The sequence below is a fragment of the Neospora caninum genome, chromosome XI (assembly GCF_000208865.1).
Source record: "Neospora caninum Liverpool complete genome, chromosome XI".
NCBI classification, from domain to species: domain Eukaryota; phylum Apicomplexa; class Conoidasida; order Eucoccidiorida; family Sarcocystidae; genus Neospora; species Neospora caninum.
The window spans coordinates 5,101,128-5,223,023 of NC_018397.1; the positions used below are offsets into that span (position 1 = coordinate 5,101,128).

The window sequence follows — 121,896 nt, forward strand, 5'->3', positions numbered from 1 at the left end:
GGCCATAGACTTGACGTCGACACCTCGGGCCCCATCATCATTGCGCAAGTAAGCAACGCGCAAGGGGCTCTTTACGCTCCTAGACGCCGTGCACGCACACTCGCAGTAAACTCTTCATTCACATAGTCGATATATATATATATATATATATGTATAGACGAGTGTTCAGATGTGAAGATATTGCAGATTTTCCCCGGCGGCTTTTGGGCATGTTGTGTGTGTGTGTGACGGAAGGGCGCGTTTGCATGCCGAAACGGATGTGCCAGGGGGAAAAGTTGCTTGCAGGATGGTCCTTCAGACGCTATGTGCGTCGCTGAAGAATCTGTCTCTCCGGCCGAAAGCGCCGGAAAGCAAACGTGCTTTCGAGCAGCTTGATGGATGCAGAGTACAGATGCAAACGCACTGTGCGTCTACACAGTAGGTGGCTGTCGAGGTCTGGCGTCTTCAGGATCCGTTCGTGTCGCCTCTGCTTTTTGTGTGTTTTAGACTTTGGAGGCGTGGCAGTGGATCCGCGACCAGATGCACAAGCGGAACATCAGCAAGGAGTACATTTGTTTGTGTCACGGGACGTTGGCGGAGGGTTTCCACGTGATTGATTCGCCCATCATCACGTCGACGGACGGGCGGCGCCTCCAGTCGTACATTCACCACGCGGGCCAGCCGTCGCTGACGGTTGTGAAGCCTTTGGCGCACTTGGAGCACAAAGAGCTTCGGTACCCTGCGTCCAGCGTGCCCCTCCAGTTCACGTTGAACTGGGTGAAGATCCACACGGGGCGCACGCATCAGATCCGCGTGCATCTCCAGAGCTTGTTGGACTCTCACGGCAGGCCGCACTGCCTGGTGAGCGACGACAAGTACGGCAACGGCCAGCAAGTCGAGGATTTCCAGTGGTGTCGCCGCCTCTTCCTTCACCAGCATCGGCTATCCTTCCGCGACTTGAACGACACGCCTCAGTGCTTTGTGAGCCCTCTGCGCGCCGACCTCCTCAGTGCGCTGCGTCACCTGCGCGTGGTCCGGTCGATGCACGAAGCTTGGCATCCCCTGCGAGACCACCTCCTTTTGGGCCCGGGGCAGGGCCCGCAGGGCGGGAGCACGACGCGGACGTCTTCTCGCAGCGGCGAGGCGAGTGCGGCAGAGCGCGCGGACGCTGCGGCCGGGCGGACCGCGGGGCCGGCCTCGGGAGACGCGAAGCCTGCGGAAAAATTGGAGATCCACGTGGTTCTCTCGGACGCCGAGCAGCGGGCGTACGACGCCGCGTGCCGCGCGATGCAGCAACACAACCAGGAGTATCGACGCAGCGTCTCTTCGCGATGCTGCTTCTCGTCTCCGGCCTCGAGTGGAGCCGGCGCCCTCGGCACCACGCCCTACGGCTCGCTCGTCGGCGGCGCCCTGCAGGTGTCTCTGTCGGGCGGGCTCCTTCTGGGCTCCAAAGCCGGCGCGGGCCTCGCGTCGTCCGCACTCTGCGGCCCGCCACTGCTCAAGGTCGGCGCGGGCGCGCTGAAGAACGTGAGCAACTCGGCGCCTCTCGTACCCCTCCTGCCGCCCATCTCCACAGCCATGCTCGGCGCAGCTGGGTCTCCCTTCCACGCCCACCATTCTCTCATGCTCAACCACAAGGGCGTCCTGGGGACCCCAGGCGGGCCCTCGGCGGTCGCCCTCAGGCAGCAGGCGCGAGTGGGGACTGTGTTGGGTGCGGTGAACGCCGGCGCGCTGTCGAGCGCGGGCCTCATGGCTTCGACCGGCGTCTCCGCTGGAACGGAGGATGGCCGAGACTCCGGCGCAGGGATCTATGGCCGGAGCAACAGCGGGACGATGGGACTGCCGCTGGCGGGAGCCTTGGGCGCCGGGTCGACTGGCGGCGCGGGCTCCTCTCGGGCTTCGAATCCGGCGTGGAGCTTCGCTGACGCCTCCTCTGCGGCTGGCGCAGGCGGAGACAGCTCGCCGTCTTCCGGGACTGGAGCGGGCGGAAACGCGCGGGAAGCGCCGTCCGGATCGAAGGCGGAAGGCGACGGAGCGACTCAGGATGGCCCGGGGCTCGACTGGAAACTCGTCAAGTCTCAGGCTTCGCTCTCCAGTGCGTCCAGTGCTGGAACGGCGTCGGCATCGGGCGAGACGACGCCAGGGAATCGGTCCTCGCAGGGAAGCCTTGGTGGAGCGGGAGTGTCTGGCCCTCCGCAGAACACGTCCCGTTCGTTGTTGGGGACCGGAGGCGCCAGTCGATTTTTTGGGTCGGCAGCAAACACGCCGCCCTCTGCGCGGTCGCTAGCGTTCGCCGGTCGCGTCCCCACCAGCGCGGGCCCTGGCTTGGGCTCCACCGCGGTCGGAGCGTCGAGTCGTCCTCTGCCAGTCGCCCTGGATGCAATGGTTCTGGGGGGTCCGAGGTCCTCGAGCTCGCATGCAAGTGCGTCGAATGCGGGCAACGCAAAGAGCTCCACAGGGAACAAAGACAGCGGCTTCTTCAGAAGTTTCCGCGGGGACAGTTCACGCACAGAAGCGGAGGGCCACAGGCTGGGGGCTGCAGGATCGGGAAGTATCAACCGCGCGGGGCCGAGTCCGTCTGACCACCAGCTGTTCTCGTCGTTAGGACGGACCTCGAGTTTGGGGGCGCGAGGCGACAAGAGCGCCGGCCCAGGAGGCGCCTCCGGAGACGCGCCCGAGAAAGGCGACGGAGGCGAAGGCAAAGCAGACGGCCAGGGCCCCTCAAATGGAGACACCACACCTGGGGCCAGCAGGGCGGGAACGCGCCCCGCCTCGATCGGCCCGAGGAGACAGCTCTACAAGGAGGTGCTCGTGCGAAGCAACAAGGGAGGGGAGTCCGGTTCGAGCTAACGCGATGCATTTAGGACAGAGCTAGAAGAGGAAGGATGGAAAGGCAGGAAGGTATGCCAAGGAAGATGAGATTCCAGGCCGGGCAACAAGGGACAGTCGGTTGGGGAGACGCTCTTGGAGGTACCAGCATTCGAACGGGAATGTGGGGGTAATCAGAGAAAGCCGCAAGCTGAGGAGACACCCTCCTGTTGTCTCGGGAGGTGGGAACATGAAGGCGAAGCGGCCGGATTCGAAAGGGAGAAAAGACTTGTCGATTCAAATGGGCGGCGAAGAGCAGGGGAAGAAATGCCGAGAAAGGCTGCTGACAAAGACGTAGTCTAAACACGAGTAGCGGCCGCAAGGGCGGGACCACTAGGAGACAGAGTTCGAAGTGGAAGAGGAACGAAGAAGGGGTTCTGGTTTAGCTTCTTATCTTCTGTACGAGTTACGAAGAAAAGCACGGCGGTGTGTGTAGTCAATGAGTACACAAGAGACGTGTATGTACCGGGGACATATGGATTCGCACAAGTGACGAAGGCAGCATGTAGACTGTGGTAGTACGAAAACCAACTGCGGAGAGCGACAGCATTGCGTTTTGGTTGTGAATGCAAACACTTCGTCAGAATGCATTCTTGTCGACATGACAAAGCGAAACAGGTCGTTGAAGTGGGATGTGGAGCGTCTAACTGGGCCGTTTAAAATGTGGTTTTGTTACGCAGCGATTCTAAGAACTGACCACGAAACAGACAAAACCGTCCAGTGTGGACTCTTTGGTGAGTCAGAGGTCGACGGGCGGCTCGCGATACCGGGAAACAAGTTGTGCGTTGCAGGTTGACGTTAAGTCGAGGCGATGAACCCACCGGCACTCTGGGATATGCACATTTCAGTTTCGCAGTAGTTCGTCTTTGGCACATACACCTTTACACACAAGATGTCACAGGTTTGCCGTGCGAACACCGCGGAAAGCTGGCGGGGGTCACTCGTTGGAGAACATCGTCGAAGAACATCGCCACTCCCGCTCCACATCGTCTTCGACTGCAGTCAGAGTCACGTATGTGGCCAGCCCTTCCTTGTCCACATTTAAGGCTTTGTAGCGTTACACCTCGTTCGTCCTCCGTGTAAAACAGAGGACGATTCACTAACGGTAATAAGCCTTTCTGATAGCGGGAGGCTGTGGTATGTGTTGGTGCATTTCCTGGCGTTACGGAGGAAGATAGCGTAGTCATGAAGAGGAGCAACTATGCTCCCCCCGATGGAAGGTGTGCAGACGCAAGAGTGCACTGCTGTGTCTCGTGTGTATCGATGGAGCTGAAGACTGCCTGGACGTATGTTTCCAGCTCTTCGCGTGTCATCGTGGGCGTGCTTTTTCGGTTCCAAAGAAGCAACGCTTGCGGGACTCGAGTGCTCTGCGCCAAGTGTTACGAATTTCTCAAACTGGGGCTACCTAGGAGTGTAGTCCATCGTTATCAGTCTGGACTGCTGGGAAGAAAGAGGTTCTGTGTGTGTATCGAAGGACAGCAAACGTCTTCTTCAAGCGAACGCGCCAGTGGCACCAACATGTTTGCAGCTGTGTCCGACGGTCCGTCAAAAGGGTGGCTTCAGAAACGCGCCGCAGCCGGTCATCAAACGCGCCGTGGCCAAGTCTTGATTCAGAAATTAGCCAGAGAGGTTCTGCCAAAAAAAGGCAGCCTCTGAGTTTCGGACACGCCAGACCGTGTCTGTCATCAAGAATCCGCCAGTTTTCCACAAAAAAGCACGCAGTGCGCGACCAACACTTCCGGTCGTCGTGTTCGCGCCCGTCAACAGTCCCTCTGGAAGTCATGCGACCGATCACCTTGCCTCCAGGGACACCGGGAGTCACCCGTCCGCGCCGAGGCGTGTCGAGAACGCAATGCGAATGATGTGTTCCGTCTCTGTGTAGACGCAGTGCGTCTGCATTCAGCAACAACTTCCCCCACACTTCTTCCGTACACATGTAGATCATGCTATGGATTTTCTACGCACGTGTGGCAGACCACGTGGTGAGTTCAACAGAACTGTCTTTGCCATGGCTTCTCAAGACCAGCACGGTTTCCTACGAGTCGCAACTCTGGTTGCCTCGAGGACCACACACTTGCGCCACTCCAGTGCTCCCGCTTTTGCACCCGGATTCGCCGGCGGTACGCATTTTGCACAGGCACTCTTTTCAGGCGCAAGCGCAGTGGACGTCGGTGCGCAGAACCTTCAAGAAGCGCTGGCTCTCTCAACCCCGGACGAATCCGAGAGACTCGGGTGTAGACGGCGAATCCCTGGTCTCACGTGCCACACCACGAGCAAAAAGCACAACGGTGAACCACGTGGGACATATAGAGAAACGGAGAAAGTTTCGGGTGCGCTCATGAAAGCCAACCCAAGAAGGCGATTAATACAAACGCGATCGTGGCTGCGTTCCACAGAGAGACCGCCACAGCGGGTATTGTTGCGGAACAATCCACCCAGTTTCGCAGGGGGATCCCCGTACTGCCACTGCAGTTACTGGCATCCCACTGCTCCTGTTTCAGCTCCGAGGCTGTACGAGTAAACAGGTACGGGTTACAGTTACCCCATGGTGCCGGGCACCCCTTTGGTCCCATGCAGAGTTTCAGTCTGGGGCAGCAGCTTGCGTTGTCTTTGCATTGCTCGCTTGACACGCAGCGAGCGCACTCTCCAAGGAACTGTGTCTTTCCTCCGCACACCCACGGCTCTGACGCCTCCGCCGCCGTCGAAGTGATAAGTGTACTTGCGATGCCAAGCACAATCAATAAGTGATTCAGGGCGGCCGCCCTCATTGTTGTTTCCGTCCGGAGACTAAAGGAACATGCAAGGGTCACGGGTCTCTGCAACGCGGAGCAGAAAAGAGCGTCCCGCCCTGAAGAGTCGAGAAACTCGACTACTGAGTGGGTTCCCAAAAGTCCACAATGGTCCTCTGAGATGAGGAGTACGGGAACCAGAAAAAGGAAAGGGACGGTCTACGCACCGACTGCTACTTTGCGTCCAAAGCGACTGTTGCGCATCACAAGCGCGATTTCTCGCCGCCCATATTCAAACAAAACACCCTGTTTGTCTGCACAAAAGCTCTCGGCCGTTGTTGAAATGGGTCTGAGCTGCGCACGATTTCCACAACCACACAAGAAGAGAGACGACTGGACAACAAACAGAGCCAACGCCTTGGCACATGCAAAAAATCACACCATCTCTCTTAGTGGAAATTTACGCAAAACATTTCAGGACGCCCGAGAACGGGAGCTCTACCCTATAGGGCTGGTGGTCTACGGTTTCGGGGAGGCCCTTTCACAGTCTCGATCTTGAGGGGGGGATAACCACTACGGCGCAAAGAGGGGAGAGGCGCGCCACAAGCTCTGTGCCGACAGGGGACCGACGCCAACGGGCGGGACGCCGTGCAGAGTAAGCGCAGCTACGAGCCGTTGCCAGGAACCTCCAGCGAAAACTGCGACTCCGCCCGAAGAGTTCCCCGTCCAGAGTGGACGAATCCGGCGTCGCGGATCCAGATATCTAAAGTTTGGCTTCAAAGGCTCTGTAAAACGGTGTCAGCTACGCCCAGTGATTCATGTGTATATGCATGTTGAGATCTGCTGAACAGGTTTCTCTATGCGTCGCTTGCCCCGATAAGTTGCCCCGAACTCCACCGACTCCACACATTTTCCCTTTTGGGGCAGTTCACATGGGTGTGTGTCCCTTCCAACACCACAGGGCTGCCGACGCTTTCTGCTGTAAAAGGTTGCAAGAATGCCGGCTGCACATACGCATGTCGAAACCTAGCGATTCCTCGGGAGGGACTGTACATATTGGAGCTACGGAGGTCTCCGTACGAGGCGAGGTAGCGCTTCACCTGACTGTACTGTGGGGTCTCTTCGGCAAAAAACTGCGTTAGTGGGACGCGAGTGTTTCCCGAAGCAGTGGAGGGTCGAATTCCAACCGATCGACGCATGAGCCAACCGGGAAAATCCCCACTTTCCAAGCACTCGCCCTTCGGCCGAGTCCCACACCTGAAAATCGCCCGGCTGACTTCCCTCAGCTAGCCCGTGCACCTTCGTCAGCAGAAGACACCCCACCGGCCCTACCCGGACGGTTCTGAACGTCCCTTTCGCTGCCCCTCATGGAAAGGCACTAACAGCCATGTACCGGAGAAATCAACCCTTGCTGATATATATATATATGGAAGGTAGAAAAGCGAGGTGGGTGGTGGCGCCACTTTCTGTCACATGTTGCGTGCATACAACAATGAAGTCTGTCGGGGGTACATCCGCCACGAACACGCAAAGATCCGGGCGTCCGCGAAAAGAAATCGGACGTTTACCTAGTTTTCTGACTACTTGCCTGTGAGACGTTAGGAAGGCGAACCATGACGTTGCCACGAAGAGAGGCAGACAAATTAGGAGGCCGCAAAAGGTGCCGGGTCCATTCCATGTCCGACCACGCTCTCTAAGGCAGTCCACCATAACTCCTTCCGCAGACCATACGAACTGGATTATCCACTGCATGCGTACAGGCCGTGCCTGCAGTGTGCCAAGACTCTGGAAAGGTAGGTTCTGGCTGTTAAGTTGGTCTATTGCCTGTGGCAAAAGAAACTAGTGTAGAGAGCGCGATCACGCCATGAACTGACAGCATGAGGGTAGTCTGTAATAAGCACTGGTCTGAAGTGTCGCTCTGGCGGCAGCCTGTTTCCTGGAGTCACGCTTTGCGTCGTAGAGTTACATACTCAAGTCGAACCACTTGAAAACCTATGTGGTCCCAGTGAAAGTGTTACTTGGAAAGTAAGAAACGTGCGGAGGCCCCTGCCAGGGCACAGTGGCACTGCAGGCAACTGGCCTTCTCTCGCTGCACTGCGATCTCCCGTGTGGGTAACACTTTTCGTTCTGACAACGGCAGGCCACACCAGAAACTTGGCTAGATGAGGCGAAGCGCGCGTGCTCAATCCGGACAGCGCAAGTTCGCCAACCACTCTCCAGACGGATGTTGATGAAGGCAGTGCATGGTGGATCTTGCCAGAAGCCGATATCACTATTTTGATGAAACCACGATGGTAGAGAAGCTTCTGTTCTTTCCCTATGCAGCACCTTGTTGAGGGACGCATATGCAGGTGTTTCCGGCCAAGGAGGCCCCCACGTCAGAAACCAATCAAGTGTCCGTTGCCCACTGGGGAACTATCAGCAGCGCACAGCTCTCGAGATATAAAATAATCAGTGTCTGGCTAGGGGCATAGAGGAAATGTGTAGATTTGGATCCACAGCTGGTAGCTCGGCCGCCTATGCAGGGGGGTTTCGCAACTTCCCGGCCTTCGGTCACGGGGCTGTGTGTTGTGCGAGACTCGCAGAACGCTACCCAGGATCTGTCACGTTCACCGCCGTGAAAAAAACGACGACGGAATTCCCATGTACGACTGGATTACTCGCCTGTCCCCAAGGAACCACTCTGGAAAATCGCAATACAGGTTTCCCTATCTGCCCCAAAGGCCAGGTGTCACGAAGGTTGCTGGAACTGTAGAGAGCATGGGTTCAGGCCGCACCGGCCAACGCCGAATTGGTATCGAGACCGTTTTTAGTGACTAAGCTTGGATCTTGTCGGCTCTCTGCCACCTCAGGATCCATGAAAGTGGAGACGAAAAACGTCAACAGCCGATACGACGAATTTGACAAAATGTATCAAAACCCTGTTTGAAAATCGCCACCCGAGCGCCATCACTCGAGGCAACGAATCACCACTCCAGATGGATTGGGCATATGATGGGAGTGTCTTGCACGCAGCAGAGCTGAAACGATTGAGGGACCTGTGTTGGTGGAGCCGAGTGCAGCTCGATAGGGGGAGACGCGGGAAGTGTTTGTTAGATACTTGGGTACGGCACGGACCTGAGCCAGACTGTTCCTCGGCCACAAGCTGTGTCTATCGGGGGAGTGCCCGAGATCCCCAAATTACAGAAAGTCCTCGTCTCGATTTTTTAAGAAGCGTAGTGTACTGTGAAATTTAACCCCAGCTGCACGCAACTGATGGGAAATGGACACACAAATACAAATGTGTCGGCTAGACCATTTATCACGGATGTGACCGACCCAAGGAACCCCCACAAAGTTGCTGCTGTCCCCCGTTCTTTGACCGTCCGTCGCATCAAAAACAAAAGTGTGCGACGCGCCTGAAGAAAGCAGAGGCATTTGAAAAGGAGTCTGAGACCAGCTTGTCCGCGGTTTCTGTAACAAGGAGAGCTCCTCAAATGACGAAAGTCAGGCGGAGGCGGACACATGGTGCGGGCTGGAAGGTGGTGTGCGTCGCCGTGGCCTTGCTGTGTCGTGCAGCGTCTCTCTCAGTCTCGATCGCCGAGTCACAACAGAGGTAAGAGCCGCCGCACCTTGGAGGTGACGCATTGTTTATGGTATGAAATGGAATGAGGGGTGGGCCCAGATCTCCACTTCAACAAATCGAAAAGCAGTGCAATTTGGTGCGGGCGTGGCACTCCTTGCCACCACTGGGGCTGGAGGTCGCGTGAATGACATGTGGAGTCTCCTCACTCTTTAGTTCGTGAACGTCACCCCGTACACTGTGTGCATGTCAGTCCCTCTTACGAATGATGCAGCACCAATGACGAGTGGAGCCAATCCAGATCGTACGGCAGTAAAGCTTCCCCCTCCCCCCAGTCTAGTGGCGAACCATGGCTACGGGGAATGTCGATGCATGACGACCGTACTGCAGCTGCCCAGTTAAACGTTCTTCCCTGGGTCGGTTCAAGGGCGCGAGTGCTTGCCTCCTCTGATGGTCGCGACACCTCGAGGAATGCCGAAGGATCACGCGAAGCGCCTTCCAGTCGACAACCGCTATCACCAGCACCCCATCCTCAAGGCGACCGCAGCCAATCAGCTGCGGCCCCTGCCCCCGCGATAAGGGAAGGCGACCGGACAATCCGAGTAGGTCCATGGCGGCCTGCCCGACCTTTTCCAGCATCCATCACAAGCGAACAGCGTGGCCAAGTCTCCGACGGTGTCGCCACTAGTATGCAAAGACACAACAGTGGGCGAGTCTTCCCCGCGCCACCCCCGCCGCCCCCGCCCGCGCCCCCGCCCCCCCCTCCTCCATTTTGCCCATGTGAGCAATGCGTGCAGCATGAATCGCGGCTGGCACAACTTGTTCAGACGGCCAGAGATAATGAAAGGGCCTTAGAAAATGCACTCCTGGACGAAGCACAACTGCAACGGTGGGCCCAGGGACTCTTGGGGAGTCCGGAACCGGCGCCTAGACCGGGGCGGGACAGGATGCATGTGTTAAACATGCTAAACGAAGTACGCTACACTGTACAGTTGCTTCAGGAGAAAAGACAATTGCTGCGGCAGGCAAAAGAGGCGTTCATATGGCTTCGACGAGGCGCCCACCTACTCCACGAGGGCGTTGTACAGCAAGGAGTTCCACGAGACGTTCCTAGGAGAAATGGGGGGCAAGCGAGGCAGGAAGGACAGGCTGGGCCCCCACGAGCTCCACCGCCACGACCTGTTTTCCAGGGACAGCCAGGACTGCAAGGCGGGATTGCAGGAGCCAACCCGGTTCCACAAGCTCCAGGCCATGGACGTCAGGGGCAGCCAAGGCAGCAGCTCATGCGGAGGAATGCGCTTCGCCGGGGGAATGTCGGACGGCAGTAGAGATGACTCTTTCTACTCTGTTGAGGGACCTTCTGCCCTCTGCGCTCTTGAATCATACATAGCCGGGAGTCGATGCAGGGGGAACGCGTGCGTACAGGCAGCATTAAAGCCTGGAGCGGCCTACGTGCTACGGTTCTTTGTACATACATGCCTTGCTAGGTTTCAGTTCGGTTTGCAAAGGGGAAGCAATCTGCGCAAGACGATTGAGTGATCGCCTGCGACGGTTTTCACTATCCCTCTCATGCAGGTAGCATCCTTCTATTTTTAGGCGAATGCACAGCAACTGCATTCTTCAGAGAGCAGTGGGCGATTTCTGGGCGCCTCTGGAGGAAGATGTCCTGATAGCCATCGCCCCTCGCCTCAAACCGTGTTCTATGAGACTATGTCTTCCAGTCCTTACCGTGCATGTCACTCTGCAGAGACACATGTAACTGTTGTCATCGAGCTTCTATCTGTTGCATTGCCACAATAAGCCCTCAGGGAAGATCCGGCTGATCTCGGGGGGAACTGACACCTCTGACTTCTTGATACCACAGAAATTGCCCCGCACCATGGCGTTCCCCATAGAGGACCACGTCGAATTGGTCCTAATGGTTGTCCATTATCTGTACTCTCAGCGAAAACGTGCCTCCGGAAGGCTTCCGGTGTCCTGTGTGCGAATGGCAGACAGAGCAGATCCCGTTGACCTTGCGCTCCTCAAAGAGATGTCGCTACCGCTGGAGGCTCTCTGCAGTACGTCGAACGCGCTACCGACGGCGATGATGTTTTCCCCGCAGTCTCGCCCCTTTCAAGAAACTTTTGGATGCAAATGGAAAGCCCTATCAGTGGCGGGTAGCACTACAGCGAACCGGCAAACTTTCCTGTAGTCGGAGTCCCGTAAAAGTGTACGAGTGATTGTCATTCGCGGGTAGCGTACCGTAGCTACCTCCACGTCATGCGTGATTGGCGCCTCTAGAAATGAATGATTCTGAACAAGTGGATTTCTCCTTTTACCGCTCCGTTCCTCCTTATTTGTTCATTAGGACAAGCGAGTACTGGTGTGCGGTACAAGCAAAACGGGGCCAAACAACCGTGCGGTCCTGCAGCGTAGAGCACTGAGCAGCAACAGCGTCGTTCTTCTCTAGCTCCGATTCCTCTCCAGTTTGCTAAATGGTAGACAGGAAAGAAGAAGGGCTACACAACCGGCATGTCGCTTGTGAGCGTGATTCACAGTGGCTGGGCAGGATCGAGTGCTGTGCGGCGGCAGGAGGTTTTTTTAAAAATCAGCAATCAGTGGCAAGACGTGCCTGGCGTATTTAGAACGGGGACGTCCGCTTCAGTGTTCTTGTTAGTCAAGCACGTCACGTGTATGCTCCGTGAGCAACGGTGCTTTCTCCCATCAGCAAGGCGATTGACAGAGATTAAGCTTACGCTCGATCCGCCTGTGTTTCTCGGTGGCGCATGCCGAACACGCGCCGCTCGCTGTTGAGTTTCGCAGTTGCGTGTGTGTTGGACGAACGGCGCGATCAGCGGTAAAGTTGACTAGACTCCAGTTGCATGTTGCTTCTTCCGTATCAACCGTGGAGAAGCAACCACACTCAGTGACTCTATTCCCCATTTTTCGTAGCAAAACATCTTTCAAAGAAACTATTAACTCCACGTTCCCGGTCCGCGCGTATCGACCTACCGTGCCCCGACTCTTTACGCGCAGAACCCGTTGTCTTGAATGCGGTCGGACGTCTCTGAGGTCACCCAAAAAACAGAAGACGCATCGTCAACTGTTTGGATAGTGCCTGAAGGCACACGCTTGTTCCTGTGAATTCGAGTTTATTACTTCCCGACCATGGAGGGCGGTTCCGCTTCTTTGCCCGCTGTCAGTTCATGCCACCAGGCGCCGCAGCTTTCCTCCGGTCCGACTTTCCCGAGCCATGTCTCGCGCTTGCCGTGTTCAGACATTCGCAAAATTGCCGCCTTCACTTTGGATGCGCTATTAGAGGCCAGTTGTGGCAACAAAGACGCTCTTTATTCTGTTGCTGCCTCTCCCATTCCTTCCCGCTGTTTCCGGCGCACAGACTGCGGATGTCTCTGCGGGCCCCAAACGTGCGCGAACGGTACCGCCGTACCGAGTCATCCTCTTCCTCTGCATCCTGAGTTGTCTTTCGAAGTTTCTCTTTTTCGTAACAAGAGTGTGGGCGAGGCAACCTCTCTTCACACGCCGGCCGCCGGAGCGCCGATCTCCCACTTTTCTCACCTCCGTGCGAGCTCGCCTTCCGGAAGGTGTGCATCCACGCTTTCACATGTACCCTGCTACAGAGGTGCGGCGGGCGCCTGCGAGTCGCCCTGTTGCTCTGTCATCGAGTCTCTTTTTCCTCTCCCTCAGCGCGAGATACCCCAGAACAAGCAGGGCCGCACAACCGCGCGTTCCCAGACAGTGCCTTGTGGCGGCGAGCACTCAACCGATCGCGCGGGCGCTCCAGCTGCACAGCGTTTCCCGGGGGGCCGAAACGGTCCAGGCTGTGGAAGTGAAAAAGGAAGTGATGGAGAGATTGACCGGGGTGGAAACGTGTTGCATGGCCGAGGTGGCGACGCCGTGTCTCTACACTTTGCATCGAGGGAACGACGCGGTTCCTGTACGGGCGACACGCCTGCCGAACCGGTCTCAGACTCTTTGTCTCTGCACTTTTCTTCCCATACACACTCTGGGGCCCGACACATGGCATTGGATGAGGAGAGAGGAGCTAGAGGACAGGGAACGGACATCCACGGACACCGCCGGTTTCTCGTTGCCCTCGGCGGGTTGCCAGGGAGCGGGAAATCCACTTTGGGTCGGCGTCTGTCTGCTGAGATCAATCGATTATGGTCCGAAGGAAGAAGACAGTGGCAAGAAGAGCAAAGACGACACGCACTCACGCCGGATTCTGAGCGTCTCTCTTCCGCGGAGCGCTCCGCGGAGCCTTGGGTATCGGCAGGTCCATCAGATCTTGGACAAGAAGGAAATGGAGGGAGAGAAGATGCACACGTGACCGAACCGGAACCAGGGAAGGAAGGCACGGACGTCCCCATGCAATCCCGTGGCTGTTCAACGCCTGAGCGGAAGTCCGTCGACGGAGACCTCGAAAGAACCAAGCAGGAGAACATGCAAGGCGTTTGTGTTGCCGTTGGCATGGACGGTTTTCACTTCACAAGGGCGCAACTGTCTCAGTAAGTTGCAGCATCGCACTGTCCCTGGGAGCGATCATGGGGGGACACATGCATCGGGCTGTCTATCGCGTTCTTTGGTGTCGTTCAAGGAAGATATTACGGAATGACACGACTACATATATATATATATATATATATATGCTGGTGGACAGGGACGTAGGTTGCAGTTTCGCTTTTCACATTTCCTTTTCTGTTCTCAGTGGGTGTCTCCTCTTGAGCTCTGCCTTTGCCGAACTCGACTTCCGTATCTTTCTGGGCGCCCCTGTGTTTTTGCTCCCGGCTTCGTCTCTCTTTTTGATCGCCATTCTCGTGCAGTTCTCTTCTTGACAGCTGTCCGTCTTCCTGGGGCGCTCTCGGCCTTGTCCTGGTCGGTGTCTCTCCGTTGTTTTTTTTGACATCTCTCGTCCTCTGTCTCCCCCTTTCCCTTCCTGCATGCGCCTCCCCTCCTTTCCTGCGAGCCGCTTTCCAAGCTCTCGCCGTCTGTCTTCCCCTGGACCCTGTCCACTTCCCTCTTTCTTGCAAATCGCTCGAGCTCTGCTGTACGCCTCTCTTCTTCATTTTTCCCGGCTCGCCTCAACCTATGCCCAGGTTCCCCGACCCTGCAGAAGCCTTCCGACGGCGAGGTGCCGCCTGGACCTTCGACATGCCTGCGTTCTGGTACACAAGAAAGCGCGCGAAGTGGTGCAACGCGCCTTTCGTTCCTGGGACGCCTCAGGGGTTTCCACGTCGAATACGGCGCTAATATTGGAAGACAACATCTCAGTTCCTGTATCTCGTAGAAAGGGTTTTGCACGCCACCAGAAACCGTTTACACGGCGGCTTTGTGCCATGGCCCTTCGGCGTTCCAGCATTTCCCAGGCCGATCCGACTTTAATCCTCTCGCAGCGCAGTGGCTCTGTGTGAGCCCAGCGAGATGTGGAGAGACAGTGCTGAGGCTGCTTTTCAAAAATGCATATATATATATATATATATATATATATCTGTGCAATTGGTTCCGACTCGAGTCTGTTTGATGCGTGCGCTGCTGGAACACTTTGCGTATACGTAACCTCACATGCGAGGGTTGGTCGTATCTGCGTATGTTGTGTATCCGTGCACGTAAAACATTCCCACGCGCCCAGTCAAAGACCGTCTGCGCCAGCACATGTGCAAACCGCTTACACCCAGATAGGGTAAGGGGAAATTCGCTTGTGCATTTATACGTCCATATATGCACGTATATATATATATATATATATATCGGTCGATTTCCGTGGATCTGAGTATGTGTTGTCATCCACTGGGCACGGCATGCATCCTACAGAGACAGGGGTGTTTTGTGTTTTGTCTTGTCAGGCGCACTCTGCATGACGTGAAATACCGCCCGGATCGGAGTATCCCGTTTCCCACCTTTGACCACTCTACGAAGGCGAGTGTCTTCTCGTCAGCAGGTTGGGGGTCCTCAGCTGTCGCGTCCGCGAGTGTTCAGTCCCTCCTTTTTTTTTTCTCTTGCTGTGCATTCGTCCCGGCTGCCTCGGAGTCTGTATCTGATAGGCGCACGGTTTTCCTGTAAAAATATCCGACCTTTGCTCTCGCTGCACTGGGCACGTCTGGGTGTGTTTAGGACCCGGTCCCTGGAGGCTGCGTAATCTCGCCGGAGACAAGAATCGTCATTGTCGAAGGTCTGTACCTGTGTTTATCGGAAGCGGGAGACCAAGGAGAAGCGACAGCGTCGATGGAGAGGCCGAGGCGAGAGTGGTTCAATCACGATGACAGCCTCTTTGACGTCCTGCTGTTTCTCCATACTCCTCTGTAAGCAAGGAAAGTCTCGGTCCTTTTCCGTGCTTTGCGCCGCTTCCTTCGCCGCTTCTCTCGGGAGAACGAGGCGCCTCTACACGAAGTCAGTCGTCGACGTCGGCTAAAAATTGTGCCTTTGTTGGAAAACGTTTGGCGTTGCAGCTCGGCCCGCACTGATGCACGCACATGTTGTTCGTTCTCCGAGTCTCTCGACTGTTCGGTTCCCTCTCCGGCGCCGGTGACTTCCGAGCGTGGGTTCTTTCCCTGTGGAATCTTCTGGTGCTTTCCAGGGACGAAGTGGTCAGGCGCGTGATACAGAGACACGTGGCGTCAGGGATATGCGAGACAGAGTCACAGGCAAGAGAGCGGTAAGAGAACAAAGGGACGGGAAAGGTCCTGACCCCACAACAGGCCACTGCTGTCTCTCTGCTTCCCACAACCAGATGCCACCAGAGCACGCGCCGTTTCACAGGGACGGACCTTCTTTGCCAGTTTCCTTTACGTACTCGGAGACCAAAGTGCAAGTGTGCAACGCGTCAGACAAAGTCGTGGCTGAAATGGGAGAAGGGAAAACCTGAGACAGGGAACAAGAGACACAGTGCAGATGGAACAATGCCCCTTTAGAAAGGTGTCTAGTGCGGACGTCTCTTTGCGGTCTTAGCGCCGAGTCGGGTTCTCGATTCGAAACCAAAACTTCGAGCGTGCCTTCGTGGATACACACTCTCTTTGTTCCGACTCGTTCCACTCTCCAGTGCCTGCGTCGTTTGTTTGAAAACCTTTGCTGTGACTTTTCCGCGGCTGCACTCGAGTGCGTGGAGGTGCCCCAGGCCCCTTCTATGCCGCGTGCTGTTTCCTCTCTTTGCGCCTCGCCTGACAGTGTTTCATGGTTGTGCACCTGCCGGAGGGCTTCTCTCCTTTGTTTCTTCGCAGGTGGACTGGCAGCGATGCTGTGAACGCAGCCTTCATTCTGAGTCACGTGGACACTGCGCATTTGAATGCGGTAATTACCCATGAATAAGCTTGCTTCCTCACACAGGAATTACAAATGTTTGCGCGCATACTCGAAGATGTGCGTTTTAGTGTAGCTACATACATGTACACACATAAAAGGTTGCACCTTCCAGTGTCACGCGCTTGAACCCTCAAAGCTCGGCAAGAGACGGGACATATGCACACGCTTCGACGCACTACCGTGTCAACTGTTTCTGTTCGTGGAAGAGCCAGTGTCTGAAGGGCGCGTCACTGCCAAGTCTCTTGTGTCAGTTCGATTCCAAAAACCTTCATTCCGACGCACGCTGGTCTAGATATCGACGAATGTCCGAAGTTTTCGGCCAGAGACGCACCTGAACCGAATACGCGCACAGACGCGCATCTGTAACCGGATATTCGCGTGCATCAGCAGACACGCGACGCTTTGTACAGGTGCCTGTTCATTTCAGTGTATTTGTGTTTGCTGTTGTCGTTTGATGGTCTTCCGTACGAGTCCGTACATGCTTTTGAAGTTCTGCTCCTTGTAGGATGCGGGGTGGCAGCATTTGGGTGGGGCATCCGACTTGTAGCAGGACTCCCGTACAAACAGGTTTATTCCGTGTTCCTGTGTTCTAAATTCGCTTGTGTCGGCTCGTTCAAACGCGTGTGTGCCCGGCTACGAGCGGAGCATCGAGGACGTGTAAAAAAACTGTTGTGTCTTCTTAATGAAGCGAAGGACAGGATCAAGAGAAATGTTAGGACCTGTTCTAGGAAATACAGTCATTAAAATCGTTTCAAGAGGAGCAAATTTCTGCTTCGAAAAAACTGCGGACTCGCACTTTATGCCTCTCGCGAAGAAATGGAGAGAACGGAGAGTGAACCGCTCTTCGCGGGCCGTCAGAACACCTGGGATTTGGTCGGAACTTGTTCGACATCAAAAACCCTCAGTCGCCAAACTGCAGAATGATACCAAAAAACCTCAACGGAGCGATGAAAACACTTGTTACGAGTGACTGGATTGCATATTTTCAGCTTGCTGATCAGAACGACACATACAACCGCAAAAAGTAATTGAAGAACAATTACGCCCGTCCTAAACGCGTAAAGTAATGGGTTGGGTCTGTGCACCCGTTCAGATTTAGGACAGAGCGAGAACCAGAAGGACGTAGCCTGTTGACATGTGGTGGCCTCTTAATTGAACACCAAGGGGTCGAGTGAACGGTGGAGACGCCCTAGAGAGACACCACGAGCGCGAACTCAAATCAACCGCCTGCTCGATTCGAGGAAGCAAAAAGCAGTGACGGTTTACCTTTCCATGCATTGTTCTTCTTCTCTTGCAGTGCAGCCATGCATCACAATAACTGTACTCGAACTGTCTTAGCTACCGAGGTGATCCTGACTCGTTGCGCAGGTTTCTATCCCACTCTGCACAGATCTCGCAAACGGACATGATCACGGGTGTCTGACTATTTTCTCCCCGGAAGAAAGTCGCCACAGCTAGAACTGTACGCCAACTTGGATATGCAGGCAGGACGCAAAATAGAACCCTGTCCCAAGTCGAGGAACCTTGTGGCGGGAAACGTATCATCGGCGTGGTAGCTTTACGTTCAAATTCACACATGGCGCACGATAGAAAGTGGGAAACGGGACACTTTACACCTATAGAACAAAGCGAGTTTCCCGAAGTAGCAAGTGGCACGGTCCCGGAACATCGTGAACAATTTTGGCGCGTCTGCGGCTCTGGAGCTCGTCGACTGCAGCGTCTCTTCTGCCGTTACCGTCGGTGCGATAGCCTGTTTTCACACAGAATTTCCCGGTAAAGCTGTGGGGATTTTCTTTCATTACCGGCTGGCTCCTGTGAATCATCTTTTTCGTACCTCGATTTCGTCCGTGTTTTGGCACCGCCCGCTGTCTTCTTAAACGCCGCTGTCCAGGACCATGGCTTGGCCAGCGCCTGCACGCTGGTGGCTCTTCAGCGTGGCACTTGTAGCTGCCACGTGTTGGGTTTTGTCTGTCAGTGTTTCTGCGGCTACAGTGAATTCAGGTGAGCTTAGGTTTAAAACAGGGGTCGATATGCACGTTTGTTATCCATACGAATGCTGACTCAGCGGCACCGTACATGTGGACGGTTGTATGATTGTGAGTCACGGATTCCCCAGGACGCATCCCAGAAAAGTACGCCCCCTGCCTTTCTTCACGGCAAAACGGGGATTGTTTCAGTGGGAGCGGGGCTGCGTTAGTGGGCTATGAAGGTGTAGAGGGTCCGCCCGTCGTGTGGGCCGTTTTGCATGCCCGATGGTTTTTGCTTCAGTTCCTGTGAAGCTGTCACGCAGTTTGAAGTTCGATGTTGGCGTCCTGTTGATGTCAGTTTCATTAGGTTTGCTTGGCACGGGTGCCACCGTGGAAGAGTCTGCCGTTCAAGCGGTCCGACAGTATCTTTTCCAGAACAACAACGGAAGCCTCGACCGCCTTTCTCGCGTTAAAGTCAAGTGCCGTTCGAAGGCAAACTGTCAGGTTCGTGCAGGCGTACACACAGATCAGTGACGAGGATGACAACGCAGTAACGGCATGCAGGCATGCAGTATCGTGATCCGTACCACTCAGGTCCGATACATCACAGGGCGGGATGACCGGACTAGCAGAAAGGACTCTGTACAGCCAACATGTACGATGATGGCCCGACCAAGTGAGAGCTGGTCGACACACGGGAGCACGACAGCCAGTTCAGTCCTCTGGACGTGCGTACGCTCAAGGATTTCGCCAATATGGTTCAAAGCCTCCGATGGAGGATATTGCACTGGCAGGCTTGGTGCCGTTCGCAGTTGAAGCAGGAGCAAAGTTCTGCGTGACGCTTCTTAGAGGGTGACGGGGGAGAGGGCAACTCCATGGAGAGAGCCGCAGGCTGGCGCTACTTCCGCTACACTGGGACGTTGTGTGATAATTGGTCCGCTCCCTCTGCAAAGGAGATAGAGTTCATCTCATGAGTCCTCAGGCGCCTCTCGTCACGGAACGATTTGCGTTCCCGGCGCCTCTCGTCACGGAACGATTTGTGTTCCCTTGGAGAGGGGTGTGTTCAGTTCCGTCGTTCTGACTCTTTTTCGACGTGCTATAAAAATCGTGATTTGCCCCATTCCATCACACTGTTCGGTACGTCGTCGCTGCTGTGTAACATCTGGGTGTACAAGTACATTCAGCAGGGGGTTTCCGGGCATTCTGTGGAGAAGTTTGGCCTGGTGCCCTGCATACGCGTGGAAGGAACTCCATCATTCAGACTGTGTCATTGCGGTATGCGGGGGCGTCCTCGAAAAGGATTAGTAGCTAGCGTTTGTCCTGACACGCTTTTCCCCGGGGAAAGAAGTGGTTCGTGTTATGCTACAGCAGCTGAGGGATACTTTACGGAGCCTACTTCTTAGTTTCCCGAGAGTCTTCATGCTAGCCACAGGGGACGACGCAACGGTCAGCTAAGCGCTGCGTGGTGGTATGAGGGGGCGGCAGGGTTGTGTGGCGTCCACTCGCAAATGCGAAGCTCCTGGAGCCTATGGAAGCAACCGAGGCGCCCCCAATGCGTGCAAGGAAGAAGCAGTACAGTGTGTTACAGTCCCACCCGAACGATTCGATGGTCATACACTCTGTTCGCATTGAAGTCACTGTCTCGGAGAGAATGCGTGACGACGCAAAATAAAACCAACGTGCCACCTTGATCATATATGTCAAGAAATCGAATCGTTTTCTTGTCTCTTCGACAAAGACGAAAGTAGTGTAGCAGGAATACTTTCTGGAAAAGACACAAGTGAGGCGCGTTCGCTGGTACCTGGTGGACCACCCAAGCTCGCGTGCTTCTTCCAAGGAATCAGAGAAGCGAAAACGGCGGGGTCGCTGCCCTATAAAGTCCTGTTCTATCCGTAGCCATTGCTTCCGTAATTTTGCCGCCTGGGACATACGCATGTGGACGCTCTTCCGGTTGACTAACTTTGACTAAGCCAGATGTTCCACTGCCGCTGACCGTTAGAAATCTACGCTTTCCATCTCAAGATCTGTCTGCTTACCTTCAGAACACACGTATTTTCGAGTCAGCGTGTGACAACGCCTATAATTAGCTCCACCTCCAGACGGTCCAACATACAGGGAAAGAGGGAAGGAAACAAGACATCAAATGCGCATCAAGAAACCATGAAGACAGTTGCATACACTGCACTCGCCAGCTCGCCTTTATCCGTGTGACGAGCTTTTGCCAGCTTTTGGAATACAAACCTGAGGGCTAAACCGGACGCATACTGGAGAACACGTTTGCTGGAATAATCTTGCCGAACAGCACTCGTGCCTTCGCTCTCAAAGCCATCCTTTCTGATGTTCGGACCCGTGCGCGTCAGGTGCTTCCGGTTCACACAACCCACGGAACGAACAAAAGTATCCATACAGACAAGTTCTTTTGCCGCCGGTCACACCCCACCCTTCCCGTCAGTACAGCGCTGTCGTTGCAGATGGGATTATTTTATGTTAACAGATTACTTTAAGCTAAACGTCACTGGTTTTCGATGTCCTTGCCAAGAGAGACCGAAAGCTGGAACTCACGGCGAGACAGCAGCTGGACCGAACACACCCGTTGAAATCTTTCCTCGTAACAGGAACTAGATGGTCCCTCGCTACTTCTCCACGATGTCTGATGGCTGAGGAGTTGAATCGTTTCGCCTTAGGACTCGCCACAGAAACGGAGTTCTTCGAATAAAACTATCTTTGACTCCGATAAGGCTTCACATGCGTACCACAGAAACCGACCAGCAAGCGCGCTCGTGGGTTGTGCATGCAGCCACGGATTGACTTGACCTGCGCTTTCAGCCCTCGGAAAACCAGACATAGACTGGCTGCAAACTTTCTCTGCATGTCTCGAAAATTATCACCGAAAAAAGGTGGCACCAGCTTCTTGTTTCACTTTTCAAATGCAGGAGAAAGGAATCAGATGGTTTCACCGACAAGTAGAGCACTGTGACGTAGACGACCCCCCTTCCAAGGTCCCTTCTTCCCGGATCAAGACGAGGATCACTCGGTGTGCTATTTCAGTATAAAGTGAATATGTATCCCGTTTTTTCGATCTCTACGCATTTTGCTCTCTCAACTGTGTAAAGGAGGTTGGAATCTCGATGGTCACATTCCCGGTTGCTCCGTTTTTTGGTTCCTTGGCGATCGGGTGCACGGAAGTCCCTGTTCTGGTCTCTAAAGTGTGGAATGCAGCTTGTCAACAGGCGGATTCTCACCGTCGTCCTTGATTCTTGCCTCCCAGTTTCTGGTGTTTCGTCAACTTTTCCAGTTGTCAAGTGTGCTCTCTTTCCTTCACAAAGAAGGCGTGGGTGTGTGCCCTCATTTGTCGGTTGTTTTCGTAAGTCACTGTTTGTTGGGATCGGGAAAGGGCGTGCAGCTTGCCCATCGCCCCAAAGAGGAAAGGAGCGCGACGGAAGAGAGACAAAGCTGTCATTTCCCGTACCTCTTTGATGGAGGCAACCAGCGACTTGCGGTGCTCACTGTGTTCTCCCCGGTTTCCTGGATGCACAACTTACCCCTTTTTCGTTTCTCGCCCTCTTAGCATAGGTTGCTGGGTACACACCCGCGAAAAGCACTGTTCGCCTCGGAGGCTCCCCGCATAGCTTCTTGTCTTTGTTTTTTGCCACTCTACACTTTCCTAGCCTCTGCGTTCTTTCTTTTTGTCGCTTTCTCAAATCCGTCCTGTCTCGCGCACGACTCATCAGACCCCCTGGAGGTTTGTGCTGTAGAGCCTTCACAGGCAGCGACGGCTGGTGATGTGGAAAGGCCGCGAAGTTTGCGTCTCATTCTCCTCTGTTCTCTTTGAATGTATTTTTGCAAGGAAAGGAAGGTTAACCACCAGTTAAGCGCAACAGTGGTGTCTTTTTTCGTGTACTCGTCGCGTGTTGCGTCTCTGTTCGACCCGCGCGGTGCCACGTTTGCCCGATCCGTGGGCTTGTTCCGGTAGTTCCTTCCATCTGTCTCTCGATTTTGCCGTCTTTCGTCGTCTCCAATCTGTCTCTCGGGCTCTCTTCCTTTCGGTGCTTCTCCCTCCTGTCCCTTCTCTCTAGAAAAGAGTTTCTTTCCATTCAATTGCGGCCTTCTCTCTCTCTGCCTCCTGGCCCCGCGCGTCCAGCGGATCTCGGAGTTTCCGTCTTCTTCTCGAGCCGGAGGCGACTGAGGAGTCGCATGGGTTCGTTCTCAGTTGCCGTTCTTCTGGAAGAGCCAGAAGAGAGCACAAGATGGCGAAGGAGAAGAAAGGAAACCGGCGAGAAAACAGACAAAACAAGTATGCAGGGAGAATCCACGATCAAAATGAACTTTGGGGGATACCCGAACCTCCTGCGAAGGAGGAAGAAGACGACGACGAAGAGGAACCGGACGTAACAGAGGAAGACAAAGCCGTTCGGCTCTTCGACTTTGATGCTCAAGGAAAGCGACGCTCCGACCGTGTCGTAGGTCCTCTCCTCGCGAGGCGCCCTGATGTGTCCTTCGAGTCGTCTTTCGACTGTTCTGCTTTCTCAACTTTCCTGTTCCTCTCCCGTTTGCTCGTGACCTTCATCTCCGGAAGTCTGTCCGTACCTAGAAAGAGACGTCATTCTGGCGCGGGCAGTCCAGGCTTCTCTCTCGGGCTGCATGCGTCCTCGCGCACATGCGCAGGTTTCCCACTGTGGCCTTCGCATCTCTTTTTCCTCACGCCTCTGTCCGTGTTCCTTCCAAAGTTGTCTACGTTGACACCCACATGCAGAGACACACATAGATATAGACGACCATACGGCCTTAGAGAGATAGATAGCTAGATAGATATCGATATATATAAATAAAATATATATAAATGTATATAAATATATATACATCTATATATATATATATATATAAATATATATATATATGAAGGTTGGGGCATGTGTACACCACCTGGGTTTTTGCGGGTGTTCAGATCGGCACACCTCCGTGCTTGTCCGTCTGCATGGCAGTCTTTAAGTGTGCTTAGGAGAGTTTCGCGGGAGAGCCTAGAGACCGTTCGCCGATTTTTTCCCCTTTCTCTGCAGTACAAGGCAGGTTTCGGAGAGGACGAATGGACATCGACAGACACGACCACGTCGTCGGAATCGAGCACAACAACAACTGAATCAGAAGGCTCGGACGAAAGCTACGAATTCGACGATGAAGACTTTGCAGAGCTTCAAAAGGTACGCCTCGCGGCACACACGAACACAACACAAACGCAGAGAAAGACCGCAGGTGGGTAGTTTTCGACGTGCGCATCGATGTCTGACTCATATATATATATATATATATATATGTAGGTAGCTAGGTGTATTTGTAGATGTTGTTTTGAGCATATCGCCCCAGCAGTCGTCCCGGTATGCAAGTGTTATCCCCTCATCTGGTTCTTGCGCTTTCCCCGTGGTGCACTCGTGCTTGTCTCTTTCGTGCGCTTCCTCCGATCCTTGTTTTCCGCCTCAGCTGCGAAGGAACAACAGGCCGGGGGCGCCGATGGACCCGATGAGCCGACTGCGCATGTGGGAGAGTTCCTTCTTCATCAACTCCTTCATGAACCTCGAAAACAAACAGCAGTACTACTTCTATACAGTCACCTTCGGACACGTGAACCGGTGAGCCTCAAGTGCCAGAAGGCAGCGGATATGCCGCTGTTCGCGGTGATAACCTAAACGCCAAATTAGCCCGCCCGTCTATATGCACGTATATATATATATATATATATATATACAAGCAGATGAATAAATAAATATAGGGTACGTCTCTTTGTGTATCCTTTCGTGTTTCTCGAATGTCCGCCGCGCACTTGTGGACGGAATGGCAGACCGTCTTTATCTCTAAATGTATCCTTCAAGTGCGTTTGTAGAACTATGATTGACGGCGTCAGAAAGAAGCCTGGAGAGGAACGCAGGCGTGCGACAAGAGCCAGGGAGCAGAAGACAGGCAGTCCCAAGCTTCCGTCTGCTTCCGACGCATTTCGTCCCCCGGCCCCCGGCGTTTCACGCTCCAGCTCCAGCGGTCCGTCTGTCTTTTTCCCGCGGTGTCGTCTCTCTCCTTCCTTTTCCGTTCCGCATTCTTTTTGTCTCTTCCTCTCCTTGTCGGTCGCTCTTTCGCCCTAGGTCTCGGCGAATCCAAGGCACTCTGCGTCGCCGCACTCTGTACACTCCAGGCTACCTGCTGCGTCCGGGCGAGTTCAAGCCCTTGAGTGCGCCGCTGGTCATCTGGCCGTTCAAAGTTTTCCTCTTGCCCTACAGCCAGCTGAAGTCGTTTTGCGTGACGATCGAGATGTGGAAGATCAACGAGTTGTCCTTCAACACGTTGTACGCCAGCGCCAAGCTGACGCTGCAAGAAATCGTCGACAGCGAGCAGGAGTTCCAGATCCTTCTCCGGCGGAAAATCGCAGGGAAAAAAAGAAGCTACGAGGTTCACAAAATGCGTGTAAGCCGCGGGCGCCTCGTAGAAGAATTCCGCGGTGTCTAAACACCCGATCCGAACGCCCTTCGGAGACTGTGGGGCCACCGCAGCGCTAACAACACATCCTGGAACAAGACTCAGCCTGCTAAATGAAAAGCGAAACGCTCTGGCGCAAGAGTCTTACCATGTGGAAATCACCTGACCCACGCACGTCTTTACACATGCACGTGTGCTGCTCGATGCACGTATCTCTATAAAGGTAGAGATAGAGAGAGACAAAATCACACCTCATGCACGAATGCAATGATATATGTGCATGTGAACGCACTTATATACGTATATATGCATATATGTGTGTACATAGGTGTCTGTTGGGAGGCGGAAGAGGCCGGGAGTCGGCGAGTGTCTTGCATGCTCCGTTCGCGTTGCGCAGGTAATGTCAGCTGTTTCCCCGCGGCGGCTTTGGATTTTTCTGCAGGTTTCGCTCATGCTCAGCGAGGTCTTCGACATCGATCTGTCCTTCGACAGCTGGTGGTTTCTCCCCGACAAAGCCATGCCGCAAAAGATCCGAGAAATTCCCAAGCAGCTTCTCTTCAGCGTCCCGGTCCGGGGCAGGTGCGTCGTGCACGGCTCAGCGCGGGGGTTGCCGTCAGCGGAAACATGCAAAAACGCGCCTCCGCTGATACGCAAGAAAAAAACAAAAAAACTGATTATATGCGCGCCTGTGCATGCAATTACGTGTACATATACATGTATGAATACATCGACCTATACGCGAATGTGTGTGTGTGTGGGTTTCCAAGTACGTCGACAACTTGGTCTTTCGGTGCTTGCATCCCTGGACACATCGGCGCGGATGGACGTCTCTGCATGCGTTCTGGCACCCCGCGCGTGTATGCACGCTCACTGGGCAACACCTGAGCTTTCGTGTGATGTCTCGAAGAGCGAGAGACGGAACCCGTGCGTGGAATTGCCGATAGAGCCGTGCGCCTTGGCCAGTTGTCTCTGTGCTGCTCTAACCAATGACCCCGCCGTGTGGTTGTCTACACATCTCGCGACATCTCCAGCGTGTCTCTCTCTCTATACGCCTCTCCAGGGCACTCTCTCTATCGCCAGCTTGGGGGGTGTGTGTCTGTATATATATATGTATATATATATATATATATATGTATATTTATGTGCATCTTTAAGGGTATGTATACAGTTGCATATCTATCCAGCGGCGCCTCTGTGTAGCACATCTATCGATACGTGTGTCTGTATTCAATACCTGCATTTTTCCGGGCGACCTCTCAACACATCGTATGGCAAGTCTTTGGCGCCTCTCTGTTTTTCTTGGGGGGACGTCTGCGGATGGCGCCTCTGCGTCGTTGCATGTAAATCGCATGCAAATGGATGCGTTTTTCCCTGGTGCGTACAGGTCTGGAGACCGAAATCGGCGCAAGACGCAAGTCAGCCAGATGAATTACTGGCCCAACGCTGGCCTTTTCCGGTATCGCGGCAGTTTGCAGTCGATTTCAAACAACTACATCACTGTCACGGTGAGCTCTTCTTTCTTCCCAGGTTATCTCGAATCTTTCCCTTTCCTTCTCTCTGTGTGTTTCCTTTCCTTCGCCTTGCCTCTGTGAGATGTCATGTCCTTGCCAAATCGCATGCGCCTTTTAAGTAGACTTCCTAGCCTTCTCCACGCCCCAACACATGCTTTCCCCCCTTTCCTTCCTTGCATCTTTCGGTTTCGTTCTCTCGACCTTTCTTTCACCCGCGTTCCCTCCCTTCTCCCCTGTCCTCTCCGGTTCTGAAGGGTCTCTCTCAGTCCCCTGACGCCGCCCGTGCCTGCTTTGGGTAGTTCCTTTTTTTCCGGACAAAATCGGTTTTTCCAAGTCGATGCGCGTGCATGCAATCTTTCTGCATGTTGTTTTTCTTCTCGCCCTTGTGACATCCCTTGGGTGTCCCTTCGCAGCTGCTGTACAGCCGCCCGAAAGAGTGGTATCGGCCGCCAGCCCATTTAGGGCTGTGCATCATGGCCCTCAAATCCGTCCTTCAATATCCTTTCTTCCGGTCAGTCTTCCCTTTCGACACTCCCCTACGCACCCTTCGTTTCCTGCTCCTTCGTCTTTTTTCCCTCCCTGTCTCTCTCTCTCTTTTTCTCTCTCTCTCTCTCTTTCTCTCCCCCTTTCCTTCTCTCTCTTTCTCTCTCTCTTTCTTTCTCTCTCTCTCCCTTTCTCTCTTTCTCGTTCTCTCTTTCTCGTTTTCTCTTTCTCGTTCTCTCTTTCTCATTTTCTCTTTCTCGTTCTCTCTATTTATAGGGCTAGAGGTGCCTAGATATGCATGCGTGCGCCCGCAGTTTCGAGCACCGATCTGCGTCCATGTCGAGAAGAACTCGGGCGCTTGGCCGTGTTCGCATCTACCTGTGTTTGGACTCTTACCAGAGTGTATGTATGGGGTGTCTTTTTATTTTCTGCAACTTTTCTTCAGAGGCATCGTGAAGAAGCTGACGACGGATCCGCGGAAATTTCAGCAGGGAGAGCTCGTGGGGAACATCCGCTGCTTCATCCGGTCGGTTGGCATTCACGAGTACGAAGAAATCCCAAACAGACCTGCGCAGCCCCTCGCGGGTGCAGCCCTCGTGACGCAGCTGAATCTCAGAGAACAGTTCCTCGTCGTACGGTGAGTTTCAACGCAACCCGCCAAAAGAAAGCCTCACGTCTACATGTGCCAATGTACATACTCTTCGCACATATACATACATACATACATACATACATACATACATACATACATACATACATACATACATACATATACATACATATACATACATACATACATACATACATACATATACATACATACATGCATACATGCATATACATATATACATACATACATACATACATACATACATATACATACATACATACATACATATACATACATACATATACATACATACATATACATACATACATACATACATACATATACATATATACATACATACATACATGCATACATACATGCATACATACATACATGCATACATACATATACATACATACATACATACATACATACATACATACATACATACATACATACATATCTGCACATTTATATGCTCATATATATAGATAGGTAGATCGATAGATATAGCTAGATAGATGGAAACATCGACATCTAGACGCCTATGTAGCTGCTTGTTGTACAAGGTGCGCGCATGCAGCGGCGGAGTAGGGGATTCCCCCGTCGGAAAACCTCTGGAAAGACATTTCCTCCGCCAGTCACTGCGCCGCGGGGGGAACCTAGACATCGGGCGGAGTGGGGCTGTCGCCGAGGGTTTTGTCTCGAGTTGGGTTTTTTCAAAAAGTGTACCGTTTCTTTATATCCTTGGGAGCAGCTACGAAGGGGTTAACGTGTATGGAGGTTTAGGGGTGTGCAAGTTGCGTCAAGCCAAAAGCTTTTCAAACGAATTAAACCGAAAGTCGTCTTTTTTCGTGCGGCTCTTCAGCCTCTTCAAATGTGAGCATCTTCCAGCAGCGAATGCCGACTCTTACTCTTCAGACCCGATTGTCAAGGTAAAGGAAGGCGATACAAAAACACCGAGAGAAACCGACGCATATATATATATATATGCATTCGCCGCGGCGGTTCCTCGCTTCTCAGAGACGCACCATGGTTTTCTTGTCGCCGAATCTTGTTTGGCTCTACAGAAGCACTGGCAACAGGGGGGACGTGCCTGGACTCAAGTGACACAGGCCTCAATCCAATCCAGCTTTCTCGCGGCATTCCTCAAAGGCTCGTGACCGAACCGGATTAGCCTCTGACCCCCTCACCTTTACCTCTATCTTTCTGTCTGTCTGCATATAAATATGTATATATATGTTCCTCTGTGTGGGACTGTGTATCTGCATATATAAATGGTTGTTTTTATGTCCAGTATACATCCATTAGTGACTGTGTAGGTGCGTTGTGTTTAGATAAAGTGGGATGCGATGGTGAATACGAGCAACAAGCGCGAGAACACGCTCCGACCTGTGTACAACCAGAATTTTTATTTCCCTGTGCGGCTGTTGGATCCGCGTGAGAGGACCAATCCAACACTCAGACAGGTACGGTGACCAGAGCTGTGCTGAGGAGCAGTTCTCCATTCAGTCGCTTCCTGCCGGAGTGTGTTGGATGATCCTTTCTCCGTTTTGCGGCCTCTTGTCCTTCTCCCCGTGTCGCGATTCTGCCCGTTGTCATGAGCTATCTCTCGACTTCCTTTCCGTGGTCCCTGTACAGCCACAAGCGTACGCGTATACTTGCATATATGCAATTCCGTGCATATATGCAAGTCCCTTTGTGTGTATCTACGTGTGTGTGCTTGTATTTCTGCCGTAAGTGTGCAAATGCGCGTGTAGAGTCGTCCTGTTCCGCGTGCTTCGGTGTTTCTCGACAGACTGCGTTGCCTCTGGATTTGTACACGAAGGGGCCGATCTCGTTCGAGGTGTGGGATAACGACGAGCTCACCTCAGACTTTCTGGGCGGTTCGGAGGTTCACCTCAACGCGATCTGGCGGGAGGGCCAGTGGGAAGAGAGATGTCTCGCCGAGGTAAGCCGCGACTCTGCAGCTTCTTCACCCGATATTCGTACACGTTCATGTGCGCTCATGCACACGTGAAGGGAACCTTTATCCATATGCCTACGTATATATACACACATATGTGCATGTAGATGTATTTTTGTGTGCATGGCACTCGAGATAGAATCGCATATATGTGTAGAGGCACTGTCCATAGGCACCTGTCACAGAGACTGGAAGCTTGGAAGACAGTTTCGGTTGACTCTGGTGCTTCACCTGCCTGAACAAAACCTCTCTCTCGTCTTCTTCGCTGGACGATCTCCCCGCACAGGGATGGCCCGTCCCTACTGACGTCTCCAGACCTTTCTGCCTCTTCAGTTTTTTCTGCTTTTTCCTCGCCCTCGAAAAGGACCGCTGCGGAGGGGCGCGTCCTCTCTCCACTCGTGACACCGGAGTCGTTGCCGCGGTCTCAATGTCTCTTCTCTACTGCCTCCTTTCTGCTCTCTCCTTTCTGCTCTCTCCTCGCTACCGTCTCCTCTCTACCGTCTCCTTTCTGCTCTCTCCTCTCTACCGTCTCCTCTCTACTGCCTCCTTTCTGCTCTCTCCTCGCAGGGTATGGGGCAAGAAGACGACAAGACACGCCTGCCAGATGGGCGGCCCGCCGAGTTCGCGACGAAGCGCCACGAGGATGAAGACGACGAAGAAGACGATGAAGACAGAGAAGAACCCCTCATAGATAGCAGCGCCCAGAGAGCGACTGTGCCCTACGAGTGGCCTTATCGAACTCTCGTCCTCAGAAAAATCCTCGGTGAGTGCATCTCGCGCGTCTCTGCTTGTCCCCCCCGCGTGGCTTCATGTACATATATACATATATATATATATATATATATATATATATATATACCTATGTACATAGATACGCGTATGTCTGCGTGTACGCTGTCTGTATTAACAGAGGCGTACGTATATATATATATATATATATATATGTATATATAAGTATGTGCGTGCCGATGGGTAGGTTGGCAGTTGGGCATCCGAAGGAGCGGCATGCAGTTGACAGGTTTTGCACGTCTGTTTCTCTGTAGGCTCCTGCATTTGTGGGGGACCGGGCGCCTGCATGAAAGAGTTTCTTGCTCGGTCACCGCCACGCGACGCTGAGCTCATTTGAGCGACGGGCTCTCCAGCGAGCTCTGAGAATTGCATGCGCCCTCGCCTCTGTTTCCGATCCTCACGATGTTTCTCTCTCTATGCGCCCCAAAAGTGTAAAGCCCACCAACTCCCCGGTCTGTACGCCGTGGACGCACATCGCCTTTTGCATGCATGCGCAAACACTCATATGTGCATGCACAGTTACATTTGGCTACACATTTCTGTACATTTCTATGTACATACATACTTTTAAATTGCATCTTTCTTTTGTATATATAGATGTATATATATGTATATATGTGTATATATATGTATGTATATATATGTGTGTGTATATATATGTATATATGTATATATGTATATATGTATATATATATATGTGTGTATACATGTATATACACATATACATTTGCATATATATGGTTGTGTGTAAACGTGCGTGTGTGTGCGTGTGTGGTGTTTGTTGCCTGTTTTGTTGGGTGCTCGGTCTGTGGCGATCCTTTTTCGTTCAGTCGGGGCCGGAGTGCGTAGAGTGAGTTCGTTTTTCCTCTTTGTTCAACGGTGTCCTTTCGCGAGTTTCCACGTGCGTTTGGCGCGTCGCACGTTCTTTTTCGCGCGGCGTTTTCTGGAGCCGCTCGCTGCCGAAAGTGTTGCCTGTCTCCTGCCCAGAACTGAAGGGGTCCGCGCTGCCGCCGTCGCTGCAGGGGAAGAGCACTTTGTGGTTTGAGATGTTTTTCATTCCTCCGATGCCGGACAACGTCGAGTTGCCGGATCCGCCGCAAGTCCAGAGCAGCAACGACATTTGGGCGCAAGTGACGAAGAAGTGGAACTCGGACTTTTCCAAGTACCAGAAAATGTACGCGGAGTGGTTTCCCGACGCACCCTCCGACCGCCGCTTTCTGTGCACCGCCGAGCACGTGCAGACCCGAGGCACCTTCCCGCTGCCCAGCTTTCTCGCGCCGATTGCAGTCCCGAGTCAGATTTCTCCGGAAGGCGAGCTCCTGCACTGGATCAGCAACATCACTTTCCTCTCGCCCCCCAGACAAATGCGCGACGGCCGCATCGCCGCCTGGCAGGTCCCCTCGACTATCCTCATCACGCGCAAAGGCGGAGTCAACGACCACGCAATTCTTCTGTGCAGCTGTCTCCTCGGCCTCGACTACGACGCCTACGTCTGTAAAGGTACCGGGAATGAGACACAGGAACCTCCGTGCCGAAACTCCGATGCATCTTCTCACACAGTCAACACACAGAAGATGCACGTCTCTACCCTAGACTTGCAAGCTGATTCTGCGATGTGCTTTTCACCCGTCGACGTGATACAGACAAATATATGCACATGTGTGTATATATATATATATACATATATGCATGTATACATACAGATATATATATATATATATATATAGACAGTAAGAGGAGAGAGGCTTTAGTATGTATATGCGCAAGTATATGTGGCGATCGACGGGTATAGATCTGGTTGCAGGGTTCCCATGTTTCATCGCGCCTCGGTTACGTGTTTTTTTCGCTCTCAGGAACCACGAACGACGGACAGGACGAGCACGTCTGGGTCATGACCCGCCACGCCGGAGGCTGGGTGATGATGTGGGAGGTTACCACGAAGAAAAGATACAATCTCCCCTTCAGGTATCCCCTAGCTGCAGAAAAAGACGTCGCGTTTGCGCCCCTCGCGCGGTGCTCTGCCCAGCTTCGAACCTTGGGGATGCGCTCCCGCGGATCAGTAGCTTTTCCATTTCCTGCTTATCTTCCATGCTTATCTTTTCTGCTTAGCTTCTCGGCTTATCTTCTCGCGTTTCTCTCGCTCGTCTGTAGTCCTGGCCGCTGTGGATGATCCGCATCCAATTCCTCCCGCGCGCGGTTCCCAGGCCGCCCTTCTCGACTGCGGCAGGCACACCTGTGTGCATGCGCGAAACGGCGGTGGGGATCTTTCTGCAGAAGAATGCTCGCATAGGTGAACACCTGTGTGAATATGTTCATACAGGGTATATATGCATGTGGAGGTTGTTTCGGTCAGATCGACGTCGTTGCATTCCCATCGTCTGTTTCGTTGTGTCGCCTTCCTGGTAATCGAAATGTCCAGATGGGGCTATCCACCTGGGGGACCTCCCAAGGGCTTCGCAGCCCTACTTGCGCAGCAGCAGAACGAGAACGCCGAGAAATACTGGGAAGGCCTCTACTTGCAGGAGTGGTACCAGTGGTCCATGGTCAGTCTCTTCTCCCCATCTCTGCCTCCTCGTTCTTTTCCTCCTCGCTCTTTTTCTTCTCGCTCTTTTCCTCCTCTTTCTTTTCCTCCTCCCTCTTTTATTACCCTCTCTTATTCTCGATTTGTCCATGCTTTCTGCTCCCTTTACTGTCTTTTATCCGTCTCTTTTCTCCTGTCTTCGGCCTCATCCTCTTTCTCTTTTTCTCATCCGCTTTCTCTTGCTCATCCTCTTTCTCTTTTTCTCGCCGTCTTTCTCTCTTCTTCCCCTCTCTCTTCTCTCTCCGTGTAACCTCTGCCTCTCACGCTGTCTGGTTTTCCTTTCGTCTCGTTTTCACTCGATCTTTCTTCCGTCTGTTTGTGTGGGCCCCGCGCTCCACAGCAACAGGCGAAGCTTGCGCATGCAGAGGCGGTTGCGGTTGCCACCGCCGTCCCCGAGGTGGAGCTTTACGGAGACCAACTCGTGGCAGACGAACTCGTTGATCCGGAAGTGGTGCTCGAAGAAGAGTCTCAGAACATCGATCAGGAAGACCAGCGGATTACGGGAGCGGTGAAGCAGAAAGTCGACAAAGAACACATGATGAAAGTTCTGAGGTCGCAGATTGACCATCTCCCCATCACTCCTGTCAAGGTCGGCCAGCAAGGGCTCCAGGCCCCAGGAACCTGCACGCAAACCGACTCAAAGTTCCCTTGCTGTCGCTTCTCACCCTTACACGGATACTGACCTAAATGTACCGTATATATCTCTATTCGCATATATATATATATATATATATTCAAGTATATAAATGTATTCGTCGCTCATGTGTTGTTGATGTGCGTCCTGTCAGTGTGTAGAGACTGAGCGCATGCGCGTGGCAGCGTGGTCTGTGCGTAGCTGTCGCCTGTCTGCGTTTCAGGAACCACTGACCGTGGGATGATGCTGCGCATTCTCTTCCTCTTGCTTCCGAGCGGGTGACACTGCAGGGGCAAACCGTGACAAACCGCGGTTTTATGCATATATATATATGTATATATATGCATATTTATATATACCACAGATACAGATCATCGGGACACACACGCGTATATATATATATATATATATATATGATATAGTTATGTGTAAATATATGCAAAGCTGTGAAGGGTGTCCATCGGCGCCTTTGGTCTCTGTGGCTTTTTTGTTTGTGTTGGTAGGGGTTGACGGATCCTAACAAGACGCTCAGCTACCTTCCCTACACGTCTGTCGAAGTGGTGTTTAACAACTTCCAGTTGTGGGGAAATCTGCAAAACCATCACCCTGCGTGCATCACCTACGACATGGAAGACGAGTGGAAGTGGCGACCGCTGCTGATGGAGCCGGCGGACCCGATCGATTCCGATGTTCTCTTGGCGCCTCCCATTCGAGACAAAAAGTGGTAAAGCGCGCACGCCTCGCCGCGCGGCTCTGCTCTCCGCTGCCAGAGATCGCTCATCTCTCTTCTTTGTCGATGTCGGTTCACCTCTACAGCAGTAAACGTCTGGTCGGATATCCATATCTGCTTAGATATTTGTGTCTGTTTAGCGCTACATACTTTCACCGAGGCAATTCATGCGAGAAAACATTGACCGCCGCGCAGAAGAGAGTCTGTGTTTCCGCATCTTTACAGCTGACGTGTGGAAAAAGCGAGAAGTTTCCGGACGGAGCGCGCTAGGCAGGCAGAAAAGGAGTAGACCTTTGATGCGGGGCGACATAGATAAGGATAGATACACGTAGATCTGCGTGTACGTGAACCTAGGCACTAGATTAATATACAAGTATGCCGATGCAGATAGAACGGGATGAACGTGAATCTAGATAATAGATAGATATATATACACTGGTATATATAGATACAGAGAGATCTAGATATTGATGTAGACTGATATACATAGATACAGAGAGATTTAGATATAGGTATAGACGGATATAGATTGATACACAGAGAATCAGATATAGATATAGACGGATATAAATAGATACAGAGAGATTTTGACGGATATAGATATTGATGGAGATAGATACAGAGAGATTTAGATGGATATAGACTCGTATAGGTATCGATACATATAGAACTACTGAGCTGCATGTGTGTCTGTATCGTTTGTGGAGGTTTTTTCTCGGGTCTTTTTTTCGTGCGTCGCTATTTGTGCTCCAGTCAGCTGCTGGCAGAAGATTTGGCGAGCAGTGTGTTGGAGCACATTCGGCTTCACCGCATGAAAAAGGGCCTCGAAGTCTTCTTTGAGCATCGTGAGGAGCTTCTCTTTCGCTTGACGTTCTATTTGGATCTCCTCGAATACCGGTGAGAGCGACGAAGAGTCGGGGTTTCTCTCGCGTTCGCGCCTCTCTCTCCTGAGCCGTTCTCTCCGCATCTCGTCTCGGTTTCAGGCGAAACAAAGAGCCCTCAGAAGCGACGCAAGTGTAGCGGACTGCGTTTGAGCCAATGAAAAAAAATTGTCAAACCTCTCGACTTGTGCGGACCCTCGGTGGATTTCCGGGGCTTCTTCCAAGCCTGCATGTGCACGCCTTTCTCTTTCCCTTATCTCTTTTCTCCCGCGAAACATCGAGCCTTGTCGCTTTCCTCCGCTGATGTCCTTGCGGTGCCCGCGCTCCTTTCGCGACTTTCTGCCCTCCTCGGTCTGTTTTTCTGTATTCTTCCCGTCTTCTCTCTGCCTCTCCTTTTCTCTCTGTCTCCTTTTCTCTCTGTCTCCTTTCTCTCCGTCTCCTTTTCTCTTTTTCCTTTTTGTATCCTTCCCTGTTTCTCTCTTTGTCTCTTGTTCGGCGTAAGCACTCTCTGGCGCGCGTCGGGCTTCGCTGCTTCGCGCGTGCACAGCTCTGTCCCCGCGTCTCCTTTCTCGCATGCGGCCTCGCGTTCGCAGGATGCATTTGGACGATCTCCACAAGCCGGATCCAGGCGCGAACCACATGGGGTGGAGTGGGTTTCCCGATGAGTGCGAAAATGCGGAGGCGCTCCAAGACACAGACTGCCAGTTTTACCAGACGATCAGCCAGCAAACGACGCTCTCCTCGGAGGAGAAGACGATGCCCGAGACGCAGCAGGCAAGTCCGGCCCTCAACGCGGAAGGGCTGCCGCATGCACGGTGGACTGCTGAAGACACCTAAAAGTGTTGGATTTCAAAATCCTACCACATTGAGGTTGTTCCACGTCGGTCGCACCTAAGTCTTGCGCACAGACTAACATCAGGAAGGAGCCTTCCAAAGTGAATATCATGATATTCGTACAGCTTGTATACAAATGTTGGTTTTTCAAATATACGCTGGACACCACGCGATCTCTTTCGAACGGTTTCGCGGCGTGAGCCGCCGAACGCCTCGACATACCTAGCGCGCACGGCTGGACTAGGTCTGTGCTCTGTCTCGGGCTCGGAAACGAACCGATAGTTGAACCCTGTATTCTTTCAGTTAATCTGTGTTATAGGTTCGATAGTCTGCACCAACCGATCTACTCTCTGTCGGGGGTCAGGGGTGTCGAGCAGACGCCGTGCATGCGTCTCTCGACGTCTCGTGAAACAGTCATGTGGACGGATGCGCGGCTCTGTCGGGATCTGCAGCCGTGGGTCTCGCTGCCTCTACACGAGATCATTCATGGCAGCGCATGTCGATCCAGAGAGGCGGATGCATGTAGAGCATCAACTCCTCACTCTAGCCGCCGCGCGGGATTCCTAAGTTTCGATAAACGCCCTTTGCCTAGGGCGGAGGGAAGTGTCGCGGGGATGGCCAGGAGAGAAATTGGACAAAAGAGACATATGGTCATCCCTATCTCACCTTCCAAGTCACAACCGGGGTGCTGTGAACAGGAACAAAGTTCAAAACCGGTGGGGTTCGCGGCCTGTCCAGAAGCTGCACTGGGGAACCTGCCTCTGGACGTGCTGCTTGCTTCTCGCATCTCTCCTCCCCTGTCTCTGCGTTTTCTGGCATGTATCTTTGCGCCGCGTCGGTCGTCTCTCGTCTTCTTCCCTCCGTCCGTTCTCTCTCGTTGCGTTGTTACCGCCATCGTCCGTCGTCCGTTCGACATGCATGTCGCGGCGCGTCACTCTCAACCTCTTTTCCCCCCTATCTCTTTCCACGTCTCGCATTTCGCAAGTCTATCTCTCCTTCCGTCTCTCTGTTTTTATCTATCTCTGCGTTCGTCGCTCTGTGTCTACGTCGCGTTCCCTTTACCTTTCTCGTATCTCGTTCCTTTTTTTCTGCGCGCCTCTCCTGTCCAGGCTCTGCGCATGTACTCGGAGTACGGCGGAGACGCGTACTGCATGTTTGCAGACGTTCCCCCCCCAGGCGGCTTCTTCGATCCCTTCGCCGCGAGCGACACGGGGCAGGGATTCCAGGAAGCGCAAGCTGCAAATGGATGGGAGATGCAGTTCGTGCCTCACAAGCGTCCACCGGCGCCAGAGTTGGCGATGAACCCTGTCGAAGGCTACGAGCAGCAGGTGCGAAAAACGGCTCAAAACGCACTGCATGCAAAGGGATACCCGACTTCCTCGTCCAAGTGTTTGTGGGCGCGCATCGGTCGATGCACAGACGCACACGCAGCTATCTATCTATCTATCTATCTATCTATCTATCTATCTATCTATCTATCTATCTATATATATATATATATGCATATATTTTTGTGTGTATGCACATAGGTGTGTATATATGTATACATTTTTGTATTTATGTGCATATTTATTTGTCTTGAGAATCGTCGATGCCTACATGGTTCTAGAACGTCGAGAGAGGGGAAGACTCTTTGCAGGTAAATCCGTGTGGTCCGTCGATCGTCCGCTCGAGAGAGCGAAGCATCCCGGAAGCCGACGAAGGCTCTCAGGGCCTCCGTGGGAATTTGGCTCAGAAACGTGGACAGCGGTGAAGCGGAAGAGTCCAAGAAAGATGTTTTCGCATTGAGGCGTTTCGAGGACTCGAGCCTTTTTCCCGATGCCGGCGACCTGACACAGGCTGAAGGCAGACTCGTGGGATGTGGGTCAAGAGTCGTTTTTGTTCGAGAACCGAATCGTAATCTGTTCCATATATGGATTGTTCGCGGCGTCTCTCAACAGAACTGGGTCTGCTCTTCGAGTTCCCCGTGGCAAACATCTTTTCCGCATGGGCGGGGGAAAAGCTCTCGGCGTGAGACAGTAGACACAAGGAATGAAGCCTTCTGCGCTGTGTGCATGCGGTGTCTCATGCAGATTCGCTACCAAGATAAAATGGCGAAGTTGGAACAGAAAGCAGAAGCCGATCTGGTCAAGTCCTATGAAAAAGGTGGAGGCGCGAAGCGGGGGGACTACTACGCACCTGCCGGAATACAGTTCTCAGCAGCGCAACGCCATCTCGCTTCTCCGCCTTCCTCTCCCCGGTCGCGCTCTCCTACAGCGCCTTCTCTTTCGACACGTGCAACGCCCCATTCACCTCACCCCTCCTCTTCCTGCAACGCATCTTCATCCCAGTCTTCTTCTCAATCTTCTCAGTCTTCTTCCTCTGCTTCCCCTTCTTCCTCTGCTTCCTCTTCTTCATCTGCTTCCTCTTCTTCCTCTGCTTACCTTTTAGGAGGCCCTCGGCGCAGTGTCTCCTTTCGGGAGGGAACGAAGTTCACGTCATCCAGAGCGTCGAAGCGACAGACTCTGTTGAGGCGGCTGTCTCTGCGCCTGCGCGAAGCCATTGAAGAGGGCGAGACGCTGCTCAAGGGGGCGGAAGCGAACGAGCGGACAGAGGCGAACGAAACGAGAAACGCTGAGCGAGAAGATAGAAAAGCAGCTCGGCTGGTCCCCCTTTCGCAGGCGCGACGAGGAGGCGGTCTAAACGAAGAGACGCAGCTTATGTTCTCGAAACTCCGCTCTCTTCGAGGCGGGCGAGAAAAAACAAAGACAGAAAACAGGACCAGTCCTGCCGAAGGGCCAGTCCCTTCTGCGCGGATGTTAGAGCCAGGAACGCAAGCGCCGCCTCCGTTCTCTTCCTCGGTGGAGTCTGCCGCGGAGACAACGGCTCAACGCTCCTCTTCCTCGTCTTCGAACCGTTCTTCCTCGTCTTCAGTTCCGCTCTCTGAGGGACGCAGCGTTTCCCCGTCTCCCGTCCGAGTCTCGTCGGCGCATCTGGAGAAGGGATTTTCGCTGAACGCGAGCGCAGTCACCTTTGCGGCTCTCCTGCGGCGGATGTCGAAGACGTGTCGGGCGCTCGAAGCGCGCGTGCACGAGGAGCTGGGACGGGGCGACACCAAGGCAGATTCAGAGAGAGAAGGAAAGTTTTTCGCGGAGAGAGATTTGGAAGGCGAGGCCGTTCCGCGCGCCTTGCGGCGGGAAGGAAGGGGAAAACCGCGAGCGCGAGACGCACCCGCCACGCGGACGCCGGGGACAGCCGATGCGGCGCGCGGCGCCCCAGAGCAAAGACGCGGGGGCGGCGAGACAGGCCAGCACGAGAAACAGCGAGAGGAAACGCTCTCCGGTACCGACGTCGTTTCCCCTCGAGACCTGGGAGAAGGCCAGTGTCGCTCCCCTTTAAGGCCTGGGGAATGGTTTTCGCGGGGGCTCTCGCTCCCACGAGATTCGCGTGAACAGAAGAAACTCCTCGACCAGAAGCTGCGTTACAAAGAAGACATGCGGCGAAGAGTGTACGAGAGACTCGAAGCTCTCGCAGGGGAACGCGCACAACGGGCCGCCGAAGAAGCGAAACGGGAAGGTCTGCGGATGCTGAAAGATGCTGAAGAAGAAGGCAGGCGCGTGGCGGAGGCTCGCAATCCCCCCAGAGACGTTACGGCGGGCGAGTTGCTGCGCGTCCCTGGTGTGGGGGGGGAGACGGGAGACAAAGAGACAAAGGGCCGAGTCGACGGCGAGGCGCCCGAGGCGAGGAAGCTGGGAGAGGGCGGGGGCAAGGCTGGTGCAGAAGAAAAAGATGCAGACTCGACATACTCGTCGCCTTCGCAGGTCTCCGAGGCGTATGTGTCTTTGTGGTCTGGGAGCGACAGCGACGACGACGGCTGGGCGAGTCCCCTGCAAGCTGGAGAACCCGCGGGAGAGGCCGAGGGCGGGCTGAGGAAGCGCGGCAGCGTGTTGAGGCTCCGCGCAGCGGATGCTGAGAGACGCGAACTTTCCGCAGGTGCGCCTGGCCAAGAGGCGGCGCGCTGCGGAGAAGAAGGCTCGGCCTCGGCCTCGTTCACCAGTGTCGCCAGCCGCAGGCGCCTTCTCGCGGGGTTCGGCCTGGGAAGCTCTGGCGGTGGCGCCGAGGTTCCGGGGCAGCGGCCGGTCGATTCCGAAGGTTCTCGCGAGGCTGATCGCGCTTCTGGCCGGGGACGGCCGCAGGGCGGCCTCGGAGACGCGGGCGAGGCGCGCCCCGAGCCGACGCGAGAGGAGACAGGGACGCGAGAGGAGACAGGGTCCGTTCGGTCGCTGTCGAGGTCAGCCAGGTCGGATCGAGAGACGCGCCATCGGCGGGGATCCGCGTCCCTCTCCGCTTCGGAGGACAGAGACACGAGCAGCGAGACAGAGACTCTCGAAGGCTCGCTGCCGCCGAGCGACGTGGAGGAAGACCCGTTCGCTCCCACCCGCGGCCGGAGTTTCGTCTGGGGCTCGTCAGAGAGCGAAGAACTGAGTGGAGATGACCCCGCGTCGGGGCCGGGCGAGAAAAAGCGCCGGCGCCCGCAGGCTGGGCCGTGGCAAGTCTACGTCCCCCCCACCTTCTCGTACCTCCTTTCGCCTCGGACGCAGGTGCGCGAGGAGAGGAGACGAAGGAAGCAAGAGAAGCGGCTGCGCGCAGAGAAGCGCGAGGCGGAGATCGCGCGGCTCCTGGCCGAGTCTCTGGAACGCGAGTCGGAGGCCAGAGACGACCAGGCAGCTCAGGCAGGACACCAGGGCGACCCTGCAGCGAAGCACGGCAAGGGAAGGGAAGCCAGAGCCGAGGTCGGGGGGGGGAAACGCAAAGGGAGAGACCAGACCTCGACGCCTGTCCGTGTGGATATTGAACAACTGATCGCCAGCGCGGCGCCTGTCCAGGCGTCGGACGCGAGGGCGGCTGGCTCTGGCGCGCGGGAGGCTCAGATCGAGCCGGGCGCCGCCTCAGAGGGGAAAAAGACTGCCGAGGCCGTCGCGGCTTCTGTGTCTCCGGGGTCTGTGCGGAAGGTAGAGGAAGCGAGAGGAGACAGAGCAGCTGAAGTCGAGAAGGAAGAACGGACGTGTCCTCTGCCCCTGGCTGCGCCCGCCACCGCCTCAGCACGCATGCGCGAGGTGTACAGACGCTCTCGGGAGAAGGCAAACAGGTCCCAGTGCCACGCCACGTCTTCTGCCTGCGCGAAGCTGTCGCCGTCTGGAGAGAAGGCAGGCGAGGCCTCTGAAAAAAAGGCAGCACGCGCCGTCCACTTCTCCGCGGCGACAGACCACGCCATGATGTACAACCTCGACTACGACGACATGCCTAAGAAGCTTCAGGAGGTGAGCGCTTTGGGCGTGCAGAACCCGGTGAGAGTCTTGAAACGGCGGCTCTCTTGATCTTCTCAGAGAAAGCGAAAGAGGCTCCAGCCCGCGTGCACACACGGCGTGCTGCGGAGGCGCGCGGGGAGCGATATCAGAAGTGACCACAGCGGGACAGCAGAAAGCGAAAGAGAGTAAAAGGGAGGCAATGCAAAGCGAGAAAGATAGGGAGATGATGGAAAGAGAGAAAGAGGGAGGGGGAAATCGATCAGGTTCGTCGTCTGCGTCGCATATAGGGTTGTGGTAGGTTCTCCGAGGTCTCTGCGTCTCGTCTCGCTGGATGCCGAGAGGCCTGTGCAAGGTTCACCCGCTAACTTGTGTGTTGGAGGCCGTGCATGCGCTGTCTGTTCGCTGGATCTCTCTGTGGCCAAGGTGTGCCTTCTCTCCGAGTCTGCCATCTGCTGTTCGTCGTGTCTAGTCTCTTCGTGTTTTCGCAGGCCCGACCGACCGCTGCGGAGATGAACTTGAAGGCTCCAGAGGGGATGCACTGGGATCCGCAATCGCAGTCGTATCAGTACACCTACCGCAACCCTTACGGGGATGAGGTGAGACAACATGCAAAGAGGCCGTGCAGCACGGCCCGTAAGTCTCCAGACTGTTCACACGTGTATACATAGACGGAGGACCGAGCGCGTGCGTTACAGAACCTGCGATGTCATGGAGAGGAAAAGGGGCGGAGATTGGCATGCAGGCGACATGCCTGTCGGGTGGCGGTCTCTCGGTGTGTCGTGGAAAATAAGACGCCCCAGAAGTAATGTTAAGATGCGTGTTTTTAAGAGAGGCCTTGTCCGCCGCGGGAGAACACAAGATGGATAACAGCGGGTCTGCTTCCTAGGATGTTGAAATCCACCACGTTTAGCTGTCCCTGCACAAAGTGCCTGAGAGGACAGAGTGGAAACGCGCTTTTTTGCCAGGGGGGTGGCGTTCCCACAGGCACCCCGGAGTGATGGGGCAAGGAACACGCAAGGCGGGAGTCTTTGAGCCCTCGTCGCTTTCCTGTTGTCGGTCTTCCGCAGGCTTTTGGTGACCAGTCGAGAGGAGCGGTCCAGCAACAGGGCGAAGTCGCGCAAGCAGAGCTGAATGCCGGTGAGCGTTTTCTTCCACTTCGACTGCTGATTGCAGAGGAGAGAAGAGAGCACGAGAGAAGTTTTTGGAAGCAAGGTGGAGAAAGAGCGCGAACAGGGTCCGGGCTGGCGCAAGAGGCAGATGGACGAACCGCGTGGAGAAGACGAGAAAAAAGAGCAGACACGGAGAAAGAGGAACGGCCTCGGCAAAAAGATGAGGAGTTGGGAGAAAACACAAGCACGAGAGAGGAAGAGCGACGAAGGTGTGATATCCGTGTTCCTTTTGCTCGCAGGTCGCCTGGCTGATTACCGCATAGGCAAGGGCGCCTACCGGGTGAACCAGCACACAGGCGAACGCGACTACATCGACGGGCCCCAGCGTGAGATTGAACAACAACTGCGGGGGGGGAGCTGTCTTTTTCTTGTTCTCCGCTTTGCCTTCTCTACCTTTTTCCTCCTTTCTCGCGTCTCGGTTGTTGCCATCCCCTCACCTCCTTCCCACTCCCTCTCGGCTCGGCCCCCGCATCTGTCCCAGTTTGTCCTCGGGTGCGTCCTCTGTCTCTCCACTGTCTCTCTAGGGGTAGGTGAAAATGCAAGTTGTTGCGCCTATATGAATCTGCGCATGCGCGTGGCCGCAGCTCTCTGGAGATGATGTCTCCTGTTTTCGGTCCCCTGAACGAAACACCGTTTTGCCCCGGCGATGCGACTTTCAGGCGACCTTTATGGGCAGTACGGGGCGATGGACCACATCGACAAGAAAAAAGACAAACAGCCGCAAGGGCCCAGACCGGAGGGGTGGGATGTCGGCTACGCCAAAGAAGTGTACGAACAGGGAGTCCCTGCAGGTAAGACCTCTCGAGTGTGCAGACATTTGAAGCCGAGGGAGCTTTGTTCTTCCTGGGGAATGCGCAACGCGGTAGTATTCCAGTCTCAATTCGCGTTAGGTGGAAGAGTCTGTACCGATCTAAAAGCGTTGCTTCGTTCTTTTTCACGAGCGAGAAGTTTCTACAGAAGCACATGATGCGAGTCCCCCTTTCTGCAAAAACGTGCGTACATCTCTTGCATGCATGCTGCCGCACTCGCGCCTGGAGAGAGGCAAACAACGAGGTGTGTCCGTCGCCGGGTTCCATGTTCTTCAAGAACTGGTCTACGTCCATCTGGCGTCTCCTGTGTCCCGTCTCGCTGTGTCCACCCTTTCTCTACACACTTATATGTATATATATATATATATATATATATATATATAGACAGACAGACAGACAGACAGACAGACAGACAGATAGATAGAGATAGATAGATAGATAGATAGATAGATAGATAGATGCATGTGTGTATAGATGGAAATATAGAAATATACGGGTGCGTATATTCTGAGGGAACGAGGGCAGTGGATGTCCCTTTCTGTGAGGAAAAAGGTGTCGCCTGAGGTTGAGATCAGGGTGTCGAGGTGAGTGTTTCTGTTGGGTTTGTGCCTTGCTGTGTTCTCGGCGTTTCTGCTTGCCAGGGTACACTCCAGCGCCTCAGGAGGAAGACACTGAGGCCTTGCTCCAGGATCTGTTGCGGGCGCCGACGCAAGGCGCCGAGGAATTTGCGGCCTACGATGGCGGCGTCGACGTCGCAGCTCTCGGGCTGACGGGAGACAAGCGCACAGACAGACCATCGAAGGTCGCGCGAGTGCAGACGCCAGCGGGGACGGAAGAAGCCTCGCTCAGCGCCTCTGTCTACGGCTCTTCCAGGATGACCGTGCAACAACCAGTCGCGGACAAAGCCACCAAAGAACAGGTGAGACCTGAGGAAGAAGAAGAGAAGATGATGATGAAGATGATGATGCTGAATTGGAAAGGTATATGGGTTCAGAGGAAAAGAGGAGAGTAGGGGAAGGAAGAAAGAGTCAGACGAAAAGAACAGGAAGAATCAAAGGACAGGAGAGGAGGGTAAGATCCAGCAGGAAAGGCGGGGAGAAAAGGAAGGCATGGGCGACGAAGCATAGAAAGGGGGAAATGCAGTCGACGTGGACCAGCAGGAAAACATGAGAATGAAGGAACCAGACGAAATGGTGTGGCAGGCGGGTTTAATCGGTTTCCTCTCAATCTCTCTTTCGCAGATTCGAGCTCCGACCGAGTGGCACAGGCCTTCTCCCACGGGCCAATACGCTGCTGATCAAACGGCGAAATGGAAGTGGTATTATCGCATGGTGAGTTTTTCCTTTTCGACCCTTCCCACCTTTTCAAGCGCACGGGACTCGCGTCTGACCTGTCTTTCTCCCTTCGTCTCCCACCCTAAGTGCGTCGCGAGTTCGTGTTCCGCTCTTCATCTGTAGACAGCGAAGCCCGACGTCGGTGCCTCGCTCTTCCCTCGTTTCTGTGTCTTTTTCAGAGGGTGCGATGACTTCCCTCGAAGCGCTGAGCGCTTTTTCCTCAGCTTCCTCGTTGATCTCTCCGTTCGTGCTTCGTCTTTTTTCAGGAAGAAGTCTACTATATCTGGCAACAGGTCAACTTCCCCGTGCGCAACAACCACGTCTTCTGCGGATTCCCCGTCCACTTCTCCTCATCTGGTAAACCTAAAATATGCGGGCAAATATCAATACTTCTCTGCGTCCTTGCATGCGCACGTCTCTATATGCCTACACACCTACATATATATATATATATATATATATGTACATGTATGCATGCAACTGGTGAGAGAGTGCTGCTTGTATGTATATAGAATGCTGCGTATCTGTAGATTTCGATATTTGTCTTCGTGTAACGAGATATGTTTCGATTCGGGTGTAGTTCAGCGTTCGTAGCATCGTTCTTCCGAGCCGAATTTGAGGTCCGCATCGGAAGTCCCTTGGCAGAACGCGTCGCAAGTCTTGCTTTGTCAGGAGCGAAGCGTTACACCACCCAGAGGCAACATGTGGTGCGTACGAAACGTGGCGTCCTGCAAGCGTGCGTTGAGCTCTCTCATCTTGACGATTTTAGGTCGGCTGGTGTACAGAATATCAAGGCTTCACGACTTGACTGAGTTAAGTAATACAGGGTTGAACTGGGTAAATATCGTCTCGTGGGTCTCGAGAGAAGAGAGCGAGAGTCTCTGGAGAAGCATGTGGAGCTGTCGAATGAAAGCGACGAAGCGGGAAAGCACTCGTGTGCTGTGAAAGGCCTGTGCTGCGTGTGCATGCACGGCTGCGACGCTTCTCAGTCTCGAGCGTTCGGCGCATGCAGGCAGAGCAATCGGGCTCTTTGAGAGGGAATTCTTGCGGGTCGGTTTGAAGCGGTCGTGGCGCTCGCTGTTTGTCTCTGTGCAGATGTCAACGACATTCGGAGTTACCTGGGTGGCGCGCGACGCTTCCGGAAACTCCTCGACATTCCAGTCGACAACATCGTCTACGCCATCACTGCCAAGTGCTTTCCCCTCATGGGAGGCGTCATCAGCACGTGGCTCTTCTTCGGCGCAGAAGTCCCCTTGATTGTAAGCCGGCAGGCGAACCTGCCACAAAGACTGGCACCCGAAACGAAAAGTCGTCTCGCCGTCCACAAAGATACTATATGTTAAAATACGCACGAGTATACATGTATAGAGAGAGAGAGAGACGTAGGTATAGGTATTTGCGAGGAAGAGTCTTGTGTGAGAAGGCTTAGTGTAGAGAGTTGCATGCCTCCAGGTGTATCTCGATGTTCGGTCAAACCGGCTCAAGCGTTTCCTTTTTGCTTCTTTCGTGGAGAAAAGCATGTCATGTCCTTGCTCCGATATTTATACGTAGATAGGTCACTTCGTGTTGCATGAGCCCCAGTCATATATATATATATATATATATATATATATATGTAGATACACATATTCACATCTTATATATATATATATATATATATATATATATATATGCATTCATTATATGGGTACTGATGTGTTCCGTTACGTCGCTGTCCGAGTTGGGGTTTTCATTATCTGCGAGAGAAACGTCTTGTGAGGTGTCTCTTTTTAGCACTGTCTGTACCGACCAAAATCGTCCTCTACACCCAAAATTGTCGCCCATCCACTGCGTATATACCCCTCAGAGAGAGGTAGTGTGTAGAAACGGGGGGATTCCATTTGCACGTTTTACATTCGACGTCTGCGTTCTTGCAGAGCAACCAAGAGCGAGAAAGGCGAATGAAGCGGAAGAGAAAGCCAAAGCACGTGAAACGCCCCGACGACAGTTGACGGGTCTTTGCACCTTTTCGCGGCGAGAAAGTCTCTCTAGCTCAGACCCCAACCGCTCTGCCCGCTGGTGTCAACCAGAATTTCTGAGCAACGCAGGCGTAACCGCCTTTTCTCTAGCCGCAACGGAACGCATGAATGTACACGTAAATACGTGTATGCATATACATTTGTATCTGTATGTGTATAGAAGTTTGCGGATAGAGTGGTGCGTGATGTGCGGGGTGGACTGCAGGGTGTGGATTCTGTTCCTTCAATGTGCACGTGTATGCGCATGCACGTGTTGAGGTCTAAAGGGCGAATCCAGGATGTGTAGCTTTCTTCATACACGTTTCAGTTCGACGAAGAGCAGTCGAACTCGGTCAAAGGTGGGAAAGATCTCTGGTTAATGTGGGCATCCAAGGGTGGTGTGTTTTTTTGACTGTGCGGATTTTTCCCAGTTTTGTTCACACACAGGGAGTGCGGGTTTCTTTCTTGTCAACCGGTGATTCAGGGGAAGACGGCATGCACGGGCAGACGCGTTTTGTGTCGCGTGTTCTCCACAGTCTCATGTACAGAACAACTCACGCATGCAGATGTACAGAGGAAAGAGAATCAGAGATCTTACGCGCGTGCATGCCCGGATTGCTTGAAAGGGCGGTGCATCCAAAGCAGGTCAGAACCCCGCGTTTTCGCAACATCCTCAGACTTCTGCGCTACAGAAAGAAAACGTTGGGATATGAGGTAAAGAACTGGAGTGTCTGCGCGGTCTCCAGTTTTCTCGTTTTTGCTGTTCCTGCAAGAGAAGGTGCATTCACGCTCCTCTCCGTTCACCGCGAACGGACTATGCACGCCCCTCAAACGCAGCGGCAGGCTTTAGTCCCCAGTCGTCCGCGTTCTTTGCCGTCGACGGCGCTTAGTGTCTAGCACTCCGCATTTGTCGACTGGGGGAAGTCCCCGAAACACTTTGTTTCCGAGCTTCCCGCCGTCCACTTTGCGGCTGGGCTCGACAATTCCGAGTTCCCAGACTCTCCAGGCTTTTCTGAGACCACTTTTTCCAACGAACTTTCTGTCGCTGAGCCTGCGCGGCTGCGGCTAGAAGCCCGCGCTGCCTTCTCTCTGCTCGGACAATCCCCGGAGGCTCTGGTTGCGAGAGTCGATAAGTGGGCGAGAAAACGCGGAGACACTGAGGACAGGCGGGGCGACTTTCGGGGGGAGTGCAAGAAACGCTTGCAGCTCGTGAATGTGTGCATGCGCCTCGAGACGTTCAGAGACGAAAAGCCGGAGAAACGACGAGGGGGGAAGCCCTCTCGGGTCCCAGACTTCCCACGTTTCACTTGCACTGCTGCGAAAGGAACTCTGCGCAGTTTATAGCCGCTCGAAACAGCGACAGTGCTTCCGACAACGCCCTCTTGGCATCAGACGTAAAGGCATCGCCAGACTAAAAGGCGTTCGCTTCTACAGAGAGAATGGTCCTCCGTGCATCTATGGAGACGTGGATATTTGTTCAGTAAAGTGCAGCGACGAGGCCACGCGTGTTCATGTACGTGATCGTTTAGTCCCTGAGGAGCGCTACAGTTCAGCGTTTGTTTCGATGCCAGCGGTCCTTCAAAAGTAGAAACACAAGCGGCGCACGCCACCTACAGATAACACTGTTAACGCAGGCATACGCACATCTCCCGGCAGCTTCACTTCGTCTTCCGTTCATTTTCCTGCAGTTTTTTTTTGTACCTTGTGTTTTTTCGTCTGGTTGTGATTAGATGTATATTTGGATGTATCGGTGTCACAGCTACGGATGCAAAGACATTCCCATATAGATATATATATATATATATATATATATACATATGGTGTAGAGTGATCTTAGTTTCGTATAGTGTATGGTTTTGTCTCTCTCCGCCCCAGAAGAAGAAGCATATTTCTGAGGAGCTGACGGAGGACTTCCGCTGCGGGGTCGAGCCCGTAAGCCGCCAGAAGCGCCGACTCAGTTTCGCCGAGCGCAGAGGCGATTCGCCTGTAGAGGAGGCAGAAACGCACGCGCGACACGCAGGAAACACGGACAAAGTTCGGTGCACGATCGAAGATGAGAATCGGCCACGCACACCGATACGCATGCGGATCAGATTCAAAGGGTACACTCGCTCTGCTGCCTTGAACGCGAGCGCGTGACTGCCTTTTCAATCGCCCACAAAACGAAAAGAGCAGAACCAGATTCGCAGACTCGGGTTTGAAGCCTCTCTCCTCTCACCGAAGCGTGCACGAGATAGGTTGCTCGGACGCGTCTAGGCCGCCTGTCTCCTGTTCCCCAGCTTGTACACGCGTCGTCCAGCGATACACCTCCCGCATTGCCTGGAGACGAGACAGAAGACAGCCGAAGACGAAGAAATGGAGACACGGCAAAAAGGGCTGCTGTCTCGGCGAGGCGGGAACTTGGAGGTGGAACAACGGGCGAGAGACAGCAGGAGCGCGCAGATGAATCCGCCGAAAATCACGAAGAGGCCGAGCATCGGGGCAAGAGCGAATCCGTCGGAAGAGACAAAACCATGCACTCTTCGAACCTAGAACCCCTCCACACCATAGAGACTGGTGACCCTGAGAGATGACCCGGAAGACGCAGGCCGCGGAAAAAGAGAAACAAGCCAGGAAAAGATCTAGGTGACACTCAGGTTCTCTACCTGTCTGTCGACGTAGGTAACCTTCTCAGCGACAGCCTCGCCGGCGCGGTATCTCCGAAGCGCAGTTGCAATCGGCACAGATGCATTCTTTGGGAAGAACAAAGGGAAAAGGAAAAGGAAAGGGAGGAGCGAATGAAACAGAAAAACTATGGGACCGCACCTGGTGGGACAACTTGTCAGCCAGCAAAACGGGAATTCCCCTCTCTTCGCTATGAGCCTCCTATTGCTAGTTTCCTCCTCGCCGGCCGTTTCGCCTGCTTCCTGTCGCGTCCTGTGACGCCCTAGTCTCCGCAGTCCGACGTCTCGAGTGAAACGCGTTTTTCTCCCGTCCCGGAAATTCCGTTTAAGGCGGATTCTCTCCCAGACAAAAATCCCGGCTCTCCTGCTGTGGAGTCCCCGTTCTTCCTCTCCTTTCGTGCATTTCGAGAGTCAGGGCCCTCGTGCCGGAAAGTGGCATACCTCTGTTGCAGCCTTCCGCTACCGCTTTCGTCTTCTGTCAATACTCCCAATCTTCGATCGCCCCACATGCCTTTCTCTTTCTGTCTCTCCTTCGCTGTCCCCTTCTCTCTCTTTCCCCCTTCCTCCTCGCATTTTCTCGCTCACATTCACTCTCGCCTCTCTCTTTTTCTCTCAGTCTTTGTCTTGCTCTCTCTCTCAGTCTCGTACTCTATCTACCTCTCTTTTCTCTCTCATCCTCTCTTTCTCTTTCTCTCTCCTCGCCATCCTGTCCCCTCGCTTTCTCTCTTTCTCTCTTTCAATGTACTCCTCTCTCCGTCTTTTTCTCTTTCTCTGTCTCGTTGTCTGTCTTTTTCTCTCTCTCGTTCCCTTTCTCGTTCTCTCCCTCTGTCTCTGTCTCTTTCTCCCTTTCCCTCTCGCGTGTTCAACCTCAATCTCTTTCTCTCTCTCTCAGTCGCCCTGCGGGGGGGTGTCTCTGTTGTTTCTCCACTTCTTCTCTCTGCGTCTCTCCCCGCTCTTCCGTACCTGAATGATCCGCAAGGCCACGTCCATATCGTGCGCCTCCGCGAGCGTCTGTTCCTGGCTTTCCACGTGCTTCCCGACGAGCGCCGTCCTCTTCTCGGCCGCTCCCCGCAATTCGCCGCACGCCTTACGCGCCGCCTCTTCTCTCGATTCTCTCTCTCTAGAAATGCGGTCGCGGCCGTCCCCACAGAGCCCCGCAACGACGGCCAGGAGGACGGGTTCGTCCACGCAAGCAGGCAGAAAGGAGATGTCTCTCAAAGCAACTGTCTCCTGAAGAACGCAGTCGTCGCCTTGCGTGCTTCTCTCTGTTTCTTCGAGGAACCCGACTGGGCACTCCGGCCCCGGATCTTCCAGTCGCCTGGCCCGTCTTTGCTCCTCTTGCTCTCCTCGTCTTCGCCTCTCGCCAGGCAACTCAGTGGGGGTCCGACCATTCGACGAAGATGACGAGGAGGTCGAAGAGGACGAGGAGGAGGAAGAGGAGGAAGAGGAGGAAGAGGAGGAAGAGGACGAGGAGGGCGAGGCGACACGGGGAGATGGCGCTGGCGCGCGAGCGAGAGAAAAACGCTCGCCCCTCTCCGCGCTGCCAAGGCGAGCCGAGAGGCGCCGGTGCATGCAGTCGAGAATCTCCGACATCACCAAGGCGCGCTCCTCAAAAAAAAACAAATTCCCTGCGAGCAGGCCCTTGCGACTCGTCACGAACGAAGAAGAAGAAGAAGAAGGTGGACGTGAAAAATATCTTTTTGTCTCCGTAGGGTCATCCTGGGCCCCCTCACTGTTTGTTTCAACTCGAAGAAAGCGAAGAGACAGAAGCGCTTCCTCCAGTTTCCGCACGCGCCGAAACTCGGCCGTCGGCGCCTGCGCCGCCAACCGCTCCAGGCGCGGAAGGACAAAGGCGGAGAGGACGACGAATTTGCAAAAGCTGAAACATGGAATGAAAAAACGGATACCAGCGTGGATCCGAAGAGAGCAATCGAAAACTTAGAGACAGCAACGCAACTGGGAATTGTCGCTGCTTCAGCGCCGTTAATCCGAGTACCGAACACAAAAAATCATCGAATATACCGGTATGCTCCTGATTGTAACGGTACAAGCTGTAAACAAAGGCCTCCTTAACTTAAACTGAGGAGTCAAGTAGGTACAACCCGTACCGGGATTCATTATGTCCTTCTGTGTCCACCTCGTTCACGTCCTTCAGCCAGTCAAAAAAAACATCACACACCGAAAGGAAGAGACTCCGGGACGTTTCGGTCGCCTCCGATACCTCCTCTGTCCCTATTCTGTTATCACCCGCATTCACAGGAATCTCGACCTCTCTTCTTCTGGCTGAAGGGCGTTGAAAACGAGCCGTAGGCGATCAACGCTCAACCGCAAACTTACTTCGCGACGTGGGTTCCCTGCGGCTTCTGGTTTCGGAATGCTGCCTGCGTCGAGGTTTGTAGCTTTTCACTCACGTCCCGTAATTTCCTGAAACAAGAAAAAGGCAGGTAACAGAGGTGGATCTCAGTTTTTCCTGCAAGAGCAAGGTTGTTCCACAGCGGGCGTGTTCTCGGCGCAGTATTTGATTGTGTTTGATGTAGCCACTCGTTTGAAAAGGGAGGTGAATAGCACTCAGATCCGAAAGCGATCAGTACCATAAAAACAGGTAGGGAGATTTCTCCTCTGTCCTCTTCCTTGCCCCACGTTCTTCGTCTTCCTCTGGGTTGTTCAGCCACGACGGAAAAAGAGAGAAACGCATTGACGTTTGCCCTCTGGCGGTCCGAGAACAAATGCAGGGAAGAAGAGCTTACCGGTGAAGAAGATTCAAACGCGTGTCTGTTTTCGCGGTTTCCAACAGAGGAACTAAGGGGACGTCTGTGTCTCCTGCGTGGAGGCCGATAACCCCACAGGAGCACTTGTCTCCCTCTCTCTCTGTGCTCTCTCTTTCCTTCTTCCTTCGTCGATCTCTCTTCACGTTGCCTCTGACGTCGCTCGTCTCCTCTTCGCTCTCTTCTTCGCCAACACCCGCAAGGGCCCCTCGAGGCGCAAACGCGGCAGAGCCAGGACGATAAATCGCGGACGGGGAAGAGGACGACGCAGTTCTTAGAGCCTCCGCCATGGAGACAAAGAGCGCTACGCGGTCTTCGTCTCTGCGGAGATCCAGTGGAGGTCCGCTCTGGAGGTTGATCTGGATCTGCGTGGGACGCGCACGAAAACCAGAACCAGTGCGGCCTTGGAAACCCAGCATGTCTCCATTTCCCTGTCTCTTTGTCGTCTCCCGCCTCCTTTCGTCTCCGGCTCCTTCTTCGCTAAGCCCTCTGTTTCTGTCTTCTCACCTGCGAGAGTGCATGGACGCACTCTGTTGAGAACGGAAGGACCGCCACCTCGACCTGCTCGACGTCGCCTTTCTCTGCGGGATCTTCTTCGCCCTTTTTCTCTTTCCTTCTCTTCTTCCTCCGGTCACCCTGCATGCGCTCGGCCCAAAGCTTCGTTGCCTGTTCGGCCGCTGCGATGGCCCACGACCGGCAACTCTCGGCCTCTTCTTCCCTCTTTTTCAGTTCCGCCGGCAACAGCTCGGGCACCAAGTGTCGACTCCCGCTCTCGTCCTCCCCGTCTTCCCTTTGCTCTTTGTCCCTTTCCGCCCCTCTGATTCCTGAAAATCCCTCTTCGCCCGGAGAGTCGAACGGGCCGTGCGAGGTACGCGGAAGGGGAGGGCGAAAAGGCCGAGGCACAAAGGGGATTTTCGAAGCGAGGCCACGCCGGCGCTTGAAGACGCACGCCACGAGGCAATCGAGAAGAACTGCGCCGTGACCCGTCTGCCAAGAAGTCCAGATACATACACGCAGGCGATCTTGCGAAGCGAAGACGCGAAGAGTGCTTCCCTCGCCAGAAACGTGTGAAGTTTCTGCTCAACCGCGCATGCAAACAACTGCAAGTGTGCCTCCACGTCTACGTCTGCATTCACTGCATGCACAAACACTTCTACAGAGTGCCGTACACCGCGGCGCCCTCACGTGTCGACGCTCGCAAATCCCCAGCTCCTTCATCGCCCTCGAGAATCTTCCTCACGCGGGCGCGTGTGTCTCTCCCTGTTTTCTCAGCCCACAAGCGCAGTCCCTCATGCAGAGCCACAAACTCGGAGACACCCGGTGGACACAGAATGGACACTGATCGATGCGGGAACATAAAAATAGACGGAAGGACAGAGACGCAGACAGACGTCGACAGAGAGCGAAACGGCGCACGCGCATCTGCCTAAAGTTGTGTTTGAATATGTGTAAGTCGCCGAGGCGGCGCGGCTTACCAGGTTCTTCTCGTGGGCCGTGCGCCCCTCTCCTGTTGGGCCTTTCCTCAGATCTGTGACGCCGAGAATCAGTCCCCAGCCCCAGCAGCGTCGCCTTGAGTTTCTTGGAGTCGCAGGAAGCGGCGAGAGCACAGCTCTGCCACCGCTTCTCGCGCCGGAGGAAGTCGAAGACGCCCCAGGACAAGTCGCACTTGGCGAAAGGAGTGCGAGGCGAGCTGGAGTGTCTCGCAGCAACGCAACGGCGTCTTCTTCGCTCTGCGCGTCGCCCTCGCTCTCAAGAGCCTCAGCTGGGTCGCCCGTCCTTTGATGCGTTGTCGCTCTCTCTGGCCGCCCAGCGATGCCCCTGCGTCGCCTGGCAGGCGCGCAGCCAGCGCCGGAGGTCTCAACGAGGAGCACAACAGAGCCCGGTCGCAGGTAGGCGAGAAAGGGGCCCGAGAAGGCGGATCGAAGGCAGCGGTCCAGCTTCCATCTGAAGCGAGAGAACAGAAAAGGCACACGCCTTTCGCGAGAAACGTCCATGGGAGGAAACAGACGCCATTCACGCTTTTCCGTCTTCTGCGTGTCTCGGCTCTTCTTCGGGAACTACGGGGACTTCCAGTGTGCGTCCTGTCTTTCCGGAAAGAACGTAGCGAATCAACCTGCGGAAGGATTCTGTGAAAACGTCTAGTCGAAGAATCAACTCAACGAATCACTCCTCAGGCAGCGCCACTTCGGCAGAACGGTGGGGTGACGACGCGCACGCGCGGTGCTCCACACCTTAACGGGGATACAGGCAGTTTGAATGGAGCAAACCCAGACATCCAAAAACGTAGGTAAAGAACGATGACTCCAGTTAAATGCAGCCCTCGAGTCGCGTGCACTGAAATACACAAGAGAGGCGCCGCGGCGCGCGCGCCTCCTGCCTTCCACAACGCTGCTGGGTCGGCCGTCGCTTCGCCCTTCTCACCGATAGCGTCTGTGTTTTTCGACAAGACGCATGCACCGCGCTGCCTGCCGCGACCAAAGTTTTCGTAGGGAACCGCCAGAAGAGGAAAACGAAGACGACACCCCTCGGGTGGCTTCATCCCGGGTCCTTTGCCGTCTCTCTGCGTCGCGCGCTTCCACAGCTCCTTGCTCGTCGCCGCTGCGTGCTTCGCTCTCTCCGTCAGTCTCTTCTCTCTCCTTGTGTCTTTGTCTGTCTCTCCTGTCTCCTTCTGCCCCCGCTGACCCCCGAGACGCCGCGAGAGGCAGGGCTCTGAGCACGCCTCGCTGGTTCTCAATCTCGCTCTGAAGCGACGGCAGGTGCCTGTCGCGCACACATGCGTGCAAAGGAACGGAGGCGACGAAGGCCATGCTGAAACGGAGGAGCCAGCAAGACTGGCCAGGAAGAGAGACGAAGGACGAAAGCGAGACGGACAAGAGAAAAAGACAGCCGAGCAGCAGCCATTTTGACACGCGAGAACGGAGTCTCTCTCGCCCCTCGGAGACACCAACAGCCGCGCCGACGACATACAAAAAACGGGAGAAGACGATCAAACGAATCAAGAGAAGCATAAGACGCCTGTGAAAGGGACAAACACCAGAGCGTGGCCATTGTATGCAGAGAAGGCGCTGGCATGGGGGGAAAGAGCAGTTCTGCTCATGAGGCGCACGAAAGAACTAAGGGAACGAGGAACTCAGTTGAAGTGGGAGAGCAGAGAAATACAAGGGACGAGAAACAACGAGCGCTCAACCTACGGGATCCGAAAATGCGAGGCAAAAGGAGACGAGTCTCCCCCTCCTCCACGAAAGAGCCCAAATCCGTGTCTTTTTTCTCCTTACGTGGCAAGTGAGAAAAAATGGAAAGATCTGAGAAGCAAATCGTCGACGGTCTTTCCGCAAGAAAACGGTTTTCCTTCATTCTTGACTTTCTCCCGTCTTCTCTCGAGATTTTTCCCCGCTTCCCCCCGACTCGCTCTCGACGTCCTCTCCTTGACTCGCCTCGGTCCCCCCACTTCTTCCTCTTCGTCTTGCTCCTCGTCTTCCTCTTCTTCTCCCTCTTCGCCTCCTTCTTCTTCCTCTTCTCCTCCATCTCCGCTTGTGCTCCTTCGAAGGTGGTTGGGACTGAGCAGAAGAAGGAGAGTGTTCACGGAGATGTTCAGCTGACTCTCCAGAGAAGCACTGAGCGGGGAGCCGGACGACGGAGAAGAGGAACACGGCGAGAAGAATAGAGTTTCAAGAGACGACGGAGGCGGTGCCGGTGAAGGCAGAAGAAGAATGACCGTCCCTGCGATACGTTTGGATGACAGCAAAATGCAAAACTCAACCCTGTCTAATTCTCGCAGTCTCTGGTCCTGTATAGCCTTCCTTCCCTCAAATCGATCTGCTCAAAGTGCCCTGCCTCTAGGCAGCCCCACGTTTTCCTTTGCCTTCTCCCTTTCTTCTCCTTCCGTTGCTCTCTTCCCAAACGCGCCCTCCTCCCCGTTCGTGCTTCGCACCTATCCCTTCCTCTTTGTAACTACCCGCCTCGTTGCCCTCCCTGGTTTCAGCGCAGTCGTCTCCGCCGCCTGTCTCGTTTTTTCAGTGTCCCTGGGTCTCTCCTTTGTCTCCTTTGTCCCCCTTGTCCCCCTTGTCTCCTTTGTCCCCTTTGTCCCCCTTGTCTCCTTTGTCTCCTCTTCTATTCACCTTTCTGGTCGACGCCTCGCCGGCCGGCCCTCCCAGCCATTTGCTCGAACTCGGCCCTCGAGAGGAGACGCCACGCGCAACCCGCGTCTCCGTCGCCCTCTGTCTCCTCGCCTCTCCACTGTCTCTCTCTCTCGCCTTTCGGCAGCTTCTCGCGCATCCACCGCGCCGCCAGGCTCCCTTCCTCGGCCCACGGCGAATCACTAAACCACGTATCTTCTAAAAGGAGGGGTTCTTCGCTCGAGAGACAGGCAGACGAGGACGCAGCGGCGGTGCGAGACGACGGGCTCAACAAGGAGGGGGAGGCGCGGCGAGCACACGAGAGCACCAGTCGCCTGCGTCGGTCGGAGGAGTCCGAGTCGAGAGGTTTAAACAGCGAAGAGAAGATGACAGTCTTGGCGGGGAGGTTCAGCCCCACTGAGAAGGTCTCAGTGCAGACCGTGACGCGAAGAAGTCCGAGCTGAAAAGATCGCAGACCGGGCGGGGCAGAAAAGAGACGTCAACGTGTGTTAACCAACAGACGAGATATACACTTTCACGTGCATATACATACATGTATATATATACATGTATATAAATATAAATATATATATATATATATATATATCATAAACAATGCTTCATATATATGTGAATACATATGTGAGGGTTTAGGGTTAGAAATACATGGAGAAGTGTACGCGTAGACGTGTATGCATGAGACTGTACTTTCCTCTGAATGCAGACCAGCCGCTGTCAGCTCGCCAGCAAGATTGTACGGACCGATACGCGTCTCGTTTGGCTCTTCATTCCTTACTTCTGTATGTGCACCGCCGCGGGCCGCTCTTGCCCACATCCGGCATTTCATCCATGTTGTGCATGCAGTCTTACTTCAAACGCTTTCTCTACCAACTGTTTGACCGGCGGCAGGAGTCCGGCGTGGTGGACGCCGATGCCCCGCAGAAAATAGGGTTTCAGCGTCTCAAGCTGGCGCTGTGCGTCTGCGTCTTCCCTTCTGCGCAGTTCGTCGCCGTCCTCGTGCACGACTTCGAGTGCTCCTCCCGCTTCATCTCCGCAGGCCGACGACAGCGGTCGTCGCCGCGAGAGCGCTTTCCGTGGCCAACCGGAAACGCCCGCCTCGGTTGCGGTGTACATGCACCCCAGCTGGTGCCGCACAATCAACGGGGTCAGGGCGCCGACGTGCGGCAGTAGGTGCTCCGCAATCGAGAGGCACTGTTTGCGCGAGAAACAGAAAACGAGAGCGGGAAGGAGATTCCTGGCGAGACAGAGACAGACGCACAACGGCAGCACGCAACTCGCGTGGAAGCGCAGCGAGCGAGAGGCGCGTTTTCCGGCGTAACCCTGAACCGGAAACCAACGAGCGTCGAATGGGGAGAATGCCTCTGCGGGGGAGCACTCCGATTCGGCCCTAGAGCTGCAAAAGCGCTTGTCTCCCCTTTTCTGCATGCATCGTGAACGGCGAGTTCCTCGAGTTTGCGTGGCTCCACTCGAGTTTGCGGCTCTTCATTTGCAAGGTTTCGGTGTCGGGGCTTGGAAGCGAAAACGGTTCCGCGGGTCTCTGCGTAGACCGCATGCGCCACCGCAATGCCGGCACGACCGGCACATCCTAGAAGACAAGCACCTCTCTCTCTGTCTCACCTCTCGATGCATGCACGAAAAGCCTGAACGACGGTATGGACAGGGGTCTGAGGAAAAGGAACAGACGCTTGATCTTCGTGTCTCTCTCGCGGAAGTTTTCCTCGCGCGGCTGTCTCCGCACCTTGAGAATACGCCGAGCTATCAAACACTCCAGTCCCTTCCTCGTTTTCCTGGCCGTCTTCCGCGCTCCTGAAATCTCCATCTTCCTTCTCTGCTTCGGTCTGGTGCTGAGACACCAGGGAAGATGAGGCGTTTTTGCTCGAGTGTGCAAGCAGCGGCCACAGCTTAGGGGCCTCTTCGCGCGACGGAGAAGACGAAGCAAACAGGGCGAAGAAGTTGAGAGGCACCGGCCGGCGTTTTGTCCCGATGAGGTGGAGTGGCTGAGAGGAAAAAGACGAACGGAAGTAGACACCACGGCGAGCTCAAACAGGAAACCGCACAGTCTGACAGACACCGCGAAGAGTGAAACTTGCAACGCACCCGAGGCGCGAAACCGAGCCTGGGCAGCGACGCAGTCCTCCACAGTGCCAAAAAAAGGTGGCCGAGGCGCCAGGTGTCGGCACGCGGGAGACGACAGAGAGTTCTGTGGCAGGCTGGTCCAGTCTTTCCCCCACGAAACGCAGCACGGAAAGAACGAGAAAACGAAGCGAAACGGAGAGAAAACACAGATAAGGCAAAGCGAAAACGCACGCGAAGTCTCGCGCTCGACTCGCACCTGGCGAAAGGTCAGCGTGAACCAACAGGCAAAGCTCCGGGGCTGCTCGAGCGACGCAGAGAGAAAGACGAACTGGAGCGAGGAAGAAAGAGAGGTCGGATCAGCGGCGTTCCCGGGTGCGCCACGTTGCCGGAGAAGCAACAAAAGTTCTTCCCACACGGTGCCACGCTTCGCGTCCGAGAAGAAATGGAATTCGTCGATGATGACGAGTCGCAAACGGCGAAAAAAACGCGCATCCCCGCTGCGATAGACACCACAGGACAGGCAGAGCGGCCCAGTGAAGACATCCTCACCTCCAACCCGCGTGGAGGGGACCGGTAGGCTGTGTCTCTTTTCTTGGCGCGAACCACCCGCCAGTCTCTCTGCTGGCAACCTTTAGAGCGGTGTCTTTTCCACGCATGTCTAACGAAAAGCGGCCGAGCTGCGCCGGAGTCGACGCGGCTGCCTCTTCGTGGCCACACGCGGCGAACCCGCAAGTGCCTTGACACGGACGCCCCACCTATGCATGCAGAGAAACAGTGAAAGAGACAGAGCGTGCGAGAGAGAGACAGAGCGTGCGAGAGAGACAGGGAGAACGCGTTTCACGTCCGTTCCTAGACCTCCACGCAGAGACGCTCGCAACAAGCGAGGCGCGGTCGGTTTTGCATGGCGTGTATCCTGTGGCTTCGAGTAGGGCCGAGCCGCTCGCGCAGGGCGTTGGAGGGAGTCCGCATACGGGAAGCGACTGCGGTTCGCCGGCTCACCCAGATTTGAGGAGGCGGTTGCGGACGATTTCGGTCGTTGCGACCACGATTTGGGGCTGCGCATCCAGATTCGTCTTCTCGTCTCCGGTCAACAGGCCGACGGGACCGAACTCCCGAAACCGCGCCAACTCCCGGTGTTTCTGATTGCTGAGAGCTTTCAGCGGCGACAGGTAGAGGACACATGGTTCTGGCGAAGAGGCCGAGCAGGCCGGAGAACGTCGAAGAGCAAGGAAGGTGGCGAGCGAGGCCACCAGGCTTTTTCCAGCGGACGTGTGAGCGAAGACGAACGCCGACTCGTCTCTCAAGGCGGCGCATGCGCCGACAAGTTGAAAGGCGTCTAACCTGTGCGGCGAAAACGCCAGCAGATGCTCCACATCATCCTCCAAGGACAGAGGCAAAGGGGAGGATGCAGGCGAAGGCCTTGCGTTTTGCCTTTCCTCGAGAGCGGCCTGCAGCTACGCATGAAACGGACACAAGACAAAGACGCAGATACGTGCACAGAAAACGACACGGGGATAAAGACACATGCCTATATAGATACGGCAGATGCATGCAAACATACGCGTATGCGTGCATACACAAACATGCATATATTAATGCATATAAATATATATATGTGAATATAGTTGCATGAGGATGTGCGAGTCTCCGTCCATGTGGAAAAACGGAGATACGCGTATGAAGCAGTGTCTTCTTTCACATAGACGACATAGATTACTATGTCTTTCCCGAGTGGTGCGCGCGGGGACACTCTCTTTCTGGTTGCGGAGGAAAGAGCTAGAAATTCCCGCTTTCGGTCAACGGCCCCCGCTCTCACCCGAAGGAAAGATGCGATCGCTGAGGAGTCAGACTCCCCAGCAGAGAGGGTCAGTCGCGTGCATGCATGAGTGCAGTTTTCCAGATCGGGGAACGTGGCGAGCCGAACAGACGAGACAGAAGACGAGAAAGGCGAGCGACGCGTCCGCACTCCATGCGGATACCGCAGAGGCGACGGCAGCGAAGAAGCCGGAGAAGCGACTGAGCATCGCGGGAGGTTCCCCTGTCTTCTCGCGCATGCAACGTCGTACGGCCGAGGCTTCAGTGACGCAGAAGGAGAGTCACCAGACGACTCTGAGGAGGGGCGACTGTGCGGCGAGGGCGATCTCGAGTCGGCGAGAGAGTAAACAGACACAGGCGAAGACGGGGGAGACGAGGAAGAAGACTGAAATGATGACGGAGAAGAGGGACAGGAATAAGGGAGAGACGAAGGAGATTGAGAATGAACGGAGACAACAGAAGAATTCGACGAAGGCGACTCTGACCGTTTGTCAGCGATGTTCGGCGGCCTCTGTGGCCGTAGCGAGGGAGAGGCGCGAGGAGTCGCCGAAACTCTTCCCGGTTCTCTCCCTCGTCCACCAACTCTCCACCAGCCCTTCGCTTCGACTTCCTCCATGCTGCGAGGAAGTGTCTACAGAGCTGGTGCAAAAGAGACGCGAGAAGCAAAAGAGGGGCGAACAGTCGCGGCAATACGCGTCAAGAGTACTCAGGCTCGCCTCCCCTGCATTCTCCGGAAAACAGGCTTGACAGTGGCTCTGAGCTGAAACACAGCGGGGACAGAGCCCTGCATATCCAGAAAGAGAAGAGGGGAGAGAGAAACTCACAAGGATAGAGAGGAGGACGGCGACAGAAAGACAGAAGACATGAGAGCGCTTGAGCCGTCAGGACGCTGGACGGGGTGGAGACGGCCTGCAGCGACTATTCTTTGCCTCCACGCACATCTCGGAAACAGAAGGTTCGCAAATACCGCAACGGACGTTCTGCGTGTTTTGCCTTTTTTCTTTTTTTTTTGAAGCGAAAGGCCCACGAATCTCGATCCAGGCGCGCGGCGCGCACGCAGCGCGGCGAAATGGGGGCTCCGCAGCATCCAGCCAGCGGCAGATACACTCCAGATTCGGAGGTTTAGAGGAGCCTGGTGAGCAGCTTCGTCTCTGCTGCGCTTCTTCAGCCTCCGCGGCAGAGAGAAAACGCTCGTGAGTGTCGAAAAAACCGCAGAATCGACCGGGACTCTGCCGGAGGAGTCAACTCGTAGCCTGGGCCTTGAGACGAGACGAAAGGCGGAAAGGACTCGGGTACGCGTCACTGTCGCGGCTTTTGCTTTCTTCGAGGAAAAAGAGTTCGGTGGAAGGCATAAAATCACATCTTTGCCTCGTTTCGTTTAACGCAAACAGGAACCACAGGACACTTTCGGGATATGCATGCAAGCGGCACACCGGGTGAAGTTGTTTCTGCCCGGTCTCTCTGTTGAAACCTGCTTACTCTAAAAGGGGAAACCTCAAAGGCGGAAGAAACTGAAGTCTTTTGCATCGCCGGAGAAGGAACGGTGAATAAGCCAAATAGAAGTGTGTCGAGTCAAAAGGAAGGCACGGGGCCTACTAGCGCATGCAACGCGACGGAGAAGGCATGCACACTGTTTTCCCCGTGTGTCAAAAGAGCGCGAGGAACTCCTCTGGTCGCAATGCAGTTCGACACCAGCTCCCGAAAGCACTCACGGAGGCAGAGAGGCGAAATGCAATCAAAAGAAGCAATGTGCGAAGCTGGATCTTTGGGCCGTTCCCCCCATTCAGCACACACGTTACACACCCAGATCTGCAGTCAGCTATGGTGATCTGAGGCACGTCTATTTAAGTTTCGCAGACCTATTCAGTCTCGGCGCACGCTTCCACGATCAAGGCAGCAAGGTGAGACATGCTGGAAAGTCGCAAACTCCTGAGAATTACGGATGCTGTACATGCTGCCGGCGACACGACATGGAACGGAATCATGAGAGCTACAGAGGTAGTTGCAGTCCAAGCCACAGAACGCAGAGTGAGGACACCTTGAGATGATGTTGGGCTTCAGGAAGATATCCGCAGTCGTCCAGTGGAAACTCGCAAACTCATGCGAAGGAGGCGGGAGGGAAAACCCACAGCGTCTCGTCTAGCAGCACTGGTCCAACACCCAGAGCTTCGCGTCTCCCGGATGCGCATCGCGTCTTCTGTGGTTGATTCGCGGGCGCAAATTAAACAACGGACACGCAGGTGGATGCGCTTGGCCTTAACAACGTAGCGAACCTGTTTTTGCCTGTCTGGGAAACACCGTCTCTCGCGCTACAGACTTTCTCCGTTGAGCCGGGGCGGCGAGAGCTGTCGGACCAAGTCGCGCGGAACAGAGATACCGCAAGCGAGGCTGCGAGTTCTTACACGTGTCAACCAAGCCTTTTTGCGTGACAAAACGGACATATTAGGTTGGATACGTCGCCGAATCTAGCGCGGGCTTCGCGGCCGCAAGGGAAAACTGCTCCTTGGCCGGTAGTGTGAGAGTGATCTCAGGTGCACTCGAAAACTTTTGTGTAATTTCTTAAAGAACGGTGTCAAGGTGTAGAGCGTCTCTAGCCGCTAGAATGCGGCACACACACACACACACACACCTGGGGAACAAAACGCAGACTGTATTGTTTGGCGCTAAAAAGTGTTTTTTGTATCAGATCTCCCTTTGTGGAATACTAAAGCAGAACAGCTAACCCCAGTGTAAGCGGGGCTTTTTTGTGTTTCCTGTCCCAGAGGTCAGCCTCCCGATGCAGTTGCGTCTGCCCCGTACAGCTCGGCAGAACTCCGGCGAGTCAAAGGAAAACAGATTGAGCGAAAAGACTGTCGGCTCTGCGCGCGCGGGGGTTCACAGGGTCGGCAAGGACTTGCCGGCTTGTCGGGATGCCACGTTCTCTTCGAATGTCGAACAGGCGAGCCTCAGTTGCTGGGCACGAAATGGAAAGTGTCCAACGTGTCACGCGGCCTCAGAGGCGGAGCGATAAGCACCCGTCCAACCGTGGGGCCAGCTACCAGTGTCTTGCGCGTCCAATTCACGGGTTTCTGGACGTGTACACACAGCAGTTCACCAAAATCGAATCGATTTCTTGAGGCGTTTGTGATGCGACGGATCTTCCCAGAACTGCATGCGGGGCTTTCCTAGTCCCCGCCTCTCATGGTACCTGCAAACGCCGCACGCAACAGGCAAACCGTACGAACCCGGTCAAACGGTTCTCAGAGCAAATTTTTGCATGCATGTACATATAAGTAGATCCATGTTCACGGACTTATAAACTTCGGGAGCTGTACCCATGGTCACTTGCGTTTTAACTTTCTCCAACCGCGCACGTGTGGCCATCGGCATCAAATCCTTGCACTTCCACGTCGTCTTAAAAGGCGGTCTAAAACGGGGAGCAATTTGCTGAGGGCTAGACAGAGCATTTTCTCGACTCCAGCGGACAGCAAAAACAGCAAATAGCGAACGCCCACGCAGTGTGTCTGCCACAGTACACGCCGTCTTCACCCGCATACGCACGACAGCTTTAGCCCCGGTGCTGTGACACCGTTTTCACTTTATCTGTCCCCCAGTGCTGCTATGTCTGTGTGAAACACCCAACAACAACAACTGGGATTCCGTAGAGTGTGTAAAAACGGGGTTTGAATACTGTTCCACACGCGACCTTCGCAACTGAGGCAAATCCCCTGTCAGAGCTGCTGGAAACAGATCAGATGGACCGGACGAGTCCGTGGGGCGCACGGGCATTCTTAGACAACGCCTGACGTCTTGGTCTATACACCCCGGAGTCGCGAGGCTCCGCCACTGTCCTTACCCGTGTCGACGGTATTTCGTGAAATCAATCAGTTTCTTCCTCGTGGCCCAGTACCCGTGTCGATGGTACCACTTCCATTTGTTTCTTTGAGGGCCTGGAAACAAGTGCACCAGCGCAGTCCGAACACCCGAGAGCAGTTCTCTTTCTGTGACTACGACAAAACAGTTACGTGGTAGGAACCTGACCACCTGTACCTACCTTGAATCGGAAACAGGATCGAATTCCTTGGGCGACTCGACAGGCACTCTAGATAGCGTGAAAGCTTGTTTCCGTGAACGGAGTCACGAATTCGATTATCTTCGCCCCCATGGTCCGCCTCCTTGCCTGACGGACTTGTCTTTGGGTTTTTCCAAGAATGACCCCGCCAGTGCAAAGATCCCGACGGAAGGCAGGCCGTCTTACTACGTCCTTTAACTCGGACTGCATCGCTGCTCCGGTCCCAACTTCGTTCGAAGCCTTACCTTTCCAGCGGTTCCCCTTCCAAAGTTGAATCCACCATTTCCCCAGCCATTCCTTGAGTGTCTTGACACTGAAGATCCGGACTGGTTCGTCCTGCTCGCCCACACGCTCCCCCGGCCTCTGGGAACTGGCCTCGCTCCCCGCCGTCTCGCTCCCGTCCTCCACCGCACGACCTCGCCGCAGCCAGGGATTGCGTTCAGCTGCAGCGTCTGCGGCGCTTCTCGGCGCGAGAGCAAAACCGTGTCGGCGACACCCAGAAAGAAGTGAACTGCGGGCACCGACTTCGGGTAGCCAGAGACGGGAACTGCTCCAACTTCCGTCCTGCCGGGAAATCTGGGACGGAAGGAGGCCGCCACAGAGCAGTCCGCTCAGAGAGTTCTCTCCAGTCTCCCAGAGCCTCGGCGCAGGAAAGGGGGGAGAGAGGGTTCCCCCACAGTCCAAATCACAGCAAACAGAGTTGAGACGCACAGAGCCCGTCGATTTCCCTGCTTCGTTGCTCCGCCACCGAGACTTGCCGGAGAAGAACAGATCCGGAAAGGAACTGAGTGACGAAGCAAGCCGAGAGAGAAAACACGACGGAATCGAGGCACGACGTTGCTCGTCCGAGGACGGCACACGGCCCAGACAGCGACTGAGCAGCGGAATAGACGAGAAGGCAAAGGGTGAGTACCAGGGGAAAAGCAACGGGCGACAAAAAACGGCAGAGGCCATTCCGGACGGCGCAACTTGAGCCGTGCCTGCGACGAGAGTCCCCTGGGTGCAGGAGGCTGTGAACTCGCGGAAAATCCCCGCGGTCGAAACGGCATGGCCTTGTCGGGGGAGGGAACCTTCGACAGTGTCGAGCGCGCGTTGCTCGCCGAAAGGCCGCACCGTGAAAGTGAAAAGAGACCGAGACCCGGAAGCGAAGACAGAGGAGGTGGACACGGCATGCAAACCCCGGCGTGGGTTTCCGACGGGGGACGACGGAGAGTCAAGGACTGCTCGCACGCCGGCGCTGGGGAGAACGCGAGGCGAACGATCACGGGAAACAGAGAGCGAGCGACGGAACCCCCTCGTCGGAGCCCGACCGCACACGCTGGCTGCATCAGAGCTTCTGGCGCCGTTGTCCCCAGTAGGCAGCCCGATCGACTGTCTGGACTCAGCGACTTGGGTGTTCGTAGACGGGCGAAGAGGAGATGCATCTGAGTCGCAAGGTGCGAAAGAACCGCGCGCAGGCGGCGAAGCAGGAAACGGAGACCCAGGCGTGCGACCGTCGAAACAAGAGTTTTCTTTTTCGACGGAGGTAGGCGTCCGCCACCCTCGATGGAGCCGTGAGCTCTGCAGGCCGCTCGCCGGAAGACGTCGATGGCGGAGAACGCAAAGAGGTTCCCGAAGGCTCTCTTTGCCGCGCTTGGACGAGAAAGAAGACGAGAACGGCGCCCTGACGGAGCTGGAAAAAAGCGGTTTCTTACAAGAGGAAGCAGCTGACCAGCCAGCGGAGCTGGTGGGGCCCAGCAGGAACGCGGTCATGGCTGTCGTTGCCGGGGTCGCCTTTCGAGTTTTCTCTCGTCCACGGACGCGATCGCCCTGCTCGGATGGACCACTTCACACGAGACGTGCGTCAGCGTTTAAATCCGTTCCGAACGACAGATCGACGACGGAAAACCAAGTATCGGAAGCGCAGAAAGCGCCGAGTCCCCGTGTGCACACTCGCCACAGGTGCATGCGGTATGCTCGAGGTACGCGGCAAGAGGTGACGAATCAACGTCGAGTCCTAGGAAAAAAGCTGTGAGATTCTTTCTCTCCCAAGAGAAGGCGAACAAGCTGTCTTTCGCTGCATTCCTGCGCGGCAGGTTCTCCCCAGCCCCCCGCGAGGGCTGAGGTCGGGGGATGACTCCCGCAGGTCGAGATCGCGCAAGACGGTTCCTCGAAGTCACCCATCCACAGCCGGACCTTTGCATGCCACGCTCCACGAGAGCAAAAGAAAAGATGAAAAGGGTGTGGTCCACCTGCGAAGGAGCGCCCCGAACGCCGACAGCCTTGCTTCTCCTGTTTTGCTCGTGCGCGCTTGCATGCGCCTCTGCCGACGCGCTTGGTCACTTGCGTGTGTGTTTGCCTCAAGGATTTACAATCGACGTGCCCGACGATCGCCCCTGAGGCACTCTCCCAGCCCCAAAGGCAAAACGCTTTACCTTTCAAAAACACTACGTTGCCTGTTGGTGAGTTTTTGGTGGCAGGGTTTATCCGGCGGGTGCGGAACGGCTGAATATTGCGCGCATCCAGCAAAGTTGCATGCTTTTTTTTAGGGTAAAAGCTGCCACGTGTGGAGTTGAAGTGGGTCTCATATTGGGCAGTACGGCCAATCGATTCTCTCTCCGCTATCCCTCGGGACCGTCAAGAATCCTTCGGAGCCCCGTGCTGTGCTTCCACACCCTCGTTTCTCAAATCCGGCCGGTAGGAAGAGCCGCGAGCTTCGTAGAGTCCCCATTCCTTTCCGTGCGTAAACACTCCCGCGTTCTTTTTCTGGCAAATCGTCTACCAAAAGCCCTTTCTTCGTCGGACGCGTGGCCGGGATGCCTCATCAGTCCGGCGCCTCCTGCCAAAGCTGCTTCGGTTTCGCTTATCAGGGGACTCTCGCGTTGCGCCTGTCCTGTTTGCATCGACGGGAAGACATGTGTACAGTGCATTCCAAGTGCTTAACGACTGATGCCGATACGTGCTAAAGACTCGCTGTCCTAACGTGTGCGTCTTTCGTGCGGAAATTTATGCTCATGCGGCGCCGCGCGTCCGCATGGCAACGCCTGCATGACCATACCGCAGCTTCTTGTTAGAACAAGTACCCCGTTGCTAGCCGCCTCCGCTCTCGCCTCTTTTGCACAGCTCCTCTTCTACAGTCCCGGAGGTGGACTTGGCATAGGTTTTGACTGGAGGGCTCTACGGCTTTCGCTCGCGCCGACCTCCGGCCGTTCAGCTGGGTGTCTGGGGGTCAGTACCTTTGTTGATCCGGCCATTTTGGAGGCGAGCGCTTCCCCAACGACGCATTGACGGCGTCGACATCGACAAGCAGAACCCAGCAGAGGAACGAGCAGGACCGGCGTCTCCGGCACTTTCTTTCTCGGCGATGTGATGTCGGAATGGACGTGACGATACCTTGGTACGCGGGGAAGTCGCACCCAGTGATAGTCGGTTAGCACATGTGTGCAAACGAATGCGGATTGACCGTTTTTCGGAACAAGGCCTGTCTGGTGTCGAGGCCCACAGCAGGCGCTTCTGTAGAGCAAAGGCAGAGGGACACCGTCGTCCCCTAAGGGAGGGTCTTTCCTCGAACTTTTTCGGCTAAAGGAAACGGTGACATACTTTTAGGTCTTCCCCGCGCAGACGGGTGCACGCATTCCTAACAACCCTCTGGATTCTCATCCTGTCTCTCGCGTGCCTTGCGCGATGCCGTGACATGCCCGGAATCCGTGCCTTCGGACACAAGTCCAGAACAGATCTCCGGACGCCCACGAAACGAGGGCACCGCGCGTCCCGTCCCTTTTTCCGAGGGAGACCACTCACTTCCTTCTGTTAGGTTCCGGTCGTGCTCCCGTCCAGGTGGCAACGATGGCTTCTGCGGACCGCGAAACGCGCGAGCGGTCCCCACATTCCTCGGCATGTCGCCTTCATCATGGACGGCAACCGACGCTTTGCACGCAGAAACAAGGGATCGTCCGTTCTGGAAGGCCACCGCGCTGGCGCCCGTACGCTCTCTCTTGTAAGTCTGAGGCACCGAGCTCTCGATCGAGCCTAGCCGCGCGGCTGCCGGCCTCTCGCCAGAATCGGAGTTGTCTCAGGCCTCCAACTTAGGATAGCGAAGGCGCCCTTCCACGTCGGCGTTCGTTCCCGTCTTTTTTCCACGTCTTTCGTGGTTGGGTCCGCCGCACGAGCGGCTGAAGCGTATGAATCCTCTCCGGTTTTCTCGTCGGACGCGTCTCGCTAAAAATCGCTGGATCCTCATACCCAGAAAAACGGGGTTATGGGTCTCCAGCGGGTGTGAGTGGGCAGCGTACGTGCTCGCTAAGAGATATGCATCGTATTGATTTGTTTTTGTCTCCTTCGCGCCGCGCGCAGATGTGCGAGAGCTGCTTAGAGCTGGGGATTCAGTTTGTAACGGTGTACGCCTTCGCGTTGGGTAATTTCCACCGAGACCCCGCGGAGGTCACTGGCCTTCTGAACTTGGCGGAAGAGAAGTTCGCAGACAAAGGGTGGATCGAGTAAGTTCAAGGTCCCACGGAAAATGATGCGCTCGCCCCCCACGTCGCACCGTGGAGCCGACTGAAAAAGTGGCTGCGGTCGAGCTTCAGGTTGCAGCGGTTCCGTTCCATTGCCGTACCCGTTTGGTCGTCCACGGGTCCTGGTACAGTCGGGCACTCTTCCTCCAGGCCAGCCTGAGTTTTCGCGAAAGCCGTGGTACCAACGCGAGTGAAGGAGAACTTCCGTTGTGTACGGCTTGAGCCTCGCGATAACGGCAACTGTTGCCTTCGTCGCTCGCCCCCTTGTGTGCAGTCTTGTTTAGGTACAAGTGTGTGGACGCCTCACTCCGGAAATGAGGATTCCATTAAGAGCCACACGCTGCCTTTAAACCGGATCGGCCCTTTCCCCTGCTTCAGCTAGTCACCTCGGGCTGCCGTAAAAATAGGCAGTTCATTCCGTGTCTTAATGACCGTCGCTCTGTTGTCTCGTCCCGCGGACGCAGTGTCCCTGTTGCAGGTCTTCTCTGCTGCATCAGACGACGCAGGCGAGTGCCCGGACTGTAGTAAAAATGGCTTCGGCTGTCTGAGGCCATTCCACCATTTGTTTTGAGTGTGGAGGTGTTGTGTTGCTCCGTTCTTCCCCAGTGGATTTTTCAAGCGGTTGGGCATCCGCCTGCGTTTCCTCGGAGACTTCTCCTACCTGCCTGATCGTCTGAGGACAGCTCTAGCAACTGCTGTGCAGGAAACGTCGGAGGCGTGCGCAGACCCGAACGGTCTGGGCTGTCGACTTCTTGTGACTGTCTGTGTGGCGTATGGGTCAAGAAGGGAAATCGCGCGGGCCCTTGCCGGCGAGGTTTCTCTGCTGCAAGACGCTCCACTTAACCACCGCCGTCAGTTGCCTGCGGCGACCTGGCCATCTGATTCGGCTTCTTCCGGTATCGAACGACAGCAAACAACCGACACTGACGGCTCTGGCGCAGCTTCTGTCGACAGTGAGTCCTCACGGCGCTTACCAAACACCTTCGCAATCCGAATTGCGGTATATCCGTAGCGATTCTGCAACGCTGTAGATGTACCGCCTGGTGCTCTATGCACCATTCATATTCTGTCTTTCCCGATGTATCTGTTCACAGCATGCTTCAATTGCTCGGTTGCGAGAAGCGTAGCTGGCTGCGTGACTCCTCGTAGAACAGCAATCATAAGCGTAGTCTCAAGAGTACAACTCTGAAGTAACAGGGCACATACCGAGCCGGGGTTTGGTACCTCTGCGATGCTTCACTATTCGCTTCATCTGTATGCCTGTAAATTTGAAGTCGCCACTGGTTCTGGTCGAACGACACGGGTCCCGTCTGTTCGCGGAGCAGGCTTGTTCCGTTATTGTCGAGGACGTAACCCATGTGTTCCTGTTTTAGTTTGCTCAATAATGTGGATCCCCTTGTTCGATTTTTGTTGTCAGCATGTACATCACTTAATGACAGTGATGGAATCGGCCAGCACGGAAGCCTTCCGGATAGCTTGCCATGCATTCCCTGCTGCGACGCAGTCCTGGAAGCACACCTGTCTCCTAGTGGAGCGTGCACCACGTGGCACTCAACTCGGTAAGTCGGCCAGAAAAGACGATCCTGCCTAGGCTGGCATTCCTCTGGCGAGTTCTCGAAGCAGCTGCTGGTGGCTTTGTCGCATGATCCGTTAGCCGCCTGTTCCGGTTGGAATGAGACTTTCATCAGAAATAGTGGCACCGCGGAGATGCGTTACCTTCTCTCGGGCGTTCCTTTTTAAAGTGGAATAGAGTTTGTCTGTCACTCGCCAACGGACCGCACTGCCATCATGGCTGGTACCACCTATTTCAGGAAAATTTATCTGAATCATCAAGCACATACTCCTGCTCGATTTAAACGTCCCAGACATATTGCTTCCCGTGGTTCAAAACCTTGGGCAGCTAAGCAGCCGCCGGAAGCGAAGGGTTTCAACTGGTTCCACTGCGTCCTGGTTGACTCTGTCCCTGTGCTGCGAATCGCAGAAAGCGGGGCCATCAGCTGTGGACTGCTCTTCAGATCGAAAACGTCCCTCCACCTGATTTGCTCCTTCGCACTTCGGGTGAGCGGCGTCTCTCCGACTTCCTTCTCTATGAAGTAAGCAAAGTAGACGGTGGCTTCAACGCCGATTGCCTCTTGCGTTTTTCTATAGCACCGCCTTGTCATGCTGCAGCGGATATCCAGCCTTAATGATTACCACCAGCTTGTCAAGGACTGTGTGAGGAGGAGATCTCACAGTCCGCTCCCGCAAAGTCGTGTACTGGTAGAGGCCAGTCAAGTCCTCCCACCACCAGCCAAAGATTTTGACTCCGAAGCTCCATGATGTCTGTCAGGCTTCGATGTCGCTGTGCCGTACAAGGTGCCTACTTCTGAGAACCGGCTATATCAGTGTGTCTTGAGCAATATGCTCTGCCAAATGCTTCAAAGTGTCAGAAGATTAATGGTTTCTGTGGTTAATCCGATTGCCTCCCATCGCCGGACACCGAAGGAGTTTTCAATGTTACCATGTTGGCCTGTTCGTCAGATAGCTGTAGAATATGTAGGCTCTGCGTTCCGAAAGGAAGATGCTTTTCACGAGTTCATAATACAGGGCTATTTCCTTAGACTCGGGGGGTGCGATGGGCGTTATTAGTATCTGCGCGTCATCTGCGTTTCTTCCTTCGCTTTTTCCAATCCTTTTGCGCTTATATGACGCTTCAGTGACGCATGTTTGTGGCGATTGTTCTTTCCTGCAGACTTCGGAAACTACCGCGTTTCACTTTCTGAACATCCTGTGGCCGGACCTGTCTTCCCTGCATTTGCTCGCCACAGTGATCCATTTTCAGCTACAGAACCTTGTAAAACATTACTGCAGCTGGGTTCGCCGCTGCTGGTTCTTTTAATACCAGTGTCAGCTTCTTCCGCCGTCCAGCGGAGGTCGATACGCAGTACCGGCGATTTCCAGGTTTTTAATTGTCAATGAGCAGGATGATACATAGCAATGGACCGCTTCAATCGGTGTCCTCTCTTAGTCGTGCTCCATCACCGCACTGTGTGCAGCTCCTCACAACAGTCCGGAGCCAGGTGCTGTCACTCGATATCCGGCGGCATGATGGAATGATCTTTTTTTTAAGGTATAGGGGAACTTTCATTAGAGGTTGCAACTTTCTGCAGTTGACTCAGGATCACTTGACTCGCAAAACCCACCTACTGAAACAGATTGTCCTTTTTTGTTAAACGCTGCGTACTGTCCTGCATTCGTTGCAATCATCCTGGATGCCTTTGCTGAGAGAATATACTCAGTAGAACACTTGTCTGATTGTAGTGCTTTATAGAGGTGGCACGAACCGAATTGTATGCAGGCGAAGCAGATCTGATGTCCGAGGTGAAACAAGACGACAGACTATGCCCCTCGGCCTTTAAAACTCTCGACCGTATTAATTACTATAGGCAAGCTAACAGGTATGTAGCGCTGCATGTTATTCCCCGCGATTCGTAAATGTACGTGTAAATATATGATACCACGCCCTCACCCTGTTTAGCCACAGACACGTTGTCACGGAGAGCGTGTCAGGCGTAATTTCCGTTCGTCGCCGCAATTACGTACATACGTGGGCACATTAGTAGTTTGTTCAATGCAAGATGTCCATGCACAGCAGTTCACGCCCAGCTTTTGCCGAGCTTGGCAACGCCTTCGGGCACCGTCAGAGGTGTTTCCCAATCACATTCCGTTGCTTACCCCAACACACGCCATGAAACACTTCCAGCCTAAAATACTGTACCCCACCATCCCTTGTTAACCGCCGCCATATCAGCTGGCGAATGCATCAGTCAATATTGCACCATTTCTCTTAGGGTACACTGCAATGAATCCCCCTACAAAAATGACTCTAACGGTGCAGCCTGTCAGGAACGGACACGCCTTAGTTCATCTCATTTCATAGATATCGGTACATCCGGCAAGGGAGAACTTCAGAATCCGAAACATGACACTTCCGTGTCGAATCTAGCTCAGCTTTAAAATTTTGATAAAAATTTTCACGTTCACCAGCACCCTCAACGCCAGACTGCATTTTACCCCTCGTACACATCTGGTCACAACTGACAGCGATTGCTCCGCACCTGAACAGAGTCAAGACTATAACTATATCCTGCTTCCGCTTCATTGCAGGCGCTTCGCTATTCTATCGAATGTCAGAGGCACTTTCCCTCAGCTCGGCCGGTCGTTATGACAGTCTTTGGCAGCCGCAGAGATGGCATCCGCTGCCTCTTTGTCGTGGTCTTTTATGACACAGCCCCACTAATATAAACTCGACAACATGGTGGCGACCACATGAGCACTGAGAGCATGGTTGGTATAGGAGAGGACTCCCCGCAATGCAGCAAAACGTCTCCAATTAGAGACCGAAAGGCGCAACAGGTGGACAGCCACTTTTACGAAGGTTTCTAAAGTGCCAGGTAGATTCCACGTCGTCACAGGACAGAAGGGAAGCGTTCCTCGACATGAATTGACAGACTCGAAGAAAGATGGTGGATCCCGATGTGCCTGCCACCAGTAAGTGAACGTGAGGGTCTGCAAATTTTGGTATTTGACGGTAACTCGATTGGGTCCTCCCCTTTTTAATACGTGAGACGTTTAATCTTGTGCTGCCTGCACAGGTGCCGGCCGTTTTTTGGAAGACGAAGACGTCTAATAGGGCCAGTTTTGCCACGAACACACTGCTTTACAAGTGGAATGCCTACTACCCTCGATCCACACAGTGTTGCACCAACACCCCCGCGTGACCGTACGACATTCAGCTCAGAAAGAAGGCCACTTCTCCCCTTACACGCACTCCATTATGTTCCGTCACCGCGCAAAAAACGGATCACTGTAAAATAGGTATCACGGAAACTTTTGGCATCTCATTTCTTCATCCGCTTCTCTGCAGTCGGAGATAACGGTGCTCATGAATTGTTGTTCTCAGGTTCCACTATAAGGAGCCGCCGTTACGGCGATGGCCTCCTTGGGTTTCTGTTTCAACAACTGCGCATACGAAGAAGCCTGGACAAAGAAAGCTATGGCACTATAGCGAGAAACGCACAGTTTTTTATCACATTCCAAACTACAGTTGAAAATGGCATTAGCGCAACTTAATGGTGGAACGGTTGCGCCAAATAGCCCAAATCGTCTAGTGGGTGCTTTCGTGATGTAGAGGGACTTCAATCAAGACCTCCACACGCGCGATGAATACATGCGTAGAGTGCCATATGAGAATTCACGGTAGCTGTGTGTACCGCGAGGCAGCACGCAGCTCCGGCACGGAACTCAACCGGATAGGCTTTTGATGTGAAGCTACGGATCTCGCTCCCCCAGAATCAGGCTTCAACCAAAGCCCCCCTCTCACTACTCTTTTTACCTGCGACCCAAGGATCAGTCTTTTGAAGAAACCATTCTCACCCGAAACACATTGGGGACACCAACAGCGGACTCGACTCCGGACCCACACGGCCATTCTTAATCGTTCTCTCAATGCCACAAGACACTTGACGGCTAGCTCGGAGTCTGCCAAACCGACTCAGTTCAAGTGACGCGCACATGACCTAGAGCGGTCCGCGACCGTCTCCAACCTCATCTCCCTGGAGGACGGATGTCGCTACGGTGCATTACTAATATCAGAGGCTTCCACCCTCTCGTAGGTACTATTTCCTAAGGCTACAATGTATATCCCGCCCTCCCAGGTACTCTCGTATGCAAGATAGTTGTTTTGAGACCTTTTTTGAGTGTATTGAGACTCCTGACACGGAGGCACACCCGTGGCGCGCTGACACTTTCACTGAGGACGATATGATACCAACAATGCCTGCGTGTCTGTAACCGGTTTCCTACCTTCGACAGAGTCTTGTAGAGAGGCAAAGCAGCCGTTCCGGGGAAATTCTAGACGTAAGGTCTATGTTGCTCCACACTTTTTTTCACCCCAGATCATGAACAGTCTCGCTGAATAAATACCTCTGTGATTCAACAGGGAACATTAGTCAGGCCGAAGCTTGACCCGAGTTGGACCCGGATGTAATAAGTGTTTGCGAAAGTCGTATTTCTATGTGTCTCGGTCAGCAATCTGATGGAACCTGACCGGGGCCTTCCGCTGCAACCACTAAATATCAACGGAACTCCATGATAGCCGAATCTCCTGCTACCACGTCTACAGTTCTGCTTTTCCTCTGTCTGTCAAACGCATTCTCCAATCGCAGCAATTGCAGACTTTGCGAAACAGCAAGAAGAGTGTATCAAACAAGCGCGCGGATAAACCGCGTACTTCCCTGGAGTAACTATTCTCGAAAAGTGAGCGTACAGTACACCATCATGACGGTAGCTGACATTCAGTTTGCTAGCAGTCGCCATGCAGGCACCTCGTGGAGTCAGCGTTACCACAAAAATCACAGGATCACTTTATGAAACAGAATGACAAAGAAAACACCACAACGTAGATCCGCTAATCAAGTGAAGTCCCGGGCACCTAGCATGTGGATGGTGTTGTATCCGGTGGTCTGCCAGAGACCCGATGTATCACTTATTGTGTGGCCTAACTGGGCTTGAGGTCATGTGCGTCGCAGAGTTTGGTGTCAACTGGAATCCAGCTACCAGGGGCATTAACAGAAACAGAGAATGTGGTCCTGGTGAATGAAACACCTTCTGGTTTCCAGTCAGGGACCACGAAAGACCGCAGAGTAGACCGAATACAAAAAGTCTTATTTTAGGTCCGGCATTGTCGGACTAGATTGAAACTCTGGTTCAAGTTCTGCCATACATACCACCGATCTGCAACGCTCTCTTGGGTGAGTAGAGGTCTGACTTAGCTGGATGTGCATGCGTCCATGTGTATGTTACCGCTACCATGATTATGAACGGGTGTTCGCTCGTTTCGCCATCACCCAGCCCACAAGAAAATGATTCATCGAGCTCTTAGCTGGCGTTTGCCGCACCAGATAACGGACATTTTGCGAATGGATGGCTTCAATGAATCTCGTAAGGCTTGTGCGTCAGCCGTGCTGATCGGACACGATATTAATGACAGATTCCATAGCGGAAACAACAAGTTGCAAGTTGTCTTCGGTTGCTGTATTGCTGGCTTTTGTAAATCTATTAAAGTAGCAAAACTGCACTCACACCAGTTTGTACCTCACAGTGCTTCGTTCGATTCTGGTGACAACGGCGGTTTCCGCGCGCACCAGCGTCCAGAAATACAAGACGTATTTGAAGGAAACTGGACCGTTCCCCAAATGTCGAAAGGATTATGGTCATAGCTCCTTTGCTCTGCTGAGTTAGTATCGACACATACGCTGACTACTCAGTGACGAAACGCCCTTGGCATTTTTCACAACTTCGTCTTGTTGCACTACGCCTACAGGTGTGCCAGTCTGCTGTACTACCGTAGATACATCCGGATACCACTCCTGCATAATGAAGCAAATACCGGAGGTGAAACAGCCTCTACCTGACGCCGCGAGGGACTCATTTTGTCAAATGAGCTTGCATGCCATGAGCCGTGGCAGCCGAGTAATGCGGCAAGGTGTGACGTTTTTGCGCGGACCTCTCCTCGTGCGACAAAGCACTTTCTGGCACTTACACAGTGATTCCAGCGAAGAACGTATTGCGTTGTGGGATGTGTAAAAACCCTTCGCCGAGCTGAAGCGGAAAGGAGCATTTCACTGCAGGCAATTAATCGTTTGAGACCAAAGATGAAGTAAGGTTGACTGCCGGAGGGGCGTCCCTGATAAAAGGTCGCACAGCGAAGAATGAGCATCAAATGAAGCCTTGACTAACGCTTATGATACGGGACATTGCAGATATTGTTCTGCCAGATACATGTTGCCGAGCAGGTGTTGATATCGCGGCGCGCACATTGGCTCGAGATGAGGAAAAAGCTTGACCTAATGTCCGCAAAAATGGGGGCGGCATATACGCCACTTACAGTATTGAGGTGCGCCGGCGGCACTTTTTCTCGGGGTAAAATTTCAATCGGAAGACGCTTTGCGGTAAGGTCTTTTCACCTCTGAATGAAGTGAGCATTCGTGGCTCACGTAGTTTCACCCTGTTGACACGAGCACAGCACCATGCGGCCATCGGCTCAAGTACTCCATTCTACACGACAATGGGGTTTCATGGTTCCATTGGCAGCACGATGCTTCCATCGAGATGAGACGGAAGTCTTGTTGAGTCAGCTCATCATCTATTCTTCGAAGAATTCTGGACTGCTGGTTATGAGTCTCGTATATCCAGTGCTCCTACTAAGTAACGCAGAGTGCCCGTAAAAGAGAGGGCGCAACCCCGTCTCCTTCTTGCCGCGCTTCGAGTAGCGACACAAATGGTTTTGCTGGTCGGCCAGGACCTGCTAAGCCTCCAAGGGAGGAATCGGTCCTGAGCGCAGGGTCTCTGGACTCAGAAAGTGACACTACATCCACACGGAGCGCTTACAAGCCGCCGGAGCAAAATCAACGCTGGAAAAAAAGCATTGGGTAGAGGCGCTGCTGAGCAACAAGACTGGCCAACGGTCTCAAGACAGCGACCTGGAATGCAGCGACAAGATTGTGGACGTGTCGAGACGATTTGGGCACGCTAGCGAAATTCAGCCAGTCACGATAAGACAAACTGACATCCATTCCGTTGTTTTTACTGAATACGGAAGGAGGCAGGGATGCCACCAGTCGTGGCACAGTCGACTCCAATGGTTCGCGGAGTCGGCGTCTCGTGGCCCGTTAGGAAACCGCCTGGTGCGAGAGTCCAGAGACATGTGAGTCAGTTACAGCCCAACAACCCTCACGCAGATTGGTTGCCAGGCCGAGCTGCTCGCCAAAGTAAGGTCGCCCGAACCCGAATGTCCTGGCCTTGCATCCGTCTTTATCGGTTTCCGTCCTGCGTGGAGCTGCGGTAACAGCTCCGCCCTAGAAGACGGCGGGCCTTGATATTGTAGCCGAGTCAAGCCGCTCGGTAGCTTTTTATTCACGATGAGGCTGCCACAGTCTTGTGGTGCTGCTACGATACAGATGCGAGAACTGTAAGTCTGCTGGAGTGCGCGTAAGCTTCCGTGGTTGCTGCGCGCAGGATCGTCTCTCAACTGCCCAAAAGCATGCGTGGAGAAGGGCGGAAACGCCGGCTCTTTATGAGAAAGAACGCTTCTCTGTAAGCCAACCAGCTTCGCTCTTCTGCATGTAACTGCGGCAATTTCTGGAAAAATGAGCGACGGCGAGGCGGCGGCGAATTTACCGTGCAATCGCCTGCTGTGGGGATACAGATTCTCTCCTTCGTGGCGAAGTGGAATGGCGCCTTCGCAGCCTTCCTCTAACTAGCCAGTCTCTCTCTTCCGCGCGTTTGCGGTTTCTGCGACGAACGGACGCCTGAGCTTCGACGTGGCGGTGGTCTTTGTCGTGACGTCTGAGTGGCGCGTAATGTCGGAACTGGGTAAACGAGATAACGACTGATGCCTCGCCGGCGTCAAGAAGCTGCGAGTCCATGAAATGACTAGGAAATCAGAACCACACTTTACTAGTCGTCGCCGCCGCCTTTCGGGGTAGGAGAGTAGAATCTCAGCGTTCGAGAGCGTATCTAGAGAACGAATACTGGCACCAGTCGTCTCGTTCGCCTGGAGGTAGGTCTCGGACTAGACTAGCGAATCTCACCGACGTGAGAGATGATCACAGTGGTGCGGCTGCCCACCGAGCGGACTTCTGAACCGTCGGGCGCCAGGCGTCGTTGGGCCATGTGGTATCCGAGTCGAAATTGCAGCTGACGCTCGAAGAACCCGGGCAGCGTACTACCAGCTTGCTTGGATGGCGAAGATCCGCCAGCGCTTTTTCGCCTGCTCCGCGACATCTTGCGGAGGTCGGCCCGGCCGCATGGCACAGGGAGGAACAGTCTCTGTCTGTGAACGGAGCGACGGCGGCTGTTTTCGCTCCGTGGCCACCCTACGTGGTCGAAACAAGAGATCTCAACTGGCGCCGAGAGAACAACGCCGGTCTTCGTCTCATTTATTTTACCAGAAGCTAGAGTCACAGTATCGCTGCTTCGGCCGACACGTACGTACGAGCAGAAGCAACTCGTGCAGTCGCAGATCGCGGCAAGCGCTGAACGTCAGAGCCGCAAAGTTTTAAAACCACGTATCCTTCAAATACCGGGTTGGAGCTAGATCCTACAAAAGTTCTTCGAAAACTGTGACAGGCCGATCGCACGAGAAAACGAAATTTGTTTGCCAGCCTGCCGTTCCAGGCTGTACCTTCCTGATCACAACTACTTACCAGTGCAATCGACGAGGAGGTAGCACTAGAGGCGGCAGTCGAACACTCGGCGCCTTCTCCACAGCAGTTGTATTATCGTTTAAGGTCAGCTGTTCGCGCGATGCTGGAAGTTCGCTCAGGTCAAGCGGATACGGCTGCCGTTTTGACGTCAAATTCCCTGGTAGCCGGCCTGCTTAGGAGGTGACACGGAATTATACGCATATTTGCGCCGTCAAGCTTATCGCGCAAGAAAACGAGAAGCACAGCAGGATGAAACGTGGTGCGTCACGAGCTCGTGTCCATGTCCGCACGTCATGGCAGCTCTCTCACAGGCTTTGCACAAATCGTATCGGAACTGTTTTCATGCGATTACAGGGTGAAGCCCTCAGTGCCACCGACAAGCAATACGGCAGCACAAGATGAGACAGCGTCCAATGACGAGGGCTTTGTTCGTGACGGGCTCGTGGGCGAGCCCGTTTTCACGACCGAGAGATGATAGGCAGTTGTCGGACGATTTACGCTTCTATGGCTTCTATCGCAATAACGCAACCGGTACACTGGCGCTACTTTGGAACAATCCGTCGAGGTCCAGCCACGGCAAAGTGACACCAGCAGGCCGCCAAACAGAGCGGTTGAGCTTGCACTCCTGGCGCGCGCAGAAAACTGGAGGGCTACTCGTAACATCGACGATGTTCACCTGTGCATTCAGGATATGTGTCTTTATACTTCAGCATCTCTCGGCGGTTTACCGAGCCGTAGATGACCGCGGGACGGACGTCAGAAGGCATAGTCTTCTGGACAGGAGCCCGAAGCAGCTCCAATACGCGGCAAAGCTTTCGAAACAGTAAGTCCTTTGATGACGTCGCTTAGCGAATACCTGACTCAACCGATCATGGTTGTCAATACTTGCAGCAGGTATCGGGTGAGGCGAAGCACATACAAGTACGCTCTCTCTGCCGGAAAGTTGCGGAACTGCCGCTCCGGTTGTTTAGTCAGATCCTTCTGCCACCATCGACGACCGCGTGTGGGCGTGGGCAGGATCCATGGGATGAAGGTCCGATTGAGCTTAGGCTGAGCGCCTTTCTAGCTTCAACCTGCCACCTGGCGTAGATGTGCGTAGACATATGCAGATCTTCCTCTAATTGGGCTTCCAAGACTCGAAAAGCGAAAGTCGCCGAGATGTCTCCAACGGGAATGGGACTTTTTTCATTGGATATGCGTTGGCGCTGCAGCCCACTCGGATACCATTCCTAGAACTCCAGAACCAGCGTAGCTGCTCGCCATGGAAGGTTAGCGATATCATTAGACGGAATCACATAGAATGCTGTGTGTATAGTTTTTTTAATTTTCGAAACACCGTGGCATTTCTCGTATGCTGGATTAGGGTTTTTAGTCACGCGTCACAGAGAAGCTGTCAGACAGTTGACAGCGAAAGGATATCCGTCGTACGTCGTGGCAGCCGGCCAGATGTTGCAGACCGTCGGATTAGAATATCATGGGTGAGATTTTGTCTGCCGGCCCTATAAAATATTGATCTCGTCGCGCCCTGAGCGCTGCTCTGTAAGCGAGCCCGCATGCTGAGTGGACTGTGTTTTCGTACCCCCTAGCCGTAGCGGGAACCCGCCATGGCAGACATATTCTAATTGCGAAAATCGCTACTCATCTGTTCAGCTGTGTCTTGCGACTGCGGGGTCCTTGCTCGAGCAGGTTTTGACGAATGGTCAAGATGCGGCAACAGACGGTGGCGCTGTGGTGGCTCCGTTGCACTCGTCTACCCGCAGCGAAACGCTCGCCGTGGGCTCTGAAGCGGCCGAATCAACGACCCCCTACCTGGGCTTGCCCATTGCTCAGCTCGTAGTTATGAAACCAAGGGCACAACTTGTGGAGGACCAATCTCAAAAGGACTAGCCATCTGACCGTATGATGGCATCCTAAGAGACTTCAGCACCAACAGCAATTTAAGATACGCTCCGACATATATTGTGCATAATGAATATACCAACGCTACCATATTCTGGAGCAGAGTCAGCTGCAGATGTGGCTCAACCGACTTCGAAGGGTAGCAGTCCCATTGCCTTGTCGGCAGCAAAGCCGAAGGTAACGAATCCTGGAGGAACTTGGAGCAGTCAACAACAGGAACCATATTGAGAATGAATAGACAAGACGCGACGTGACACCTACCATGCCGCATATCAGCAGCTGAGAAAAACAGTACCGCCCCGTGCCTCTTCCAACAAATGCAAGCTATCTCACCGAACTGCGTCCAAATCCAATACCTTGGAGTCGCTGGCTCAACAGCAGAACAGTCATCCTCACTGCCCTACTCTGATATTCCTTGGCGTCTACTGATCGTGCGGCTTGGCGCGGAGACACCGCATGGGTTTGAGGGAAGCACGGCCTAGAGGCGTCAAGGTCCGTGATAACATCGATATGATAACACCAAAGAAGGCGTTCCGGGCTTGCGATTTTTTTGCATCATGGCTTGATTGACTTACGCCACGCTACAATGCATTTTTATCTTCCACGGAATTGACTCGCAGCCCGAAGTTTTTCTAAACAGGAAATGCTTTTTTTCGCGGACTCTGTTTGGCTCCTATCCTCTCGAATACGATCTACGTGTAAGACGGAGGTAGAGTCTCTTTGCCAGCAGAACACGCTGACCCCACACCCTTACCAGACGTCACCACCTCGACGTTAATCCGTGGAGAGGAGTTCAGGTAGAGAGCTGCAGATAACATGTCGCATCTTCGGGGCTGCCGACATATCTGCACAATAGTGTGTGTCACTTCCTCGTTCCTTCTCTCTGTCTTCAGGTTCCTCACAGATCTTCTGCCTCTTTCTTCACCGCAGGAGTTCGCTTTCCGCCAACCTCTCCCTCTTTTTATAGCTTGTCCGAAGCTCCGCCATCGTTTGGTAGCCTCAGGAGGCTATCACTGCTGCTAAGAATAACGCATCCTTTGCCCGGTACGTCAGACTGAGTGGACAGTTGAGATGAAATACATTGTCTCTTTCTCATTAAGGAGAAGAACGATTTTGGTCTCTACAATTTCGTTTTCTCTGGGAAGTATACATAACAATATCGTTCTCTGGTTCGGGCCTCGAAGGTATTTGACTTCAGGAACACCTAATATGGCAGCAGAACGAAGGACACGGAGGGTGCCACCTAAATGAGCAATGCTGCATTCCGTAGCCTAGGCTGTTGCGGTTGCCTTCTTGTCACTTTTGTAGCCTCCGCTACTAAGGCTCTGCGTGGCACGTTATCGGTTTTAGGGGGTAAGCGGAAAGAGCGGTGACGGTGTCGACTTCTTAACATCACACCCACCGAGTATTATTATCAAGAGCACTGGACATGAACTGACTATGGTATCACGCGTGTATTACGTGTGGTCAATCGGATGTAGTACCACCGTGAGGATAAGCTAAGCAGCGGTCCGCGCTAGTTTCATAATTTGCCGTGTAGAGCGACATAAAGCCGAGTGCTCGTTTGCTCCCAGCCAAAATGTGCAGCGAAAGATAACGGGAAGCCAGTAACATTTTCTAATTTCATGCTTGGCATATGTCGATGTACCGTGAGGAAATGAGTGACTTCGTTTCGGCTAATCTACCCTCATAAATGACATAATGTGTCAGGTTGTCCCAGGCTCCCCCCCGGCAGCTGCTGCACGGTTATCAACTAGGACCACGGTGCCCGTCCCTGTGTCCGTCGGCGCGCAAAGCAGACAGTGTAGGACATCTGACAAACCAATGCGCAAACAGCAGACGGTCTCGAGGATATACTATACCAACTCTTTCTCGGAGGTCGTGTGGGACGAAAGGGGGCGACCGGTTGAGACGATGTCGCTCGGTATAAATTCTGGTAGCGTGTTAAAATTTGCCTCCGAATGTATTTCGACGTCCTGGCATGAAGGACTGAGATGTTCGAGAAAACATCGAACAAACCTAGATCAGCCCAACGAAAAAAAAACAGTGTCCTTCAAAGAGAAAAGTATGAAAAAGAATATTAAATTTGTTACGCTCCTTGGACCCCGGTATTATTACCGTTTGATAAGGCATTTTCTCTCTAAACTTGATCCGGGGGATGTTCAGAAGAAGCCTTGACCAAGCAGCGCTTATTTTGTCTGGTTTTGTTTTCTTAAGGGGGCTCATGCTTGGTGATCAAGTAAAGGCATAGACCACATTGAGATCAACTCTTGCGCAGGTAGTTCTCATTGCACCACATCCAATTGGGGCGACTGCCACATGAGAAATGAGATGGATCAGCAAAGTCGTGGAGGGTAGCACCCCTAAAGGAGGCCATCTTTCCGACTATCTTGTAACCTGTGAAGAGATTCGAGGGGGCTGTTCATGGATGCGATGTCCATATAGAGTAGCAATCAATAGGCCTTCATGAGCGGAGGCTCCTATATTAGAGATTAAAACGCAATGTGAGGGCAATTCAGGGTCCATTGACGTAAGCCAGCTGTGATTGCCAGCAGCCTTCAGGAAAACCGGAGCGTCACTCTTACGGGTGATACTGTACGAAGGGACGGCACGCGTACGTAACCTGCCGTAGCTGTCGTTGGCAGCTATATTACGTCAACTCTTAAAGAAACTTATGAAACAGCTGCTTTTTCTCAGGTCAGTTCCCGATATGAAGAAGAATGTTGACTATTCCAGAGACCGGTTTGATCGTGACATTCGGTAAATGCAGCCTGAATTCGGACCCCCCGTGTGCAGACCATCTTGTGGCCCAGTGGCAGTCGCGCCACGTCTCCGTGCTCTAACGTGTTGATCACGATTTCATGGAAAAAGGCCGCTGTGACGCACATCTCCTGCATTGGACGATGTCGCGCTGCGACACAAAAATAATGGATCGGTGTCGCCTGTAGCCTGCATGCAGACGTAGAATGCCGATTAACAGCGCCACATGCATCAGCCAAAAAAGCCTGGAAGTCTAGAGTAAACACATTACGGCTGTGCGACCCACGCAAGGCGGCGTCTCACAAAGAGCGTTGAGGTCCTGAAGATGGTCTGCTTGGTCGTTCATTCGGCGAAAGGGTGGCAATTCAGTACTTGCATATCCGGGATCGTTTTGCAGTTTGTCACCAGGAATGCCCCATCGGGTCCACAGTTTGCCTCCGTCAGAATGTGGAGTGGTACTTGTTTGGTTGTCAAACAGTGACAAATGCTCCATTGGTTGCATGCTTAGTTCAGGCAAGGAACTTCTATCCCTTAATTACCGCGGAAGGTAGACGCCGTCCAGGCACCAGCAAAAGGCAGAGCATTCGCTTCCTGCAAAGACAGCAGCCAATGGTCATACTCACGAAAGTTTGAGCGTAACATATACCGTCCACTGGGACTAATTGGGGACGTGTCCCGAGTTGGCTTGACGTGGCAACAGAGGCCAGGCAAAGACGTAGGTATCACGAACGTGACTTTCTTCCACTTCCTTCCAATAGTTGCTACCAGGATGTACTTGTAAGACGGAGACTGAAGTGACTGGCGTTGTCCCAGAAAAACATGGATGGACACCATTGAGTCAGAATCATTTAAATCTCCCCGTGCAACGTAATCATCTTGCTTCCACAGCGGAAGTCGAAAGAGGCTTCAACCATTTTCCTCGGTGGCATCTATCCTGCTCACGATACTTCCACTATTTCATTCTAAGGTGTGTTCCATTTGCTCGACTGTGGCAGTAGCCAAACGTGGCCAGCATGGGATCGGCTCTAAACCCATGGAAATATTAATTCGAGAAAAAAATACCAGAATTTCGGAAACCCCAAGCACCTGAGAGGATGTCTCTCTCCAGTTCCAAATCAGAGCTTGTTTTCTGACTCTTGCATTCTGCTGCGTCTCCCCTTTTACTGTATGTGTTACTTTCTAGCAGATGTATAGTAAGATATTGCCTCGGAGGGCTTTCTTAGAAACGTCGGTGAGGCAACACATCAATAAGGTTACACTGCAATGCGTCCCCCGTTCCGTAACGGCGGCAGCTGTTGTAGACACTTGTCTGTGACCATGCCCCAACGGGGGACCCCCATCAATGCTATCGCCAACCTGTTAGCGGATAGTATATTTATCATGAGGCAAGCTCCAGACGAGCACCAATACAGCGTAGTTGTGTCTGCACAGAACTGGGAAAGGCAACAAGGAGTTTAATTCCAGACCTGGGATAGGGGAGAGTCAATCCAGCGACCATTCCCTGTGTCCTTAGCTAAGGTGACGTAGAGTATGGTATGCAGAAGGCGACTTACTTGAATACCAAGAACGGCGCACCTCCCATCAAAATGCGATTTGACTCCAGGTCAGGCACCTGATATAAAGGGCCTACACAGCTCCTTGCTCAATGAGTCTCATGCATCGCTACGACAACAAAGAGGCAGAATATGCCTCGTAGTGTAATTTATCACGTATTGAACAATACAGCCGAAAGAGGGTTAATTTCCGACAAGGAGAGTGTTAAACATCATCAGCCACACCTGTGCCCCGCTGTTCAGAGCATTCGCTAGTAGTAGTGGTATCCAACCGTTGGAAACAGCGGCGCCTTCGTCGCTACTGTAGCTGAAAAGTAGCCTAGGCTACGTGTTTAACACTGTGCAACAGGAAGCCGTCCTACGCAATGGGGCCGGATGGGGCGCGATCGGCGCGCGCCCCTGTGCTCTACCCCGGATGTGATACACTCCGTTACCTGTGTCTGTCTTGTGATTGGAAGCCGGGGAAACCTTCGTTTGCTGACCACGGGTCTGGAACACAGGTTACGGATGCCCAGTCCGTGGATCAGTTTGTGTCAGGTTGTGGGCGGCGGTATTTTGGCAGTCCAAAGGTAGGAAGATCCTTGTCTGGTACTTATGGTCCTCTCCGGAAGTCAGCCAAGGGGGGGGGGAATTGGGAAGAACCGTCTATGTTTGGAGACATTTCTGTCTCTGCCTGCGTACAACAGCCCGAAATTGAATGCTTTCACAAAACTTCGTGTCGAACATGGCATACACAACGGCTCGCGGCTTGGAGCATCGCCAACACGATACTGCGGTAGTGTCGCTGTAGATGCGTTTTTTTGCGTAGAGGTTAATATACAAACTGCGTTTGACTGTGGAGTATAAGTCTTCTCACAAGCAGCCTCTAATACCGAGCACGGGGAATCATTGTTTTTTCGATCCAGCTGCTACTGCTACCAGCTAGGGTTTTGAAACTGGGAGGAGTGTCGTGCACTTCTTCCAGGTGATACGAAGATGAAAATGGCCAGCGCAAAGAACCGTGAGTGTCACCAGTGTGTTTATCACTAGCTTTCGTTTGATGTGGGTAATTACTGACTGTTACGCAGGAGGTAGGTATTTCTGACTCATAACAATGTTCAGCATATCGAAGGTCCTGCGTGTTAATGTTTGGTAGAACCTGTTAGGATGCTGCAGCACATGGATATGGTGCGACAGCCTGTCAGGGGTAAGTGAAGGGTGTTGGTAGTAGAAGTTACAAGCAGGCACCAGGAGCAGGCCATCAGGCAGACATTCCTTATTCGGATCGGGGTTCGCATTGGCAATCTGCACGTACTAACCGCAAGGAGTTGTCAGCTCTACTCGTACTCGTACTTCCTGCGTCTTCCACAAAACTAAAAGGCGGAGCGTTTCCGAGTTCTTAATCCATTCCTAATCCTACCTACCACCTGCCTAAAAGGTATAATTCACCGAGAACTTCAAACATAATGCAGGAGAACCCAGTTATTGACCACACTTTTCAGGCTTCGCAAGCTATAAATTTCAAACAACCAGGCTTATATTGCTACAGAACATAGTTTGCTGAAGATTATCTATCTCGAATTTGGACACATTTGCTACGGTGATAGGGATAAAAACTCCACATGGCGTGGCAGTCGCCATGAGTCACACTGTGCTAGGGTTCGCATTAGCAAGTCGCAAGCAACGTCCCAGTGTGCCACAATCTTGCTCACACGCTACATAGCTACGGGTGTAACAATTGGACTGTGTGCTCACGGGACCACTGAACTTGAAGGCATGCAGACTGCCTTACCCTTATGGCCAGTTCGAATCGCTGCGACTCTGAGGAGACAAAACGACGAGTAACACAGTCACGCGTATTATGTACGAAAAGGAGATGCCTACAGGAAGTCAGATTCAGATGCAGACGGGGCTGAAATGGAAAATAATATTTTGTTCTACGCAAGACGCTTTCGGTACTCGGCAGTGCGCCGACCCCTCTGTAGTGTATAAGTAGCGTCATGAGCCTCCCCTTTGAGGTAAAGCAGGAAATCAGTTGCGGCGAAGCGGTTCGATGCCTCCCCTGTGATAGAGTCATCTTCTGATAGATAGGGCCGTGAAACTGGCAAGCATTTATGTCGCGATTTGACGGCCAAGTGATTCTGACACGCACTGGTGCCTCCGTTGAACCTCGACCTCCCAGAGTCGGCGGCTTTGCGCATGCCCGCCTGTCAACTTGCGACGGCAAACCCGCGCAAGTTCCTCTGACCGACGGTGTCTTTTACTCTGTTGATGCTGCCACGCTGACTGCTACGCAGTGTCCCATCTTTTTCCGCCTTTTTAAAGCTTTCCCTCTCTGTATGGGGATTTGGTTTCCCTTGCTGTTAACTTCCGCGTTTTTCTCCCGCGGTGGCGTGGCCGTCGAGCCCCACATGCATCGACCGGGTTGCCGCGACTTGCTCTGTCGCTTCGGCGGGTAATTCGTTTGTGTGGATTCATATACAGATTTCTATATTCAGGGTCTGTCTACAACCTCCCCAGCTCATATATTATGTCATGGCCCCTGTGGAGCCGTTCCGTTCCGAGTTCGAGTTTTCCGTCTGTGGACAGCGGTTGCATGCAGCGGCTTCCATACTGTGATAGCGAGGTGCTTGCGGGTTGACTGACGTTTCTTCCTCGTCTGTAACTCGAGTAGACAAGAAACTTCCCCACGGCTTCGTTCGTTCGCGTCGAGGTTTTCTTCCCCGCGCATAATTTAGCTAGGTTCTCTCGTCTGCTGCACGCCGCTCCATCGCACAGCGCGTTGAGCAATTAAGGCATACTTTGCGGAAGAAGATTCACTCCGGGCCTCGATACAAAACTGAACACTGATCGTTCGCCAGAAATTATCGGGAAGTCTGTCAGTTGCTCATCAGATCTGAATTCTTGTTTTGCCGTCACTTCCTAGCTGTTCGCCATGGCGCGCCTGGGTGGGGCGCGCCGCCCAGGAGGCGGTGGAAAGGGAAATCTTAAACAGACTGGTGGACGCTCGCGGGCAACTACTGCCCTTCATTTCCCAGCAAAGTCGTCAAAAGATGGAAAGAGAGGCAAACTTTTTGAGACGGAGGCGGACCAGTATGGCCTTGACGAAGTAGAAGAGTCGTACCGCGCTCGGGAACGCCGCAAACTCGGCGGGAGCGGCTCCGCAGCGGAAGACTTCATTCGCCTTGACGACGGAGATGACAATGGTACAGTGGAAAAAAATGCTCTGATGCATCACCTTTTGAGACAGTCCAGTTTTTGATGCGTCGCTGAAGACCACCGGCAAATCCGTAGTTGCCAGCACCCGTAGCCGTTTGGCAGTTCTGGAGGAAGCGACAGCAGATCCGCAAGGCTTTTTGTAGCTCGTGAATCCTCAGTCGCATATCAGTCTATTCGAAAACACAGGGCGGACGTTTCCAGTGACGAACATCGCACAGCACTAGAGAGGCGGCGGTGTATCTGCCGTAGTTTGACAATGAAGGTACTACGCGAGTTTGTATTCAGTTTCGCGTCACGGTCTTTGTGCGAGGGGCATAACTGCGTCTTCTGGTTTTGTACAAATGATTTCCAATCTAACATTTGAAACTAGGTGAAAGCTGGTTTTCAGTTCGTGAGAGTTGTCCTGGAAAACTGGCTAACGAGTGCCTCGCGTTCCTGTCTTTGGCGGGAGCTGTCCGGTGCATGCACTCGTGTCCGTAAGGGCTCCTGACGAGTCGTGACTTTTATCTGAGTGCTTTGAACAGAGAGTGAGGGCGAGCAGGAACGCCGACTCATGGGGCTCGAGGGTGCGGAGGACGCACTAGAGGATGATGAAGAACTTGAAGAGGAAGAGGAAGCAGAGGAAGAAGAGGAAGAAGCAGGTAGGTGGATCCGCAAGTGGCTACTACTGCGGCTGTCGTCTTACAAAGGCCGTGTTGGGGTGGCCGAGAGTGCGCCGACTTCGCTGATGCTGGCCGAGCCTTTTGTTTTTCCCTCACCGCGTGGATGTGCTGACGAGCCTCGGCCATACGATTTGCCTAGGCTAGCTGTGCCGCCAAACGGAGGGGAACAACTAGGGCGACCCTGTGCTGCCAAGGAGTTTGAGGTGGGGAGGAAGGGAACGCCGGTGAAGAAACAAGCTCGGTTCGAATATTTGGTGTTCTAGAAATTCCGTCACTGTTCACAGACGCAATGGAATGCGTGTACACCTGCCGCCCACACTGTCTGTCTGCTTTTCTTTGTTTGATGGTCTCAGAGGATGATGAAGATGGTGCGCGAACAGCCTGGGGACGATCGGCTAAGGCGTTTTATGCAGATGACGATGAAGAGGAGGAAGACGAGTCAGCAGACGAGGAGGAGAACATGCGCATGCGGGAAGAAGAAGCGCGTCAGATTGAAGAGGAAGAACAAGTTGAGGGATTGGATGAAGATGATTTCGGACTTTCCAACCTAGCGGAAGCCGCGCGAGGCCAGCGGAAGACGAAGGCGTCGGGGAGAGAAGATGAGGACACATCGGAAGAGGAGGATGATGAATCTGGAAGTGACCAAGTGAGTCCTGGAAGAGGGGAGGCAAATCAGTTTAGACGTGAATCAGCGAGGTCCAAGCATACCGGTGTCGCTGCGAGACACATTAACGGAGTTCTTTTTCGACAGATGACTCGTTATGTGCGTCTCTGCATGTGGGTTGACGGGCATGTCTGTGAGATTGAACATCTAGTCGTGTTTTGCGCAGCCATCTCCGCTTCGGAAAGGCCCTTTCTTTACCCACAGGATCTGCAGGCAATCCTGAGTGGATTCGAGGCAGCCTCCTCGCGTGATAAAGAAGCAGGGGGGCCTATTCATCTGCTGCTATCCTCGTCGGAGTTTAAAGCGCTTTCGGAGCAGGAACGACAGAAGATTTTGACCGAGGAACACCCAGAGTTGCAGAGCCTCTTGGACCAGTTGAAAGCATCCCTGCAGGACGTGCGCGGAACGCTGAGGCCGCTGCTTCGAAAAGCAAAGTGTCGACAGCTCATCACGAAGGAAGTGAGAGGAACGACTCAAGGAGAGAGACAGGTCGCGAAGAAGCAATACGTCTGGTGTCTGTACACTCGGATGGGGTCGTGCACCGTCCCGTGTTTCCGATGTTTGAGTCTGACGAGCTGTTTGCCTCACGCTGATCTAACCTCCTGTCCCTGGTTTTTGTCATGGCTTCTCCGCCAGCATCGTTCCCTCCTTTCCCTTTCGCGGCTTTTTCATTTGTGGCGTTCTCTGTGTTTGCTTCTGCTTTCCACAGGGTCTGTCATTCTTGGACACGAAAAACCAGCTGCTCGTGGCATATTTGACGTATCTTAGTTACTACGTTCTTCTCAAGACCCACGGCGTGGCCGTCACCGACCACCCTGTGATTGAGAGACTGGTGGAAGTTCGCTTGCTGCTTGAGAAGCTGAAGCCAATTGACGACAGGCTGCGCCTCCAGATCAACCGCCTGTTGCAGCTCGCGCACGAGAAGAGCGTCAAAGACGCCGATGCTGGTGAGCTCCTGTGGAGGGAAAAGTGGAGCAGAAAAAAACGAGGAGGAAGTGGATACGTGCCTCAAGAAGAACAGGAAGGCGGCCGAGGGTCGAGCACATCTTCCGTCGCTCGACGTAGATCGTTTGAAGACAGACCTGAACGCATCCCGAGGCGGTGTCCGGAGTGCGCGGCTTTAGGCGGAGACCGATCGTGGGTGCAGGCCTATCTTTCGCGCAGTACGTTTCTGTGCATGTGCATATGGATCACTTGTCAACAGTCCTCGTCTCCCCGATACTTGTCGTGGAGGGACTGATGCCGGCGACGCCTTCCGTTTTGTGGCCAGCCAGGTTCCCTCAGTAGCGAGAGGGGCGAAGCCGTCTAGTGCCGCCAAAACCGCATGTTGGCTGTGTTCGGAGGAACCTTTCGGGGTGGACTTTTTTCGCTGACACTGCGAGTTTCTACTCAGGTGACGAAGAATTCGCTCCGGCTCGGCCTCGTCCCGACCTTCTCTTGGGTGTTGGCGAGGAAAGGGATGACGCAGATGCTTCCACGGAGGAAGAAGAACGCGAGAAGCCCAAAGGAAAGAAGGCGAGCAGATCGAACGAAGACGAGGGCAAGCAGGTCTACAAACCCCCGAAAATCCTTGCCATGGAGTATCACGCTGAAGATCAGGTATGCGACATCTTTGCGCCACCGCGCTCCTTGAAACGCGACGCTCGCGTGGCTTTGTCGTGGGAGCAAACATCTTTTCGTGCTCCCGTTTGCGTGGATTCACTCGTCTCCAGCTTCCGTGTAGCGCTTTTCTCCCTTGCTCTTCTTTGCTGCCTCCGGTCTGAGGTTGCTCAACTGTTCTCGTCGGTCTTTACGTGCGGGTGACCCCCCGCGCGTTTGCGCCGCGGTAGGCGTGCGGCCGTTTTGGGCGTTCAAGTTTCGCCTTACTTGCTTTCTACTTTGTTCGGCTATCGGCACCAGGCTACATTACATCCACACGTTCTTCAAGCATCTCGAGCCGATTTGTCTGCGCGTGATTGCCCAGTCTTTCTCTGTGCCAACCTGGAAGACACCCCCTGTGTGGTGCCGTCAACGCCTTTGAACGCGTCTCACGGCGGGCTGTGGTTTCCCCTTTTCACGTAGTGTTTGCATGCTTTCTTTCGGTCGCTTTCCGGCAGGTTAACAAGGTGAAGGAAAAGGCGGAACGGGAACTGCGTAGAGCCGCAGAGCGCCTGAAGCGCAGCGAGCTCGTGCGGGCAGTTCGGGAAGAAGTGGGAGATGCTCCGGAGGAAGTCGGTATCGAGCAGTGGATCCAAGTCCAGCAGAGTCGCTTAGGCTCGGCGGCGTCGATTGCCAAGCAGCGCGCCCGGGAAGCCTTTGAAGAGGAGAATATGGTGCGACTTTCGATGTCGAAGAAGGACCGGAAAGGTGAGCGTCGGAACGTTCTTCGCTGCTGGCTTTCCGCAGTGCGTCCTTTCAACGTCCAAGCTGCGCGGGTCGTAGCTGCATGTGACTTGGTGGGAGGGGGAACCTGGTGTTTTCGCCGGCTGATGACTGGGATCGAATTCGGACCGTTGGTAGTTCTGTGGCACCAGCTACGTTATGCTCTGCAGGCGTCCATTCGTCGTGTGCGCTTCGTATGGACGTAGGAGTGCACCCTTGTCTCTTTGGGGTTGTTCAGGTTCTTCGGTCTTGTCGCCGGGGTGTGGTGTCGTGTTGTTGCTGGGGATTTCCCTGCCAAAGTTTCTCTCTTCAGTTTCTGTCGCAGGCCACGTTGTTCTGTGACCTCGCCTCCTGGCGTCTCCGGGGTTTTCGCCGGCTACCGGTGTCTTCAGTTTTCGCTGCTGCATGTGGCGCAGAGAGCATGGCTTTTGTGTGCGTTATCACCTCTCGCTTTTCTTCCGCAGAGCGGCAGATGTCTAAGAAGCTGGAAGAGCACCAGAGGCGGATGACCGTGGGGACGACACTGGGAGAGTTAACGGCCTTTTCTGAGTCGACTTTGGATGCGTTGGGAGATGATGACGAGGACCCGACACTGGGTCGCGCCAACAAGAACAAGAAGAAGCAGACAAATGCTCTGAATGCTTATCTCAATGCCGCCAAACAGGCGTCTGAGACGGCACGGAAGGCGGAAGCGGCTCTCCAGGCCGATCGTGCAATTTTGTCGAGACAGGAAAATAAAAAAACGCTGTCCTTCAACCAGCTTCTCAGCAAGCAGAAGAAGGATAAGGGGTACGATCCGAACTACAGAGCGGAGCGGTAAAAAGGGGCGGACGATCGACGATTAAGCGCCTACTGGTCCCATATATATATATATATATATATATATATGGTTATGAATGTCTGTGAATTGACGGCAACTTCGCATATGTGGGACTGCGGCGGGTATCTAGTATTGTAGTTAACTGTCGGCCGCTGAGCGTTTGCTGAGCGATGTGTGGTAGCGGGAAGAAGCTACGCATCTGGCTACGCGTCCTTCACTTCACTTTGTGGAAATTCGAAGGTGGATCATCCGGTTTATGTCCCACCCCTTTTCTATCTGCAGTTGGTTGAAATTCCTTATGTCTTGCATTTCCCCCTCAGCATGCAAATGGCCGAGGAGGGCGAGTTGGATGATGCGATGCTTTCCGGGAAAGGAAGGAAAGGAAAGAGAAAGGAAGACAGCGATGTTGAAGCTGACTTGCCGTATCGTGAAGAGGATCTTGAAGCTTTTGGCGAGCTGCTTGAAACCCAGAAGAGCCGCAAAACTGCGAAGAAGAAGCAGATGGAAGAGCGGGCTAAGGCCTTCATCCCGAGTGTTCCTGAAGAGGTCGACGGACAAAGAGGTAAGGACGTATAACAGTGTGAGGACGTAGAGGCGGTAATCTGCGCTCGTCTCAAGAACAAAAAAGAACTGCGGTCAAACAGGGAGTTCCCTCAACAGCATACATGCGAATATAGCTGTATATATATATATATATATACCTGCACATAACTTGGTATGAATTATAAATTTTTTGCCGTATCGAGTTTATCCGACGGGTGCCTTTTTGCATGGCTGTATTTGCAGCAACGACGCGCCAGATTTTGAAGAATAAGGGACTGACCCGGAAGAGAAAGAAGTTCGAAGGAAACGCCCGCGTCCACAACAGAATGAAGTTCGAAAGCAAGATGAAGAAGCTGAAGGTAGGCAGAGAACACAATGATGCAGAACATTGTCCGGAGTTGCTGACATCGAGTCACACGTGTCCCTGTCTCCTCTGTCTCCGTCTATCCCTGTCTTCGTTGTCTCTCTCTCCCCCTTTCTCTACATATTTATATATATATATATATATATATATTGGGATGGTACATTGATGCACATATGTCTAACCTACAGATACATCTGCATACGCGCTGGGATGTGAGGGGTTTCTGTGGCCAAGTTAGTCAACCGGAAGAGGAGTGTATCATCACCAGCACGTACGCCACTACGTAGACATCAGTACTAGCGTAATCTTATGTGGTGAAAGCCACATATGCTCGCATTTACATGCTGAACTGGTAAGCGGATGTATGGCAAATGAAAATTTATCCTTTTGGTAAGCGGCGACCTGTCCAAGAGTGTAGACATTTGTTGAACTCAAAACTACCGCCGAATGAGGCAGCGTCAGGCGAAACCACATGTATCGGCAGTGCCTCTCATCCGGTTCCCTTTTTTGTGTCTTCTCAGACGATACGACCACCAGGGCGCACGGTGGAGGGCGATACGTATATGGGAGAAGAATCAGGGATTCGGTCAAACCTCAAGAAGTCCAGGAACTTGTCGTAATTTTCTTTTCGCGTTCTGTTTGTCTTCGGTTGCGACTGTTTTACCTTACCCCGCACGTATTTACGTGCTTGTTGGTATTTTCGATGACAAGCAAACGCTCATTTTTTGTACCCGTCAATTGGAGACGCTTGTCTTCCTAACTGACGTACCGGGGTCGGGTTTTGTAGTCTCTTCCTGCCAGATGTTTATTGAGAATTCCGAAGCGGTTGTTACCACTTTGTCTCGTACACAGCACAGCCGGTCCCGTCTCCACAGGGTGTTGACCCCCTGTTAGCAGTCAACAGGCGACGGAGACACGAGTCGCATGAGCGGCGTATGCACATGTGCACCGCTGAGGCGCTGGTGAGGGGTAGGCAGGGCACTGCCGGATTCACAGAGTATGGCCACTACTTATTTTTCATCGAAAGGACACAGGTGTGATGAGGCTACAGGCGAGCTGCTGTGTTCTGGTTTATACAGAATAAGCCTAATCAAGAGTTGCGCAGGAGACTTCCTGGGGGACCGGTGTAGCTAACAGGAAGGCTTGTGGTTGAAAGGTGTGCTGAAACGCCCAAGCTGGCTAAAACCACTGTAGCGCTGCATGTCGCAAACCACAGGACCTTGGGTCGTAAATCACCACAACGTTGCCTGCCGTTTGGTGGGCCGAATTGCAGTAGCCTGTAAACCGGCGGTAGGCAAGGCGGGTGCTGAGGTGACGTTTGATAAAGACTCCGAACATGAAGGAAAATATCACAAGTGCCCATAATACTGCACCATTCAGGTTCGTTTTCTCTGGCACGTTTCCTGGGAGCAAAACTGCATTCCTACGTTGCACATGATATTACTCTGCGATGTATTTAGCCACTAAAACGCGGCACGTTGATCGGCACTGTGTCGCCGCCTGTCCGGAAAATGCGTATTACGATTTCTGTTTAACATAACGGTATCCCGCCAGTTTTGGCGAGAGGGATGGAACCGTTCTTGTTACTGTGAACGGGACAACGCAAACCAAACTGGACCTGTCCACCGACTCCTTTATGAAACAGCAATGAACAACTTCTGTCTCTGGAGAAGCAGGACTTTCACTTCACTACCGCGGCTCTCTCTACAACACCTGTCCCACCTCCTACTCGGTTGACTTGTAAGGTTCCAGATCTGTGGATGCCGTATAGTCAACTTTGCCTGGAAGCACGACGACCATCGTGGTTCCTACGAAGTCACCTTTCCGAAGAGTCTGGACGAAATCGTCATCTTCCGCGCTTTCCTCCGAGCTCTTCTCCGAGTCCTTTTCCTGCTTTGTCCCAGCTGCTTCTTCTCCCTCTTTGGTGTACCCATCCCATCCGACGTTGAGAAGAGCGATGACGCGATACATGATGCTTTCCCCGTGGTCAGGCAGTTTCGCGCAGAGCAGCGCAGTCAGAGGCGCTCCTTGCTTGTACCACGCCGTGATGTCGGATGTGAAGACTGCGACGGCTTGTGGCTCGTCCTCATCTGTACTGATGTCATCCATGCGTACCGTCAAATATGTCGGTTTTGGCAGGTTCGCTGCGTCAAGCTCCGACGGGAAGCTGACTGACACCTCTGTAGCAACACCAATGATTCCCTCATCTTTGACACTCGCAAAGTTGCACGAAGCATCATACTTCGATTGTCCTGGTTTCTTGCTAGCAGGGGCGCCGTCGGAGGACCTGCCGTCCTCAACTGTTTGCTCCGTAGTCACGACAGGAAACATGCGAACGCGCACATTGCCATACTCATCAATGCCAGACTCGACCTCCGTCAGGCCAATGTAACTTTCCACTCGTGATCCCCCGCTCTCGACGTGTACGCGGCCAAGGTTCAAATGCGTATGTAGCCCATACTCCGTGATGTTCTTGTTGTCGGGTATCTTTGCACAGAATGCGTACGGGAGAGGCTTTCCCGGCTCGTATGCGCTGCTGGTTTTGGTGTGGTACACGAAAAGGATTGGCCGATCTTCCATCTCGTCTCTGGTAGCGTCCTGCACCTCAATGGTCAGAGAGGTAGCTTTTGGAAGCTCAGACGGGTAACTCATGTCTTTCCACACGAGAGTCCCCTTGAACGAGACTGCCATGAAGCCAGCGCCAACGTGATCCGCGTTACACTCGTCCAAAGATGGCCCCTCCATCTTTTCTGGGGGATATGGCAGCGGATTTTCATTCGTTACAATTGTGGCTGAGCTCTCCTCCGACAGGTCGACGGAGTCATCGTTTCTAGGTTTGTCCGCACTTGCAGGCTTTTGCGCAGACTCGGATGCCGGGGCGCCACACCCAGGGTACGGGAGAGCGGCCACAAGAAACAAGGCTGCTGTGAGCAGCTGATGAAATCGAGTCACCATTTCGACGAGAAAAGATTGCCTGACGTTGGGTTCGGATTCTCACTTCTACACTTGGTGCCCCACACCTGCAGACCAATCAGGAAGCCGGCTGCCTCCCCACGTAAATTCCGGGCAACTGCCGACGGAAAAACAAACGGAAGGAAAACTGCTTTCGGAGTGCTACCGATTGAATGAAGTGGCTTCACTAGGAATGTGCGAATATGTGACGAAGGTTACAACGGCGACACGAAACTTAATGGATATTTCAGACGATGAAGAGCCGAACTAGTCTCTACGAGACTCTCGGGCTGTTGCCGACACGGATTTTCACACAAAAACAACGGGCATGCTCCACTGACAGACTGCGTGTAAGAGTCTGACTCGAAGGCCAAGACTCTATCCGCACTCACCCGAACGCCCCTATGTTGCAACTGCTCAAACCGGTGTCTGTTACCTTACCTGGAAAACGAATGCTTGTTCAAACGCTACAGATGTTGACCATCAGCACCAGCAAAAACTGCCTGAGAGTGACTTGTTTGCGGGCATGACTTGTACTTGAGCGCCCAATCCAGCTAGGCTCCCCGTCCCCGAGGCGATTGCTAGATGCTGGGGGAATGCAGCTTTCTTGGGCACATTCTTTTTTGCCAGCGTAGTTTTTTTGGTCTACACGTTTGGCTAGTTCTCAACGCTATCCCATCTCGCCGCTGAATACTGCTGAAGCGCAAAGCTCGCCGGTTGGTGGCACGACTTGCCGATTACACGATATTTGTCGGCATATTCGCCCATCGCCACCGGCGATGACAACGTACTGGCCCTCGGCGTACCACTCTTGCCACAGTTTCGTTTAACTACAACGCATCCGCATAGGTGATGGGGACGGAAGGACAGCCATGCGGAGGCTTCCTCGGATGTTTATTTGGTACCAGTGTCACAGTAGTTTGCTGAGCTACGACGTATGCTCAGTAATCTGAAACGCTGCCGATAACGGAATTTCAACCTCCCTGTTGTGTAGCGAGCAGTACCTAGACAAACACATACCTACGACAGCAGAAAACCAAAGCTGGTTTCTTACAAGTGACGACAGAAATACTGTAGAGAAAACGGTTGTCTGTTGACACCTGTCCCCGGTACCAGCAGACAACCGCTATCTGATGCGTCAGGCGCATCTTGACTGGACTTCAATTACACCCCGCTGCCCCGAAAAGACATGAATCTGGTTTCCTTGAAGCCGCAGGCAGCGTTCAGGATCGCAGCTAAGGCTTCCACCAAGGAAGTAACAAAATCAGGGTACCAGTTAAGTAACTCGGAATCTCACACCAGCCACGTGGTGGCAGTAGTGTCGGCATACTCTGTCCTGTTCCTTGCTTAGTGTTATAACTTCGCGCAGCTTCCTTCTGGCGGGTCAGAAAATAGCACAGAAGACATAGGCAACGAAATTTTACCGAACACCTCCACAGCGGTTGGACATAATCAAAACGATACCGCCTATGTTTTACAGGAATGCCTAAGGATACCTCCTGATTCATTTCAGCTGGGCGAAGTAAGGTGGCAACCGCGGTTTGAAAACGTGTGCACCTCGTAATGCATCCACTTGTATGTGACTGTGCGGACCATTCTGTCTGGGTAAACAGGTGCAAGCAGAACCACTGCACACTCTGAGCCGTTGTCGAGTAAGAATTCCGCGCTCCTGAGTGAACTTCAAAACAAAATGACGGGATTCCACGGAGGCGGCTGATGAACTGTTTGTGTTGTGCATGTCACACAGTGCCACAGACACTGTGACCGAATTTCGTCGGAACGGACTTTCAGCTCAGACGGCTTTCCACGCATGTGCTGTAGTTCCTGCGTCTGACGTAGTTGACAGGTTGAGTGGTTGTGCTACGAAAATTGTTGCATTCAGTTATACACACGAGCCTTCGGACCCGCCGAGGAGCACGTCTGTAAATGCGCTCATAGTGGCTACCACTGGCTTACACAAAGCTGTGAGTGAAGGATACTGCGTCCACACGGTTAGGGCCCAGGCAAAGCCGCTTTTGACGACTTTCACTGAACGTCCCGAGTATTCCTGAAACTGTTTAAAACGGTTCTTTCTGGGAGTACCTGTTCACTGTTTGGGAAAAAGGATCGGGAGCCCAGAGCGGACAACTTGTCCGCAGCACACAAACAGCCACCCTGAAGCATCTGGACCACTTCGATTTACAGGATGGCGCCAGAACTTCACGCCCCCATACGGCTGCATGCTTAACGGGAGAAATTCCCCCAAAACGGAATGACAAGAGGACCTTAGAGACAACGGGTGAAAATCTCGTTTGAAATCGTTTAGTTGTCCAGGTAGACCTTGCGGATGTCCTTTTGGTCGAATTGGGCCTCTGAGAAGCATGACAGAACACCAAGAACTACCCCATTTGAGACGCACAGAAGTAAGAGCAGACAACGGTTGCAGCCCTAGACCTTTTCTTTCACCTTTTTACTCGGAGAACAGATGGGCGAAAGCAATAAAGCGTAAGCGCTTGCAGTCTTTGCCCCGGCGGGGAGCAAATGTCAGTATGCTCACATAAAACAATATTGGTCTGAGGTCGAATGTTTTTTACCTATCTGTTGATCGCAGCGTTCTGTATACGCCCATTACAACCGACAGCACCCATATGCGCCACTGGTTGACCTCCAGCCTCTAGTTACTCGACAGGCAGCACACCCTGACACCTCTCAGACGAACGGCCGATGGTGAAAACTCTCAACTGACTGGATCTGCAATGTCTAGACGTGAGACGGAGCGTCTTACTGCAGTGAGGACACTTTCGGTTCCGCGTCTTCACGTTTCGCTCCAGACAAACTGCACACAAAGCGAGGGAAAAAGTGCGGACAAAGAACAGAACCGAGCATGACAACGCCGGACAGCAGAAAAGTATTTACTCGAGTATTGCACGTAGGTTTAATAGTGGACTACAAAGTCCCCCTGCTTCTACCCGTACCGAACCAACCGGTGGGTGCTGTCACGGCAGGTGCATGTGTGCCGGTTACAGATGGGAACGCCGTCCTTTGGATGCGGATAGCACTGCCTTCTGCTGTCTATGTGCAACAGATCTCCTGCTTTAAATTTCACACACGAGCCGAGCTACACGCGACCCGACCTGGTGGAGTCTTCTACACGTTTTCTAAAAGCAAGACACTACGCCGCATGCCTCCATCAAACAGATACCGGCAGCTCGGCTAGATATTGATCGCCGAAGAGGCGACGCAGGGAGGCACGGCGGGAGGGCAGTAAAAAAGAGTGAGAGACCAGACAAACCTTGCGACAGATATCCTGTTTTGCCGCTCCCATATGTGCGACGCAGTTAGGACTTGCTCACCACTATCCCGAAAACGACTGTAGTCCAGCTCTGACCCTGTTCTCGAAGGGCGATTTGTACAGAGAATATGGAAATTCTGTTATCGGGAGTGCTCTATCCCGCTCAGGGCTTCTCCATTCGGTGCTCTAGGTGGCGAACGGACAATGAGAATGCAGATTGAGAATGCAGGAAACACAAGGGTAAGCACTTTCCAAATCCTTACCTTGGCAGAACATGTGGCCGCATTTGTTGATTATGTGGTCTTTGAAACGCTCATTGCACACGAAGCAAACGAGACGCCGCTGCAAACAGACACAAACGCACACAGGCGGGAAAGCCTTTCACGCACAACGATGCACAGGATTCGGGGGTGGAAAGTCCCCAGTGTTTGATGCCAGAGAAAACACTGTGCACTGCTTCCAAGAGACTGACACTCAAGTGTCTTGACATCGCGCGCCGCGGCAGCGAACATCACGCGAGAAACCCGACCCTCCGTAGAACACCACTAAAACACGTCACAGACGCTTCTCTTGGGTGGGAACATCCTCCTTCTCCAGGCGACTCCGCTGAGTGTCGAGGGGATAGGTTTCTACCGCACGGCCTGCGTGCCACGCCTCAGACAACCTCCAGTGGTAAACCGTATGGACTCGCGGGCGAGTTCCATAAGAAAACGATGAAACGTTGGAAAGTTCGCGTTTACCGTAACTCTTAGACGGCCGGTTTGTATTGGGAGCCGACACAGAAATGAGTGCGTGAGGAGACACGAAAGAGCGATATAGCACCCACGAAAACGAAACAAGCGGGTGGCCGCGACGAACCACCACTGAAAAACGTGGACTCTCAAGCAACAGGAACTGAAGCATGGCTTACCGATACAGTTAATGCCCAACTATCCACCTAGCTCTGTGGAATGCGAGATGCACGGCAGACGGACAGTGACCACACTCTGAACGGCGGCGGAAAGCGAGTTGCCCGGGATGTAGCCAGAAAAGACTGAGGCACACCGCTGACTGGCGAGAGATGCAGTTGGACGACTTACCCGCATGGTCTCGTTTTCGTCTTTGAGAAGCTGAAGGTCTCGAACGGACAACTCCTCGAGCGCAGCAGTATGAGCTGGAGAAAGACAGCAAAAATAAGCAGTGGACCAGGTGCACTTCGGAAGTCGCTTTCCCAAGAACTAACGCGACCTCCTATTTCCTAGTACCATTAGTGAACTCTTTTGGTCTGATCCTAAGTACGCAGTCAGCTAACTAGATACAAGGAACTTGACAAGCATTACTGGATTTATATAAACCACAAAGACATCACGGTTTTAGATCGGTCGTAAGGCACCGCCTGATCCTAGCAAGTGCGCGGACGTGGCGAGACGTGCTCATGTTATATATCTCCACAATCCAGCTCGAATCATATTCTCCAAATAAAAAGCTTATAAACAATAAAAAAAAGAGATTTTATCACTCCCAGTAAGGTGGGTGTGAAGGAACATCTGGCATCACAGTTCGTCTGTCTATCCATCTGTCCAAGCCTATCTATCTTGCTCGCAGTGGCCTTTTTGTGCGCTGTCCGTCACTCTGCTCTCCGCGTTTCAAACAGACGCTCCACAGAAAAATTATATAAACCTACATTCGAGACACTTAGGAAACATCGCAACTTTATTCACATGTGAGCCGGCGCTGCTGGAGACCGATCTCTTCCTGCACACAGCAGCCACCTTTTCTTCCGTTCGTCTCAGTTTTCTTACCGCGTTTCCTGTCTTGTTTCTCTTCTTTAGCCTTCAGTTTGTCAATTCGCTTCTCCAACTCCACCTTCGCGTCTACTAGTTCACGCATGTCATTTTCTGCTGCGGTTCTCCGGGACAAGCTCTCCTGCGCTGCAGCGTCGAGCACCTGCACAACCAGAGAGGCAAGCGAGAGGACAGAAGAATGCTGAAGCTGTCTTTGTATACGAAACTGAACCGAGACAGGGGAGATGGTAGGGTGAACAAACTCAACCTAAACAAGGAAAACACCAACGCGTCGCCGTTGACAACACAGACCCAAGCACTGCCACCAGATCACCGACATTGAACTGAACATGCAACCTCCGATATTCCTCCGTACCTGTGGATTTGGAACGAAAAATACATAGGAACATATACATACACATATATGGATGACCGGTTGCCAATTAGCGGGCCCCATAACAGCTAGTTTGTCTTACCTTGTTGGCTTCCACGACTGTGGCGAGTTTCGCGAGGGCTTCCTCTTTCTGCAGCGCAGGAGAAACGGAACGGAAACCAACATACGCGCCTCCTTACTGAAAGCGGAGAGGAGACAACGACTCTCGCACACCGTCAGCACCCGCGAGCGGAGTGAGACACGCGGGAGGTTCGAGTTATCGTGTCCAGCGACTCAGAACGTGAGCCTTTCCGCCTGAAGCTGCATCCATAAGTTCCCCTGACACATCCAGTCGGTTCTCAGTGTTGTCCGCAGTACAGGCCAATGCACATCTCCTTTGCGCCGGCTCAGAGATATACACACACGCATGTGCATGCGCCGAGGCCTGTGTGTGTGTGTGTGTGTGGTGCACGCGCCGGGGCCAGGGCGTGTGTGGTGCACGCGTCGACAAGTCCAAGTTCCGAGCACCCGCTCCGCGAAGACAAGACATGCTCTCTCGCCCTTTGCCAAAGGTCCGAGCCTCGAATTCAGTGTTGCCTTCATTACCGACAAACTTGCTTATGTCCATACACTGGCGACTGCCCCTATATTTCCAGTCAAGACGCTGGAGGACTCAAAGGAAGAAGACATCTGAACTTGCACTGCGCAGCTCGATGTTGCATCCCCCTTCGGTCCCCTCGGCTAGACGTACCTCCTTGTGGAGAGTGTCTCGCGCTGTGCGCGTTTGTTGGTACAGCGAGGCGGCCTCTTCGCGTTGCTGATCAGCAAGTGTCTGGGAACGAGGCAGCAGCAAGTTCGAGAGCCAACGAAAGTTCTCGTGACTCCGGAAAACGACGCATGCAAAGGGGACTGAGCCGGCGAGGGCAGACGCCGGCTCAGTCCCGCGGAGGTGCACGCTCCAGCTGCTGCCATTTCGCCTCTCTTCTCTCGATGCAGAAAGAGGGGCGATCCTCACGAGAGCCCCTCTCCGTCCTCCGTGACACAGGCAATGCGAACATCGGTTTCCAAGAGACAGATGCTCTCCGGCACAGACGGCCGCGAGGCTACGCGACAAACACTTTGGAGCTTTTCAGACCTGTGAACACTGCGCGTCCTCGACTCGACGAACGAGCAAATGCCGACTTACCACTCGAACATTCGCCTGCTGTAACGCCTCGGCATACACTCTGGAATTCGCCGTCGTCTGTTCGTACTGCTGACGCAGGAGCAACAGCTTTTGGTCGTGGAGCCGCGAGAGACGCGAGAGCATCTGCTGCTGTTGCAGGAAGTTCGCATTTCGGCTGCGGAGGTCGGCCAGGGCTTCGTCTCTGAGCGTCGGTTGAACGACAAACAACACGCAGGAGCGGAGTTCCAAAGACACCCGAAGAAGCGAGCCGCGAAGGGGCTGGGAAAAGACAAAGCCCCAGAGGCAAGTCCCCGACGCCGAGAGCCCGGGGAGACGGAGGCGTCTCCACGAAAAAGCCTCAGAGCACAGAGTTGCCGGGGGGATGCAACTGAGGCGACTGACTTGGAAGGGTGCGGAAGCAAGAGAGCAGGGGGAGAGAGACGGGGCGAGGGCGACGCAAAAAACGGTTGGAAGAGAGAGACGGGAAATGCCCGAGGTGGACAGGCCGGAAGAAGGTACCGAAGACGTGAACCGGAGAAAGGACACAGCGAAAAGGCAGCGAGACAGAGAGAGAACGGGAGGGACGCGAGCAACGCGTGTCGGCAAAGCGAGAGATCCGACAGAGAAGGCGCCGACGAGAGGGGGTCACAACGGACTGGGACACACACCAAAGAGGAGAGAAAAGTAAGCGGAAGGAGGGAAGCGCGGGAAAGCACACCTTGAGACAAACGGCAGGGAAGAGTGAAGCGTCTCTGGCGGAGGCGGAGGGCCCCGCGAGCTTCGCCGGGTTTCTCTGTTTTCCGATGTACCTACTTTTCTTTGATTTGTTTCAGCAGGTGCTCGCAGAAGGTCTGTCGTTCCTCGAACGCCTTGCTGACTTCTTCGACTTCCTCAGAGACGCGCGCGTATTGCTGAAAACCGGAAGAGAGAGGAGTTTCGCACGTACACAACTCGGAGCTGGACGAAACGACAGCGGTGGAAACAACAGCGATGTCGAGAAGGTCGACGGCGGCAGACTCCGATGTCCCCTCTTTCGGCGCCGAGAGGCTGGCCACAAACGGCGGCTAAGACGAACCGCCTTTCGACGGGTTTGTGGACTTTCCTCGGCCGGACTGCGTAGAACTGGCAACGGGACCAGACCCAGCCGCTTGTATCGGAAAGTGCAGCGAAATCACGGAGGCAAAAGAAAGAGACACACGGGGCGCGGACGACAAAAAACTCAAGCGGAGAACGACGAGGCGCGAGCGGCAAGGAGCGAACCCGGGAGTAGGAGACGAGGAACTGCTGTCCAGAGCTCACCTCGCGCAGTCCCGCAATCTCCGCAACCAGCTGGTCGTAGTCAGCCAGTCGCCTCTGCAGAGCCTGCACGCCGCACGGGAGACACGCGACAAACCGAACCGTCGCGTCGTCACGCCCGGAGCTTCTGGCGGGGACCCGGAGGTGGAATCCCCACACGAAAACTCGACACAGACACGCGAAAGACGAAGGCAAGAACGACCGCTCCCCGCGCAGGGGCGCCCAGTCTGGCTGTCCAGCACGAGACAGGCGCGTTTCTTTCTCGAAGACCGTGCAGGCGTCCCGTCGCTTCGGCTACGCCGCCAGCATGTCTCAACCCCCCGACGCGCTGAGCTGTAGTGTGTGGATGCCTGCGCACGAGCGCTTGCTCTCTGCCTGCGTCCTTGCCGTCTCTCCACCCTTTCTCCCGTTTTCGTTACCTCTTTGTCGAGTTTCATCTTCGCCATCTGCATCTCGACGGTCTCCGCGTCGCCCTGAAGGCCTGGCAACTCGAGCCCCTCCAGAGACGCAGAGCCGCTGGCCAAGAACGAGTTGCGCCGACTCTCGCGAGGAGACGTGGCCGCAGCGGAAGTCACAGGAGACGAAGAAGAGGAAGACGGAGGAGAACCGGCACCGGCAGGGAGAGAGGAAGAGTTCTGCGTGGGGTCACTGGGCGTCTCCGCTTTCTCGTCCGTCGGAGTCGGCGATGCGGAACTGCTCGTCTCGGCACTCGCTTGCGCAGAACTCGTCGGCGGCGAGGCCGCAGTGTCTTGCTTCTGGCGGTCCTCAGTGCGGAGTCGCAGCTGCAGTCGGCAAATCAGTTCATCCTGGACGAAACGAGCAGACGGAAACCGACGAGTCGATGAGGAAAGAAGGCACAGACACAGCTTGTCCTGTCTCTCTGCCAAGAGGAGTACGAAGACGCACAACGCGATTCGGCCGACCCCCCGAAGCGTGCATCGACGCCGTCACAAGACGTCCGCAGTGACCTTTTCTTCAGTGCATGCATGTCCACAGGTCCGGTTGCATGCATGCACGTGCGAACGTGTAGGAGTAGCAAAGCACGTGCATGCATGTGAAAGTGGGCGAACGGGGGTCTGGCGAGGGTCTACGGATCCATTCCGAAAACCCCAGTGCGTGAAGAACACTCATGCACTCTCGGACTGACACACACTGTGGAGAGAGCGGAGAGGGAGAGGAATAGAGACGCTTGGAGAAGCGCGAAGAAAACGCGGCAGCTCGGCAGGACCCGAGAAGACACGGCCCCGCCGACACCGCCAGAAAGACCGAGAGAGAAGTCGAATGATCACCCCTGAAGAACGTGAGACGCCCCCAAGCGTGTCTACGGAACACAATGCTGCGTCAGCCGATCCAGTACAAGAGACGACCTTCAGGTAGCCAATCAGTCGCCTCAGGATTTAGAACCACCAGACTCGTCCTCAATGGAGGGTACACTGTCGATCCCACAGCCTTTCCGGAACTGGTCCTCTGAGTTCGTTTTTGAGGCACGCTACGGTTCTCGCTCCTCTGCTTCACACAGACACACTGCGATGCAGAGGCGAAACGGCGAAACGCCGTCGCGCGCCTTCTCTTAACTAACCTTCTGTCGAACGGCCTCAATGAGCGTCTGTCTTTCCTTCCGCATGCGTTCGTTTCTCACTGCAAACACCACCAGATTGACGGACGAGCAAGAGCTCGGAGAAAACGGACGAGAGGAGAGAAAAGACTGGAGCCTGACGCATGCGCGTGCCTGCCTCGAGACACAGAACGCCGCGCCTGGGAAGGCTTCCCCCTTCTCCAGCGGATCTGCTTTCGAATGGACGTTCGGCTCGTCCTCCCCCACCTCCGCTTATCGCCCGTAGCTGCCTCTTCTGTTGGAGTGAAAAGTGCGCTTGAAACGCGGTTAGGAAGAGTGGAGTTCTGTCTCTCGGACACGCTTGTTTCAGCACCCACATTTGCTTTCCACTTACGCAGCATTTGACTGCCCGCGTTTTTCAGCTGTTCGTGCTGCATCTTCAGCTTGCTCAGCTGCACACAGCGCTGTGCGAAAACCGTCTCCTGTTCTTCCTGGGACGCCTTGCTATGGAGCAGTTCTTGCCGCAGTCTCTCTCCCTGTCAGAATCGCGTGCAACACAGAGATGTCGACCGCAGACTCCCTGTTAATCTCTTCTTTCAACGCCGTCGATTCGATTCCTATTCTGGCTCGCCTTTTCTCTCTTCCACTTTTTGTCCTCTGCCTGCTGTGCCGCCTTCGTGCGCGCCCCTCGCTTGACAGTGTTCTGTGCTCGCGTTCGCCTTCTCTCGACTCTACCCTTTTGTTTTCTGTTTGCGGTCTGCTTCGCAAAAGTCTAACAGGCCTCTGCGCCCTGGTGCCGCCTCGGTATTCCCCTCTCTAGGCTAGGTCGACCCAGCCGGTGCACGCTGTTTCAGACTTTCCTCACCTCGAAGAGAGCGTTCTCGCGGTCGATGCATGCGCTCTGCAGGTCATCTGTCAGCGCCTTCACCTTCTCCAGCAGCCCGTCAGCCTGCTCTTTCGTCTCTGCCTGCGGCGAAAAAAACGCGACAAAAGAACGAGACATCAGCAAAGGAAGACGCGATCACGGCGCAGCAGTGAGGAAAAGAGACAAACGCGTGACGGCAGAAAGTTACGGAAACACAGCAGAAGAAACGCCAAACGAGGAAGAGAGACGCGACGGAAACACTTTGTTTTCTTTCACTTCACGCACCCCCCTTTCTCTCCCTCCTGTCTTCTCTGTCTCTTTTCGCCTTTTGCATTCACCTCGAGCACTCGACAGAACCTCCGGCCAACATACACTTCCGGGCCACCCGGTTTCCTCCCTTTGTTGAATATCACAGAAACAGGCAGAGCCGTCTCGCGCGCACGTCACGGTTGATCTTTCCGCAGGCCTGGCTCGTCGACACGCCCACATTCGCCTCTCCTTAGCCTTCCTTTTCTGGGGATTTCCCCCTCTTCCGCGATCGCCAAACACCTACCAGCAACTTCTCGAATTCCTCGTCCTTGTGCTTCTGCTCGTGGAGGAGTTCGCGGCGCAGTTCATCGACCTCGGCTGTCCGGGCCACCTGAGGCGAAAAAGAGACCAGAAACGCACAGCAGCGGACTGGCTGGCTTTTCCTTGCTGCATGCACAGTGCATGACCGCCGCGACTCAGCGGCACAAGCTGGAAACCAGCGAAGGCAGATCTGGCCTGATGGAGACTGCGGGACACTCCTGAGGCACGCCCGGGAGCAACAGGGTCACTCGCGGACGCGCGTAGCCTGCGAAGAGTTGTGTCGGGTTCCTCCCCTTCTGAACTTCTCTGCAACGAAGACAGATGCATCTCGCACTATGGCTGCCGGGGGAGGCAGGAGTTGGAAGGAACCAGGCAAAAAAAAACACTGTTGTCTACAATCTTCCGTCATCATCATCGCGGCCGACAAGCCTATTTTAAAAACAACGGCTGCAGAAGACACAGAGACCGGAAACCCGCGCCACTCCCGCGGTCTCGCGCTCCATCGACGGTTCCGGCCGCCTCGCTCGCCCTCTGTGGAGACGCGGGTTTCCGGTCTCTGTGTTCCTTTTTCCCTTTTCTGGCTGCATGCGCCTTCCCTTCCGTCCCGGCCGCGCACTCCCTTCTCTCCGTGGAAAGGCCAGGCCTGTCTCGTGCACTTACCACGGCTTCTTCCAGCTTCGTCGCTTGCTGCTGGAGCTCCACGTACGGTGGGCTCTGCAGAATGAGTTCGTGGTTCAGGGTCCTCAGCATCTTCACTTCTGCCGCCAGCTTCTCCAGCGTCGTTCGCTCCTCCTGCAGGCGCGCAATTTCCTTCTCTCGCTCCCGTAGTTTCACCTGCAGCGACTCGAGGTGCTCGAGAAGCTCCTCAGGCGACGCAGCCGGCGGCAAGAAGTCAAAGGCTTCTCCTGAGCCGCCTCGCACGACACTGTCTCCCGCCGACCCGCCGTCGCCTTTCTCGCCCGCCTGCGCCGCTTCACTGCCGGGGGACAGCTGGGCCCCTCCCGCCTCGGCGCGCGCAGCCTCGGGGCCGTTTGGAGACGGCGCCTGCGAACCCGCTCCAGACGGAAGCGCTGAGGCTCGCGCCGGCGGCGCGCCGGGCGCCGCCGGCGCGGCCGCGGCGCCCGAAGGTGTCTCCGAGGAGACACCCGTCTCCGACGCGGAGCGGGCCGAGGCGACCCCGTCTTCGACGGCCTCGTCCCGCAAACCCGCGGCCTTCAGGAGCGACGCCGCACTCTCTGGCGCGGCCCCCGACAGAACGCGGAACCGGTACTTCAACAAAGCCTGCTGCTTGTGGAGGCGATCTGTCTCCACCTTCAACGCAAGCGTCTCCTTCTTTCGGGCGCGCAAGTCCCGCTCGAGCGTGCGGGCTCGGCGCCGCTGCCGCCGCGCCGTCTCCCGCAGCTTGTGCAGCGCGCCGCGCATGCGAGCAAACAGCACTTTCTCCGGGAGAGCAGACTCCGCAGTCCCGGCTCCGCCCAATTCTTCCTTTTCCCGTTCTTCTTTGCCGGCGCCAGCCCGCGTTGTCTCCAGCGCAGCCACCAAATCCCGCAGGAGCCCTGAAGTCCACTCCCGCTGCGTGCGCAGCTCTTCAGCAAGAGTCTTCTTTTTGTCGTCTGCGGAGGACGGCGACGCCTTGCAGTCGGAAGCCTCGTCGTCTGACTCCTCACTTTCGCTCGAAAGTGGAGCCTCGAAGGAGAGAGCCGGCGACGCGTCCCCGCCAGTCTCCCCAGAGGCTGACGGCTCGCCGCCGCGCGCCTCGCTCTTCACGGGGACGTCGGCTGCTGCGCCGAAGACGCTGGGACCCAGCAAAGACGATTCTGGACACGCACACCTCAGACAAAGCGACGGAGACGGAAAGCCTGTCCACCGCAGTAGCGCGAGACTACACGTCCTAAGCGATAGATGGAGACGCCCAACGAGAACGAGAGTCCAACATTCGCGTGCCTCGATCGCGATATGTGTCTCGAGACAGGCTCGCCGACGTGCACAGACCTCAAATACACAGACAGATACATGCATACAGAAGGAGACATTCGAATGGACATCCGCATGTTTCTCTACATTCCACTGCACCGACACAAGGTCACCTACAAACACACATCACATGCATATATGCTTGGCTATGGGTATATACGTATGCATGTGGATATTCACATGCATGTGCTGGTTTACGCACGGTCAGGAACGGCACGCCTCTGGAGTCTGTGGGTCTAGAGAGACGAGGTGCGAAGCGTACCCGGATGGTCTAAAAGCTTGCTGACGAGACTGGGATCAATGCGGGAAGCGAGGCGGGCCTTGAGGATCAAAACGTCGCTTTGCAATTCGCTCCAGACTGTCAAAACGGCCTGCTGGCGTTCCGCGGCGACAGCTGCGTCGCGCCGTTGCTCTTCGAACTGACGCTGGAGAGCCGCGATTTCCCTCCGGTACTGCTGGAGCGACGATCGCTGCTGGTGAATCAGTTGACGGAGAAGCGCCTCCGACTGCGAACAAAAACCGGAGAAAAAGGTCGACAACGAAGACAGAGAGAAGAAATGCACACCCTCGACACACGATTCGCGCGGTTTGCGCCGCTGCATGCGGAGACGCGGGTGTGGGGTTCCAACCGTTCGACAGATCTGGGTGAGCGGCCTTAGAAAGAAGGCCTGTACCGCGGGGGCGACTGCGCTGGTTCCAGTTGGGAACAGCCAAAAGCGCCTCCGCCTCCGAGAGAGAGCGGCGCGAAAAAAGGGGCGAGGAGGCGGGCAAGAAAAAGAATCAACAGTCAACGTGAGGCGGTCGACGTGGAGGGGAAAATGTTGGAAGTCGACAGGACACACGGCTGAAACGATAAAGGTGGAGCAGCGAGACGGAGACACGAACGAGCGCGAGAAAGGAGAGACGAGGGGGACAAAAAAGGGCGTGGAGACAGGGAGCAAGGAAAACGAGAGAAATGCAAAAATACACACATGCGGACACACATATACAAAAAAAAATTATATATATATATACACGCATGCACGTGTAGAGGTCTTTGTGCGTAAAAACGGGCACGCTTGTGCAACCCTGGCAGCGGCAAGGAAGCCTCACCCGGGGGGATCCTGAGAGGCATGCGAGAGAGAGGAAAAGCGGTAAACACGAAGCGAGGGGGAGCGGAGGCGGAAACACGAGGCGAGGGCGTAAGCCCCGCATACCTCGAAGGGAAAGAAGAAAGACACGAGAGGAAGGGACCGAGAGACCCGCCATGTGGCTCTGCTGAGACCTCAGGACTCACCTCGAGAGGCAATTTCTCTTGACCCTCTTCTTCCTCCTCTCCACCGGGCGCGTCATCTTCGGCGGTACCGCCAACAAGTCGCCGTCGGCGCTTGGGGGCTCCTGCTGACGTCGTCATCGTTGTGGGGGGAGAGGGGGGGGGGGACGTTTCCGAAGGTTTCGGGTTTCGGTCGTGCGTAGCTGTGCCCGGCACCTCAAAGAGAACTATTTCACACGGCACCGGAGGCGTTGAACACACCGAGGCTGCACGACCGTGGCGCGGGGCGTGGAAAATCTCTACGCTGCGACCAGCAGGCGTCTGGCCTGGAAAGCCGCGGCTCGAAAAGTCGACTGGCACGGTGTCTGCAAGGCAGGCACTCTCCACGGGGACGGTTGAGACAAACAAAAGTGATTCATAGGCGTGCCCCACAGAACCGCTCGATGTGACGCGACAAGCGGAGCGAGTGTAGAGACAGCGGGTGTGTACGGTGTGGCACACGGGGTCTGGTGCGTTCCGCAAACACAGAGAGAACACACAAAAGCGACAGAGTACGCCGGGAAACGGTGGTAACAAAGCTTTTCCCCTGAACAGCAGGGATTTGCACAGCGTTCCGGAGACGAAGGAATAACGCAAGGAAGTCGTTTTTCAGTGGAGAGGGACGAAAAGAGGCGCCTGCACGGGACGGGTGGTGTGAAACGGCACATGGAGTCGAGCGAGGCACGCAGGAGTCAGAGTTTGGACAACTTTTGGCAACGACGACGTGGCATATCCGTTTTCTCTCAGAAAGAAGATTTCGGGCCACTGGAACACCCAACGCGTCGCTCCCTCGGAAAGGGAATGTCTGCAACTTTTGCACGCGCCGGTGAAGAGCGCGGGAACCCTTGGCGCACGGAAGAGACGAGGTACCGCTCGCCTGACGTAAGTGGACGCGAGAGACAGCAAAGGCGGCGAAAACGTAGGTCTGTCAGAAGCGAAACCTTCCAGGCTAACGGCAACGAGAGAAGACTTGCTGTTTGACGGCTTGGTAGGGCGGTCTCGGCTGCGCGGCCTACATTCTTCGGGGGCATGTGGAGCGGGCGCGAAATCTACGGAAGTTTGCGGGTGTTGTCTTCAGCTGAAAAGGAAACAAAAAAGGCAGGGGTGGGGCCAGAGAGAGGACAAGGGAGAGAGAAGGGAATGCGCCTGAACCTGTCGCCTCGTTGAGGTCGAACTTTCCTCGGAGCATGCGGCAAGTGAAAAGCATTCGCGTGGAGACGGACCAGGCTGTGCACGGTTTTCAGCCGCAGCGACTGGAAACGCTGACCTGCCTCAGCGAAGCGGAACCACAAAGGAAAGGCGGACGAACAGAGATGACGCTTTAAATATTAAGCAAGGAAAGAACCAGAAGGTCCATAGCCGGAGCCACAGAAAAATGCAGCACTTGAGACTTGCATGCACTTTGCATTTTCTCCCAGAAGCCCCAGGCGGACGTGGACCCGGGAGAAAGCGAACGAGAAAAGGCGAAGTGGAGCCGGGCCATGTCAACGAGCACACGTTCGGCTGCATGCTGCCGAAATCGTGTGCACCGCCCGTTTTTTGTCACTTCTGGACTTGTCCTTTACGCAGCGCCGGCTGGTGGCGTCGGCTCTTCTTTTCGTCTGGATCCGGACAACTGGAGCTCTGGTCCCCCGTGGAAGGCGCTGCATCCCGCTGACAGAAAAGCGTCTCTGCGCAACCAGACTCCGTCGCCTGGCCTGTGGCCATGAGCTTTTCGACGGCGCCGACATATATTCACTGCTGTCCGTTTAAGCTACTCTACAGGGGCTCGAAAAGCTTCTGAGCGTGCGAGGTTGGATTGGCGCTCGTATTTTCGCCGGCGCGGAGCCGCTGTGCTCGGAGTTCTCCCTGAACGGGGGTTGCGCTCGTAGACTGCGACGGCGCTCTGTGCTGCTTCTTGTGACTCCACTTCACCTCAGCTGCCGCGTAGTTCGGGTTGGATTCTCTAAATGGAGAGATGCGCGCCCGGACACGCGAACGAAGAAGCGCTGCACGGCCGACGCTGGACACCTCACGAAGAGATTGACGGGGTCAGCGCAACCGGTCCAGAGATGTGTGCACTCGGCGACTGGGTCCATCGTCGGTTGCGTGGCCTTTTCGCCTCGGTGAAAGAACCTCCTGTGATATCTAGTTCCGTACCCCGTTGTCATTCGTAGTCCAGGGTACAGCATCTAGAGGAGCGCCTGCTCGTTTCAACAGACCGGCCCCAGGACATTGGGGAAGCAGTCCAGTTGGATTACTGGTATCACTCGTATTGACAGCGAGAGAAAACTACTACTCAGATGTAAGCTTCGCATCCCTGCCACAGTGCCCACTCAGATTTATGTCCCATTTCTTTCAGGCGATATCCGCACGATCGATTGTGCATACGGCGCTCAGCTTCTTCCGGCAACTTCCGCAGTACGTGCGCTGACGCCGCCCCTGCAGATCGCACGACTGCTCGCCCTTCAGCTGTACGGCAGAACTGAGAATGAGCACTTTTCGCGCCTTCATGTACTCAACTTTTCCGTTCTCGACAACCGTACAGACAGATCGTGTGGCTCAGCACGAAAGACTGGTGAAGCCGACTGTCTTGCGCAAGGCACACCTGTGTGCGGTCTATCAGTTGGTGACACGATCAGCTGCGTTTTGCCACTATAAGGCGTACGGCAGTGCATTCCATATCGGCGTTTTGTAGCCCACGGCCATTACGACCTGCGAGGCAACGCACATGCAGGGATCGTTTTGTGCGTTCAAAAAGGCGTGAACCTTGTAGGATGCACACGGACACATATGTCCGCGCCAGAATGCAAGAGCGCGTTGCTCGCCTACTTCGACACACAACTGCCAACGGCAAAACTTTCACGTTAGCAAAACGGCAAAACTTTCACGTTAGCAAAACGGCAAAACTTTCACGTTAGCAAAACGGCAAAACTATCGATCGCGTTCTGAATGGGACGCCTACCATACACGTCGTGGAGGCACGATAACTATTGTGGAAGTAGACCCAATTGAACACCATATCTTAATGCAACAAGGGTAATGCGGGCAATCTGGGATCCTGCTTGGCAGTCTCCGAGCGCTGGCGCACGGAACGTATCGCTCGCGCAACGGGACACTCGAGGCGAAGCCCAGGGCTGGTTCGCCTCGTCACTCTTTGAGTTCGTGGAGCTTTCTCCTCGCCAGTCTTTTGGCTTGCTGTCGGGCACTTTGACACTCCATTTTCATGTCTCCGAGCTCCTGGCAGTAGATGCACCAAGCAAAGGAAAGGAGTGTCTGATTCAAGTACACATCTAGCTCGCAATCGGCTGTTGGTTCTGCCTCGGTGTCCACCAGTCGCCCTCCTCTCCACCCTTCTTCAATTTCCCTCTTATCTCCCTCTTCTTCATTTCCCCAGTGGTTCCGTTCCGCGTCGCCCGTTGCCGTAGTCACGGTTACGGCGGCTGCTCGACGACCGGAAACACTTGCACTAGACGCGCGAGTGGATATGTCCCCAGCGGAGCATCGGGCCGCCGGCATGCGTGGACGAGAGACTCTCGAGAATTCTACGCTGGAAGAGGAGTCACAGCTGCCTGCGTCTCGCGTTTCCTCCTTTCGGTTCTGTACCGTGTCGGGTGTCGAAGCAGTCCAGTGAGAGACTACAGATTCCCCCTTTGCCTTAAAGGCGTTGCTTGCGTCCTTGCGAACTGCGCAGCCCACACTGGCTGCCGTAGACGCCGGGAAGAAACGCGTTATTTCTTGCGGTTTCATCTGCGCTGAAGTCTCGCTGCCCTGCTCGCGTTCTGAACCCCCGAGGCGGGTTCCGGAGATCCCCGAACACGAGCTGTCGTCCCCCTCCGCCATCGCGTCACTGCCAAGAAGACTACGCTGTGAGGACGCAACCAGCGTTTCGTCAGAAAGAACCCCCTTTTTGTGATGCGACAGGCTGCCGCATGGAGACTGTGAAGAAGTGTTCACACACTCTACTTCTGCGAGCTGGGCCGTGTCGACACCTTCAGGCTCTCGTCGCAAAATGCGGCTTTTCGTGCGTTCGGAGTGCCCAAGTGTGTTTGCTGCGCGGTGCGCCGCGTACAGCTTGCTTGCGCCCCCAATCGGGTCCCAAAAAACCGCTACTTCTGGCGTTTGCACGTGAGTGAAGTAGTACGCTGCCGACGCGATCTCGTAGCGATCATTCTGGCTGCCGACTGTCGCGTAGTCCGTGCCCGTCTCCGAGTCGTAAAAACGCACGCGATACATGCGCTGCCGAAGCTCTTGCACGCGCCGTTCCATCTGATCACAAGTCGGAACAGGAAGAAGGCACGCACCAGAAAAAGACTGCATGAAACACGGAGAGTCGGATCCACCTCTCTAGTGGAGCCATAAATGCCGAGAACACTTCGAGTTGAAAAACATCTGCGAAGCACGTAGGGAAACTCGCCCCTCCTCGCGACGTGACCAGCCAGCGTTCGTGTGAGTATGCGAGTCCTACGGCACTTCTTGAGGTTAGCACCGGTGCCTAGAAAGAGTGTAAAACAGTCCGAGCAGAAAGCAAATGTTGTCACGTCCTCGTCGCGCCGTGCCTCGGCCGGAATCGGATGAACCCGACACTGCAGTCTCCCATCGCGACGCACAGCACAAGGAAGAACACACACCATGACCGTTCATGTACCGCATCCGCACTCGCTCGTGTTCGAGTTCCCGATTCTCAAGACACATGAGTCGCCTTTGGGAGGGCCGGGCGTATTTCTGTATCTCCGTGTTCCTGCGTACGAAACGCAGCACATATGCCTATATATAGCTCTGTCGTAGGTAACATAAGACGCGAGCAGGAGCACCCCCGAGCTTAGTTGCGTGCACGGTTTCTGCCTTTTTAAGGATTTTAGTCTCGGTGTAAAGCTGACTTTGGCAGGCTCCTGCGCGAGGCGGCTGGCGAGTCCTTTCTCAGCGCTGGCGCGGCTGCTGACGAAGCCCGTGAGGAGTTCGGCCTCGGATTCCACTCCGAAGGCAACCATGATTTGTTTCAGTTCTGCGTCCCACGCACACTTGAGCTTGGCCACGAGACGGCGGAAGCGCGCGAGCGACTCAGGCAGGTTGCGGAGCAAGTCGAGGTCCAGGACGCGCTCTCTCAAGGCGCCGTTCGAGAAGACAAGTGTGGTGGGGAGAAGCGCGGGTGGGTACCCTAGGCTCTTCTCGAGGAAGGCGCGAAGCGCTGGCACCGAGGAGACACTCTGGCGAGATGTGGCGTGCCACGAAGGGAGACACCGTCTTTCCAAATCGTGGAAGAGATCTCGAACACGAGACAGTTCCTGGTCGTGGGGGTCTGCTGCCTCGCTGAGTGCCTGGTCCAGCAAAGCCGAGGGGTAGCGCGTGTCGCTGGAATCCTCGTCCTCCCCCTCCGAAAAAAAGCTGTCGAACCCCGGATCGAAACCCTGTCCTTCAGCACCTCGACCAGGCGAGGCCAAATCCGTCAGCGAATTCCGCCCGCCGAGGCAGGGAGAAGATACAGCTGAAAAAGAACCCGACGCTTGACGAAGGAGGTCTTGCTTGATTGCTGGGTCGAGCGGAAAACAGGAGAACGGGGAAGAGCACTCGTCTGAGGCGCTGGACTCAAAAACGGCGGCTTCAGCGAGCGCGGAAATCCCACATGTGCTTTCCAGAGCAGAAGCACAGGGCGACTTCGGGGATGCGGAAGAAAGACAAGCGGAAGGAGGACAAGCGGAAGGAGGACAAGCCGACGACGGACGAGACAAAGGTCTTGACGAGGCCTCCACCGACGTGGCGGCATTTCCACTGGAACGACCTGCACGAGCGGAGGCGGCGAGAAAGGAAGCACCGACATCGTGCGACGTACCCGATGCACAGGAACCTGAGCGGAAGGCAGGCAGAGAAGAAAACTCGGTCGAGAGGAAACGACGGAGAGGAAAGGGAGAAGAACACGATACCCGCAGGAGACACCACCAGAAAAGAGTGGGATCGAGAGACAGAGGCGAGGGGAAAGGCGCATTAAGCGGGAGGGGCAACCCAGACCCCGGTCTCGATCGGCGTAGCGACATCGCTGCCATCCAGGACGTCCAGCGACCAGTTGGATGAAAACTTGTGTCGCCTCCGGGACCGTCCACGTTTTGCATCTGGTGCATCTCGCCGTACCAAAGGACATCCGCAGCTGTGCGTTTGAAGGTGAAACCAGGGAAACGGACTCCAAGAAATGAACGCGAAGATCTCCCTTTCTGTCTACGTGTACAGCCAGCAACGTATGCACACACACAGAGTGAACGCTACGTCCTTTCGAGCTTTGCTGCAAATATGAAATCGTACCGATATATATATATATATATATATATATATATATACCTGTAGATGTACAGGTGTAATACAGGCATGTATGCATGCACCCAACCAATCAATACATATATATATATATATATATATATATATATATGTATCTTCTCCCGATGTCTGCGTCTCTCTCTGTACATGTGCATCCGACTTTGGATGCATGCGTCAGAGGCGCGATTCGTACCCGTGCGCATGTCTCCGCTTCTTCGAGTTCCTTCTGCGACTTTTGCATGCGCGGCGTTCTCGGGATTATCCACAGGCTTTCTGGCGGGTCCCAAGTAGGTGGTAAAGGGGCAGCGATAGAGAAAGAAAGTCGCTTTTCTATCCGCTCTTTTTAAGAATCCCTCGAGGCGAGAGCTGCTGCGCAGAATGCTGTCGACGCAGTGTGCAGATCGGAAGGTGAGGCGAACCGCTGAGCCTGGACGGGGAACGAAACAGCCTCCGCAGAGAGAGAAAACGGGTGGAACGGAGGCCGGCAGGAAGAGGGCGACGAGAAAAGCTCACGGAGAAAAAAACGGAAAAGGTGAGAGTGTCGACGCGCATGGCAGACAAGACAGGAAACCAGCCGGTCAGGAAACAGACAGACAAGCCAGCAGAATTCACGGAGAACAGACCACGAGACAGAAAGCACCGAGGCGCAAGGGACGGAAGATAGACGACAGGGAGAAGGCAGATAAGGCGAAAGCTGAGACAGGGGCGAGGACTGTCAGAAAGCGCCTAAAGAGGAAAAGGCGCAAGAGTGGGATCGACAAGAGCACAGGAAACTGTGGGCGGAAGAACTCGGAGACCTTCGAAAGCTCGACATCGACAAGGCCAGCCCCGCTCGCTCCGCCTATGTGGTTTCACTCGCCGGCACCCTCACATCCGTTTCAGTTTTTGTTTTTTTAGCGTCTCCCCCGACCGAAACAAAGCACAGAGACACAGAGAAAATTTGTGTTTGATCTCACCCTCGAGTTGGATGTGATCGTGTACATGCCTCGCTCTCTGCAGATATATACTAGCGTATATATATATATATATATATTTGAATATAGGTTAAACCTACAGAGAGTGCAGGAACGTCTTTTTGGTTCTCTCTGTTTCACGTTGCGCTTCGCGTCCTTCGCCTTCCACTTTCCCCTTTTTTCTCTTGGTATGCATCGTTCCTTCCCGCTGGGTGCCGCCGTCGCAAAAGGGCGTCCCGTGTTTCTGCTTTCCCCTTCACTGTCTTCTCTGTTCTCCCTCCATGGGCTCTCGTCCACTTGTCTTTGGTTTTTTCGTTCCTCCCTTTCCTTTGAGTTCTCTCTTCTTCGCGCACCACTCAAAGAGACGTCGAGGAGCTCCGAGCGAATCTGCGGGCCCAGCGCCTCCTCGACCAAATCCTCAAGGTCTTCAGCGAGGGAGGGCGTCGGCGCGCTGCTGTTTGCAGCCGTCCTTTCTTCCTCTTCTCGCTCCTGCGTTCCTTCGTCGAGTCTTCCTCCGTCCTCCTGGAAGTCGCGAAGGACCGCGCAAAACACGCAAACACATCTACACCGATACTCCTAAAGAGATAAGGGAACCTTCACCATATACGTGTCTATGTATATTTTTATGTGTATGTATATGTACGTGTACATATTTGTGGGCGCAGGCATGCATTGATACCACGGGATACACACACGTGCAGCCTGGCAAGCATCTCGATGGGAATCTGTTTAGCTACATTAGCTCGAGTGGACAGTTCATGGTGCGAAGAGAGGCACGAGCGATTTGAAGAGAAAGAGAGAACCATTAAGGGAAGATTGGCAGGGAGACAGACAGGGAGAAGAGGGGAAGCGCCGGATCCAGGGTTCGTGTGGACTGCCTTTAACGCATGCACAGTAGAGGCGCCAGTCGGTCTTCCACCGAGAGTGCTGAGGCCGCCGGTTCCTTCCTCACCTTCCTGAGCTATGCGTTCCTTTTCCTTCCCTTCGCCTGTCTCTGCTGCAGCGCAAGCCTCGGGAAGGCGCTTACCTCCTCAGCCATCAAGAAGCTGCCTGTTTCTCGCGAGTGACGAACCAACAGAACTTCCGCGTCGAGGGTGACCCATTTGTACCAGGCGTGAGGCGGAGGCGCGAGGCCGCTTTCTCTCCAACCGCCGAGCACGATTTTCAGCCAGAAAGGCGGGCACGCAGAAGACGAGGGGCCGAGCTTCGACGCAAGCCCAGGATCCGCACGGGGAAGAGACACCGGAGAAGATTGAGCAGAGCGAGACGAAGCGGGGGAAGACGAGGGAGAAGACGAGGGAGAAGGAGAGGGAGAAGGAGAGGGAGAAGGCCGAGCCATTCTTTGTTCGAGCGAGGCGCCGACGGCAAGCTGCTCAGGTGTCCAGGGGCGTCGCGCAGCTGCCAGCTCCAGGCGGAGGCACTCGGCCACGAAATAACTCTGCCGAGGGAAGAAAAAAGAAGAGAAGAGTGAGGAAGCGGAGAGAAGAAGCAAGAGCGAAGAAGGGCGAGAGAAGAGGGGAGAGACAAGATCAAGGGGGAAGGAAGGACAGAAGATTTAGGGATGCTGGAGCGAACCCGACGGAGAGAATGGAAAAAAGATCAGAACCGCCCCCTACAACGAAGGCGGACGGCGCCGTGGCAAAGGGCGGAGACTGGAAGAAGCCAGCACAGGAGGAACCAGAACCGCAAATGAACGGAGAAGGGAGGGGAAAAGGCAGACAGAGGACGAGGAAAACAAGCGAAAACATGAGGGGAAGAAGGAACACGGTTTCAGGCTATCTCCGTGTGGTCTCAAGTCCTTTTTTTCTCCTCTCACCCTTTCTTTGATTGTCTTCTTTAACTTCCCTCATTCCGCCGCTTTCTCTCTCGCTCGTTTTTTTCTTCCGTTGGCGCGGGGCGTACAGGTCGTTCCACCTCTCACCTCGAGGACACCGAAGAGTCTCCAGACGACGCGCCTTCTGGGGGGAAAGAAAAAGCGAAAACGTATCCCCTCGGAGACGTCGGGGAGTGGCAGCCTGGTTTTCTTTGCAACCTTCTCCCGGTGGTTCAGAAAGGCGCGTCTCGCGTAGGCTTCGAACGTGGCAACCGTCTGTCTGCAAGCGGCTTCGCCCTCGAGGCCGTACAAATGCGTTCGGTGATCGGTACGCTCGAGGATCGCAACGCAGCTCGTGCAGTGGAACTGCTGACCCAGATAAAGAATCTCCTCTTCCTCAGTCAAGGCAGGGACGAGAGAGAGCACGGCGAGAGGAGGCGGCGCGTCGCCGTCTGCCTCACAGCGAGGAAGGCGAAGCGTGGCGGATGCCGCCGGACACGCACCAGCAGAAGAGCCTGAAGAAGCAGAGAGAGAAGAACTCGCTAGTGGGCGAGAAGGCGGACCAGCGGCGCGGGTCGGGGGTGCACAAGTGGAGTAGCGTCCTGGAGACGGGCGAAGGAGGGCGGTCGAAGACAGAAGGATGAGGCTTCGCGCCACAGCGTCCCGCGCCTCTCGATTCGCCAGTTGAAGAACAAAACTAAAACTCCCATCGGGGCACGGGGAGGGAAAGTCGGAAGCAGCGGCGGCCGAGTCAGCAGGTGGGGCGGGGCCGATACGCGCCAGAGCCTGGATCGAGACGGTCCCCGGAGAGGCGGGAACGAGCTGTGGGAGCCGCGAATTCAAAGCGTGGAGCAAGCGAGTCTGCGAGAAAGACAAGACGGGATTTGAACGCAAAGTGGGGGAATGACCGGAACCGGGGGAGTCGCAGCCGCACGCACCGGGCACAGGAAACAGCCTCGAGGAAGAGATAAAGGGAAACGCGTTGCAAAGGTGTTTCGGGGACGTGCGACATCGATCTGAAGGGCGCATGCAAACACCGCACGCCTGACACGAAAGCAAGTGAGCAACCGCGACGCGGAGACACTCCCGGACGGGGTTACAACGGCACAGTGGGGAGCGCGTGCGACTGCGCAGAACAGCGAGAACCTAACGCCTCGCACACGGGCGGGCTAGCGAGGCTGGGAAAACAAGTGGAGGAGGCTCCACGCCGAGAGCTTCGCAGACGGAAGTTTCTGGGAGGTAGGTGGTGCTTAGGACGGGGAGAGGTGAAGCGAAGGCGCCTCACCGGTGAGGAACTGAGTTCCGCGGGGACCTTGTGAAGAAAGAGCGAAGAGCCGAAGTTGGCTGCAGTGGAATCTAAGAGAGCTGAGCGAGCGTCGCGCTGAAGGGACGGGAGAACGATCGGGTCGGAGGGTAGACTCTTCCGAGACAGCCGGACTTCGCTTCCGCGCGCGTACTCGATTTTCACTGGAGACCAGAGAGCAGCAAAGAGAGACTGTGGAAGAAATGCGTGGGCGTGGCAGCGAAAGGGACAAAGCGCGGCGAAAAAACGCGCGACAACGGGAACCGCCACGTTGGGGCGTCGAGAGACACTCTGAGTCGCGCGGACGAGGCGGCGGATGGTGACTAGGGGGGATCTGTTTTTGAGGTTCGAGGTCCGCAACTCGGAAATAAGTAAGATGTGGGAAAACAGCCAGCCGGGTGACGGAAGAAACATGCCGTGCAAGGTTGCGTGCGGAACCGTTTCGCCACGAGGAAGAGAAAGCCACTTGATCAAGTGGGAAGCGATAGGGCGTCGGACGGTCGCAGGCCCAACGAAACCGTTGGTGCGAAGCCCTCGCCCCTCCTCTCGGAAACGCGCGAGAGAGGAACTTTGCTGAGGCGGGAGGCTTCTCCGTTTCGTGTGATGCTGGGACGACTCTCTTCGCGTGTTGGTCTACAACTTCATATAACGTCAATACGCGTCTTTGAACGGGAGGTTCTCACCTTTGAACTGAACTTCAGAGACGTGCGCGTAGGCGTCAGCACGAAGGAGCAGCCAAAGTTTCACTTTCCGCCCACGAGGCCGCGGAAGAGGCGCGCCAAGCACGCCCGGCGAGCAAGTAGGAATGCACTCAGGTCCCGCCGCATTTGCCTGCAAAGAATTCAGAAGGAGAGAGAAAAAAGTAACCCAAAACCGAATGTCCCCCAGGATCTGATGGACAAACAAATGGCTACTTCTCGG

General features: G+C 54.3%; 10 protein-coding genes across 10 annotated transcripts in view; 5 read left to right on the plus strand and 5 right to left on the minus strand.

The window, feature by feature from the left end:
* The window catches only part of NCLIV_059120 (putative RNA pseudouridylate synthase domain-containing protein), a gene marked incomplete at both ends in the record, with an annotated part of 8,724 nt that extends 5,895 nt beyond the window's left edge, over positions 1 to 2,829 (plus strand). Inside the window, 2 exons of the mRNA XM_003885467.1 lie at positions 1 to 48; positions 487 to 2,829. The exon at positions 1 to 48 is cut by the window's left edge and continues 5,895 nt beyond it. Coding sequence (XP_003885516.1) covers positions 1 to 48; positions 487 to 2,829 — 2,391 coding nt within the window. The remainder of the gene's footprint in view (positions 49 to 486) is intronic.
* A 15,500-nt stretch (positions 2,830 to 18,329) lies between these two features.
* Positions 18,330 to 18,935, plus strand: NCLIV_059130 (hypothetical protein; the record flags this gene model as incomplete). The annotated part of the gene is made up of 2 exons (XM_003885468.1): positions 18,330 to 18,435; positions 18,760 to 18,935. The coding sequence occupies 2 exons, from the start codon at positions 18,330 to 18,332 to the stop codon at positions 18,933 to 18,935; spliced, it is 282 nt and encodes a 93-aa protein (XP_003885517.1).
* A 3,713-nt stretch (positions 18,936 to 22,648) lies between these two features.
* NCLIV_059150 (conserved hypothetical protein) lies at positions 22,649 to 46,470 on the plus strand (the record flags this gene model as incomplete). Its single annotated transcript, XM_003885469.1, has 30 exons — positions 22,649 to 22,861; positions 23,459 to 23,599; positions 23,877 to 24,025; positions 24,530 to 24,848; positions 25,303 to 25,439; positions 26,245 to 26,365; positions 26,785 to 26,882; positions 27,300 to 27,491; positions 28,333 to 28,399; positions 28,802 to 28,933; positions 29,263 to 29,415; positions 29,998 to 30,193; positions 31,207 to 31,719; positions 32,073 to 32,184; positions 32,639 to 32,762; positions 33,141 to 33,389; positions 33,938 to 34,158; positions 34,918 to 35,061; positions 35,664 to 35,823; positions 36,989 to 37,207; positions 37,952 to 41,206; positions 41,656 to 41,763; positions 42,235 to 42,304; positions 42,576 to 42,662; positions 42,996 to 43,127; positions 43,787 to 44,064; positions 44,387 to 44,476; positions 44,746 to 44,836; positions 45,575 to 45,738; positions 46,396 to 46,470. The coding sequence occupies 30 exons, from the start codon at positions 22,649 to 22,651 to the stop codon at positions 46,468 to 46,470; spliced, it is 8,010 nt and encodes a 2,669-aa protein (XP_003885518.1).
* Positions 46,471 to 48,309: 1,839 nt separating this feature from the next.
* Positions 48,310 to 61,458, minus strand: NCLIV_059160 (putative helicase; the record flags this gene model as incomplete). Its single annotated transcript, XM_003885470.1, has 16 exons — positions 48,310 to 48,460; positions 48,695 to 48,795; positions 49,122 to 49,208; positions 50,103 to 51,018; positions 51,477 to 51,563; positions 51,887 to 52,269; positions 52,412 to 52,891; positions 53,380 to 53,848; positions 54,587 to 54,664; positions 55,180 to 55,624; positions 56,023 to 56,479; positions 56,890 to 57,274; positions 57,658 to 58,037; positions 58,373 to 58,613; positions 59,116 to 59,570; positions 61,411 to 61,458. 16 exons carry the CDS (start codon positions 61,456 to 61,458, stop codon positions 48,310 to 48,312), a joined length of 5,163 nt encoding a protein of 1,720 aa, XP_003885519.1.
* A 1,563-nt stretch (positions 61,459 to 63,021) lies between these two features.
* Positions 63,022 to 65,734, minus strand: NCLIV_059170 (conserved hypothetical protein; the record flags this gene model as incomplete). Its single annotated transcript, XM_003885471.1, has 3 exons — positions 63,022 to 63,079; positions 63,767 to 63,905; positions 64,228 to 65,734. 3 exons carry the CDS (start codon positions 65,732 to 65,734, stop codon positions 63,022 to 63,024), a joined length of 1,704 nt encoding a protein of 567 aa, XP_003885520.1.
* Positions 65,735 to 68,314: 2,580 nt separating this feature from the next.
* Positions 68,315 to 70,661, plus strand: NCLIV_059180 (GF20994, related; the record flags this gene model as incomplete). Its single annotated transcript, XM_003885472.1, has 5 exons — positions 68,315 to 68,457; positions 69,082 to 69,428; positions 69,980 to 70,034; positions 70,457 to 70,533; positions 70,624 to 70,661. 5 exons carry the CDS (start codon positions 68,315 to 68,317, stop codon positions 70,659 to 70,661), a joined length of 660 nt encoding a protein of 219 aa, XP_003885521.1.
* A 17,187-nt stretch (positions 70,662 to 87,848) lies between these two features.
* On the plus strand, positions 87,849 to 94,166 carry NCLIV_059190 (hypothetical protein; the record flags this gene model as incomplete). Its single annotated transcript, XM_003885473.1, has 10 exons — positions 87,849 to 88,119; positions 88,657 to 88,773; positions 89,148 to 89,440; positions 90,168 to 90,405; positions 90,852 to 91,057; positions 91,555 to 91,804; positions 92,284 to 92,635; positions 92,960 to 93,201; positions 93,426 to 93,541; positions 94,068 to 94,166. 10 exons carry the CDS (start codon positions 87,849 to 87,851, stop codon positions 94,164 to 94,166), a joined length of 2,184 nt encoding a protein of 727 aa, XP_003885522.1.
* Positions 94,167 to 95,271: 1,105 nt separating this feature from the next.
* Positions 95,272 to 96,501, minus strand: NCLIV_059200 (conserved hypothetical protein; the record flags this gene model as incomplete). Its single annotated transcript, XM_003885474.1, has 1 exon — positions 95,272 to 96,501. The coding sequence occupies one exon, from the start codon at positions 96,499 to 96,501 to the stop codon at positions 95,272 to 95,274; it is 1,230 nt and encodes a 409-aa protein (XP_003885523.1).
* A 2,298-nt stretch (positions 96,502 to 98,799) lies between these two features.
* On the minus strand, positions 98,800 to 110,723 carry NCLIV_059210 (hypothetical protein; the record flags this gene model as incomplete). Its single annotated transcript, XM_003885475.1, has 18 exons — positions 98,800 to 98,849; positions 99,263 to 99,313; positions 100,033 to 100,111; positions 100,849 to 100,922; positions 101,551 to 101,695; positions 102,009 to 102,056; positions 102,657 to 102,737; positions 103,092 to 103,272; positions 103,884 to 103,981; positions 104,370 to 104,432; positions 104,786 to 105,172; positions 105,946 to 106,004; positions 106,316 to 106,457; positions 106,787 to 106,888; positions 107,340 to 107,426; positions 108,017 to 109,173; positions 109,593 to 109,836; positions 110,607 to 110,723. 18 exons carry the CDS (start codon positions 110,721 to 110,723, stop codon positions 98,800 to 98,802), a joined length of 3,165 nt encoding a protein of 1,054 aa, XP_003885524.1.
* Positions 110,724 to 113,750: 3,027 nt separating this feature from the next.
* Positions 113,751 to 121,389, minus strand: NCLIV_059220 (conserved hypothetical protein; the record flags this gene model as incomplete). Its single annotated transcript, XM_003885476.1, has 7 exons — positions 113,751 to 114,869; positions 115,481 to 116,130; positions 117,100 to 117,333; positions 118,213 to 118,381; positions 118,887 to 119,297; positions 119,781 to 120,533; positions 120,958 to 121,389. The coding sequence occupies 7 exons, from the start codon at positions 121,387 to 121,389 to the stop codon at positions 113,751 to 113,753; spliced, it is 3,768 nt and encodes a 1,255-aa protein (XP_003885525.1).
* Positions 121,390 to 121,896: the final 507 nt, after the last annotated feature.